General features: G+C 41.8%; 3 protein-coding genes and 1 long non-coding RNA gene across 8 annotated transcripts in view; 2 read left to right on the top strand and 2 right to left on the bottom strand.

Moving 5' to 3' along the window:
• The window catches only part of tmem132e (transmembrane protein 132E), a 1,128,337-nt gene extending 1,120,626 nt beyond the window's left edge, over nt 1-7,711 (bottom strand). Inside the window, exons 1-2 of the mRNA XM_034177754.1 lie at nt 7,581-7,711; nt 7,264-7,476 (exon numbers count right to left, since the gene is read on the bottom strand). Of these exons, the coding sequence (XP_034033645.1) occupies nt 7,264-7,324 (61 nt within the window). The 5' untranslated portion in view covers nt 7,325-7,476; nt 7,581-7,711. The remainder of the gene's footprint in view (nt 1-7,263; nt 7,477-7,580) is intronic.
• Nucleotides 7,712-40,821: 33,110 nt separating this feature from the next.
• On the top strand, nt 40,822-78,634 carry dtx2 (deltex 2, E3 ubiquitin ligase). Of its 3 annotated transcripts, none has more exons than XM_034177751.1 (9): nt 40,822-41,345; nt 47,095-47,683; nt 51,070-51,128; nt 54,432-54,437; nt 58,942-58,997; nt 67,525-67,692; nt 71,043-71,204; nt 75,799-75,888; nt 76,708-78,634. In XM_034177751.1, the coding sequence occupies exons 1-9, from the start codon at nt 41,042-41,044 to the stop codon at nt 76,954-76,956; spliced, it is 1,683 nt and encodes a 560-aa protein (XP_034033642.1). In that variant the 5' UTR covers nt 40,822-41,041; the 3' UTR covers nt 76,957-78,634. The 3 variants fall into 3 exon arrangements, with proteins under 3 accessions (XP_034033642.1, XP_034033640.1, XP_034033643.1); XM_034177749.1 differs by lacking the exon at nt 54,432-54,437 and adding an exon at nt 54,014-54,193; XM_034177752.1 differs by lacking the exon at nt 54,432-54,437.
• An 893-nt stretch (nt 78,635-79,527) lies between these two features.
• gtf2ird1 (GTF2I repeat domain containing 1) lies at nt 79,528-137,869 on the bottom strand. 3 transcript variants are annotated; one of them, XM_034177748.1, is made up of 27 exons: nt 137,489-137,869; nt 120,939-121,068; nt 119,445-119,586; nt 118,398-118,574; nt 117,700-117,883; nt 117,133-117,443; nt 116,921-117,016; nt 114,834-114,917; nt 112,590-112,773; nt 109,789-109,814; nt 103,346-103,472; nt 100,749-100,792; nt 100,548-100,628; nt 98,028-98,189; nt 92,567-92,617; nt 88,019-88,099; nt 86,722-86,905; nt 86,555-86,616; nt 86,105-86,176; nt 85,687-85,954; nt 84,786-84,814; nt 84,648-84,695; nt 84,484-84,561; nt 82,812-83,004; nt 82,649-82,686; nt 82,002-82,108; nt 79,528-80,111 (listed from the first exon to the last, which is right to left on the bottom strand). In XM_034177748.1, the coding sequence occupies exons 2-27, from the start codon at nt 121,062-121,064 to the stop codon at nt 80,043-80,045; spliced, it is 3,024 nt and encodes a 1,007-aa protein (XP_034033639.1). In that variant the 5' UTR covers nt 121,065-121,068; nt 137,489-137,869; the 3' UTR covers nt 79,528-80,042. The 3 variants fall into 3 exon arrangements, with proteins under 3 accessions (XP_034033639.1, XP_034033637.1, XP_034033638.1); XM_034177746.1 differs by having other exon boundaries at nt 82,002-82,111; nt 137,489-137,868; XM_034177747.1 differs by having other exon boundaries at nt 82,002-82,111; nt 88,019-88,096; nt 137,489-137,868.
• LOC117516864 lies at nt 99,937-104,318 on the top strand. The gene is made up of 4 exons (XR_004562556.1): nt 99,937-99,948; nt 102,855-102,857; nt 103,326-103,332; nt 104,167-104,318. It is a non-coding gene; the product is annotated as an uncharacterized LOC117516864 (long non-coding RNA).
• Nucleotides 137,870-144,179: the final 6,310 nt, after the last annotated feature.

Raw genomic sequence — 144,179 nt, 5'->3', positions numbered from 1 at the left:
GTGAGATAGCAAGCACTGAATATAGTTCTGGCATCTGTTCTATAGACACACTGATCCAAAATGTATCACAGACGGTTCGGTGTGAAACTCGTGTTTAATAAACCAGATTCCGATCAGTCCGAATATGAACTTTGAGATCACCAATTAATATCTCAGTCAAACATATTTTATGTATCAGCTGAGTGGACAAATCAGGTGTCCTTGGTGACTGGTCTACCACTGCAATGCGAGAGCGAGCATATAGTGATTTGATGGTGTGGTGCTAATATTATTATTATTATTATTATTATTATTTGAGCTTACCAGCAGTCAGTTGACAGCAGTGGGAGTCTTGAACATTATTATCAAGATGTCTGAGTCCATATCAAACGCTTTTAACCTTGGTGGGTAAAAATATGTTGAGTGAGTAATCCTAACTAAGCCTCGCGAGGATCCCTGTACCAGTTCCTATCTCCACTTCTGTAGCATTAAGCAGATGATGAGACACAAGTCCATGATCAGGGAGACTGTGGCTGAGACCCACAACACAGGAGAAGCCTCACGTTCAAGGTCGCAGACAAGCAGCTCCAAGTGACCTTACCTGGAATTGAACCCCCATCTTTTAGTGTACCAGTTCAACCCTGATGCTACTGAATCACCACCTCAAGACACGCGAGCCCATGACCGCACATCAAAAAGCAACACTGTGAAAAACAAAAACGGTGACACAGTTTACACAGAGATAATGGTGAGTCCAGATCCCTCACGAGGCTTTCAGGAAGCCAGGACTGAACACAGCAGCTTCTGCCTCCTCCATGTATAAGGTCTTCAAGTCCAGCAGCTCGTCAGAGGGACCCAGCCAGGCACCAAACCTGCTGCTGCACTTCCTCCACACGGCAGCACCCTGACTGTCCAGGTAGGTGGGTCTTCCTGCACTGCGACCCGAGGCATCAACAGGTCTGTGTAGGCAGAGCCTGGCATGCTGCTTTGCACCCTTGCGAAGCCATCAAGGAGTGTATATTGTGGAGTGCACACGTAGGCGTTTCTTTTGTGTGGTAATTAAACTGAAGCAAGACCGAAAATGAGTAGGAGAGAGGAGACATTGTGAGGGAAAAGATGCAAACTGGTTACATAATAAAAGCACAACTACCCTCCGCTTGGTGGATTTTACCGCTGTGTTGCATTCACTGCCCACCTCAGGCTGGATGTGTATGGATGAGGGATTCGAATGCGGCTGCTGTGACTCAGGTCGATGCATTTGTCTGGTAACGTCATACTCAAACAGAGCTGCTGTTAGATCCATAAAAATAAAAAAAGAACAGCTGGTCAACATCCAGGACGAGCCATTGTCACATCTGTCGAGCAACCGGTTTCCCGTTACGAAAACTAAAGGAATCACAAGGAATGGCAAAAACGATTTTTAACGCTGCATCACTCTCAACCATCAATGGCAAAAACAGGAAGAGCATCATGGAGATATGTCCCTTATAGTACTTCTGTTCCACCTTCAGAACTGAACTTACTGCTGGATAAAATAAAAAAGTAACTTCTCTCTAAGGAGGCTAAGGACACCAACATTCGTTCAGTCATCAATCTATGAATTAAAGTTGTTCGTCAGCAGAATTATCAATTGCACATGTTCAATTCAATTTCATGCTCAACTGCACATGTTGTTCTACCTTGACAATGCTTTTACCTGTTTGTTCTAGCTGTTCATTTGAATACATGTAGACCTGCATTGAAATAAATGTGGTCAGATTTCAGAAAGAAATAGCTGATATGTATTTATAAGACCCTTGTGAATGCAGTAAAGTAAATCTGTAAGCCCAAATTTGTAATTCAGCGGAGAAATCTTCGTTTAAAAATGACAAATTTGCAGCTAAAATTTAGCCCTCTGTGAAAACAGTTTGTACAGCCGTATCATGTCCATGATGTCAGGGACAAGACGAGGCGCTCCAGCCTTCAGTCTGATCCCGCATTGAAATTGATTTTATCTGTTAGTAATGTTACTTATACACGTCCTGGTTTCAACATCCAAAAGTAAGCTGCAATGAATGTGAGATACAGATCTGTGTGCTCAGATCAGCAACGACATCGACAGCGGGCGCCGTTCTTCCTCTCCCGCTCTCTGCCTCCGCTGCGCTTATTAAGTCTGCGGGCTCGTTAATGAGCTCTTTAACTGCCGACGCGGGCCATTCAAACCACCCGTGTCTGCTTTGCAGCCGGTGTTGTGCCAGATTCAGCGCACAACACCGGCATCACCTCTCTGTCTACTGAATGGAGCTGCAGCACACTTGGCACAAGTCCTGAGATTACACTCGCTGTTTTAATGCGAAGCGGCCGGTACACCTGTTGCTGCAAGGACAGACTTCTTGCGGCAAAATCCACAGCACCGCACATCTCGGCAATCGGAGCCCCAGAGCTCCATGGACGCTGAGAGAGGTTTATATATTTTTAATGACTGGGATTCTTTGCGGGTCTCGCCTCCATATCCCGCGATGGTACCGGAGGCGAAAGACACCACTCAATCAAACGGGCGTATGAAAAAGTCCCCCAAAATAATTTTCAAGCACAAATAAAAGAAATGTGTACTCATCAAACGTGCCGCAAGACAACATGAAGTTTTAAAAAAGTAGATCCTTCCATATAAGACAAGAAAAAGGTGCAGATGAAAACTGACGTAAATCCACAAATTACAGTTGGCGCGCAATGCATGCTGGGAGAGAGGGTCTTCTCCGTGACGTCTCGGCAGCGTCCACGATGAGAGGGACAATTTTGCGGAGGGCTAAATGTTAGCTGTAAATTTGTCATTTTTAAATGAAGATTTCTCCGTTGAATGACAGATCTGGGCTTCCAGATTTACTTTACTACATTCAGAAGGATCTTATGTGTAAATGTAAGTCATTTTTTGGTCCAAAGATCTGACTGCATTTATTTCAATGCAGGTCTACTTTAAATTCTTTGATTTCCTCATAACTATGACAAAATCATTGATTACACTGGAAATATTGGTCCGATCAATTTGCCAATTTGGCACGCAGCTCCTTGGCCATTTATAATTCCTCATACCAAAATTCAAATCTCAACTTTTGGCAGTTCTGGAGTTTTAATGCAGAAGGTTTGTACAGAGGTACGGAAGGACAGCAGTTCTTCCTGTCACACACCAACAAATGATGGTGAATTATTTGATGTTAACAAAAATATATATACGTAAATACATACATAAATCACTTGAGTATTTTGCCCTTTTTAAACACAAATGGACATTCGACTTCAGCCTCACGTCTTTTCTATTATTCGCATATGAAAAACATGGGGAAAACATTCAAGCCCAAGTTCCTCTTTACATACAACAAGTTGACATTGCACAATGGCTCATATGAAAGAAAAAATAAATTAATTAAAGCAGCAATATGCGATACTTATACATCAATATGAATTTCCACACTTGCAGACACCCATTACACCAATAAGAGTGATCCATCTCTTTTACTTTGAGAGGAAAACCAACCAGTGACAAGTCTCATACTGTGCTAGCAACAAGAGATGTAGACAATCCACAAGATTTAAAAAAAAAGTTGCACCAGGGAAAAGAGACACCATTAAGACTTGAAACCGGCAAACTCACAGCAAAAACAGAGAAGAAACGCCTCCTATTTGAAAGTCAGTATGGTGCCACCATGGTTCCGTTCTGTGTCGACAGCAATGATTTGAACTATTCTGCAGGTGCATTGCAAAAACATTTAATATTGTGAAAGAGTTCAATATTTTTTGTCAGTTATTTCAAAAAGTGAAAGTTTTACATACATTCTAGACTCATTACATGCAAACTAAAATGTTTCAAGCATATTTTTTTTTGTATCTGAATTTTGATCATTATGGCTTATAGCTCCAAAGAGCAGAACCAAACATCTCACAATATTACAATATTTACTTTTAAGTCACTATTTCTGCAGTATAAATACAATGAATCTCATTCTGCTTGAGTCCATACAACCACAGTCAAGGGAGAAGACTGTCGATTTGACAGTTGTCCAGAAAACAAAAGGTCTTTGCTAAAAATTCATGGAAAATTGACTGGAAAGGAAAAGTATGCTAGGAAAAGAGGCACAAGCAACAGGGATGGCCACAGCCTTGAAATGATTGTCAAGAAAAGCAGATTCAAGGACATGTGGAGGCTTCAAAAGGAGTGGACTGAAGTTGGAGTCAGTGCAACAAGAGTCCCCATGCACAGACTATAAGTGTCGCCTTCCTCACGTGAAGCCACTTCTGAACCTGAGACAATCAGAAGCATCTTACCTGGGCTAAGGAAAGTAAATTTTGCATTTCATTTGGAAATCAAGGTCCCAGAGTCTGGAGAAGAGTTGAGAGTCACAGAATCCCAGTTGCTTGAAGTGCCGTGTGAAGTTTCCACAGTCCTGATGATTTTTGGGGTGCCATGTCATATGCTGGTGTTGGTCTACTGTGTTTTAGCAAATCCATAGTTAAAGTAGGTGTCTACCAGGAGATTTTAGAACACTTCATGCCTCCATCTGCTGACAAGCTTTATGAAGTAGCCAATTCCTTTTCCAGCCCCACAGCGCCAAAACCATTAGGAACTTGATTTCTGACCATGGTATTACTGGATTTAATTGGCCCCATAGACAATACCCCACAGACTCTCTACGAGGTATAGGTTACCGTAGTCTCGTTTGAGGGTGGGTGATAAAGGGTTAAAATGAAAGCCCATATGATGCAATAATTCTATTTCCCGGGACAGCTCCATTATTGCCCAGTCACTTTTCTGTCCCCATCAGAAACATGGCACTTTCTCTGATATTGATGTTAATCAGAACCACCACAACTATTTTCATGGACGTATCAAACATGTTTGATTCTGACTGATAGGTTGTGACATTCCAGGACCGTGGCGGATTTGGACCACGGCCGTAACCACACGGCATGATTCGTATCTGCTCTTTTTGGTCCAACTTCAACTCCTCATTATCACATTAAATCTTGCTAAAACTCACCGACACATCCTTTCCCATTTGCCTTGTCTTCCCTTCTCCACTGGGAACCAAAAAAACTGCACTTTTTGCGACTGCTTCAATGATTGCAGCCAAAAACAAAACAAAACAGTACCCTTTCCATGTGAAGTGATGCTGTTTGTGTTGCGCAATGGCAAGCTGTCTCCGGAAGAGGTCAAATCCCATGATATCATGCAGGGGTTCAAGTCTCACAACGGTAACCTACAGTCAAGAGGACAGTGAGAGACACCAAATCTAAAACAGAGACAAGCTGAAGGCTAATCGCCTCCATACCATGCACGCCACAGACACAGCAATTCATCAGAAGGAGCCCCAACCAAGTACTGAGAGAGCAAATGTACTTTTTTAAGAAGTCCATCATTTCTCTATTATGAAATCCTTTTTTTAATGGATTGGTCTTATGAAGTATTCTAATATTCTGAGATACATTTTTGCCATTTCTTTAACTGTAAGCTGTAATTATTAGAGCCCAACCGATATGGATTTTTTGAGGCCGATGCCGATATTTGGATGAAAAAAAATGCCGATAATCGATAAATTGGTTGATTTGCCGATAAATCAGCCGATTTTTTTTATGAATAAAATGTTCTTTTTTTGGACCCTTAACAAAAAAGGCATGAGCTAAAAGCTGAAGCTTTGTCCTCATATTGATTAACTTTATAACAGAGAAGAATTTTCAAGTTCAAAAAATGCAAAAATGCAATTGGAGCAGTTAGGGGGCTAGTCAAATGGGCCAACTAGTAAGATATCACTCCTGAAAATGATCTTTGCCATATCAAGTGAGGTAAATCTGCCCTACGATTGGATTTTGGAAAACCATGTGAGGGAGAACCAATTCAGATTGGACACTCACATTGCGCACATCATCTATGAAGAGTACCAAGGTGGCCAATGGTGGATCGAAAGTCAGCGGAGTTAACTTTTCAGCAAAAAAAAAAAAAGTAAGTTTCTATCTCATATCATTAAAAAGTTATTTACAATTTAGTAAAGCTTGGTCCCAGCCGTCGTACACAACGGCGTTGGCCCCAGAGGGTTAATGGCGAACGGCAGCAATTCCCAGAACCCTTCCGGATGACCAGTGATTCAACCTCTTAGCATGAAATGTATTTCATGCTAGAAATAAGGTCTACACAACGTGGGCTTAATAAAAAGCGTGACCGACGCAATGAAGCACATTTGACACATTACGACATAAACGGCGTTAATCAAACTGAGTTGCACTGAAACGGGAGAAATGTGGGGGGAATGTAATCGCAAAGTTATTACAAACAACATCCTTATAAACTTACTTGAATGCTTTTGTCAGCTGATCAGTGCAGTGTGACGGCGAACTTCGGGGGCCGGTGATGAACACAATCTACTGGACAAAAAGTGCAAGGACATTTTAAATTGCCGACACAAACATTATTTCAGTAACTGTTCTGTTTATGAGAAATTATCGGCGTTCTATCGGCAAAATTTCGGCCAATAGTGAGTACTTTGAAAAGGGCTTATATCGGCTGATAATATCAGCCGGCCGATATATCAGTCGGGCTCTAGTAATTATAAAAATAAAAAATGCCTTATATATATATATATATATATATATATATATATATATATATTCCACCTTCTGAAACAACTGACAACAAAGTATTTAACTTATTGATTTTTTTTTTTTTTGAGATGCCCTTACACCACAGGGAAGAATTTCAAGTCCCTCAGTGTTAGTTAACAAATGGAACAGCACAGGGGTGATCATGTGGCAACAACCTGCCAATCACAGCCATACCAGTGCCTTAAACCAGTACTGACCATCACTGGCATTGATTCGGAAATTTAAAAAAAAAATTAACAAAATAAGAGCATATGTTAAATTTGAATCATTGTGTATTCTACATATAGAACAGTTTAAAACTGTTGTGCTGAAAGAAACAAAAAAGAAGAAATTCTATGCATATTTTTGGGTCCCTGGAACAAGTTAAATTTGACATTTTTGTTGCCAAATGAAGAAATGATAACCAATATTCAAAATCTTTAACTTGTTTTATATTTATACTGGATGCATTTGTTAAAATGAAGCATTTCTGTTGTGCTGTGATGTGATTCTTGATGAAGAACTGGAACAGCAGATGCGCTCATTTGGCACAATCACTTTCGTACGCAACATATTTGGCATCTTTAAACCAGTGGAGAGGAGGGGTCACTTTTTTAAGGATTTTTTGTTGATTTATTTATTATTTTATTTCTAAAGGATGGGGACTTGATTACTCACCACATGGAAGCAGCAGCAGACAGACGAACCGAGTCCACCGCCGGCAGCAAACACCTGACATGGTAGAAATCCGCGGCGGATAAAAAATCTCAGTTCTTCCAGTAAATAGACCAGTCCCTCAGCGCGACGCTCTTGCGGTTCAATAAAACCGACGGATGTCCGACAGTCTCAGACTTTGTGTTGTGGTCCTCTTCAAACCCGTCCAGACAGACTCTGAAATAACACAACCGCGGCTTTTAAAGCGGATTTCAACACATGTGGCAACAAAGTTACACGAATACGGTTCTAAAACTGGATGGAAATAAGCCAAATTGTACCTGAAACGGTTCCAAGTCGTTGATCCAGATCGTCCGAATCGACGCACATCAGCGGAGCGGCGACGGCGGCGCGCGTCCTGGCAACCCGCGCGCGTAAAATCCCACAAAAAAGCTTAAAAAATGGACAGGGGCGTCAGAAATGAGCTGCTGGCCGCTCGGACAGGAGCTGAAGACTAGTCAGGATAAAATTAAAGAAACTCAGCCGTTTGAATTTGTGCGACGAGGCGTCCGGCGGATCCGCAGCGCGTTCAGCTTCTGCGGACTTTCGTCAAGCTGCGCGGTGGAAACGACGTGCGCGGACGCCGCGAGCCGACGCGCGATTTTTTTTTTTATGTATTTATTATTTATTTTCCTGGAAAAGTCCTGCGACTATTTCTGATTCTAATAAGCCGGAGTGTCCTCAAAGTCAGCGCGCAGGCAAGTCCGAAAAAAACTACCTGGTTCATGTTTTCAGTGATGGCGCGTGACTCACTGCGCCTCCGCGTGCGGTTTGCGCACCTGGCACGAGCGCATCGCTTCAGTTTTGTTTGAACTCCAAACTAAAGCCGACGCCGAGGAGCCGCAGACGCACGTCAAGCACAGCACAGTGCACAAGAACACGTCCGGTAGTGCCTTTCAAAATAAAAGACATTTAATCGTTACATACAAAGCCTCTACGAGAGTTATCTGTTGACATAACTCAGAACTTAATGGATTAATTATTTTTTCAAAATCATACCCTCTGTTGAAACATTTGGCACATCTATCCAAATATATTCAATTTTCTGCAAGTCATACAATGACTACAGCTAAATTATAGACCATGTGAAGTTAAATAACTTCCTGCTTTGGTGTGGTCATGGTCATGTAGCGGCAGGGCTACAGAATTTGCATGAAATGTGCAAATGTTCCATGCAATATTAAGATTGGTTCACTTCCAGAAGTGTAAACACACAATAGCTTGAATTCTAGGACTGCACATGACTTCAGAAGTGTCCAAAGGCTTCACCCAATTCTAGAAGTGTCCATGCACTGCTCATATACCAGTGTTGCTGACCGAACAGTCCGCCCCTAAAAATCGGTCCGCCAAAGGTGATTTGCAAGGTCAAATGTTAGAGAGTTAGTCCAATTCCAGAAATCTGTAGCTCTCTTCTGGAAGAGGTGGCCAAATTTGGAAGCACAAACCTTCCAATTTGATACAACTTTTGAAGTTTTTCAGAACACAAAATACACATTTTAAAGTAGATTTCCCCTGCCAAATAATAACATATATTGTTAATTCACATTTAGAATGTGACATTTTACAAATGCAAAATGAAAACTTTCACATAACCTAGTGGCAGATGTACACAAAAAACTACAGTCAGATTCTGCTCTCCATTATGTGGCACTATTCTCATACACTTCTTGAATATGTTGGGCTGTCATCCAGGTTCTGGATCAGGACACAGCTGTTTGACAAATAAACAATCTATTTTTAATCATAAATCTTGTGTTACATGAGTCACATTAATTTATGTAGATGATCCCAGCGCAGCGTGTAAACAATGTAGGGGCCATAGAGGGCGCTGTACAATTAAGTCAGACAGAGAATGTGGCAGTGGTGAAACTGAGGGTGAAAATATAAAACTTTGAAAGTCAATTTTGCTGTGGATTTGTGATTATGGAACTGAAATTATTGCGTGGGGGGCTATAACCCCATAAAGCCCAACCACAGAGCCGCAAGCGACAGATATTTATGACATTCGATGGTGAGGTCGCAGTTTGGCCAAGCATGAATTTATTACATTATGAAGTGCTTAAATTGATTAAATTATATTATTCCTCGTAGTTGTTGTTTCTTGAGTATTCCATGTTATATGAAGTTGGATGAAACAGTGCTCCCCACAGGAAGTTGCGCTCAGATACAGACAGCCTGAGTACTGTTCCGTCTTGGCGATTGTCTTCGCTCTAATGTTTTTCTTATTTAATTATTTATTCAGAGAACGTTGCACTGGGAGCTGTTACCTAATAAACTCTGTAATTACTCAATCATAAAAAAATAATCAGTTTAATATGAGCGTCAAAATTCACATGGATGATAATTATGACTCATCAAAATTCATGTTATTGATATCTAATTATGTTCTATCGGGAAGAATATCACACTGACTTAAACGATTACATTAATGAACTCTGCAATTCTGTTCTAACAAATTAATTCAAATTAATTTCATGGTTTTAAATCAAGCTTACTGGTTTAATAATGAGCTAACATTTGCAATATAACTATCATTAGCTTCTGATATTTAAGTAATATCTATTTGTACTAAGAAAATTGTGACTGACAGTTTTCTTATTCATTTCTAATATTTGAGACATTATTTAAGTGTGGAAAATAATTAGCAGATGGCTCAGTAATTAAATTATTAGTTATAGCGCTACAGATACAGCAACATGGAAAAAACAAAACATACTTATAAGTGATATCTCAGGAATGAAAAAATACATCTGATAAATTATAGCTATAATATAACTTGAGTTGTTAATGCTAAACATTTATAAAACTTTATTTTTTCCAAGCAGTTTTCCTTTATCATGCATTGTCATATTTGTAATAAAGATCTGCTTCAGCAATTTATGTTTTTTGAATAAAGACACAGTAAAAATGTGGTGAATTCTACTTAGCTTTTCCTCATTTTAGCATTAGCATGTAGCTTAACACCAGGTTTTATTGGCGCCATTGCATCACGATGCTTTTATTTTGGAACACATTCAGGAAGTTGTGAGCGTGTATAGGCTGGCAGTGCACACGACATATAATGAATGATTTTCTTTCTTTTTTCTTTTTTTATGTTTAAAAAAATTACTCTATCAACATCTTTATAGGAATCAGCTCCTAAATTTATGTTTCTTCTCCAGACGCCCCTCAAAATAATAATTAAAAAAAACTAAATAATGATAATAATAATAAGAATTTTGTGCTGTGATAATTGTGTAATTAGTTTGTGAGTTATCCTGTTAACAGTAGAGGGGGACTCAGTAAGAGTGTGTGCCTCTGCCAAAGCTGAACAGATCCAGATGGGGGCGCTGTTTCATTAAAGTGCTCATAGCAATATGGAAATCAGTGGCAAATATTTTTTTAAAATGATCAATGATCTGTGTTAAAATCTTACCATCCCAGCCAGGGTGTTTTATGTTTCCAGAAAGTTCGCCGTCAGTCAGATAAGTGTTGCAGAAATTTGACAAGGCACACAAAGGAGTCCTTTGTACACAAAAACTCAACAAGAACAACTTTCTCCACTTTACCGCCTCATTTCTCAACAACACTTATGCAAATCAGGTCTCTTGTAAATTTGTCAGTCGGAACACCTGAGCAGCGTCACGTTTCCTCCTTCGCTGATTACTTTACAACGAGCCATAAAGTGTCATTTCAGACTTTGATTTGCTGCAGAACTAACAGATGTTTGTGTAAATGAAATATAATTGACACATCCAATGTGATCCAATGTGCAAAGCACATACACGCAGTTGAAGCATTTCCAGGCTGTTTTTTTTTTTTTTTTTTTTTTGGATGTTTTTGTACTTTGCAGTTTTATTCCATAATGGAAGTTAAAGTGCGTGAATTGGGAGCCGTCACCACCTGGTTCACATGTTGGTATTTGTGGTTTGAAAAATTGTTGCCTGGAGAAAAACAGCCATAGCAGTCGCTGTGGCAGAGTTATTGCCGTCTGATGATGGGGCTTCATTCTGCAGACAATAATTCGACACAGTCAAATGATACAACAGCTTTTTGGCAGTTTGCACGTCATCAGTTAAAACAAAAAGCTGTGGTTCAGGTGTCATTTGAGCAATCAAGTTTTTGTGATATTACAGCTTAATATCCCTTTGCTGTGACCCCCGTTTATCCGACATACATGGATTACACAGTGATGACGGGGAGGGGGAATTACCCTGCTATCGCTGCCACGCAGCAAACAGGTTAACTCCTTAATATTAACATTGGTCCATAGATACTTGTCACAGTCGAATTCAGAACCAGTGGTGTATTAAAGCTACAATGTGCATGATTTAGTGTCATCTAGTGGTGAGGTTGCAGACTGCATTATACTGTCACTGGTCACTTGTTTGCCTTTCCTTGGAACGGGCAACATGTATGATGCATCAACTTCCTGTTTGTTCTATTTCCGTAAGATCAACATTTGCAACTTTCCTTATACCGTTGCACTGAAAAACTAAAATACTTGAAACAACTCAGTTTTATTGTTTCAATTGATAACACCTGAATGATTTAAGTTATTTGAAATTAAGTTAGTATGTTAGAGTTAAACTAACTTACCAACTTAAATTCAAAGAAAGTAATTCATTTAATTTCAAAGAACTTAATTCATTCAGGTGTTACCAGTTGAAACAATAAAATTAAGTTGGTTCTTTTTTCAGTGGCAGTGTGTTATTTCCATTTTCTCGGCCAACAGCGACACCATTTTTCTGTCTTCTGACTGAAAATAAGAGAACATCTGCTTTTCTATGAATCTGGCTTTGGATCTGTGGGCCGACCTTCCCGTTCTGACCGGAACACGTGACTATTTGTGCACTGCAACAATAACAAATTCAAAATGAATTGCAGCACAGTGAGAGTAAAACATTAATTACAGCTTGTGTTCTTGCTCTGGGGGTTGGTAAGGTTAGACCTTACTTGTGTGAAGTGCCTTGATGCAACTTTGCTGTGATTTGGTGCTATATAAATGGAAATAAATTAAATACAGCCGAGACACACTTGAGTGACTCGGACACAAGGTGAAAGGTCGCAACTGATAAACTCCCAAGGACGCTAAACGTCCAAGCGCGAGTAGTTTGTCATTTTGGGTTTGTTTCTGCTTGGTGGGTTTTGCACAAACACTGCCCTGATTTTGAACTCTGTTTTGGGCTCAAACCAAATTGTTTGCATGTTTCTTGCTTTTGTTTTTATACAGTGAATTTTGCAGTGTTACATTAACACCGCAGTGACTTCAAAGTAGTGTTAAACCAACTCTCTCACAGTGTTAACCACCAACATTAGTGTTGGTCAATGTGATTTAACACTCTAAACCTCCCTTTAACTCTGTAAAATTTACTCTGGGTTCTTCTTGGCAGTGGTTCTGACTTTGCTCCGTTATTGCTACGAAGCTTGGACAATCTGCCATCACCGCTTAAAACTCCTGGAATTGTTTCACCAAGACTGCTTGAGATCTGATGGTATCAAGTGGCAGGATGAGGCAGCAGACCAAGCAACTCTTCCTATACCTCTCTATTCTCTACCAAGTCCTCGAACTCTTCCTGGAGAATTCCGAGGTGTTCCCAAGGCTGGTGGCAGATACGAGGGCTGTCCGTAAAGTATAGGTCCTTTTTATTTTTTTCAAAAACTATATGGATTTCATTCATATGTTTTTACGTCAGACATGCATGAACCCTCGTGCGCATGCGTGAGTTTTTCCATGCCTGTCGGTGACGTCATTCGCCTGTGAGCACTCCTTGTGGGAGGAGTCGTGCAGCCCCTCGTCGGAATTCCTTTGTCTGAGAAGTTGCTGAGAGACTGGCGCTTTGTTTGATCAAAATTTTTTCTAAACCTGTGAGACACATCGAAGTGGACATGGTTCGAAAAATTAAGCTGGTTTTCAGTGAAAATTTTAACAGCTGGTGAGAGATTTTGAGGTGATTCTGTCGCTTTAAGGACTTTTCACAGTGCGAGACGTCGCGCAGCGCTCTCAGGCAGCGTCATCAGCCTGTTTCAAGCTTAAAACCTCCACATTTCAGGCTCTATTGATCCAGGACGTCGTGAGAGAACAGAGACGTTTCAGAAGAAGTCGGTTTCAGCATTTTATCCGGATATTCCACTGTTAAAGGAGATTTTTTTAATGAAAGACGTGCGGATGGGTCCGCGCGTCGGGACGCAGCCGACGCGGCGCGGCGGCACAGGAAAAACACCTCCGCGTTGATAACCATTTGTTAAAATCCAGTTGGCTTTTGATGGCTTTCAGTGGAGTGAGTATATGAGAAATTGTTTATCAGCTGGAGATGTTGCAACTTGTCCTCAAGGCTTCCAACAGAGGTGTTTTTCCTGTGACAGAGCGTCACGGCGGCTGCGAGCCGACGCTGCAATCCGCCCGCACGTCTTTCATTAAAAAAATCTCCTTTAACAGTGGAATATCTGGATAAAATGCTGAAACCGACTTCTTCTGAAACTTCTCTGTTCTCTCACGACGTCCTGGATCAATAGAGCCTGAAATGTGGAGGTTTTAAGCTTGAAACAGGCTGATGACGCTGCCTGAGAGCGCTGCGCGACGTCTCGCACTGTGAAAAGTCCTTAAAGCGACAGAATCACCTCAAAATCTCTCACCAGCTGTTAAAATTTTCACTGAAAACCAGCTTAATTTTTCGAACCATGTCCACTTCGATGTGTCTCACAGGTTTAGAAAAAATTTTGATCAAACAAAGCGCCAGTCTCTCAGCAACTTCTCAGACAAAGGAATTCCGACGAGGGGCTGGACGACTCCTCCCACAAGGAGTGCTCACAGGCGAATGACGTCACCGACAGGCATGGAAAAACTCACGCATGCGCACGAGGGTTCAAGCATGTCTGACGTAAAAACATATGAATGAAATCCATATAGTTTTTGAAAAAAATAAAAAGGACCTATACTTTACGGACAGCCCTCGTATAATCCCTCTTGTGAATCATGTCCTGGACTTTCCTCAGGGTCTTCTCCCAGTTGGATGTGCCTGGAAGACCTCCCTAGGGACACGATACCGGGGATCTTCAACTGATGCCTGAATCACCTCAGCTGGCTCCACATGACGTAAAGAAGTAACAGTCTGACTGTGAGTCCCTGCTGGATTTGAGGGATATCAGATGGATGAACCTCATTTCCATGGCTTGTGTCCATGGCCTTGTTCTTTCCGAAGTTTGTGACCATATATGAGGATCGGAGTCTAAATCGACTGTTGCAAATCAGCATAAGTACAACCCTAATTCCACTGAAGTTGGGACGTTGTGTAAAATGTAAATAAAAACAGAATACAATGATTTGCAAATCCTCTTCAACCTATATTCAATTGAATACACCACAAAGACAAGATATTTAATGATCAGACTGATAAACTTTATTGTTTTTCTGCAAATATTTGCTCATTTTGAAATGGATGCCTGCAACATGTTTCAAAAAAGCTGGGACAGTGATATGTAGATGTAGTGACGAACTGTGTTAACTGACAATGGTTTTCTGAAGTGTTCCTGAGCCCACGCAGTAAGATCCTTTACACCAGAGGTGCCCAACCTTTTTTGAACCGAGATCTACTTTTAAAGTTGACAGTGTATCGAGATCTACCAAGCCATATGGAACGCCATAGCGTAGCTGCAACATATTGTGCACCAATATAATAACGTATTATAATTCTGCTCTTTGGTGAAAACCAACAAAGATATCTTGATTCATCATTCTTGAAACACTTGCCAAATTCTCTCTCTCTCTCTCCACCAAATCAGACCATGATATGGCACCGTATTGCAGTCCAAATGTTGGAACTTTCTGAATATCACACTCTGCTCATTTGATGTGCACTCTGAGCAATGACTACATGCTTTAAGGCACATAAAAGTAATGTTTAGATATAAATGCTCCAGATGCCTCAGCAACACAATTTCCCTCAGCTACAGTACGCTTTCCCTGTATAATCAAAAACTTAATGATGTGAGAACTAAATACTTTTCAGAATTTATTACCTCTCAGTGGGATAGCTCTGCTTTTCCTCATGTGAGATAATGTGCTGTGAGTGCCGTATTTTCCACTCTGCACTTTGAGGTGCATCCATCCTTTGAAGTATTTCAGCTTCCTGAAAGATAGCGGATATGCATGGATGTCTGGGTGGGGGTCTGAGCAGACAGCAAATCTGTCTGATTTCAGCATCACAGTGATTCGTTCTGCAGTGATGGTCCTGCAAAAAGCTGCACCTCAAAGCTGCTAGCCACGCCAATTTTTCAAAGGCCACACCTGTAAATCTAACAGTGGAAGGACAAGGAGAAGTGGAAATCTGGACTGTGCTGAGGTCTTCTCTCAATGAGAAATTCTGAAAGATGAGAGACTCACCGATTTGTTGACAGTGCATCATCTGGATGTGTTTTGGAGCCATCGGCTGTTGAGACCTTACTGGACTCTGCATGTCTTTCTGTCTTTGCATGTTTGATATTTTTTTGTTGTATTTTTCTTATTTCTTATTGGTTGTACAGCCAAAGCAGATGGTCACCTCACTGAGTCTAGTCTGCTTGAGGTTTTTTCCTGTCGTCAAAAACTGCAATGTTGCCAATGTGCTTACTCAGGGGGTGGTGTACACAGCAAAATTGCCAGTGTTAAATTAACACTAGAAAGTGTCTATATGTGTCTACTCTTTTCAGTGTTAAATTAACACTTTTCTATGATTAACTTTGACTGCCCATGCTAATTTAACACGGACACTATCAATTTAACACTAATACTATCCGTGTGAAATCACCATTTCAGAAGTGTTCATTTCACAACAAAAAGGGTTGACACTTTCAAGTTTTAATTTAACACTGACTGTGTTAAATCAACACTTTAGAAGTGTTGATTTAACAATGAAAAGAGTGGACATGTTCAAGTTTTAATTTAACACAGACATTCCAAAAGGGTTAATTTCACACTGAAAAAAGCAGACACTTGCAAGTTTAAATTTAACACTGACAGTGATCGTGTTAAATCAACACTTTTGAAGTGTTGATTTGACAGGTTAGTGGCAGTTAAATTAAAACATGAAAGTGTCTGGTTTCAGTTTTAAATCAACACTTCAAAAGTATGAATTTAGCACTGAAAAACAGGGCACTGTCAAGTTTTATTTCAACATGGACACTGAAGGTGTTAAAGCAACACTTCAAAAGTGTTCATTCACACTGAGAAGAGTGGACGCTGTCATGTTTTAATGTAACACCGACACTGACCATGTTATATCAACACTTCAGAAGCGTTAAATGTAACACTGAAAAGAGTGGACCCTTTCAAGTTTCAATGTAACACTGACACAATCTATATCAACACTTCCTAAGTATTACTTTCACACTGAAAAAAACTGAAACTTTTAAAGTTTAAATTTAACACTGACACTGACTTTCTTAAATTAATACTTCAAAATTGTTAATTTTACCTTGAAAAGAGTGGACACTTTTAAGTTTTAATTTGACAGTGACTGTGTTAAATCAACATTTCAGAAGTGTCAATTTAAACTGAAAATAGTGGGTACTTTCAAGTTTTAATAAAACACTAATGCTGTTAAATCAACACTTCAAAAGTGTTAATTTCATATTGAAAATGGTGGACAACTTCCAGTTTTAATGTAACAGTGACTGTGTTAAATCAACACTTTATAAGTGTCAAGTACTTTGTCATGCACTTGACACTTAAGGTTGTATTGATTGTTACCATTGCATTATGTGTGTGTGTGTGTGTGTGTGTGTGTGTGTGTGTGTGTGTGTGTGTGTGTGTGTGTGTGTGTGTGTGTGTGTGTGTGTGTGTGTGTGTGTGTGTGTGTGTGTGTGTGTTATTGCACTGTGTGTATGTGTGGTGCACGATGTGTATGTGTGTGTTGCTGTGCCACTGTGATGAGTCCCCTGTAATTTTGTTGTATCACTTGTACAATGACAATAAAGCCTATTCCTAATTCCTGATGCTGTTAAATCAACACTTCAAAAGTGTTAATTTCATATTGAAAATGGTGGACACCTTCAAGTTTTAATTTAACAGTGACTGTGTTAAATCAACACTTAATAAGTGATAAATTTAACACTGAAAAGAGTGGGCACTTTCACGTTTTGATTTAACACTGGTGGCTTATGTGGTGATTTGAGACTGTGCAAACAAATGGAACTGAAATTGAATTGACAGAGAAGTCAAACTGTTTATGAAACTATTTCCTCCTTCAGTGAGGTGATATGTGGTCCATAATCATTAAATACACTATGTTGTTGCAGCACTTTTCCTATAGCGGTAAGCAGGTAATGCATATATGATAATAACGGGTAAGAATTATCATAAAACTTGAAGGAGTTATTTTCGAGTATTTACTGAAGAGTCTGCATCCAGAGTTGGATGCCACATAACAAAAAGGAGGAGATTATTTGTAATTGAGCAGAGAAAAATGTTGAACAGTTGGGGAGTACATGAAGGACACAGCGAGCTGTCTGTTGCAGGACTGAATGCAGAGACTGAAGAGGTTCTTCACACAGTGTGAAATGTGCGCGAAACAGACGGCGTCACACCCAGTCTTTTATGTGATTTTGTCTACCTACAAAAAACTGGCAGACTGCAAGAAGGACAAGGTTTGGATTAATTCTCTCATTATTACTACTGCCAACTAGCCAGTAATGAGAGGGTTTATGTTTATATTAATGAGATATTTCTGCTGGTATCCCCCTCCCCTCTCCCCGTGGCTCCACTGAAATTTGATGGAGTGGTGGAGCCAGAGACCAAGAATCCCTTGACATTTGATTCTGAGCCAAATGCAGCAGTGGATCCAGGAATTTTTCCAAGAGCTTTCACAAATTATTTTGTTTTCCTTTTTGATGTCATAGAAGAAAAACTAACCTTCTTGCCATTTGACATCAAATGTCTTCATCAACAAAACAGCTAAACCTTCAAGACTTGGGTGTTCATTCTTCTGCAAAATCTTTCAGGTCCTGGTGCTTTATTAAGTTGTAGGTTAAAAGAAAGAAAGAAAATAATTGATTGTTGAAAAAAAAAAAACATAGTCCATCATAGTCACAAGAGGAACATGACCATGAGTGGGAAAACCAATATGGTAGGTGAAACCCCAGCAAGTCTGTTTGGAAGCCCTGTTGTAAGGAAGGCATGGAAATGTGCCAATGCACTGTAGTTGGCCACGCCCCCACATGGAGTCTGATGGAAAAATGCTCGTCTTACCATCAATGATGTTGTAGACCGCCCAACTTTTTGTTTAAAACCCAATAAAGTTTGTTGGAGCAAAGAACATTATGTAGTTTATGGAGGCTGCTAAGTAACACCTTGTCCATGTCGTGACACCCGGATGACAGATCAAGTAGGGGATTGATGAGTGGGGTGAAACACGGTATGGACCCACTACGGTAACCATGAAGGCCAACAGGAACCTTGAACACAAGATGGCAATGAGGTTCTGATGAAGCAAGAAGTCCTCAATGGTGGATCAGGTGGAGGAGGTGATGGCTTGGAATCCAGTGGCTGAGAAGGCAGATGAAGGCTGTAGCAGGTCCTCAGACCCCGATTGTCTGGGATTTTCCAGCCATTACATCAGTATAAGGGTCTGTCAAGGACCATGTGTTTGTCGGTGTGCAACAACATTCCCACGTTAAATAAACCCACATACAGACATGTCTGGATCAACGGGGATGTAGACATCCCACCCAGTAATCAGTCAAAAGATGATTTTCCATACCACCGAGGGACTGGTTTTAGTGTCGTGTGATGATGAGGAGTTTAGCTGGAAGCTAAAAATCTAACTTTTTGTGCTTCTCTGGAAGCCAGATCACATTTACACCTATTATTATTACACCTCTTTAATCAAGTGGAAAGAGCAATATCCCCAGATATCGTTGGGTCAATGAGACTGTTTGTACTATAAAAAGTGATTGCAGTAACACAACCTACATAAAACCAAAGAAAACTTGATTTTCATGTGCTCACAAAGGAATTATCAACAGTTTATTGTTGAGGCTGAAGCTGCTGCAGAAATGATGTTTGTAATCTTGTAGCGGAGATTTGTAATAACGGCAAGATTTTATTAAAGACCACTTTTCACAAGTGCCGGATCCAATTTTCAACACCGCCAACAACTGCAACAACAAAATGCTCTTGAAAGCTGCTAAAATTAGAACCCTGACTGCTCAATCTGACTGACATCAGAATGTTTCTGGCCCACCGAGGAAATTGACTAAAGACTAAACAGAGCATGAAGATGCCAAGAGTGTCAATAAGCACGATTGATTGGAAAGTCCACAACTAAAATAACAACATCCGACTGGAAATGAATCAGAAGATATCTAAGATTAACAACAGAGGCTGAAGAACTTCATTCGTCTGTTTGATGAGGATGATTGTTGTGTGGGCCGCCAGAAGAGGAGGTACTGCTGGCCCACCAGCAGAGGGCACCCTGCCTGAAGTGCGGGCTTCAGGCACGAGAGGGCACTGCCGCCACGGACAAAGCCGGGAGTGACAGCTGTCACTCATTATTTCCTGACAGCTGTCACTCATTCTTCATCATCTCACTCCATAAAACCCAGACGTCATCTCCACCTCATCGCCGAGATATCGTACTTCTATGGAGGTAACTTTCTCTGCCTGTATTGATTGATTCCAAGAGCTATTGTGTTGCAGCTGTCTAACCAGAGGACCGGCGTGGGTCGCGACTGTTTCGTCCTACTTCCCGTCAGATAAGTGGTTACACAGACGCTGCACGAGGGTGTATTAGAGGTGGAGGTGGCATTCCCACCGTTGTTGTTACGGGGTGTACACACACCCACACTTGACTGTCTTTGCTCTTCGCCAGCAGTACCAGATCCGACAGTCGGGGATGGTGATCACCTGGGAATTCGGGACTTGGCGGCTCCAGTATTCACCAGGTTCGGTGGCGGCGGAAATCGTGTGGTTCCGGCTCTTCTCAGGACAAACGTCTTCAATCCTCGAGCCTGCCCACACGTCACCTTTGTGGATTGACTGTTATCAGATTCTGAGATTGTTTGTATATTCGTTGTGCACCTTCACAACATTAAATTGTTACTTTTTTGGCTCATCTATTGACCGTTTATTTGCGCCCCCTGTTGTGGGTCCGTGTCACTACACTTTCACAACAGGATATCTCGGCCAATGTCATGGATCCCGAGGGGCGTCACCCATCTGTTGGACAGCCAATGGAAGAGCAGGGTGCACAGGCGTCTGCAGGAGGCGTGCTCGGTGAGTTGCAGCAAATCCTCACCGCCTTTACCGCTCGGCTGGATTTGATGTCCGAGCAAAACGTCATCCTTAATCGCAGGATGGAGGCTCTCACCGCACAGGTGGAAGCGCGCGATCAGAGCGCTGCTGCGGCTCCTCCTCCTGCCGACCCGGTGCCGGATATTAACATTCCACTGGTCGTTCAACGAACCCCCCCACCATCCCCTGAAGCATACATAAGTCCCCCAGAGCCGTACGGGGGTTGTGTGGAGACGTGCGCGGACTTTCTGATGCAGTGTTCGCTCGTCTTTGCACAACGACCCGTGATGTACGCGTCTGACGCCAGCAAGGTGGCTTATGTTATTAACTTGCTTCGGGGTAAGGCACGCGCCTGGGCTACGGCGCTCTGGGAACAGAACTCACGGTTGTTATCAGCATACACTGGGTTTGTGGGGGAGTTCAGAACAATGTTCACCCTAACAGAGGAGAGACCACTTCAACAATGCTGCTGTCAATGCGACAGGGGCGCCGGTGCACAGCCGAATATGCAGTCGACTTCCGCATCGCGGCTGCGAGGTCCGGCTGGAATAACGTTGCGCTCCGCGCCACCTTCATAAACGGACTGTCATCGGTCCTGAAGGAGCATCTGGTAGCTAAGGAAGAACCGCGGGATTTAGATGGGCTTATCGATCTTGTTATACTGTTAGACAATCGGTTGGAGGAATGCCGTCGGGAGCGAGGCGAAGGACGTGGCTGGGTACGCGCCGTCCCTCTCCCTTCCGGGTTCGAAAAGGGGCCGCCCTCCCCACGCTCCACAGCCGCAGCGCTCCGTGGGGCAACAGCTCCCCCTGCTGACGTTGCTAGGGAAACGCACAGGGCCAAACCGAGAACAGATGACAGAATGAGGAGGCTGGTCCGCGGGGAGTGTTTTCTCTGCAGCTCAAAAGAGCACATACAGAAAAACTGCCCCAAACGGCCACAACGACAACAACCGCCCTTAGAGACTGGGCTAAGGGGGGGGTCATAACATTCACGTGGGACACACACAGATTGCCACACGACTCCCAGTTACAATCCTGAGCGGGGATTTAACCCTTCAAGCCCCAGCACTGGTGGACACGGGGTCAGAAGGGAATTTGCTAGACAGCAGATGGGCAAGGGAGGTAGGGCTCCCTCTGGTGGCGCTTCCTTCGCCATTGCAGGTGCGGGCACTAGATGGCACCCTCCTCCCTTTAATCACATACAAGACACAACCAGTAACTCTGGTGGTGTCTGGAAACCATCGGGAGGAGATTGAGTTTTTTGTAACTCCTTCTACCTCCCGCGTGATTTTGGGCTTCCCATGGATGTTGAAACACAATTCCCGGATTGATTGGCCGTCTGGGGTAGTGGTTCAGTGGAGCGAAACCTGCCATCGGGTGTGTTTAGGATCCTCGGTTCCTCCCGGTTTACATGCTAAGGAGGAGGTCAAAGTCCCTCCCAATCTGACGGCAGTGCCGGTTGAGTACCACGATCTTGCTGACGTCTTCAGCAAGGATCTGGCACTCACCCTTCCCCCGCACCGTCCGTACGATTGTGCCATTGATTTGGTTCATGTTGTGTGGCTGGGGGGCCTGGCTGCCTTTTGTTTCTGTTTTCTGTCCTGTCTTTTGTTTTTCCTTCGAGGTGGCTTGCATTTGGGACTGAGTGGCTGTGTAGCTGAGTTTATCAGGACCTCACCCTGATCACCTGAGGCTGATCACCTGCGGCTCGTCAGGACTCACAGCTGTGGTGCATCTACATGGATTGGAACATGGTGGCATTTAAGACTGGAGTACACAGTGTGTATTTGCCAGAGACTCGACCTTGTGACCAGACGGGTGAGATCGTCATCTCGGGAGCCATCTCATCATCAGTGGATGCAGAGAACGTCCAGGTTTGATGCATGGTCTGTGAAAGAGGAGAGGGTGAGGTCTCACGCTCGTCAGCACACTTCCTGAGGTACGTTAGATTTTGTGACTAACATTTATACAGTCAGTAAATGTGGTGTCCCTCACACCTTATTATATTGAGCTGTATGTTGGTCGTTTAAATCAGCTTCCACTGCAGTGGAGTTTTGTGAACTGGATGTTCCATGCCTGCAGGGTGGGAAGCTGATTAGTAATTAAGCCAGGAAGTGTTTGCTGTTTGTGCACCTTTGAGCGTTCTCTCTGTGTGTTGAGTGTGGACTCACATAATGATTCCTTCTTTCACAGACTCGGTTTGTCGCGGCCACCTGGGGGGTGTCGGCGGGGTCCTTGGGTCCGAACCAGTTCTGGCTCCGGACCGTTAGCGCTGCTGGGAGCGCACCGCAATCCACCACGCCAGACCGCGCACTTTTATATTTTTCACAGCACTATTATGTTCATTAAACTCTGTTATCCTTTGTACCGTGCTCTGCTTATTTTATACTGGGTCCTTCAAACGCTGGTCGGTTCTCCGGGCTGCGTCCGACAAATAACAGTAGTCTCTGGCCAAACATCACGGACCCAGCGGTAGCAGAGACGGTAACGCGCCGGGAAGGCGGCAGCAGACGTTCAGAAGTTATCCGGATCAGTTGCGGGTGCTCTCCGCCCGGATGGTGCGCGTTGGAGAACCCATTACTGAATACTGATTTGAGCGCTCGTGCAGCCGTGTGGTGGAGTGTGACTGGCGACGGCCTTGCGTCGCACTTCGACCGGATAAGAGGTTTGAACGGGAGCTGCAGGAGTGGGTCTGTAATGGGTGAACGCGCACGGCGGAGCTCTGTGGCACGGGTCGCGGTGCTTCCTGTGTTACAGTCGTAGCCCCGTTTCCCCGGGTAATGATAGCTACTGCGTCTGTTGTGTCAGCTCCGGTGTTATTTAGTTGAATCACATTTTTGGTTGTGTGTTGCTCACAGCTGCTCACAGGAAAAGCAGCATGAATTATTTTCTGTCACCAAAGGGGGTTTTTCATTTTTAGCACTCTGGCTCCCTCTGTTGGTGACTGAGTCACATTACCGTCAAGCTCTTAAGTTGGAACAGGTGTGTTCCATTTGTTTGAGCTTGATGGTATAAATCACTTATTTGTTTTGTGTTAGTTCATTTTGTGTGTGTGTTTTTTGAGTTGGTTTTTGTGTGGGGTTTTTATTTGTACACTATTTAGTGTCTGGGGTCGTGTCCCTGCAGTCTGTTTGGAGCACAAAAAGGACCCAAGCAACTTTATGTTAGTCTGTTAGTCTTTCTTTTTATTTCTTTTAGTTTCACCTCCCAGGGTTTGATGGGACGGTCCCCTGGGGGGTGATGGGGGGTAATTGGGTTGTTTTTTCTTTTTTCTTGTTTTGTTTTTTGTTATGCCCTCTCTTCTCCTCTGACTCCAGCCGGGTGAGCCGTAGAGTCGGCGTTGCTGGAGTGGTGCAGTTTGGTTATGCTGGGCGTTTCCCAGGTAACCTCTGCACCCGGGGGGGGGGGGGGGGGGGGGTTTGGGGTATTTTCTTTTTGTTCCCTCTCTTCTCCTCTGGCTCCACCCATGTGAGCCGTAGTGTTGGCGTTGCTGGAGTGGTGCAGTTTGGTTATGCTGAGCGTTTCCCAGGTAACCTCTGCACCTGGGGGGGGGGGTGTTTTTGTTTGTTGATTCCCTGTTCCACCTCTGGCTTCAGCGCGCCTTTGAGCCGTCTGCCATCGGCGTGGCTGAGGTTTGGGGCAGTGGGATATACCCGCAGCTGGTGGCTGGTTTGGAAGTCGGAGGAGTGGCGCCATTTTGTGCCATCTGCCATAACCGCTGTTCCACTCCTCCCGGTTGGCTTCTGGGGTATAGTCATGGTTGGTGACACTGGATGTGCTTCCAGTTCCCACTGCGCCAAGGGGGTGGGGTTGGGGTTGTTTTGTTTGTATGTTTTTTTTTTCTCCTTTTGTTTTTCCCCCCCAGTTTCCGCCCTCAGGGTTTGACTGTGGTGTCCACTGGGGGGGAAAGGGCTGCGGGTCCATCTATTCATAGACGGCCGAGGCTGGGTCCGTTGGTCATGAGGGGAGGCGTCTCCCGGGGTTGATGGAATGGTCCTCTGGGAGGCGCTGGGAGTCCCCGTGGGTGACATTGGATCCCAGAGGGACCTCGGCTGTGGTTATTACTCCTGGAGCTGGCGGGATGTCCTCTGGGGGGTGTTGGTCCCTACATGTCGTTAGGGGGGGGGGGGTGTTGGTGTTTTTATTTGTTAGCTTAAGTTTGGGTTTTTCTTTTCTCCCCTTCCCGGGGTTTGATGGAACGGTCCTCTGGGGAGGGGGGGGGGGGTTGTTAGCGTTTTTATTTGCAAGTTTAAGTTTGGGTTGTTTTTCTTTTCTCCTCCTCCCGGGGTTTGATGGGACGGTCCCCTGAGGAGGGGGGGTGATTTGGTTGTTTGTGTTTTGTCTTTTTTGTTTTATGACTAATCAGACTGTGAACATGGTTGGACAAAGGCTGACCGCACAGGTTTAAGAACTCCTGGCCACACCTGTGCTAAGTGACTGACAGAAACAAAGGCAAAGATGCAGCCAGAGGAGAAGACATCAACCATTCTGTTGGAAGACGAATGCAGATACGGTTTCCAGCCATGGCCCCTGGAGAGGGATGTTTCTCCTGGGCCGGGTTTGTGTGGTCGCCGGGAGGCTTCCCGTGAGGGTGGGGTGCTGTTGTGTGGCTGGGGGGGGCCTGGCTGCCTTTTGTTTCTGTTTTCTGTCCTGTCTTTTGTTTTTCCTTCCAGGTGGCTTGCATTTGGGACTGAGTGGCTGTGTAGCTGAGTTTATCAGGACCTCACCCTGATCACCTGAGGCTGATCACCTGCGGCTTGTCAGGACTCACAGCTGTGGTGCATCTACATGGATTGGAACATGGTGGCATTTAAGACTGGAGTACACAGTGTGTATTTGCCAGAGACTCGACCTTGTGACCAGACGGGTGAGATTGTCGTCTCGGGAGCCATCTCATCATCAGTGGATGCAGAGAACGTCCAGGTTTGATGCATGGTCTGTGAAAGAGGAGAGGGTGAGGTCTCACGCTCGTCAGCACACTTCCTGAGGTACGTTAGATTTTGTGACTAACATTTATACAGTCAGTAAATGTGGTGTCCCTCACACCTTATTATATTGAGCTGTATGTTGGTCGTTTAAATCAGCTTCCACTGCAGTGGAGTTTTGTGAACTGGATGTTCCATGCCTGCTGGGTGGGAAGCTGATTAGTAATTAAGCCAGGAAGTGTTTGCTGTTTGTGCACCTTTGAGCGTTCTCTCTGTGTGTTGAGTGTGGACTCACATAATGATTCCTTCTTTCACAGACTCGGTTTGTCGCGGCCACCTGGGGGGTGTCGGCGGGGTCCTTGGGTCCGAACCAGTTCTGGCTCCGGACCGTTAGTGCTGCTGGGAGCGCACCGCAATCCACCACGCCAGACTGCGCACTTTTATATTTTTCACAGCACTGTTATGTTCATTAAACTCTGTTATCCTTTGTACCGTGCTCTGCTTATTTTATACTGGGTCCTTCAAACGCTGGTCGGTTCTCCGGGCTGCGTCCGACACATAACAGTTCAGGCGTTGAGTTCCTGTCCAGCAGGCTGTACAACCTCTCACGACCTGAGCGCGAATCAATGGAGACCTACATCCGGGACTCATTAGCTGCCGGGCTGATCCAGAACTCCACCTCCCCGATGGGTGCAGGTTTCTTTTTTGTGGGCAAGAAAGATGGCGGACTCCGTCCATGCATTAATTACAGGGGGCTGAATGAGATTACGGTTTGCAACCGATACCCATTGCCATTGTTGGATTCCATGTTCACCCCCCTGCATGGAGCCAAAATCTTTACTAAGCTGGATCTTAGAAATGCGTATCACCTGGTTCGGATCCGGAAGGGAGACGAATGGAAGACGGCATTTAACACCCCGTTAGGTCACTTTGAGTACCTGGTCATGCCGTTCGGCCTCACCAACGCCCCTGCGACGTTCCAAGCCTTGGTTAACGACGTCTTGCGGGACTTCCTGCACCGATTCGTCTTCGTATATCTGGACGATATTCTCATCTTTTCTCCGGATCTTGAGACCCATGTCCAGCTTGTACGTCAGGTCCTGCAGCGGTTGTTGGAGAACCGAGTGTTTGTGAAGGGCGAGAAGTGCGAGTTTCACCGCACGTCTTTGTCCTTCCTGGGGTTTATCATCTCTAACTCCGTCGCCCCTGATCCGGCCAAGGTTGCGGCGGTGAGAGATTGGCCCCAACCAACAAGCCGTAGGAAGCTGCAACAGTTCCTCGGCTTCGCTAATTTCTATAGGAGGTTCATTAAGGGCTACAGTCAGGTAGTTAGCCCCCTGACAGCCCTGACCTCTCCAAAAGTCCCCTTCACCTGGTCGGATCGGTGTGAAGCCGCGTTCAAGGAGTTGAAACGACGGTTCTCTACTGCGCCAGTTTTGGTGCAGCCCGACCCTAGCCGCCAGTTCGTGGTTGAAGTGGACGCCTCTGACTCAGGGATAGGAGCCGTGCTATCCCAGAGCAGAGAGACCGATAAAGTTCTTCACCCGTGTGCCTACTTTTCTCGCAGGTTGACCCCGGCTGAACGGAACCATGACGTCGGCAATCGAGAACTCCTTGTGGTGAAAGAGGCTCTTGAGGAGTGGAGACACCTGTTGGAGGGAGCGTCTGTGCCGTTCACGGTTTTCACTGACCATCGGAACCTGGAGTATATCAGGACCGCCAAGCGGCTGAACTCCAGGCAATCCCGCTGGTCACTGTTCTTCGGGTGTTTTGACTTCCGGATCACCTATCGCCCCGGGACCAAGAACCAGAGGTCGGATGCCTTGTCCCGGGTACACGAAGAGGAGGTCAAAACTGCACTGTCGGATCCACCGGAGCCCATCCTGCCTGAGTCCACTATCGTGGCCACCCTCACCTGGGACGTGGAGAAGATCGTCCGGGAGGCCCTGGCACGAAGCCCGGACCCGGGAACTGGACCAAGAAACAAACTATATGTCCCACCGGAGGCCAGGGCTGCGGCCCTTGACTTCTGTCACGGTTCCAAGCTCGCCTGTCATCCGGGGGTGCGAAGGACCGTGGCAGTTGTCCGGCAGCACTTCTGGTGGGCGTCGATGGAGGCCGACGTCCGGGAGTACATCCAGGCCTGCACCACCTGTGCCAGGGGCAAGGCTGACCACAGGAAGTCCCAGGTCTGCTCCAACCGCTTCCTGTGCCTCATCGCCCCTGGTCCCACATCGGCCTGGATTTTGTCACGGGTCTCCCACCATCCCAGGACAACACCACCATCCTCATGATAGTGGACCGATTCTCCAAGGCGGCCCACTTCGTGGCCCTCCCGAAGCTCCCTACGGCCCAGGAGACAGCGGACCTCCTGGTCCACCACGTCGTCCATCTGCATGGGATCCCCACTGACATAGTCTCGGATCGTGGTCCCCAGTTTTCCTCTCACGTCTGGAGGAGTTTCTGCAGGGAACTGGGGGCCACCGTGAGCCTCTCGTCCGGGTACCATCCACAGACGAACGGACAGGCAGAGCGGCCAACCAGGAGCTGGAACAGACCCTCCGCTGTGTGACATCCGCGCACCCGACGGCCTGGAGTAAACATCTGGCCTGGATCGAGTATGCGCATAACAGCCAGGTGTCTTCTGCTACCGGCCTCTCGCCATTTGAGGTGTGTTTGGGGTACCAGCCCCCATTATTTCCCGTGGTGGAGGGAGAGGTCGGTGTGCCCTCGGTCTGGGCCCACCTTCGGAGGTGCCGTCGGGTGTGGCGCACCGCCCGTTCTGCCTTGTTGAAGGCCCGGACGAGGGCCAAGACCCATGCAGACCGCCGGCGGTCCCCGGCCCCTGCATACCAGCCCGGGCAGTAGGTGTGGTTGCCAACGAAGGACATCCCACTTCAGGTACAGTCACCGAAACTGATGGACAGGTTCATCGGACCATTTCGCATCCTCAGGGTCCTTAGCCCTGCCGCAGTGAAGCTCCAGCTCCCAGCTTCACTGCGGATCCACCCGGTGTTCCACATCTCCAAAATCAAACAGTACCACACCTCACCCCTCTGTGCTCCCGGTCCGGCAACGCCTCCTGCCCGGATCATTGACGGGGAGCCGGCTTGGACAGTGCGCCGGCTCCTGGACGTCCGTCGAATGGGCCGGGGGTTCCAATATCTGGTGGACTGGGAGGGATATGGACCCGAAGAACGCTCCTGGGTGAAGAGGAGCTTCATCCTGCATCCGGCCCTCCTGGCCGATTTCTACCGTCGACACCCCGATAAGCCTGGTCGGGCGCCAGGAAGCGCCCGTTGAGGGGGGGGTCCTGTTGTGTGGACCGCCAGAAGAGGAGGTACTGCTGGCCCACCAGCAGAGGGCGCCCTGCCTGAAGTGCGGGCTTCAGGCACAAGAGGGCGCTGCCGCCACGGACACAGCCGGGAGTGACAGCTGTCACTCATTATTTCCTGACAGCTGTCACTCATTCTTCATCATCTCACTCCATAAAACCCAGACGTCATCTCCACCTCATCGCCGAGATATCGTACTTCTATGGAGGTAACTTTCTCTGCCTGTATTGATTGATTCCAAAAGCTATTGTGTTGCAGCTGTCTAACCAGAGGACCGGCGTGGGTCGCGACTGTTTCGTCCTACTTCCCGTCAGACAAGTGGTTACACAGACGCTGCACGAGTGTGTATTAGAGGTGGAGGTGGCATTCCCACCGTTGTTGTTATGGGGTGTACACACACCCACACTTGACTGTCTTTGCTCTTCGCCAGCAGTACCAGATCCGACAGTCGGGGACGGTGATCACCTGGGAATTCGGGACTTGGCGGCTCCAGTATTCACCAGGTTCGGTGGCGGCGGAAATCGTGTGGTTCCGGCTCTTCTCAGGACAGACGTCTTCTATCCTCGAGCCTGCCCACACGTCACCTTTGTGGATTGACTGTTATCAGATTCTGAGATTGTTTGTATATTCGTTGTGCACCTTCACAACATTGTTACTTTTTTGGCTCATCTATTGACCGTTCATTTGCGCCCCCTGTTGTGGGTCCGTGTCACTACACTTTCACAACAGATGATGACATGAACACACATATACTTTATATCAAAACCTGATCAGTCACTTGATCCAGATCATTTTATTGATGGGTATTTGTTTTTGAAAAACTGATGATATTTAATTCAATTTATTTATTTATTTTGACATCATTTTAACCTTTTATCCCCCGTCCTCTCTTTTTTGGGGGGATGAGTTCCTCTACTAGCTCCAGTTGATTGACAGCTGGCAACCATTCAGAAAAATGAAAATAAATATATAGATATATGCATCGATCTCCTGTAAAATAAATTAAAAGCAAATAATTTTTTTTTTTTAAATATTGTTAAATTTGTTGTGTGTGCCGCTGAAGAGGAGGTACTGCTGGCCACCACCAGAGGGCGCCCTGCCTGAAGTGCGGGCTTCAGACACGAGAGGGTGCTGCCGCCTCTTCAGGACAGTCAGACGTGGCAGCTGTCAATCATCATCTCCAACAGCTGTCATTCATCAACCACTCCAATAATCCGGATGACATCTCCACCTCGCGGCCGAGATATCTTCAAGCCAAGAAGGTAATACCTCAGCCGTGATTGTGCCGTGCGCACATTATTTTCTCCATTCTTTGATATTGTTTCAGGAGTCTACTCGCTGTTGTTGTTTTGTCGGAGTACGGAGTGGTGACGAAGTGAAGGGCGTTCACTTGTCACACCGAACTACAGAGACAACCGGAGTTTAACTGTCAATAAAAGGTGGAGGTGTTCTTTCCCACTTTAAAAGGAGAAGTCTAACTGTTCTGACTGTGTTACTGGGTGTACACACACACACCCTTGATTGTTTTTGCTTCCTGCCAGCAGTACCAGATCCGACAGCCGGAGACGGTGACCACCTGGGGACTCGGGACTTGGCGGCTCCAGTATTCTCCGGGTTCGGTGGCAGTGGAAATCGTGTGGGTTCCGGCTCCTCTCTGGACGGATGTCTTCTATCCTCGAGCCTGCCCACACGTCACCTTTGTAGATTGACTACATACAAATTCTGTAATCGTCTGTATTTCATTGTGCACATTCACAACAGTAAAGTGTTCTATTTTCGGCTCATTCATTGTCCATTCATTTACGCCCCCTGTTGTGGGTCCGTGTCACTACACTTTCCCAATAAAATTTGCAGTTTGGCAGGCAGAATTCAGATGTTTATCCTGAACTTGTTTATGACATCATAAAGTGTTTTAGAATTGACCTTACACTGTAAAAAAAAAAAAAAAAGTCCGTGAAATTAACAGGGAACTCCTGTAAAATCACAACATAAAAAAACCTGACAAGAAAAGCAATGTAGTGTTTAATTGACAGCAATAATTTGTAAAACGTGGAATGAAACTGAACTGTGAATCTAACAGTACAAATATGTTAAAATCATGTACATTATAGAATTTAAAAATGACTGCATTTTAAACACAGAAAAATCAAAATACGAAAACTGTACAATACAGTTAAAATTACAACATGACACTTAAAATGTTTTTTTTTTCTGTTAATTTGAATTTTACTGTTTTAGACTTTACAGATAAGAATTTTCACAAATACAGTAAAATACTGTAAATTAGGGGTTTGACAAAAGAAGGTGATGTGTCTGATTAAACTACATTTTGAGGATATTTAAACATAAGGTGACCGTTTTGCAGAGATTTTATCTTCTAAATAGATAATTAATAGCTTATGTGTTCCGTATATTTGCATCATAATAATAGGAGAGACACAGCTAGCAAGGGTGGTGGCCAAGTGGTTAATGCAATTGGTTTCTGTGTGGAAAGTTCCTGGTTCAAACCCCACCCCTGTCACATTTGTCCATGTAATATGATGTTGCATTGGGAAGGGCATCCGGGGTAAAACTTATGCCAAATCAACATGAAAGACCCACCTTGGATCTGTTGTGGTGATGCTGAGTGAAAACAAGGGTGCAGCTGAAGGGACTGACTGTATGTGTACATATTAAGGAAAAAAATAGTTTTAATAACAGCACGGCCTTGCTAATTCAACAGGCAAAGACCATAAAAATTACAGTTTTAAATTTTTTACAGGTTTAAACTTTAAAATGTACATATTTTATGTACAACTATTTACATATTCACTGTAATTTTTACAGAATTCCTCTTGTAACCTTTGCTGCCAGAAATATTCCTTAAAAACAATAGAATTTTTTTTTTTTTTTTTTACAGATTTCTTCTGTTTTTGGTGTTGCTTAAAGCTGACAAATTATACTGTATTTGTTGTCTTTGGTGTGGCTCCATCCAGAGATGGGTGTGGTGTGTGTTTCTGTAACCTCCCGTCCTGTGCACTGGCAAAATTTCCTGTATATTGCTTTTGTGAATTGTTTTGTAAATTGTGTCGGTAGCATGGCCCAAGCAGAGGGTCACCCCTTTGAGTCTGGTCTGCTTGAGGTTTCTTCCTCAAATCATCAGAGGGAGTTTTTTCTTACCACTGTCGCCTGTGTTCTTGCTCTGGGGGTTGGTAAGGTTAGACTTTTCTTGTGTGAAGCACCTTGAGGCAACTTTGTTGTGATTTGACACTACATAAATGAAAATAAATTGAAAAATTGAAATAGAATACGACACAAGAAGAAAAAAAAATCTCCATTTTAACATGAAAGAAATTTAGGAAAAACAGACAAAAGGGAAAGTTTTTGGCAAACTGTGATTCTCATAAAAATGTTGTTTGATTTTTTTTTAATAATATGTATTTACTTTATTGTTCAGCGAACATTACTACCCCCACCCCACGCTCTCCTCCCCACACAAAATCAAATGAGTTCTTTTTCCCCCTTCTTCACTGGAGTAACAAATAAGTTACGACTATTACCTTGAAAATAAAAAAAATTAAAACACAATTTATTTTGTTCATGCACTGACTGGTACATGACAACACACTCAGTAAATAATGTAAAAAGTTGATTAAATACAAGGTTTTATTACTTGAAAGAAAATTATGGGTTTTTAAAGTTGATTTTTTTTTTTTTTAGCACAGTTCCCCGTTTATATTTATTTGTGATTACACGGTTACCTTTTTTATTTTGGCATAACGAATAAGATTTTAATGTACACATTATGACACAATGAAACGCCATGCAGTCACGTGATTACACCGGCTGCCTGTCACAAGTCACATGATTGATACAAGCTCCAGTGGAAACCAACCGTGCTAAAAACACACAGGGTTGCCAGATTTTACGGATTTCTGCACAATAACAGATGGAGATGGGGAAAAACGATTTTTGCAGATATGCTACAGTGATTTTTACAATGTGATTTTTACATTGTCTTATAAACATTTGAACATGGCCATTAACTTTATTCATTTTTTTTTACGTTTTTTAGCGGTTTTGCATTTTTATGTGGGTATGGAATACAACACTAGAATTTCATGTTTAGTCCTGTGCTGGTGTTTCTTTCTTTCTTTCTTTATTTATTTCCTGTAAAATACTCACCCGTGGTTGCTGTATTCTGTATTTTTCATTTCAATCATGTTTGGCCACATTTTGATCATTCCTGTGCAGTTATGGTCAGGTATTACCTCAATAAGTTTGGCTGCATTAAGGCAATACCTGAATGTCTTTGGCACTGAGTCTCTATAAAGAATCCTCTGGTACTATTGGAATGTTTACGTGTCAAATTAGTTCAGAAGTCGCACTACTTCCATTGGAAGGAACAATTGATTATGTGACCGCAGGACCTTTGTGGCCAGGATGGTGGTGGGATCGAACCCGGACGGCTCGCACTAAAGACCATTCCTCTACCAGGTCAGCCAAAGGGGAATTCCCCCGTAAGCCAAGCTAGTGGGAATGTCTTTTCAATCAGGACCCGGGACCTTCATCCCGCTACACATCTCCTCACCATTTTTGACTTTGTCCCGAAGTCACAGGTGTATTTAAGCACGTTCTGTGACCACCCACATCCTGTTTGTGACACCAGATTGTGACCGCAGGACCTTTGTGGCCGGGACGGCAGTGGGATCGAACCCGGACGGCTCACACTAAAGACCATTCCTCTACCAGGTCAGCCAAAGGGGAATTCCCCCGTTAGCCAAGCTAGCGGGAACGTCTTTTCAATCAGGACCCGGGGCCTTCAACCCGCTACAATTAGAACACTTGACCAGTATGACGGTTCCTGAGCTCGAGCCAGCATGCTGTGGCCTCAATGTGAGCCACAGTTACTTTATTAGTTACTTTATACAATTACTTCATTAGCAGATTTATACAGCTACTTTATTAGCAGCTTCCGACAACTTGTAACTAATATTTCATGTAACTAATAAGATAACTAATAATCTAACTTGGTTACTCATAAGACTGAGTAATCAGCAAAGTAACTAAACAGCAAAGTAACTAATAGTTACTTTTCTGAGTACTCAATCTTAAAAATAACCACAATAGATTACTAGTTACTTTATTAGCTACACTCAGCAGCTGCTGGCAAGTTGTCCACAGCTGCATAATGTAACTAGTAAAGTAACTGTAAATTGTAACTGTATAAAGTAATGAATAAAGTACCTTTTCAGAGTTACTATGGCAACAGTGGTGGTGAGGACCCTAACAAATGCCAAGTTGACACCTGGATATCACCGAAGTGCAACAGACAAATGGCTATGTTTTGGGAGATATTCCTAGACCGCTGGTCTGCTGAGGTGGGTATCAGGCAGGATCCAGTGTGGTTCCATTTGGTGATGAATGCGACGACATTTACACACCTGAATCCAATGAAAGACTCGTTAGTAGGCTTTTAATGTGCCTTTCATTGGATTCAGGTGTGTTGGAACAAGGAGACAACTAAGACTGTCAGGAAGGTACAGGCCTCTCCCCTGCTCTACAGCAACTGGAACTTTTATTGGTCTTCAAGATGTTTTGATGCTCATCCAAGTGACTTCCTGTGACTCGTGCCCAAGCTCGGTCCTTGAGATCTACCTTCCTAATACTCTTAGGGCCCGGTCCCACTGGGGAGAGGATTAATTGCGCATGAATTGAGTACACAAAGTACGGGCGTTTGTTGTCATCCGCAACAACAATGGCCAAACATGACAAATGTCCCAGTATGAATTACAGATATATTAATAATGTACAGTGAATAAACGATGAACAATCATGGTTGTATAACACATGTAGTGAGGAAACGGATCTGACGGATTGCGATTATCACGGCAGTATTACGGGTGTATTATGAATGCATCGCGCACGTGTTGCGTGTGCATGGCATCTGCATTGCGGTCATAAAAGAAGTGCACTCGGGCCGTCGGCATCACTATTCACACCAACAATACAGGCTCTGGAGCAATAGCTGGACTCGGACAAGTTGACTGGAGTAAACAAGCAGTGAACAGGGCGAGTGGTGACATCAGCGGATCACATCAGAGCGCAGCGCGTCTGAACGATTATAACAAGAACTTAAATCTGTTATAAACATAGGAATAAATACTGTAACAGCTGCAGACAAGAAGGAAAAAACACGCAACTGTTTTATCAAGCCTTGACAATATAAACAAGTCAAATAATTACCTTTTTAGACGGCTCAAAATTATTTCTGCAGCTTTCTCTGTGATTCAGAAGGTGATAAGAGCCGTTTTCAACAGCCAATAAAATGATTAATCCACCACAAAATAATTATTTTATATACGCAGCATCCAGTGCAGAGCGCGTGGCAGCCGGTAGAACAAATAACGGCATCCAGCTGTGAACACAGCACATCTGATTTGCATCCACCGCAAATCAGATGCAAAGCAGACGTAATGAAAACGCTTTATTCGTGGCCAATCTGTATGCAGTTGCTACAACTTATTTTAGTTCGTGATGTGGACATGATGGGCATGCAAAATATCCCTTTTACACACTGTCCCAGTCCGCTGCCAAGCCGCAAATCCCCGTCAGCTGCGGATATCAGCAGATGACAGCGCATATACAGCGCATAGATTGAGTATATTTAGAGTATGTAAGGAGGATGTCATCCGCAGCCAAAATTTTGTGCAGCTCAAACATCCTGGCAACGGAAAAATGTGCCTCTGCAGATAATTACGGACGTGTGTGGGTCTCGGCCGACTCATACAAGCATGTTTCACGCATATTGCGGATGTTAAGTGAATATGAACAAATTTTGTGTGCAATCCATATGCAAATCCTTCTAAACGCCAGTGGGACCGGGCCCTTAGTTGTCTCCCTGTTCCAACACACCTGAATCCAATGAAAGGCACATTAAAAGCCTACTAACGAGTCTTTCATTGGATTTAGGTGTGTTGGAACAGGGAGACAACTAAGTGTCAGGAAGGTAGATCTCGAGGACCAGACTTGGGCACCCCTGACTTAGGAACTAAAAAAGTCACTTGGAGGACTGGTGTCAAGAATTTTTCAGTGGCCAATTGAAGACATCTCTTGGATGGACAGTAAAATATTCTGAAGACTAACAAGAAGTCCATTTGCTGCAACCTTCTACATAACTCCTACCTGGATGACTGAACATTCATTGACAGATTTCTATGTTAATTTGAGCTCCCCTAGATGTCAATAGTCTTTACCCCATAACTAAAGTTGAGCCCTTCCTTCCTGCAATGAAACCTTATTTCAGTCATATTTACAGTAACTATGATGTCATTATTTTTGGTTACTTGCCGAAGGTAATTTGTAGATCCAGTGACTTAGCTCTTTGCTGTTTATCTCATGCTTTATTATCAACATAACTTGGCAGAGGGCATCATCCTTTTGCTGGGTTTTCCAAGGCAATGTAGTCCCAGATTATGGGTCTGAGAAAATATGATTAGTAAAATCCTACAGATTGGCCATAGTGTGCTTCAGATAGGACTATGGTTGGATAAGCAGTGTCACTGCTACACTCAAGGACATTGGCTGGGAGACCCTTGAAGAACACAGAGCAAAATCCAAGGTTATGGCATGGTGGGCGGGTGCCAGGCACCCGAAGTGGTTGGACCTGCAATGCAGACTCCCAGACCAGGTTTAGGTGTCAAATAAGTAATTGTCTTTATTCAAGGCTGAGGTACAGTACACAGGTTATCAAGCAGCGGAGCAGAGGTACAAACAGGGTCAGGCAAAAATGTAGTCATATTCAAGCAGAGTTCAGAGGCACGAGCAAACACTGACATCAGGAATGAGGCAGAGGGTAAGTCCCTTCGGCTGCTCCCTTGTTTGCACTCAAGATTGCCACAGCAAATCCAAGGTGGATCTGCATGTTGAATTGGCATAGGTTTTATGCCGGATGCCCTTCCCCTTCCTGACACAACTCCACATTACATGGAGAAATGTGGCAGGGGTGAGATTTGAACCCGGAACCTTCTGCATTGAAACCAAGTGCATTAACCACTTGGCGACCACCCCAGGAATGAGGCAGAGGGTGCGGTCAAAAAATACAGAGCAATAAATGGTACATGGCTAGGCAAAAACAGGACTGTGAACAAAAGGCTGGAATGTGTACTAAAGACAACAAACTGGCAGTGAGCTGTGAGACTGTGAAGGTTTAAATGAGGAGCAAACAAATTAGGGTGATGTGAAGCAGGCGTGTGGAAGTCTCTGGAAGGGGGCGCGACAGGGGGAGACAAAGATTGTGCTCAGTGCAAGATAGTGAAGGAAGGAAAGCACAGAGTGGAGTAATGAAAGAAATGAAAGAGACAAAGACACATGAGGACATGCAAGAACGGCAGTGAATGAAAATACAAAGCAGACAGAATCCAGGTGTGAGAGAGAAAGATGTGCGGGGAGTGGGTTGAACACAAACAAATGAGGACAAACTGAGAACAGAGCTAAAACAGAAATCTAGGGACAAAATATAATTCTAGAGGGCCAGGACAGAGCATGAATCATGGGAACTAAAAGGGAACCAAGATATAATAAGTACAAGAGAAAAACTACATGAAAACTGATCAGAAAATAGAAAATCAATACTAAAGCAAAACTAAACAGGAACTGACTAATTAACAGAAAGCAAAACCCGATATTAAAGTACAACAGAAAACAACAGAAATGAGAACAGCAAAAATAAACAGATGATAGCTAAATGATCAACAATGAAAACACAAACCGGCTAAACAAAACTAGAACGGAACTGGACAATGGCTAAAGTAGGAAAAGTAACAAAGAAACAAAGTGACAAAGCAAACTAGAATGGAGAATAAACACATAATGAAGATAAACAACTAATAAATCAAAGCTGGGGCAGATGGCGAGAAAAGAAACAGGCAAAACTAGAATCAAAGCCCTGATCAGGGCTAAATTGTGACAGGTCACCATTATACACAGGATTAAGAATGGCTTAGTCTATGTAAGTGCTGAGATGTACCTCAACTTCCCAATAGCAAGAAGATGGGTGTATGGTACCTGGTGAGTTCTAGGTACCATATGCCCAGACTCAGAACTAAAAGAACAGTTTCTTCTCAGATGCCACCTGGCTATGGAATGCCCTACTCTGAGAACTGACGGCAGTCACCAGCCTGGACTCCTTTAAAGCAGGGCTGTGCAGTGCCCGTGCAAAATCTGCATAGAAGTCCAACTCTCTGTACACAGAGAACCTGTATATACCAGTTAAATGTGCTTTCAGACTTCACCATCACTTTTGTCTACCGTGTTCACGAAAGCATGATGATACTGAGTTGCTGAATCCTGTGCTGATGATGGAAGAAGAAGAAGATGAGGATGCTGGCCCATCACCATGGAAACAGGGGCTGTTTCCTGGAGCCAAGTCAGCCTGGGGATTGGTACCCAGGTTCTTATGTTTGGTGGCTGGATCATGGGATCAGGTAAGGCTCAGACCAAAGTGACGCAACTGGTTGACATCTGGCCAACCATCTCTGAAAGCATGCACTGAGCGGCAGGTCTGGGTGAGCCAGGTTAAAGAGAACCATTCATTCACTCACTCATTATCTACCATATATCCAGGTCCCTGGTCACGATAGCAGCAGACATTTCCCTGTCCATGGCAAAGTCCTTGAACTCTTACAGAGGCATTCCCAAATCAGTTGGGAAATATAATCCCTCCAGCATATCCTGGATCTTTCCCAGAAAATCCTCCCATTTGGACGTGCCTCAAAGTCCTCCCTCGTGAGACGTCCAGGAGGCATAACAAAGACAATGTAACAGGACAAGCTATATAATGAAAAGAAGATAAAGTAAGTCTTGTTATGGCCCTGAGGTCCATCAGTGCCATTGCTTATACCTGCATTCCAAAGCGTGATACAGATAAGAGTCTATGGCTCTGTGTGTATGGCGCCAGACTGACACAGGCCACTTCCCCAGACAGCTTGGGACTCTGGCGAGGGCGGTCGCATCTCCTCCTCTCTCCTCTATCTCTGCTCCAACCTTCAAAGTCCCTACTTCACCAGGCTGTGAATTCTTCAAACTATATTGGATTAATCATGGAATTGATCAGCTAGTCTCTGAACGCTATTGACACCATTTTTTTTTTACAAGAAGATCAGGGCCAGGGGACCCTGCTTGCCAGGTTGGAACTTACCGTGCGGGTTATGTTCTCGACACCTGGGAGACTTGGCTGGTCATGCTTTCTGCCTTCTCTGTGGAGGATGTCGAGGATTTATTCATATTTGGATTCATAGTAGGAGGGCTGGTACTTATTGGCTTATGTGCTGCCCTGACCTACCGGAAGATTGGCAAGATGGCTGCCGCCACAACCACGACCCCTGGATTGTCCGTCATGATTAATGAGTTGGGCAAGGCGATGCATTCTCAGACTGCGTTAACCCTTGAACTCAGACGCAAATTGGATAACATCTCGGAGCAAATGCGTGTCTTGCAGGAGAAGATTTCAGAGGCCGGGGAATTTTTCATAATTGGGTTTTGGTTTGTTCATGTGAAGCTGGAAAAGTGTTTTTCACTGCTCAACCACAAACACGGCAGGCTTATCAGCCTGTCAAGGATAAAATGCCCATTGTTTATCCTCCAGAAGAATTTCAATGGCCTTGGGAAAATTGGCTGCCTCCTTATCTTTCTTACTCCAGTACACAAGGACAGACAAACTCACACATGGACAAAGACTGAAGCATGCTCCACTTTCCCTTCTACCTCACCTCCTGTCCCCCATCACACACCCCATCCCGGCCACCGCTCACGCCACCCCTTTCCCCTCTGGGGGCTGTGCATTTTTAGCTGCGGCAGGCCCCCATTCCCCCCAAGCTAGCGGTGGCGCGACTCCAGTTACAGCGGCTACCACAGACACATAATGTCAAATGTATATGTGTTTTCTTAATTCTGCTGTGTGCCATTATTACGGTAAACAAGTAATAATTGTGGATTAATTGCTGTTTGTCTGTGGTAATGTGAGTGTGGACGCAATCTCGTCCACACTCAAGGACACTGTTGCACTTGTAATGACAATGACAATAAATCTCATCCATCCATCCATCCATCCATCCATCCATCCATCCATCCATCCATCCATCCATCCATCCATCCATCCACAAGGCTGGTGCCTATTTATAGCTCAGTGGTTGGCTTATTAACGGCTAATTTAGCTCTTCTAAGTATAACTAGCTTATTTTCGTTATTTACAATTTTATTTTACATGGTGTAGATTTTTAATGATTCATCAGTTTGTGTTCTTTTTAAAAATATCAACCTTAGTTCTTAGGTTTCCATTTCATAGCATATAGATTATGCTTTTTATTTTCCTATAGTATGTTAGCAGAGTTACTTTAAATAGATAATAATACACATTACATCATAGCTTCTGTTTCTATAATAAAATACCATGGCCATGACCAAATCTTCTCCTATATTAATATTTAGGTTTTAATACCTACTCCTGTATATTATATAGTACCATATTTATTGTATATGTTGTTTATTACCCATAATATTTAAATATAGTTATATATATGATGTCTTATCTTTCTTATGTCTTATTATTTATTATTATGTATACTTTTTTTTCTTGAGCCGCTTGGGTGGGTAGGGAGAGTTCCCATGGGATAAAAAAGCTTTTTAACCTACCATCCCTGTTTCTCAAGACCAGGCACCTAAGTGGCTCTACTCTACTCTTTTCTACTCTCCTATTTTACTCTTCAGATATTTAGATATACCTTAGTATACTGGCATAGTTCCACCTTAGAATGGGAATATACTATATAAGATATACCTTACTGAATTTTCATGTGATGGGACTTGAACCCAGGCTTGTCCAAATCCTTATGCCGCTGAGGTACCTACCCCGCAGTAAACACAGACATAAAGCAAAGTACAATATTTTTGTTATTGGCCTTAAATGAAGACTTAGGATTACTTTTAAATGAGAATTGTGCTGGTCTTGTCAGAGATATCTGGCAACACTGTAGACTCTCTGCCTCCAGAGCTTTGATCACAAGCAGCCTGCCGAATGTGTCAGCATGTGATTAAATCTCTGTGTGTGCAGCGTTTATTGTTCACGTCGCGGTAACAGCAGTGTAACTAGTTCGTAATGGAGTTTTTCACCAAGCCGAGCTAACACACGTCCGTCCTTCGCAGTCAAACCGTCCGCCCGCTCCGCGCAGAGCGAGTAAGTTGTTCGCTCCGGTGAACATGGCGATTGTTTCGGGCTCCTGTGGCCGAGTCAGCGGCTCCACCAACGGGCTCTCTGTGGCCGCCGCTCCGCCCGCTGCCGTCGGACAGTCCCAGCCCATGATAGTGGTGTGGGAATGGCAAGACGACCTGGGTTGCTGGCGGCCGTACAGCGGCCAGGTGAGCGCCTACATCGAGCGGTGTTTGTCCCCGCGGGGCCCGAGAGGATCCGGATCAACCAGCATCTGCCTCGGACAGTCAGACCCCAGCCTGTCCCCGTACCTCATAGACATACCGAGCCTGAAACAGTTCCGGCAGGACACACGTGAGACTTTTTCTTCTTTAATTCTGCTGTTGTTCTTCATCCTTTGTTGTTTCTAAACATGAGCTAATTTAGAGGCCGGATTACGCTAGTTAGCTTAGCATTAGCAGTTAGCTTCCTGTTGTTTTTGGCCTTCAGAATGAATCAGGAAATAACAGTTACTTCTTAAAGTTTCACTTTCACATTGAGAAGTTCAGACTCGCCCATACGAACGCATTGACTTAACAAATTACACCTGCGTTACCGGGTATTCTCAAAAGTGGACAGGTGTTTTGTCTAATTAGCAATATTATGACGTATTTTAAAAGGTAGCGAGTGAAGTCACTCCACTGCTAACTCGCCCCAGGTGAAGTCACCCCAGTCCAGCTATACATGCTTATTTTCTTAAATAATTAAGAAGGACTAATTTAAAGTTAGGACCTGCCAGTGTGATGTATAGAACTGGGCAGTGTGCCCTGCTTCTCCCATCAATAGAGGGTTTTCATGTGACGTATCGGTCATGTCATTTTGTGTCCCGTGCCCATTCTGGATTACGACGCCGCTGTGATACACTACGTGCATTTGGCAAACAATTGCAGAAGCTTCAACGATGAGGTGAAGAAGCCTCACGGCACTGTGGTGCTGAGAGAGATCCGCCGCTACCAGAAATCCACTGCTCCCAGAATTTTATTTTATTCGGCAATAAAATTATATAAGAATACATAAAATACCGCCGAGGATAACACAAGAACGCTTCCAATATGGATGCTTATTTGCATTGTGGTCCTCGAGCACCGAGCTGCTGATCCGCAAGCTGCCCTTCTAGCGCCTGGTGAGAGAAATCAGTCAGGACTTCAACACGACCTCCGCTTTCAGAGCTCCGCTGTGATGCTCTGCAGGAGGCCGGCGAGGCTGACCTGTCGGCAGCTTCCTAGTTCACAATATCGCAGTGTGACACTGTCGGCCAGTTCGTTACAGCAACACTAAATTCACTATCTGGTATAAGATACGTATCCACTGAACCAACTGCTACACATCTATCACAATAATTAGCTTTATCTCGAGGATTTAAAGCATCGTAATAACCGTACATTCTCCATTTTTCTATCACGCACCAGCCTCCTTGTAATCCAGAATGGAGACGGCATCTATCCTGCAGCAAATCGGTCACGTGATTGAAAACTCTCTATAGGCTTTTTACCTGGCAATTCCATTCCCCTACCTTAAAACATCATCTCACTTACAAAACTTGAGTAAGAACAGTGTAATATGCCACTGGTGTGTATAAACCTTATTTTTATTATATGAACATATCAGAATTGAAATATTTTGTTACTAGAGTGGGGTGACTTGACCTGGGGCAAGTTCGCAGTGTGGCAACTTCACTATGAAACATTTTAAAGGCAGCTTCAAAAAGACCCACTGTGCTGAACTTCTGCAGGCACATCTGGAGTAAAATCATGAATTCATATGCATATCTGATCCACTGTGGTGACTGGCGCCCAACTGATGTGAATTTTTGTGGTGTTGATACCAATATTAGGTATTTTGACCAAAAAATGATGCTGATTTCTAACATTTTGTGATTAAACCTTGATGACAAAGAAATGTAATTCAGCCTTGACATTTTTATAGTTTAAATGTTAACTTTATTCTAAACACTACCATCACATTTCCTTCTCTTGGACTGGTAATTGTTGTGCAGCATCTCTTAGCATTTGCACTAAATACATAGACTCTCATCTCTTTTAGTCCTGCGTAGTTGGTGGCATAGTGACATTTCTTGTTGTTGTAAAACATCCAACTGATTGAAAATGAATGGTAGCTGGTTGCTTTGCCTCTGCCTCTTGTACACAGTGTAACCAAGGGGTGATGGGGTCCCAGCCATGCTTGACAGCATTGTAAAGAATGCCATCGTGTAGTTTGTCCAGCAGACTGTGCACTTATGATGGCATTCTTTACAATGCTGTCAAGCATGGTTGGGACCCCATTACCCCTTGGTTACACTGGGTACAAGAGGCAGAGGCAAAGCAACCAGCTGCCATTTATGTCTGCTGGACAAACTACATGATGGCACCATTTCCAACAGCTGAAGTGATTTTCTGCATTGTTTAGTCAGTAAAATAAAAGTTTTCATATCGGAAAAATAATACAGATGTTTGTGAACCATTCATATTGGCCGGTGTTACTGTCCCATCTGTCAAACTCTAGTGTTGACTCTCAACAAAAAATACAAGCGAAAAAAAACAGACATATTTTAAGAACAACTTTAAAGGGGATAGAGAATCAAAATCATCTTTTTCATGTTTTTGGTGTTAGTTCAGAGTCTCCCTGCTGTGGGGAATACACACGAAGTGCCAGCAAGTTTCAGAACCTCTGTTTCAAGTATTTCTCCTTTTTTGAATTGCCCCTAGAAAACAGGCCAATCCGTTTTTGAGAGAAAACTTACGTCACTTTTTCACCAATAGCCCCCCCACACACACACACCCACACCCACCCCCTTTCACACAAGCCCCTTCGAAATTAATTATTCATAAGGTTGTGCCCACCCATTCGTAACACTCGAAGAGAAGCAATGGCGAGCTACAGGTGTGCTTTCCCAGGCTGTTTTAGCGGACTACGCTCTTCCCACGGAAAGCAGTGTACGCGATCACTGGCTTTTATTCATTTTTAACTGCACCCCCAGTACATACAACCGCCGACTATTTGTTTGCTCTGCGCATTTCACGGAGGACTGTTTCACAAACCTTGCACGATTTCGAGCTGGCTTCAGTCGGCATTTAATACTCAGTAGAGGGTCAGTTCTGACTCTGCGACAAAATCAACCCCAGCAATCAGTACAGCCTGTGAGTATCACATTTTCTTTTGTTTTAAATTTGTGTTGCGCCATATTCCTGTTGTAAGAATTGCACATTAGAATGGCACGTTAGCTCTGGTTTGTTCCTCTAAAGGGAATGAGCTAACCCCTTAGCAGCTAGGGATGTGTATCGAGAACCGGTTCCTTTTGGGTATCGTTAAGAAATGACTCGATCCACCAACATCAATAAGCTTTGTGCTTAACGATTATGTTATCGGTCCTTCAGAGTGGCCATTGTTTTGGGGGGTGTTTGTCAGGAAAATGATCATTTTTGTATTGATTACAGACCCTGCAGCGGGTCCATAAACAACTTTTCTGCAGCGCGGCTTTGCTTTGAACCTTGAACCAATCGAAGCAGTGCTTCGCAGATTGAAGCAGTGCTTCGATTATTCTTTCTTTCGCTTAATTTTCTCCTGCTAAAACCCTAAAGAGCATACGTCTGTGAGTATTATTTACCTTTTCTATGTTAAACCGACCTGTTATGTTCTTCTGAAACAGTTGATAGATGTATTTTATAACTTAAAAACGGGAGTGATGCTAACGCGTTAGCATGTCTATGGCATTTTCAATGTTAAAAGTTAGCATTGCAGCTGTCATCACGTTCGGGTGCATTTGTTTTCAAATTGTAATATTTCTTAAATTTATTTTTGTTTATATATTAATAATCTAATGATTATTATATACAATTTTAGAGAAAGAGGCAAAAAAACCTGAATAGAAACACAACAGAAAATATAAAAGCAATGAAAATAAATAATGCTTTCTTTTCAATGAGAGCAAGGGCAGCCAATCAAACAACGGCAACCGATCAGGGCCACCTACTTGCATTTCATAATGAGGTTGCCAAATAAGCTCTGAAACGAAGCCATTAAAGGCAAACGAGGCATTCTAAACCCAGCATAGTAACATAGCTGTTTCAGAGAGCCTTTTAGGAAAGTTCTGAGCCATTACAGACCCAACCAATTTTTTTGGGGCTACATATCACATCACAGAACAAGGATTAATGCCCCATTCAACCTCTCTCTATCACCTTTAATGTTGAATTAGGTTTTAGTACATTCACTTTTTTATGGTCAAGTAAAACAATTTTGGAATTCCAATTTTGTAATTTTGGTAGTTCCCGCTTTGGCCTCCAGGAGAATGGGTGCCATTGGGAGGTGCTAATAACAAGAGCGTGGAGGCACAGTTGTGATGTCATACCAGCATTACATAGACCTGTTGCCACAAGCCCTGGCCAGATATGACCAAAAACACAGTATATGTGATCTAGACAAATGCTCCTACGGTCTACCAGCCTGGTACTGTTGGGGCGAGACGAGCTCTGTCGGAAGACAGCAGGAAGAGACTGGACATCTCGGGTTTCTTATGTGGGTTCCGTGGCCACGAGAGGGTTCTGTCACTCATGTTTGTCTGCTGAGCAGCTGTGGAAGTGTAGGCTCTGCTGGATGTCCCACCGAAGATGTTTCCAGAATGCACTAGCCGACAAACCGGCATGTTTGATGGTAAACAAAGTGACAGCAGCTGTGTTCACTCGTCCATAAACTGTGTTGTCAACTCTCATAAGGTGGACGATGGGACAGTGCACATGTGAAAACAAGAATCAAACTGTTTGTCTCACACAGGGGAAAAAAAATGTCATGAATCAAACAGTTTTAGACTGTTTTCAGCCTAACGGAGCTCCGTGAGGCTGTTTAATTAACGATTGTTAAAACCGAACCAGCGTTTTGTGAATTAATATTTTTAAATACATAAACGCCGGCATTTGTAATAAAACAATGAAAATCATTAAAGTTATTTTGGTATGAAAAATATTTAATATGTATTTTATCTGCATGCCTCCCTAAGCAGGAGGAACAACATAAACTAACCTGCATGCTGTGGATGTGCTTGATTTTCCTTGTTGCTATTTAAAAAACAAAATTGTGCACAAAGCAACTCACCTTTTTTATGACGATCTAAGACATGTCTTATGATGATCTTGTTCATGGACCCTGCAACAAAGTATTTGTATCTCAGACAAAATAGTTGTAGATGTCCGGGTACTGAATATCAGGGACATATTCGTATGCCAGCAGCTCAGAAAACATCAGCAAAAAATACGGATCCTGAAGACCAGTTCACACAATAGGAAAGAATTCAATCAGATCACCAAGAAAGTGCCCATGTAAACATGGCTAATGTTGACATCACATCACATACCTATCCTTTGCTGACATGGCCACAAAAAAAGGATTTTGCTCTTAGGTTGTGGAATTTTGGAAGTTTCAGCTGTTGTAAACAGTTGATTTCTTTCCACAATTTTCCATCCAACATGGAGGTATTCCATCTCAGGGCATGGTTTGATGACGTCAGTGCATACCCTCCATACACCTACCGTAATTCAGCACATATCACAGTGCATTACCTCAATTAAGACTAATTTTGCAGTAATTTAAACAGTGGTAAAGGTTTGAAGCCTGTGCTTGAAACAATGGTTACACACTGTTGTAATGAACAATCATTTATTTTAATGGTATCATAAAATTCACACTAATTATTTCGAAATATGAGATGATTCAATGCAGACACCACGATATCATGACGCATGATGATGATGCTAGTGCCTGATGATATCACAAGGAAGTGTCTTAGATGGTTGTTTTTCTGTGTCTCTTTGTTCGTTTCAACCAAAGTAATGCTTTAAAACAAGGACCAATCCATGACAAAAAAAATTGCCTTTATTTTATTCCATAATTTATAAGATAATAATTCCAGTCTTCCAGGTTAATAAGAGCTTCCAGTAGGTCTGTTACAGTTAAAGGCAAATTGATTATCAATAGATTAATTATCAGGAAATTGGTGTAAGCTGTTCTCCCAATTCAATGAAAATATATATACTGTTTGTTTATTTTTGTTTTTGTTTTTTTTCTTCTGCAGAAAAGACACGGGCGGTACGTAGGTCGCTGTTTGCACAGTCCTCAGGCCTCGGCAGTGGTGTTTATTGGGAATGGATCAATGATGATAGAACATGGACTCCATACGAAACTCGAACCTCTATCTTGTTGGAGAACAGCTACCAGGCTCGTCAAGGCACAGCAGACTTAAGCCAACATGGATATGATTACATTGTGGACCTAACATCTTTGACCCAAGTCAACAAGAACACAGGCTTCAGGCGACAAGTGCGACGGCAGTGCAATCTTCCCTACCCAATGGCCGCCTCTGGCTCCATGGGCGTCCCTTCAGCCCCCACCTGTTCATGTCAGCAGTGTTTGTGCCACAGCAGTGCCGGACCAATGCCGAGCCGTTCACGGCATTCCTTTTCTTCAGGCAGTCTGAACCGGCCCGGCATTCAAGGGAACGGGAGGACTGTTGTGGCACACACCAACTCTGCCTACTCTCCCTACCCGAGAAGACCCCTGTCTGTTGGGGGGATGTCGTGGGGGAGTTCCTGGCCACCGTTGCCCTCTGCTAGTCAACTCTCTGCACCACTGCTAGCCAGCTCGACCAGTTCGAATGGATTAAGGTTGGTGTTTAACATCGACTATGTGATACTGGTGCAGATTTGAAAATATAAACTGTTAGTTCAGGGAAAAATGGAAAAGGTGCAGTACTTTGGCTCCCGAGGACCAGTATTAGAAAACACTGCTTTAGATCATCCATCTAGGCTTCTTGGTTGTTGAGATACAAAAAAGGATTTTTTTTTTTTTTGGACTGTTTCCTTCAACATTATTATTATTTTATCAGTGGACATATCAATGAAAAGATAGTTTCCAGCCTAGAAAATTACTATATAACACACACTCTTGCAGGCACACACAAAAAAGTCAGATTCAAGTCACTTCGGTTAGAAATGTGAACAGAGCTCCTGTCCTGTGAGATTCAAACCTGTTGTTCCACCCTCTCTGTTTGCTCTCAAATGCCTTTTAGTTTATAAACTAGCTGCCTGCATCCTTCTCTGGATGATCCATAGAGAAATGTGGCTCTGGGTCTGCTGCACCCTGCATTCACAAACCACACGTCGGCCTCATGTTTCCGGAAGCAAAACGTAAACAGAAGCTTTTTTTCTTTTTTTTTCAAAGTTTATTTACATTTCTTATTTTTACAGAAACTCATGATGGGAGACATCAAATTTTTAATAAAAAAAAAATACAAGACTTTACATGAGCTGAAGAATAAGGGGGAAAAGAAACAGAAGCTGCTCTCCCAAAGAGATGATCACTGTTTATGCCCTCTCCAATTCTGCATCGGTGTTTGCACATGCGCAGTGCGAGAGGTTGGAGTAAATCGGCTCGTAGTCGCTTGTAGCGCTGCTTCAACAGTGTGATCGAGGGCCGACCAGGATATCAAACAGGTTTGAGTTTCATCCGACCATACGATTGCTGATCAGGAGGTCGTCGTGAGAGGTTAAACGCAGCTCGTTACTCCATGTATACTACACGATGCAGGATGCACGATTAAGCTGAAACTCGGTGCGATCCAAAAAATTCTCGCATAAGTGAAAAATTGGTTCAAAAAGGGCCAAAACTCGCACAGTGTAAGCCCAGCTTAACCTCTGTCACTGCCGTCTCCCATATGTGTCATGGAAAAAAAGAGCCCCGGGGGGCTGCCCAGTTCACTCATACCAATAACCATGTCTGCTGTAATTCCTATTTCAACAGCAGGTATTTTGAAAGTTTCATATATGCTAATTTTTAAATTGACCCTAGTATTATATCTGGTGTTCATATACCACTGACATGATGAAATTTAGATTGCAGACATGATTAGCATCTTGAAACAAAACTTATTAAATGCATTTACTTGTAGTGCCTAAATACACATGCACTGTGATGAGTGTCAGCCAAAGTAATTTATCTTTATAGACCATGGAAGGGGCTTTTCCACTATGAAGAGGGTCAAGAGCTCCCCCCCCCCCCCCCCAAAAAAACAAAACAAAACAAAACTGAAAGAAGAAACCCTGGACAACCTCCTTATTATTTCTATTGAAGGACATGAGGCAGAAACATTCAGCTTTGATTCAGCAGCTTGGCCCAGGCTGGGCCAAGATGACTAAAAGAAGAATTGACATTACTGCCTGCGTGTTCTTTAAAGGGGATAGAGAATCAAAATCATCTTTTTCATGTTTTTGGTGTTAGTTCAGAGTCTCCCCGCTGTGGGGAAAACACACGAAGTGCCAGCAAGTTTCAGAACCTCTGTTTCAAGTATTTCTCCTTTTTTGAATTGCCCCTAGAAAACAGGCCAATCCGTTTTTGAGAGAAAATCACTTTTTCACCAATAGCCCCCCCCCGCCCACACACACACACCCACCCACACCCTTTCACACACGCCCCTTTGAAATTAATTATTCATAAGGTTGTGCCCACCCGTTCGTACCACTGGAAGAGGAGCAATGGCGAGCTACAGGTGTGCCCTCCCAGGCTGTCATAGCGGACTACGCTCTTTCCATATTCTTCCCACGGAAAGCAGTGTACGCGATCACTGGCTTTTATTCATTTTTAACCGCATCCCCAGGACATACAACCGCCGACTATTTCTTTGCTCTGCGCATTTCACGGAGGACTGTTTCACCAACCTTGCCCGATTTCGAGCTGGCTTCAGTCTGCATTTAATACTCAGTAGAGGGTCAGTTCCGACTTTGCGACATAATCAACCCCAGCAATTTGTACAGCCTGTAAGTATCACATTTTCTTTTGTTTTAAATTTGTGTTGCGCTATATTCCTGTTGTAAGAATTGCACGTTAGAATGGCACGTTAGCTCTGGTTCCTTCCTCTAAAGGGAATGAGCTAACCCCTTAGCAGCTAGCTATTTGCATTATTATGCTGGCAGCAAGTAAGCCTGCAAAGGGCAGCTTGCTTATTTCAATGCATAACCTTTGGAAGTCACAGTAACCGAAGTAAAACAAAACAAATGAAGTTTCGCAGATTTTTTTGTAGTCCAATTTTGCATGTTTTTTTTTTTTTTTTACGTCCTCATCAAGCAGCCGGTCACGGCGCCGCGAATGGAGAGCATGCGCATTGTGTTCTGCGTGTGTCTGTTTATAAGAACCTTCTCGTCCAGAAGAAAAAAAGAGCGCCAACAACTACCAGTGATGCCGGTAACGGCACTGAGTTTTACAAAGACATTTTTATGCTTTTTTTTTCTCTGAGCCGCTCCGCATCTGCTGTTAAAAACAGCTGATCCTCCGCACTTTCTTTTCAGTGAGAGCAAGGACAGCCAATCAAACAACGGCAACCGATCAGCGCCAACACCTACGTGCATTTCATAATGAGGTTGCCAAATAAGCTCCGAAACGACGCCATTAAAAGCAAACGAGGCATTTTAAACCCAGCATAGTAACATAGCTGTTTCAGAGAGCCTTTTAGGAAGGTTCTGAGCCATTACAGACCCAACCAATTTTTTGGGGGGCTACATATCACAGAACAAGGATTAATGCCCCATTCAACCTCTCTCTATCACCTTTAATCAAATCTGTGATAGAAATGTACATGTAACTGTTTAAGTTTCAGTAAATGTTGTTTCAAGCTTATGATTTGGTTGTTATTGTGATCTTAAGTACCTGATTGTCCAATATTTTGGAAACATGGTATGTTAAAGGTAAAAATATCATGGTCTAATTAACTTAATTCCACAGCTATTTGGTATATTTAGACTGAAAAAGAAGGTCTTTTATAAGCCTTAGGGGGCCTTTGGGTCCCCCACTGGGGCATCACCTAAGCGGTCCCTGAACCCCCAGCTTTTGGTTTTTCCATCCAATTACTCTGCTAAAAATCACGGTGAGAACTTCTTAGTTCTTGACGCGACACTGGTTATTCTGCCAAACATATACTTAAACATTTTAATCTTGTTTTTGATAGTTTTGGCTTTTTTTCCAGCCTGAGGTGAAACATCCTTGTCTTTTTTTCCCCTAGTGTCCCTTCCATTCCTGTGCAGCTGAACGGATCCACCAGTGTGAGCTCTGCTCTGGCAGGTAAAGGGCTCACGACCCCTCCCTCCTGACCTTTGGCTCTGCTGTTCTGTCAGTTTGGTCAAAACCTTTTTTATGTTATTGTTTCACCTGTGCTTGAGTTTTTTTGGGCAGAGGTTATGTTCTCACACCTGTTTGTTTGTGATCAGCCTGGAGCCCACAATGTTTCACATATATTTATGATTTATATATATATATATATATATATATATATATATATATATACACAGAGGATTTGTATCATGAGAAAAAAAAAAAACTGATTCAATTTTCAAGGTCAAAGGTCAAAGTCAGAAAAAATCTTTAAAATTGGGAAAATCCCTGTCCTTTAACATTGAACAAATTTTCAAAAATTCATAATGCCAAAAAAAACCTAATGTCTTTCATATTTGAGTGTGTTATGTAGGATGGTATACAAATAATGAATGTTTGAGTTCAGTGGTACGAATATTTCATGAAGTGAAAGATGGAACATTCCATTCAACTCGGCTTCGGCTCATCGAATGGAATGTTCCGAGTTGAATGGAATGTTCCATCTTTCACCGAATTAAATATTCATTCCATTGAAAGAATCTAAAAACATTCATTATTTGTTTTATGTAACGGCTAAAATAGAGCCTTGTCATTTTATGTTATATTAATTTACAAACAGAAAAGGGACTTACATTTTGTTACCTCCTCAGTGCAGTGAAAAAAAATCACATCAGAAATTAATCCAGCTTTGGTGTGTCACTGCTGGTTTGACATCAACAATCCAGCACGAACTTTAAATAGGAGTCCATAAATAATTCTGATGATGAAGTCCACCAGGCCGTCCATCAAATTGTCGTTAGTCAGCAAAACAAACTCCACCATGTTTGTTTTAAAGCTAAGCGCTGTCCAGTTTGTGTGAGCGTGTAGGCGCGGTGCACGCTCACACAAACTGGACGGCGCTTGTGCGCACATGTACTACCAAAAAAAGAAGAAAGAAAGAAAGAACGTCCTCAATGCAGTGAAAAAAAATCACGTTAGACAGCATACAGTGCAGTGGATTTGTTCTGTGTGTGCGCAGAGTGCAGTGGTACAAAAGAACAAGAGTAAGAACAAGTTAAAAAAAAAAATTAGAATGCATGCACCCAAACACTGTGTAAAACCAGATTTGTAAAAATCCTACAAAGAATCGTATTTGTTGTTAGTATCCCCTCAGAGTATCTGCTTTTAGTCATAAAAAAAAAAAATCTTCACAGAAGTCTTCTATTGATTTCTGTTGAATTTGCATTTGGTCAGTGCAGTGGCCTCAATATGCACATTATAAAACTATTAATTAAAAATAATTTGTCTGTCTTCCTTCCTCTCCACCAAGCTGTACTGAAATCCATTCATCTTATTGAGTTTATGTAAGTTTCTGACACGATCGGTATGTGGTTTAAGAGGAGAATTTCAGCTTTAATATGAGACTGTTGATCTCCACGTGGAGTGTAAGAGTTACAGCTGTTTTGAGAGCATAATATGTGGACACACTAAATTATGACATGTTTGACACTCCTGTTATTTGAATGTAAATTCCTTGCAGTCAATAGCTGCCAGAAGTCTGGAACCCATGACCTAAGTTAAAACCTGATTATTTGGTAACACTGGAGGGCTTGTCCAGAAAAGATGTCTGAGTGGGTGAGTCCGTCCTCAGGTTGTGTAAGCAATAACTCAAACACAACTTAAAAAAAAAAAAAAGATGCTCCTTTATTCATCCCGTGTGGAAAAATTGGCAGTGTCATGGCAGCAGTTCAGCAGTATTGTGCGACAGTAGGCAAAGTAAAATGTGCAAATAGAAGGCAAATACCTTGGCATGGCAAATCCAGAGTGAAGGTGAAAAGATGAAGTGATTAGATGGTTGTTAACGTTTTGTCACCAGAGCCATAAAAAAAAGCATATTTTTATTTAATAATAGACAGGTGTGCCTGCCACCTGCTGGGTGGATAATGGTGAATTAGGAACAGGCGTGGTTGAACTCAGATGTTGGATTTTATTTTATTAAATTTTTTTTTTTTTCTACGCTGGCCATATTTTTTTAATTTAGGTGTTTTTTGTTCCTTGCTGATTTTCAGGATGGTTGCGGTCCACAGTGTAGTAGTGCTTTGTTCAGTCATGACACCACAAAGAAAAAAAAAACACTATTACTATTGAGACCTTTCAGAATAAAAGTCCAAAACATGCACTGGTATGGACCAGCAGGAACTGATATTACATTTTTGAGATGAGTAGTTTTTTTTTTTGTGTGTACAGAGTCACATTTCCAGGAACATATTACTGACACACACAGATGACCAGTAGAAGTTTGCAACAGCTTGTGGTTAACTTGATCTGCAGAACCTGCAGAAAATTCACCAGCAACAAACTCTGTTTCCAAGAATTTTAAATCAGAATAAATATCAGCCAGACTTGTTGTGGAAGATGAGAACCGTAAGTTTTTTTTTTTGTATTTTTTTTTTTGTATCGGGCAACAACCACGCTGTGTGACGCGATAATTGAACATGTGCACATCTCGAAGCCAATACACATGTCGTGCAGTCTTTGTCCACACCAGTATTTGCAGTGCTGAACAATGAAGTCCTTCTAATTAGTTTCCCTGGAGACCAGCAGCAGTAAAAAAGCTATGTGAGCACGACGTGATCAGGCCGCGTCCTGCCCGTGTGGCGTCGTGGGATCATCCCAGGATTTTGTGTGTGTGTGTGTGTGTGTGTGTGTGCGGGGGGGGGGCTGCAGTGGAAGCATCAGTTGCTGCTACATTTCACATTTTTTTTTTTTTGATTTCTTCCTTCCTTCCTCTGCATATTCCCACTTGCTCTCAATCCTCACCTGCCCCATCCCGCCTGATTCCCCCCCCCCCCCCCCCCCCCCCCACCCCACTCCAGGCATGGCCTCCATTTTGATGTCAGCTGTGGGACTCGGCGTGCACTTCACGAGCGCTCCCCTCTCTCAGCTGCCGCCTCAGCCGCAGCATCCTGCTCCTTTTGCTCCTCCTCCTCTTCTCCTCCCCTCAGCCAGCAGAAGCAGCAGTTCAGTTAGGAGAGCAAAGAGGCAGCACAGGACAGGTAGCTACACCACTGTCCCTCGCCGCTTCTCTCCATTTTTCCGGCTGTGCTTATTATCAGCGTATGTTTGTTGAACATTTCATCCTCCGCCAGCTCACCTCCATTTGTTTTTGTGTTGTTTTAATTGTATGTACAGCGCCATTTCAGCTGCATTTTGAACCAAAACAACAACAACAAAACTTGTGAGATGAGGGCGACACATTGTGGAGTTGATCTGCTTCAAAATGAAAGCTAGCAGATCGGGGTGCATTTGCTGGTCCTTGCTGTGATTCTGGTTTGCCATCTTGTTGACTTAGATGTGTCTGCATTTATGCAGTTGATCGTTTTCTAGTCATGCATGCTTGCACAAACATGCGCCAGAAATGGAACATGCATGGAGATCTGCAGCAGCTGCTGAACTGTTTCACTAATTACATTCACATTATTAAATTACATGCTACATGAAACCTTTTTTTTTTAATAGTGTGAGCAATACTACCCCCAATCTGAAATGCTTTACAATGATGAGTGGCATTCACCATTCACACACATGCGAGGTGCTCGATGGCACAGCGGGAGCAGCTTGTGCAGGATGTAGAGTATGTTGGTGCTGTACCTCAAAGCCCCCCCCCCCCCGAAAAAAATCAACTTTCTAATTACGTATCGATCGCTCAACAAAATAAACCTGCTGCAGCAACCTGCTGAAATGTATCAACAAGTACGAAGGCGTTCTTGTCTTTTAACAGTCATGGCGAAAATAAACACAAGTATATTTAAAATGGGTTTTAGCCAAACACAATAAACAAGTGTAAAAATCTAAAAGAATGTGAGTTATGTACGTTCTTACACTGAACAAACATCCATTTGTTCCATTATTTAAACATAAAGGCTTACTAATATCTTACGAATTGTAATCTGTGTTGTTTATTTTCTCAGTGTTTGTTTTTCTTGACACTGGTCGGGGGTTGACAGTTGGCACTCGCATTCTTCATAATCCATGATGTAAACTGCAGATATTGCTGAAGGTTTTCATGGAGAATTTCTCCAGTGAAAGGATTTTTATTGCAAAGGCTCTGCGTCCGTCCGTCCGTCTGTCTGTGCTCAGCATAAGTCCAGTCCTATTACTGCCAGTCTTCAAATTCACAGGGATCATTCTTCGGACATAGACCTTGGACAAGTTCAAAGATGACCTTGACCTATTTTAAGAGGTTAAAAAGTGTCATTCTGTTTCAGTCTGTTGTCTTTTTTTTGAGTGGCAGAGGTTACAGCCAATCACCGTGATGTCAGTGGCTGGTCTCTCCAAAACTGTTTTGTTTTGTGTGTTTGTGTACATATTTCTCATATATTATGTAAAAGCTAGCAAGAAATAAACCCTTCTAAAACTGAAAACTCAGTTTTTGGTACCCAATAACACCTCTGAACTTATTTACAAGGCATTTCGTTGACTTTTAGCGTGGTGATGTCACAGGTTGGTCTTGCTAGCTCCAAAACTCTTTCGTTTGTGGTACAAAAATATATCCTCTTTGTCATAGTGTGTAAAAGCTCGCAAGAAATAAACACTTCTAAAACTAGAAACTCTGTTTTTGTAACCTGATAACACCCCTGGAGTCATTTACAAGACATTTTGCGGACGTCAGTGTGCACGCTATGTTTAGCTAACTCAATGCTAACTTCCGCTCTTCTCAAAAGCTCATGTACACGCAGACACACGCGCTTCTGCAGATACCATTAAAACGTAAATATTGTTTGTGATCGATTGATAGAGGGGCTTTATTGAAGATGTACAAATTGTACGTAAGACAATAGGATCTTAATAATTAAACTTCATTTATAAAGAAGACAATGCTCATATGGCGTAGGGTATTTTAGCATTGCATTTTTATATATATGTGTGTGTGCTCTGCCCGCAGTAAAAATGTGTTTTATAAAGGGTTAAAATGGTTATTCATAATTTAGTGATAAATATGTCATGATTAATGTTAAGAAGGTAATTTGGTTAAAAACAGAAAATATTTACATTCAGTCAGCATTGGTTTACCTGTATTTTATTCTGAAGGCGTAGTCGCATTGCATTATGGGTAGCAGGAGCGACAGCTAGTCCAAAGGAAAAAAGTCACAAAAAGCCTGCCTGTCCATGCTCAAACTTTACCTCATGCGTACTAAACTTTAAATACACCCTTGAAAGCAACGGCTGTAAGTTCAATCTGTGTTTTGGTTACTTTATAAGTTTTATAGGCTCTCATTTAGAAATCATTTTGTGAATGTGTTGTTAGCAGGAATTAGCCACATCCCAGCTTGTTCAGCTTGGAGCACTGAGTATTAGTGTAGCAATTCTCACAGTCGGACATTCGGGAACTTCCTAGCCGGAAGCGAGCTGCCATCTTACTTTGGGGGAATTGTGCGACTTCTGTAGCATTGAAAGCAGCATGAAAATGCCCAAAAGTTGTTGTATTCCGGGTTGTACAGCCAAGCAAGAGTTATCCTGAACAGCAGTTCTATATTATAGCATCTGAGAAATGCAGGCGTGAGAAATGGCTCGCTGCAATCAACAGGGCCGCTGTAAACACCAATGGGAGTATCAGCAAAAAGAAACGCTGGAGTCCCAAGTCTGGTTCTGCTATCTGTGTTCTGCCCATTTCATCTCGTAAGTACTTTTGTGTTAATATTTATGAATAGAGGCTGTCGTCAGGATCTGTTCATATTTAAACAGTTTGAAAATTCAGATAACGTGCCAGCGACAGAAACGAAGCTGGATGACGGTTAAACAATGTCTCCAAAAGTCAACGTAAGTCCAGATTTCTTGTTTTGTTTTGGCTTCAGTGTCCATCGTTAGTGCCGTGTGACCGGGGCTTAACTGATACAATTATTAATATATTATTATATATAAACGAATACTCACGAGGACTCTTAATAAAGTATGTGTAGACGTCTTTTGTGATCCATCTCTGGCCATTGTTTAGGATCGTCTAACCAGTCGTCTGCAATAATCTTATACGGGTATTTTTGCATTCCTGCCAACTCCTGCTTCTTTCTGTATCGATTCCGTGCCTCAGGTGGCAAATTCTCTTCGTACTGCTAGATCATCAAAAAACAAACTTGGAAGTACAGAAACATCGAACTTTGCGGATGTGCTCACATTTCTCCCAAACAAAGATGGCACCTAGAAATTACGTCACGACATCACGCCGACTGCGAGAATACTGCTAATGTTCTAATCAACACGAAAAGATCTTCAAAATTCCTGGCCTTTATTGGTGGCAGCTGAGGTTGACTTTGCATTAATGTTGTGGCCACTTTCTGATTTTATTTTCTAAGCATAGAGCTGATGCAGTTTTTTTCCCTTATTAATTTCAGTTTCACTCAGGCTTTTCATTGAACTTCTCAAGACACAATTTTGAAAATTGTAAGCTGCGAAGAGGACTGTAATAAAGGAGCAAGACGCTCAGCTTCCTGGCTCGTGAAAAACGAGTTTAGCTTGCCTTCAGTCTAGCTTGAAGGTGTCAACACAGCCAGGTATCCCGCTGGGGATACCTGGGATACCAGTGCAATTCTCCTGAGAGTTTCACTGAGTTCCTTGGACTTTCCCATTGTTCTGAGTATTGGTCAGTCCAATGAGTGCTGACAGTCAGTCATGATCACCAAGGAGGAGTGAACTAGGCCTCTTCACCCTAAAAGACAATGTGTAACCTTCAGCAACACTTATTAAAAGATTGAAGTGAATGTATGTATATATTTGAGCCTGTGTATAACTTCGACCCTATGTGGATTAGAGAAAATCCAAAACAAATTCAAAGTCATTAATGATGTATGCTGTGCAATCATTCAACCCTGACAGTTCAAAGATGTCATTAAAAGCCCTAATTGACCCCACTCTGCCATGTCAGTTGCTAAGACAACTTTGTCACTTGACGACCTCAATAATTTTCCTTTCTTGCAGGGAATCAAACTGAAGACCTTCTGGCAACATCCATCCTCTAACCTCTCAATCCCTCTACCTTTTCCTGTAGCAGATCATTTTTTTCCCCCTCTACTTTATACATTCAGTGCCCCAAATCTGCCCTTTGGAAGACCTCATCAGCATTACAATATCTCCCATGAGCCCCTGCTCTTGGCATCATTAAATGGGTTGACACCTCGCGGTGTGTTTTTGGGATGTTTTGGCACTTTGGAATCATTACTAAAAATGTGAAGAATGTGTTTGAGCTGAATTGTCTTTCATGCTTTGTCACTCCATTTTCTAACGTATATTTCAGGGCGTGCTTTTTGTTTTCATCTTCATGAATTAAACTCCTGTCTGTCTCAGATGTCTTCCTCTTCCAAAGTCAGATTCGTTCCTCAGAGGCAGAACCAGTGAATAATTCTCCTCACTCTTTATAAACGGTGGAATCAGACGCGGGGTTCAGTTAACTCTCGTGTGGTTTTTGATGGCGTTCGCTGCCAAATGGACGCCAACAATAATCGCTTTTATGTTCTTTGATAAAGTGGAAATTTGTGTCTAAGACAGTAGATGCAACATTACATTGTAAATTATGGGGTGTGTTTGTTGGCTTGTGTGACCTAAAGATGTCAAACTTTTGCAAATTTGCCATCCTTGTCAATCGCTTGGCTTTGAAATAAAATGTAGAACAATACGTGCATCATTCATCTCTCGAGAGTCTCATCTCATCATGTCTTTTTGTCTTAGTCTACCTTCTTTTCTTTGAGCTCATTCATAACCACCTCTTCTTATTTTTATTTATTTATTTATTTTCTCTTTTTTTTTTTCGCAGGACCTGAGGAGGTGATTCAGCGTTACATGAAAAAAGTGCCTGGCGTTCCAGATGAGGTAAAGTGTTTTACAGTTGTATCGCTCTTTGTCTAAACATGATTTCGACCAATTCATTAGAAAAAAATCATTAGAGCTTATCCATCAGTCTGTTTTTTTGATTAAAATGGATTTTTAAACTGATATTAAAAACAAGCACTCACGCTTCAATATTACACATTCTGGGATCCAAAAAAAGACTTATTCTACACCAGCAGGCAAAATGAGGGAAAGGGTGGCATGATGTCCACACAAATTCCATTTTATTCCTCACTGCGGTATTGTATCACTTCCTGTTCCGGAGCACAGCAGTGTTTTGCTGTATCTGTTAGCTGTTTAATCTGCACAGTTAGATTGATCTAGATAACGATTTGTTTCACAGTGTAATCTTCACGTGCCTTAACTAAAGCACTCCCTCTGCTGAATCACCTCTAAATTATTTACACATTATTCACTTTGTGTGTTTTTAGGAATCCGCTAGCTTAGCGCAGCTACTAGCTCTTAGCCGGTTTAGCATGGCGGCTTCTCCTGTCTCTCCCGCACTTTTCTGCTCTGGGTGTGAAATGTTTAGTTATTCCTCGGCCTCCTTTAGCAGTAATGGTACTTGTAATAAGTGTAGCTTATTCATAGCTTTGGAGGCCAGGCTGGGCGAATTGGAGACTCGGCTCCGCACCTTGGAAAATCCTACAGCTAGCCGGGCCCCTGTAGTTGGTGCGGACCAAGGTAGCTTAGCCGCCGTTAGTTCCCCTCCAGCAGATCCCGAGCAGCCGGGAAAGCAGGCCGACTGGGTGACTGTGAGGAGGAAGCGTAGTCCTAAACAGAAGCCCCGTGTACACCGCCAACCCGTTCACATCTCTAACTGTTTTTCCCCACTTGGCGACACACCCGCCGAGGATCAAACTCTGGTTATTGGCGACTCTGTTTTGAGAAATGTGAAGTTAGCGACACCAGCAACCATAGTCAATTGTCTTCCAGGGGCCAGAGCAGGCGACATCGAAGGAAATTTGAAACTGCTGGCTAAGGCTAAGCGTAAATTTGGTAAGATTGTAATTCACGTCGGCAGTAATGACACCCAGTTACGCCAATCGGAGGTCACTAAAATTAATATTGAATCGGTGTGTAACTTTGCAGAAACAATGTTGGACTCTCCCCCTCCCCAATCGGACCGGGAGTGACATGTTTAGCCGCATGTTCTCCTTGAATTGCTGGCTGTCTGAGTGGTGTCCAAAAAATGAGGTGGGCTTCATAGATAATTGGCAAAGCTTCTGGGGAAAACCTGGTCTTGTTAGGAGAGACAGCATCCATCCCACTTTGGATGGAGCAGCTCTCATTTCTAGAAATCTGGCCAATTTTCTTAAATCCTCCAAACCGTGACTATCCAGGGTTGGGACCAGGAAGCAGAGTTGTAGTCTTACACACCTCTCTGCAGCTTCTCTCCCCCTGCCATCCCCTCATTACCCCATCCCCGTAGAGACGGTGCCTGCTCCCAGACCATCAATAACCAGCAAAAATCTATTTAAGCATAAAAATTCAAAAAGAAAAAATAATATAGCACCTTCAACTGCACCACAGACTAAAACAGTTAAATGTGATCTATTAAACATTAGATCTCTCTCTTTTAAGTCCCTGTTAGTAAATGATATAATAATTGATCAACATATTGATTTATTCTGCCTTACAGAAACCTGGTTACAGCAGGATGAATATGTTAGTTTAAATGAGTCAACACCCCTGAGTCACACTAACTGCCAGAACGCTCGTAGCACGGGCCGAGGCGGAGGATTAGCAGCAATCTTCCGCTCCAGTTTATTAATTAATCAAAAACCCAGACAGCTTTTTCTTGTCCATCCAAATTGGAAGTCCCAAAAACCAGTTTTATTTGTTATCTATCGTCCACCTGGTCATTACTGTGAGTTTCTCTGTGAATTTTCGGACCTTTTGTCTGACTTAGTGTTTAGCTCAGATAAGATAATTATAGTGGGCGATTTTAACATCCACACAGATGCTGAGAATGACAGCCTCAACACTGCATTTAATCTATTGTTAGACTCGATTGGCTTTGCTCAAAATGTAAATGAGTCCACCCACCACTTTAATCATACCTTAGATCTTGTTCTGACTTATGGTATGGAAATTGAAGACTTAACAGTATTCCCTGAAAACCCCCTTCTGTCTGATCATTTCTTAATAACATTTACATTTACTCTGATGGACTACCCAGCAGTGGGGAATAAGTTTCATTACAGTAGAAGTCTTTCAGAAAGCGCTGTAACTAGGTTTAAGGATATGATTCCTTCTTTATGTTCTCCAATGCCATATACCAACACAGGGCAGAGTAGCTACCTAAACTCTGTGAGTGAGATAGATTATCTCGTCAATAGTTTTATATCCTTATTGAGGACAACTTTGGATGCTGTAGCTCCTCTGAAAACGAGAGCCTTAAATCAGAAGTGCCTGACTCCGTGGTATAACCACAAACTCGCAGCTTAAAGCAGATAACCCGTAAGTTGGAGAGGAAATGGTGTCTCACTAATTTAGAAGATCTTCACTTAGCCTGGAAAAAGAGTCTGTTGCTCTATAAAAAAAAAACCCTCCGTAAAGCTAGGACATCTTACTACTCATCACTAATTGAAGAAAATAAGAACAACCCCAGGTTTCTTTTCAGCACTGTAGCCAGGCTGACAAAGAGTCAGAGCTCTATTGAGCCGAGTATTCCTTTAACTTTAACTAGTAATGACTTCATGACTTTCTTTGCTAATAAAATTTTAACTATTAGAGAAAAAATTACTCAAAACCATCCCAAAGACGTATCGTTATCTTTGGCTGCTTTCAGTGATGCCGGTATTTGGTTAGACTCTTTATCTCCGATTGTTCTGTCTGAGTTATTTTCATTAGTTACTTCCTCCAAACCATCAACATGTCTATTAGACCCCATTCCTACCAGGCTGCTCAAGGAAGCCCTACCATTAATTAATGCTTCGATCTTAAATATGATCAATCTATCTTTATTAGTTGGCTATGTACCACAGGCTTTTAAGGTGGCAGTAATTAAACCATTACTTAAAAAGCCATCACTTGACCCAGCTATCTTAGCTAATTATAGGCCAATCTCCAACCTTCCTTTTCTTTCAAAAATTCTTGAAAGGGTAGTTGTAAAACAGCTAACTGATCATCTGCAGAGGAATGGTCTATTTGAAGAGTTTCAGTCAGGGTTTAGAATTCATCATAGTACAGAAACGGCATTAGTGAAGGTTACAAATGATCTTCTTATGGCCTCAGACAGTGGACTCATCTCTGTACTTGTTCTGTTAGACCTCAGTGCTGCTTTTGATACTGTTGACCATAAAATTTTATTACAGAGATTAGAGCATGCCATAGGTATTAAAGGCACTGCGCTGCGGTGGTTTGAATTATATTTATCTAATAGATTACAATTTGTTCATGTAAATGGGAAATCTTCTTCACAGACTAAGGTTAATTATGGAGTTCCACAAGGTTCTGTGCTAGGACCAATTTTATTCACTTTATACATGCTTCCCTTAGGCAGTATTCGTAGACAGCATTGCTTAAATTTTCATTGTTACGCAGATGATACCCAGCTTTATCTATCCATGAAGCCAGAGGACACACACCAATTAGCTAAACTGCAGGATTATCTTACAGACATAAAGACATGGATGACCTCTAATTTCCTGCTTTTAAACTCAGATAAAACTGAAGTTATTGTACTTGGCCCCACAAATCTTAGAAACATGGTGTCTAACCAGATCCTTACTCTGGATGGCATTACCCTGACCTCTAGTAATACTGTGAGAAATCTTGGAGTCATTTTTGATCAGGATATGTCATTCAATGCGCATATTAAACAAATATGTAGGACTGCTTTTTTGCATTTGCGCAATATCTCTAAAATTAGAAAGGTCTTGTCTCAGAGTGATGCTGAAAAACTAATTCATGCATTTATTTCCTCTAGGCTGGACTATTGTAATTCATTATCAGGTTGTCCTAAAAGTTCCCTGAAAAGCCTTCAGTTAATTCAAAATGCTGCAGCTAGAGTACTGACAGGGACTAGAAGGAGAGAGCATATCTCACCCATATTGGCCTCTCTTTATTGGCTTCCTGTTAATTCTAGAATAGAATTTAAAATTCTTCTTCTTACTTATAAGGTTTTGAATAATCAGGTCCCATCTTATCTTAGGGACCTCATAGTACCATATCACCCCCAATAGAGCGCTTCGCTCTCAGACTGCAGGCTTACTTGTAGTTCCTAGGGTTTGTAAGAGTAGAATGGGAGGCAGAGCCTTCAGCTTTCAGGCTCCTCTCCTGTGGAACCAGCTCCCAGTTCGGATCAGGGAGACAGACACCCTCTCTACTTTTAAGATTAGGCTTAGAACTTTCCTTTTTGCTAAAGCTTATAGTTAGGGCTGGATCGGGTGACCCTGAACCATCCCTTAGTTATGCTGCTATAGACTTAGACTGCTGGGGGGTTCCCATGATGCACTGAGTGTTTCTTTCTCTTTTTGCTCTGTATGCACCACTGCATTTAATCATTAGTGATTGATCTCTGCTCCCCTCCACAGCATGTCTTTTTCCTGGTTCTCTCCCTCAGCCCCAACCAGTCCCAGCAGAAGACTGCCCCTCCCTGAGCCTGGTTCTGCTGGAGGTTTCTTCCTGTTAAAAGGGAGTTTTTCCTTCTCACTGTCGCCAAGTGCTTGCTCACAGGGGGTCGTTTTGACCGTTGGGGTTTTTCCGTAATTATTGTATGGCTTTGCCTTACAATATAAAGCGCCTTGGGGCAACTGTTTGTTGTGATTTGGCGCTATATAAATAAAATTGATTTGATTTATTCCAATTTATTTAAATACACAATTCCATTGGCATTTCCACTGAAATTGTGCAATGTACATATTTGACCAGTAGATGTCATTAGTATCGAACAAGCTCTTAAATTGGGCTGGGAGTAATAAAGCTTTTGGTGAAGTAACTGGCTGGTGGTATATGTCTTCGCTACGCTGCGTGCTTCATTGTTCCATGAGGTGTCCATGTCGGGTATTATCAGTGGTGGGCACAGTTCCGATAATCCAATAACAGATAATTATCGAAGGTAACGTTTTCATTATCGGATTATCTTTTAAGATAACTTTAAAGACAATCATCGGACTAATTATCTTCCAATGAATTTTTGTCCGATAACTTTTAAACCGATAAACAAAATAAACAAAGCTGAACAGTGACAAGCATTTTTAAAATTAGTTCAGCACCCACCTGTTAAAAGGTTTGTACCAGACGCACAGTTATAACCTTTGCAAACAGAAGAGAACTGCTTGTATAAAAAGCATCTCAATCCTCTGCAGACAAAGGAAAAACAGCCCCAAAAAGAAAAAAAAAAACCATTTCCTTTAACACCATACTGATAAGCTGGCAATATGACCCAAGTCATCCAGAGGCATACATCTTTAACTTATGGTTCAGATTTTAACCAAACTAATTTTGGACAAGTTATTTAAAATTACTGTCATGTCTGAAGTTGTATAAAGTAAAAATATCAGATATACACTCAACAAAAATATAAACGCAACACTTTTGGTTTTGCTCCCATTTTGTATGAGATGAACTCAAAGATCTAAAACTTTTTCCACATACACAATATCACCATTTCTCTCAAATATTGTTCACAAACCAGTCTAAATCTGTGATAGTGAGCACTTCTCCTTTGCTGAGATAATCCATCCCACCTCACAAGTGTGCCATATCAAGATGCTGATTAGACACCATGATTAGTGCACAGGTGTGCCTTAGACTGTCCACAATAAAAGGCCACTCTGAAAGGTGCAGTTTTATCACACAGCACAATGCCACAGATGTCGCAAGATTTGAGGGAGCGTGCAGTTGGCATGATGACAGCAGGAATGTCAACCAGAGCTGTTGCTCGTGTATTGAATGTTCATGTCTCTACCATAAGCCATCTCCAAAGTCGTTTCAGAGAATTTGGCAGTACATCCAGCCAGCTTCACAACCGCAGACCACGTGTAACCACACCAGCCCAGGACCTCCACATCCAGCATGTTCACCTCCAAGATCGTCTGAGACCAGCCACTCGGACAGCTGCTGGAACAATCGGTTTGCATAACCAAAGAATTTTTGCACAAACTGTCAGAAACCGTCTCAGGGAAGCTCATCTGCATGCTCGTCGTCCTCATCGGGGTCTCGACCTGACTCCAGTTCGTTGTCGTAACCGACTTGCGTGGGCAAACGCTCACATTCACTGGCGTTTGGCACGTTGGAGAGGTGTTCTCTTCACGGATGATGCGAAGGAGATGTGTTGCACTGCATGAGGCAAATGGTGGTCACACCAGATACTGACTGGTATCCCCCCCACAATAAAACAAAACTGCACCTTTCAAAGTGGCCTTTTATTGTGGGCAGTCTAAGGCACACCTGTGCACTAATCATGGTGTCTAATCAGCATCCTGATATGGCACACCTGTGAGGTGGGATGGATTATCTCAGCAAAGGAGAAGTGCTCACTATCACAGATTTAGACTGGTTTGTGAACAATATTTGAGGGAAATGGTGATATTGTGTATATGGAAAAAGTTTTAGATCTTTGAGTTCATCTCATACAAAATGGGAGCAAAACCAAAAGTGTTGCGTTTATATTTTTGTTGAGTATATGTTTTAGTTTTAAAGTAATGTGTTAATTTTTAAGGTTTTGTGAGCACATGCTCTGACCTGCAGTGCATCAGACACTTTGTTCAGGCTCCAAGGACAACAGCATTAAACTCTAGTGCCTAAAAGTCTCTTGTATATATCTGCGTTTATAGACGTTGGTTTTTTTTAATTGCGTTTGTTAAATTCCACACATTTTAAATGTGAACAGACAGGGATTATCTAGAATTTGTTTTGAAATCCTCTACTGCCATCTAGCATCTAATGGCCAGTAGTGTTCATGGCAGTGTCTGGGTACCAGTAGATGGCAGTGTTCTATTTATTTTGACCCCTGTTATGTCAGATATAAGACTTGTTCTTCTCTCTGCTCCTTTTCATTCTGGTGATTGTGATGCTTTATTTCTGTTTTTTCTGTTTTTTTTCTTTTAAATGAATGAAATAAATATTAAAGAAAGAAAGATGATTGTCAAATCAAATTTTTGCTTTGCAAATGGCTTTTTTTTTATAAATGAAGTTTAAAAACAAAACAACTGCATAATAATAATAATAATATTATTACAAGACAGCTCTGCAGTGTTTGCACAGGTACAGTGCGAACGGTTGGATGCTGCTTGTAGCTTTCAGCAGCAGGATAACCTCACGACGGCCGACCACAATAATATATCAAACAGGTTTGATTCTCATTCGACCATACGATCAGCGATCAGGAGGTGGTTGTCAGATGTTGACCGCAGCTTGATACTCCATGAACACTACACGATGCAGGACGCACGATTAACCTGAAACTTGGTCCAAAAAATTCCTGCATGAAAAATAATCTTGCACAGTGTAAAGTATGTTTTACAACATCAAATAAATGTTGTAAAGAGAGAATGCAAAAAAAAAAAAAAAAAAACATGCAAAAAAATTTGCGATGACACTTCCAGGGCTCCGTAAAAATGTCTGTTTTTACAAATAAAAAATGGAATATTTTACAAAAGCACATTTAAACACCAACACACAACAGACGTCACATTAACGTGTTGGTTTACATAATGAATGACTGAACCAGTGTTTAGCAGGCACCTTTACCCAGAATCCTTTGCGATCTGTCTCTTTGTTACAAAACCCCAGAATTAGTGCATTATTCAACATTAAAAGACTATATTTTAACTTTGTACAAATGACAGAATTGACATTAATGGAGTTATTCTATCGGTATTAATGTTATTTATAAATCAAAACCATAAGTCAATATGACTTTATTTTTCAAGACCTCCGCATGACCAGAGCTTTACAATTGATACAGGGCTGCCATTACGGCTGCTCTCAGAGTGCCTCTGTGCTGGGAGAGCTGTAATAAACAAGAGCTTCCAGCAGGGGCCAAATGTTGAAAGAAAAAAGTGTGGTCTCATTGTTTGGGTCTCAGGGTGCCTCTGTCTGTGCTCGGAGCGCTGTATAGCTTCCAGCAGGGGCAGACTGTTGAAAGAAAAAAGTATGGTCTTATTGTTTTGTTCTATTGTTATTTTTAATATTATTAGAAGCTACTAAATTTGTTTTACTAGTAGTTGTAAATGTGCCAGAGACAATATTAGAATTTATCAGTTATCTGTAACTTCTGATAAATTTTTGGGTGGTTTATTGTTTTATCTTTATCGAAGATAACTTTTCAGTTATCTGATTATCTGCTATCGAAGTTAATTTTTTGGTTATCTGTGCCCACCACTGGGTATTATATCAAATAAACTCCGGACCTGACTCCTGGTTACATGTCGATGAGTGATTCTTGCATTTGATTCTTCAACTCGAAATCCCAACATAACTCAAAGCTTTTAATCATGTGTTTTTGTGTTGCTGCTTGAATTAATTTGAGGAAATGGATTTTGTCTTTCGTCTTCAGGACTGTATAATCTGCATGGATCAACTCTCCAATCCGTCTGGCTACGAGACACCATCGGTGCAGGAGGATGGGCGGAGCATCCTGCCGGACGCTGTCGGCAAATTCATCAAGTGTGGTCACAAGCTGCACATGCTCTGCATGCTGGCCATGTACAACAACGGAACCAAGGTACAAAAGCCCGTCAGCAAAATGAAAACTGCAGCAAATGTAAGTTGCTTAATTTGCATGTCAAGTTTTATGCATCTGAATGCGTAACCACTTCAAACTGGTGCAGCAGTGTTTATGCTCATGCTAACATGCTAACAAATGCACACATTAAACAGTACAACTAAATTGGGGTGGGGGGTCAAGTTGAGAAAATGGTCATTAAAAACCCTCCAGAATGCATCCCTGGACATCAAAACCCCAAAATGTTCTGGGGGCTTGAGCAGCCCCCAAACTCCCTGCTGACAAAGGTCCAATTTCACAGACGCACACAAAAAAAAGACAAGACACTGCCCCCCCCCTTTCAGATCCTGGCTACAGGTCTGAGATTTTAATATCTTAATGTGTATAGAATGAAGCAGGGTTCTAGCTACCATTTTAGTGCCTGGTAAATTATTAAAATTGATCGTGGCTCAGGGCCAGGGATGTAGGGGCACTTGGTGGGAGTCAAGGGGGCAGAGCCCCCTGAAGCTATAGGGTTTTATACCTCCAATTATTGGCAAGCCCTATTTTAACCAATTTTTAGTGGTTTTAGATGCATTGAAAGCAAGAATAACAGACATAAAATGACATGTTGTAATATTTGTAATACCAAAGTTCTTTTTAAAATTTTTTGACAAAGTCTAAGTTAATCAAATAAATAACGTTGAAAAGGTTAAAAACACATTAATATTTGATGGGCATATAGCATTTGCTCTCTGTCAAAAAAAAACTCATTCATGACAGTTTTTCTGTCATGAATGAGTTTTTTTTTCTTCTTCTTCTTCTTCCCCAACATGTTTGAGTGGGATTGCATTCTTAAAAAAACTGACAACAACAAAAAAAACAAACAAAAAAACAATATAACCACTAATTGTTTTGTTTAAACAAGAACTGAAGCTCCTCTCCCTCCCCCTCACTCTCACTGTCAATGCAGTTTTCCTCCAAAAGTTTTGGAATCGGGAGCTTGCAAACTGTAAAGTAAACTGGAAACATCTGAATGTATCAGCATCTATGAACTGACACTCTTGGTTATTTTAATGAAACATTTTAAGTGTTTTTTTTTTTTTTTCTTCTCCTTTTAAGCCAGAGCGGAGACAGATGCTGTGTGGGATGGGAATTTTCCACGGGTCTGCGGATTTCAGAGGTTTTCTGAGTTTCTGGGCTATTTCTGAGATCAGCATAAATAAATCTGTTGAGAAAAATTTTGGGTGGGTGGTGCAGCGCGGGTCATCTGTGCGAGTTAAATCTTTCCTTGTATGCATGTCTGTTGAGCTGCGTCTTTAACATCGAGAAAGAGGACAAGGACTGCGTTAAAGACACCAGTAGTGGTGTTTAAAAAAAAAAAAAAAAAAAAAAAAAAGTTTATGTGCACGTTTGGAGCAGGAGGTGGATGTGAATGGGACAAAAGCAGGACTCTGAATTTGTCCGCAAGGTTGATCTCCCTGGTAAAGCCCTCTGCATGCTGTTTGGATTTCATCAACAAAACCTTGGAAGAGCACTGCAAGATGAAGAAACATGTCATTAAATTAATATTAAACGGATTAATCTGCCCGGGACCAGAGTGAGGAAGAGGAACAGCGAGCCCCAAAGGCCACAGCACTTGTCAGCGATCAAACATCCAGTGCTCAGGTGCGTGTCCAATAATTTTATTCATGCTATTAAAATGTTTATAATCAATGAAATTTTTAAGTGTGGTCCAGTTACTGTGTACGTACTGAAGTGAATTTCAGTGCTGCAAAACCAGCGTTTTGTATACGGATTTTTGTCCCAATTTGTTTCCATGTTCCATTTTTATTTCACCATATAAAACTATGTATTTTATGGGTTTATTTTGACACGAAATACACTTTTTCTGAAAACGTGACCGGGTAGAGAAAAACAAAACAAATAAATCCTTTTTCTTTTGTGGTGAATAACGGCAGCCAGCATGCATATTGTTGCATTGCTGCCACCTGCTGCATCAGTCTAGCAGGACTAAATCCTCTTTATGAGTCCAGTGTCTTTCAAGAATTTAAAAAGCCAACACTTCCCCTCTCACTTGACCTGATGGCTGAAATACTTCCTGCAGAAACTTCTTTCAGGCCTTAGAATTGATTTCCTTCAGTTTTTACTCTTTAATAGATAAATAATTCAAAAATGACAAAATATATTTTGCCTGCATGCTGAAATCATCCTGCATCAATTTTATTTTTATTTTGGTGAATTTCATAGGCTGTAGTACAGTTGGTGCACAGGATGTGTGCTTTTGAATGATACTATGCTATATGTTCCTGTGAGGTTTTCCTGCTGACTGACATAAGTAGTCGGGCTGCAAACTCACATGGTGTGATTTATTATGGGGCAGTAATTTGTAAGTATACATTTTACATGTAATTATTAATAAAGTCACTGTTTTATACCAGAAATGTCATTTTGATAGGTTTTAATCTCTTTAAATGATTTACACATACTTGCATGAAGTGTCTATATATTTCAGAGCTCATTGCAGGTTAAGGAAAGACACTTAAAGAATAGTTTTGGTAAGTTCAGTGATATCTGTCAAATGCTTTGGCATTTATAGTAAGTACATATGCTACGGCATGAGGCAGGTATCACTGAAAGAAGGTCTACATAGACGGATTCTTTTATTATGGTAAGCTTCCCACATTCCCCAACATAAAAAAATATATAACTTGGAAATTCATGAAATTAGGACTCTCTAGTGGCCCCGAAATGCCTCTAAAATGCTCAAAACCCGTGGGCCCCCACCAGGGGCACTGCCCCTGGACCCTGCTGAGGGCTTATGGTGACCTCCGGGCCCACTGAGTTTTTTTTTTCCTTTGCCCATTCTCATCCCTATGTACATCTCCATTCTTCTCTGGTTTCAGCAAATGCTGAAAGCAGCTGACTGTTGATCTCTGCCGTTTGCATTAGAGGTGAAGAAAATGAATAGAATTATTTATTTAATTATTTGGTTGAAATTGCAAAATAAAACAAAAGTATGACACTATAAGCTTGAAATACGATTGAATTGGTACATTTTTCAGCAACATTTCAGTTCATTTTTTTGGAAAATCCATGCTGGGCAGGAGAGGAAATTTGCAGTACTGGACGGTACAATTTGCTGTTTTCTCCGCTGTCTCCACCTAGGGTGGGATCGTAAAACGGTTCTATAGAGTACACATAGGAAATTGATGAGGCAAACAGCCAAAACGTTGCTGTGTGCAACAGCCAGTGAAGCGTTTATCACCTTTCGAGGCATCATGAGTAAAAGCAAAGCCTCATGGATCAATGTTGAGTTGAATCAGAACTGATCTGGTTTGTATTGATTGAGGTGATTTGTTGATCTGCAGGACGGCAGCCTCCAGTGTCCCTCGTGTAAGACGATCTATGGAGAGAAGACTGGCACCCAGCCCAAAGGCAAGATGGAAATTTACAGCATTGACCAGTCGCTGCCAGGCCACCCGGACTGCGGCGCCATCCAGATCATCTACAGCATCGCCCCCGGCATCCAGGTACACGCTCAAGAGAAAACTTAGCTCTTCTTCATTCAAAGTAGGCATGACATACAAATGTAACATATTTTCCGGACTAGAAGTCGCAAGTTTTTTGTTTTTTAATAGTTTGAGTTGTGACTTTTTTTTATAGTGAACAAGAGCAATCTGAGATTTCTGATGTCTGCCAATCCAGATCACCTCCAAAATTCAGTGGCGTCTTCCATGCCCTAATATCGATCAGTGATGCAATTTTGGTGAGAATTTGTGAAGTAGGTTTTTTTTTTTCTTTTTCTTTTTTTTTACGTAATCCGACAAAGAAACACTGATTTTATTACATTCTTGGCGGATGTAAAAATGTTTATTAATAATGATAACAATAATAAATAAGAATGGGGCTCTTCCAAAAAGTGAAACACTAAAAATAAACAAGAATGAACGTAAACCACAACAAACAAATATTCCAAATTAAAGAGCTGATTTAAAAAACAAAAAAAAAACAGTCTAACGGATTTAGGCTTTTATTGACGTGTTTCCAAAGCTGTGGGCTAGTGGTCCATGTCCTTCTGACTATTTCTTTTGTCCGCACTCTGTCAAATAACATCTAATATATTGTCCATTCCAGGGGTAAGCAGGCTCAGAACATGAATGAGAGAATATTGTCCAATCCATGTTTATTTGTCAGTTATTGAAATTTAACAGACCTTATGTTACACGCCACGAGCTGAGGCCTTCCTGCATAAATCCACTGGTTCACTTCTCCATGTCGCTGTTGGCCAGCAGTTTGTCCATTTTGCTGATTTTTGGAATTAAAGAAGTTCTTGTGTTCAGTAACACCACATGCTACAAAGTGAGCTTCGCAAACGAGAGAAGAGGTGTGACTTATACTCTGGAAAATACAGTATTTTATTACATTTGATCTTACTGTGCTTCATCAAATCCTACTGATTAAATCAGTCTGTGCACAAACTTAGCAGGACAGGTTTTTCCACCGTGGACGTTCCAGCACATAAAACCACCTGGCTCGTTACTGCAGTATGGCAGGGGCTCATTTCAGTGAGGTCAAAGTCAAAATGGGCATTTCTGGTTATTTTCTTTGATGCTCAGATGAATGGTTTACAGATGACGGGTCTGAGTAACGTGGAATTTAAGTCTTGCTGTTACCACTACTTCATACAGTAGTATCAATTTGCGAGAGTGTTGCATTAGAACCTATGGAAACATTTATTCTGCAAAAAATCTGACACGTTAAAACCTGTGCAACCAGCAGGGCATTTCCATACAGAATGGAAAAAAAAAAAGATTTTTTAATAGTATTTGCCTTGCATTTTCAGTTTCCTAGATATAAAATAGTTGTCCCTCTGTCACACCAACCACCTGCATGTCCTCTATCAGCACATCCATAAACCTCCCTCCTCCTGCCTGGTGGCTCCATCCTCAGCATCCTTCTCCCTGTATACCCTGGATCCCTCCTCTGCACATGTCCAAACCATCTCAGTCTCACCTCTGACTTGTCTCCAAACCGTCCCACCTGAGCTGTCCCTCTGATATGTTAATTCGGTAGCATGGCCAAAGCAGAGGGTCACCCCTTTGAGTTTGGTCTGCTTGAGGTTTCTTCCTCAGATCGTCAGCGGGAGTTTTCCCTTACCACTGTCGCTTGCTCTAGGGCTTGGTAATGTTAGACCTTACTTGTGTGAAGCGCTTTGAGGCAGTTTGTTGTGATGTGGCGCTATATAAATGAAATAAAAATAAAACTAATTCCTAATCCTGTCCATCCTTACCACTCCCAAAGACAGTCTCAACACCTCCAGCTCTGCCTGTCTTTTTGTTAGTGCCACCCTCTCTAAGTTATACAACATAGCTGGTCTCACTACTGTCATGTAAACTTTCTCCTTCACTCTTGCTGATATTCTTCAGTCACAAATCACTCCTTCCACCTTTCTCTACCCACTCCACCCTGCCTGTGCTCTTTTATTTAGTGCAGTTACTCTTTGTTATGGCACTATTCCACTGGGCTCCCTCTCAATCACACACGTGTACTCAGTCTTGCTCCGATTGACTTTCATTCCCCTGCTGTCCAGAGCATATCTCCACCTCTCCAGGTTCAACTTAACTTGCTCTCTACTCTCACTACAGATCACGATGTCCACTGAAAACATCAGTCCATGGAGACTCCTGTCTGATCTCATCTGTCAACCTGTTCATCACCATTGCAAACAAAAGACTCAGAGCTGTTCCTTGATGTAATTCCACCTCCACCTTGAATGAGTCTGTGATTCCTACTGAGCATCTCACCTTTGTCACACTATCCTTGTACTTGTCCTGCCCTACCCTCACATACTCTGCCACTCCAGACTTCCTCATACAAGACCACAGCTCTTCTTTTGGCACCCTGTCACAAGCTTTTTCTAAATCCACAAATGCACAATGTACGGTAACTCCTTCTGGCCTTCTCTATACAGTAAGGAAAATAAGTATTTAAACACCCTGCGATTTTGCAAGTTCTCCCACTTAGAAATCATGGAGGGGTCTGAAATTTTCATCTTAGGTGCATGTCCACTGTGAGCATCATGTGTTACTAATGTAATCTTTGTGACTGTGGTCCCAGCGCTCTTCAGGTCATTGACTAGGTCCTCCTGTGTAGTTCTGAGCTTTCTCAGAATCATCCTTACCCCACAAAGTGAGATCTTGCATGGAATTCCAGACCAAGGGAGATTGACAGTCATCTTGTGTTTCTTCCACTTTTTAATAAATGATCATAACTATGGTGGACAGGTTGGAGTGTGATTGATTGTGTGAACAGGTGTCTTTTATACAGGTAACAAGTTCAAATAAGTGCAATTAATACAGGTAAAGAGTGCAGAATAAGAGGACTTCTTAAAGAAAAATTAACAGGTCTGTGTGAGCCAGAATTCTTGTTGGTTGGTAGGGGGTCAAATACTTATTTGCAGCAGTAACATATAAATAAATTTTTAAAAATCATACATTGTGATTTCCGGATTTTTTTTTTTTTTTAGATTATGTCTCTCACAGTGGACATGCACCTAAGATGAAAATTTCAGACCCCTCCATGATTTTTAAGTGGGAGAACCTGCAAAACCGCAGGGTGTTGAAATATTTATTTTCCTCACTGTACTTCTGCATTAAGTACTCTCAGAGCAAACATTGCATCTGTAGTGCTCTTTCTCAGCATGAAACCATATTACTGCTCACAGATCTTCACTTGTCTTTGAAGTCTAGTTTCAACTACTATTTCCCATAACTTCATGCTGTGGCTGGTCAGCTTAATGCCTTTGTAGGTGCAGCTCTGCACATCACCCTTATTCTTAAAAATAGTTACCCGCACACTTCGTCTCCACTTCTCAGGCATTCTGTCACTTTTCCAAGATTTTATTAAACAATCTGATTAGAAACTACACTGCCATCTCTCCTAAACACTCCCGTGCCTCCACTGGAATGTCATCTGGACCAACTGCCTTTCCGCTCTTCATACAGTGGTATGTAAAGGTTTGGGGACCCCTGATGATTTCCATGATTTTCCTTTTATAAATCATTGGTTGTTTGGATCAGTAATTTCAGTTAAATATATCGTATAGCAGACAAACAGTGATATTTGAGAAGTGAAATGAAGTTTCTAGTATTTACAGAAAGCGTGCAATAATTATTTAAACAAAATGAGGCAGGTGCATAAATTTGGGCAGCCTTGTGATTTTATCGATTTTAACACATTTAGCACTAATTATTGGTTCACAAAATTGGTTTGGTAAGCTCATGGTGTTGGTGACCCCAACACCATTTCTCTTGCTATCCTCACCATGATACAACAACTTGAATCCAATCTTACACACACAATACATCGACTTTTCTCCTCTCCATCATGTCAGCCAGCTCTCTGCCTTTACCAGTCATACCGACAACATTCAATGTTCCGACTCTGACTTCCACCCTTCTAATTTTCCTCTTCTCCAGCTGTCTTAATTGGAAGTAACTAAGACTAATTAAAGATTTATCTTATTTTGTTTGTCATTTCACACCTTGTGTCAAGAAATGGTGTCTAAAAATGTCTCTGTGGGAAGTACACACACAAAAATTTGAAAAGTGAACAGAAATTTGCCGTGAGTGACGTGGAAATGGCCAGCAGCTTTTAGAACATCGAGCAGTGATTATAAGTTTATTTATTTTAAGACTGGTGGGTTTAATCACGTTGCAATGCAACTTGTAAAATAATGTCTGATGCAAAAATCTGTTGAGCAAATTACAACTTTCAATGTGGACAGTCACTGGGTTTTTTGAATAGTGTATTGTTTTCAGAATATTTTACTTATTCATTTAAAGACTGGTGGGTTCAGGTTCAACGCTCTAAAGCCAAATAATAAATGTATCACAAGAAACATGATCTCATTTCAAAATATTTTTGCAGCAGACAGAGAGAGGCTGATGTCGCATTAATGTTATTTGTGCATCAATGTTTTATTTTTGAAGTTCAATATTTTGTTCTGGAAACAGAATATGAATAGTTTTTTTTTTTTTTTCATCTTTTGTGCACAAGATCAGATTTTTACACCCCAAATCTTCTGGAAGCTTATGTTTGACTGTTTTTGTTCTCACCCACCAGGGTCCGGAGCACCCAAACCCGGGACAGCCGTACACCTGCCGAGGATTCCCTCGTTACTGTTTTCTACCCGACAACAACAAGGGACGAAAGGTAAGGGGGGGTGGGGGTTGTCGTTACTATACGCTGCTTCGTTTAGTTCGTCCGTGTGGGTCCACGTGTCTTATGGACCTTGGTACAGCTCGGTCCAAAACCTCCAGTCCAGTCAGCACTTATCTGCAGAAATGTGGCATATGACAAATGGTGCTGAATCTGTCGTGGGGAAGCCACCAAGGCCAAAGCCACGCTAACTCTGAATGAGTTTAAAGCTTTCTTGACTGTGACTGGAGAGACAAGAACTTTTGTGTGTTGCTTCTTAATCACAGCTCGGTGCTCGTGTGGCGAATGCGAACCAAGATTTCACATCTTCCTTCTCTCAGGTGCTTTGTGGAAAGTGGCGCATTCTCATGGGAAAAATCTGCCCTCGTGTATTCAAGTGAAGTTCAACTTTAGCAAACACCTGTGTGCAAAGTGTTTTCCTGGCTAGCTGTGCCGCACAGTCCAATCAAGTATAACGGTTCCATAAGTAGATCGGTATTCGTCAGCTGTGACACAACAAGAGTGGATCATAAAAATATTCCCTTCCAGTTATTGCGTTGTTGTGTAGGTGACGATTAAGCTAGCTAGCTAGCCCAGCCAGGCTGAATTGTGTCAAACTTGTTAAAACTAAATTGTGAGGTATAATCTCTGACCCTGGTGGAAGTTTTCATAGGGATAGTTAATCATGTATGTAAGATGTTAACTTCGTGTAATGTTAGGGACTGTGGGACCATTGTGAAGTTAGCCCAGATGTACAGATTAGTTCTGCGATTGGAAATGCTTTCATCGATTTTCTTCTTCTATGATCTTTAACATTTGTTGTCTGTTGGAAAGGTGCTGGAGCTGCTGAAGGTGGCGTGGGCGCGGCGCCTCATCTTCACCGTGGGAACCTCCAGCACCACTGGGGAGCCAGACACAGTGGTGTGGAACGGGATCCACCACAAAACCGAGATGATGTCCAACTTATCGGGCCACGGCTACCCGGACCCAAACTATCTGGACAATGTTCTGTTGGAGCTGGTCGCTCAGGGTGTGACAGAGGACTGCCTCACACCGCTGGGCGGTGCTGGCACTAGCAGTTAAAGCACATCGCCGAGCTTCCCAAAGCTCAACTCACTATTGACCGCCGCACTTCAGAAATTCAGACCTTGTTCTTTTTTTGTTCAGAGGGGAACGAGAGAAAAGTGAGCGGAATTTAGAAATGTTTTTGTTTGAAGACAAAAAATAAATAAATAAAATGTCTGTGGATGCTGCACAGCAGCGAGCTCAGTGGGATGCTAACACATTAGCGCTGCGCCACACGATATTCCTCGATTTCCTGTAAGTGAACAAAAAGCTGTTTTGTTTTGAAATTCAACATTGAGTGGAAAAAGTAAAAAAACAAACAAAAAAAATTTGGATACCTGAGGGGTTTTTTTTGTGTGTATTTTTTAATGCATATTTTTCATTGAGGGACAGACAAAAGTTACGTGTTTGCGTTAACCAGAATTAAACACCTTCAGTACCTGTGTCAACCAGAGGGAGGCATAAAACCACAATGGACGTATGACGGAAATAGGGGCAAATCTCGCAAAAAAAAGTTTGATAATACTCCAGAAGAAACTGTTATGTAGATATTATGGTTTTTTTGTTTTTTCTTCTGCACGCACAGCCAGTTAAAACCAGTCTGTCTGCTTTAAAACCAGCTAATATCAGGTTTGTACTGATCTAAATCCAGCTGAATGTGGCTCACGAGCTCCTGAAACCAGTCCAGATTTGCTTTTGTTTTTTTGAACAAAAGTTGAACATTATTTCTCTGTGGTGAGGTTAAATAGGTTTACAGTTAGACTGAAGCTGTTACAGTGTTTCACATTTACAGTGAAATGAGAACAAACTGCATCTGTTAAAATTATAAACCCGCAGTCGCATAAAATTTTAGAGTTGCTGTCATTTATTATTGCTATTATTGGTTAAAAATGCCTCCCTTCTTGAGTTAATTTTATTTTCTTATCCATCGACTGCCTTATGTGCGTCCCCTCATCCAGTTGCCACGACAAAAGCATCTTAACTGCTTTAAGAAAAAATCTCATGAAGCACTTTAGTTTTTATGGTGTGTTTCCTGGGTGAGACACGTCTTATCGTCAGCTGGTTTTCAAATTGGAATTTATTAATTTTTTTTTTTTATGCAGTTTGAGTGTTTTACAACATTTCCTGTAGCACAGTCAGTCATTAAAGATCCATAAAGGCAATAATCTGTAAATATAAACACAAATGTCCCAAAAAAAGTGGGGAAAATGTCAGTTGGGGAGCGGAGGGACATATGTTAACATTTTGTCTTTTTTTTTTTTTTCCTTTTCATTGACCCTCTTGCTCTAATCTGATAACAGGGTCTTTATTGGTTGAAATGTGCAGTAGCCACACCCACTTGAGGCATTATTTTAATTATATAATAACTTAGTTTGTGTGAAATGAGACGAGATTAAATCTGCCACATTTTGTGTAAATGGGGGTGGGGTGTAGTGTGACAATCAAGGTCATGAAACTCGTCTCAAGCAAACCTCCCAAAAAAAACACTTCGTGTTTTCACCTTCATTAGGTGACCAGGCCCACAACCTTTTTAGCACAACTTTCACTGTTTTTGGTAGTTCGACAGTTTGATGTCACATCATGTCAGAATCCAGTTTTATAAAATCATTCAGTCTGTTTAATACAAATAACTGTTAACTTATCTGGGTAGCAACCAAGCTAGCTAGCAAGATAACTAATGTAGCCCAGTGGTGAGAAAACCGCACTAAACTTGCTAGCTTGCATCGTTGCCATGTAGCTACCTCAAATGTTCCGTAGACAACACGACGGAAAATTGCGCAATTCTGCTACTGTGCAAGACTTCTAGCAGTGTGTAAAGCTGTTGTTTCAATCAGCAAGTACCGCTCCAATATGCATACTTTTAAAAATGCATTTCTTAGAAATTAAGTGATAACAGTCAACCCTAACCGCCAAGTAATTTGCCAAAGTTCCCAGCTTAGCCTTGTTCCGACACCAGACATTTTTTGGACCCTTCCAAAAATACACATCAGTTTCAGGAGCAGAAAAATTTTAGTTTATACACCTTCACGCACTGTGTAGAACAAATACAAGCAGTATGCCCTCTTAGCGTGCATGTAGCTGCTTTTAATCAAGCATTATGCTAACAGTGTTGAGATCATGTTTGGCTGCTACCCAGTTAGTAATTTAACAAAATTGATCTTTTTACAGTTGCGACAACTGATTTTTGACTAGCTAGTTAGACTCCAGCGTGACTTGCATAGCAGGAAGTCACTGTGCCATCAAACCTCCTGTCCCGCCCATTCAGATGAATGCAGGTAGAGTTTGTGTTGCCAATCTTCTGTTGTGACTGGACAGTACATCTTTACGTGTATATAAGCTAAACTAAATAAAGCACTCCTGCAATAAATAAGATAAAAAATTATCTGACTCCATGTTTGACTTTTTTAGTCTCCCAGAAATCCGTGTGTAACTGCTAGCGAGCAATCTAGCTCATAACTAAAAACACAAGCTACAATACTGCCCCCTGGTGAACAAAATGGTAATGACTACTATCTTTAAAACACCATTTTGTCCACCAGGCAGCAGTACTTGTGACTTTTTCTGGATCCACATAAAACTCCCAACACGTGCAAGGCAACACATTTTATTTGAAAGGCGTAGATGGCGTTAAGGTACAGCATATTAAATACGGTTAGTCCATAGTCTTCGCAGAATACCGCTCTTTACACAATACATTCAGGCTGACGTTTAACGTTTTCTACACTGTAAATATGTAAAAAAAAAAAAAAAAAAGTCTCCTGAAGGTCTCGTCCCTGCAATTAAGACACTTCATTGCTGATGATGCAGTTTCTGTGGATACGTGTTTGGTGACTGGTGTGTTCGTGTTGATGCGATCTATTTTACATCCCTGCACATAATGTTAGAGTTAAATAAATAAAAGGTACAAAGATCTGAATATTCAACCAGACCGCCATTAGAGACTCGGTCATGATGCCAGCGAGTGGACAGAAAGCAGGAGCGCACACAGCTTTATGAAAACAGGCCAGGCCCCCGCCCCCACCCGCGCTGTTTTGATGGCGTACGATCTGCTGTTTGCTCCATCGTCAAGACGTTTAGTGTCAGTTTGACAAACATTTTGTCTGTCAGTAATTGACTTTGCCGGGGACCTGGAAGTTGACGCTGCTGTAGTCCACCATGTACATGGGCCACTGCTGCAGACACACAACGACGACAACAAAAAACAGTCACTCTACAGGACTGGACCAAAAAAAAAAAAAAAACAAAAATGTGTGTATATATATATATATATATATATACTTGTATATATATACTCATATATTATACACAGGTTTCAGTTGCTTCCTTAATATTGATAATATTCATGATTTAAAAAAAAAAATGAAAATGTTAAACCGTGAAAAATTACAAAAAGTCAAATTTCTTGGGGTTTGTAAATTCACTGCTTGCTAACACAAAGATGGTCAATTTAACGTGATAGAACATGAATTCTTCATAACAAAACAAAAAAAAAAAGCATTTTTAATAAGTTAATTATGGAACATCGATCAATTCATAAAATAGACAAAAATAAATGAATAATACAAACATAACCCACCCTACAAAAATCCTAATTAAAAACATTTCCGACAACATAACACACTAATTGTGGCTAAAACAACTGAGAATGACTTGGATTTATAGAGTGCCTTTAATGGTAGATTTAGTCAATCCACCATTATTTTTGCACATTAAAAAAAAAAAAATCCAGGTACCTGTCCCAAAAAAGCCTTGAATTATTAAATTATTTATATATATATATATATATATATATATATATATATATATATATATATATATATATATTTTTATTTATTTTTTTTTTTTTTTAATGTTGATTGAGGAGAGGCTAACATGCTGTAATTCAACCACTAGGGGGCCCCAATTTAGTGGCTCCCCTGTATAGTTCCATTTGAACTTAAGTTATTGCTGTTGCTGAAGTTAATTTACCACAAAAAAGAATAAAAACTAACCATTATTATGATTAATATGCATATGTCGCGGACATGAACAAGCAAAGCTTGACAGATTTCACCATGTCATTTAGGTCCTTCAGATTTTATTTTGAGTAAATGCTTCAGGGGAGCATTAGCATGACAAAAACCTTTCAGCTTTTTTTTTGGGGGGGGGGGGTGATAAACATTTTTTTTAATTTGCCTCTCACATGTCTGGAAAAGCTCACCATCTAACCATGTTCCATGTCTTTCAGACTTTTTTCAGTAAAATGGTTCTTGTGAGCATGAGGAGCTTCTGGAGGGGCTCTGCCCCTCATATGCAAGCATTTTTCTTTTTTGCCTTTCAGTTGACCCCCCTTAATTACAGCCCTTGTAACCCCCTGCCACTTTAAGCTTTTTTTTATGTAGATGTAAATTAATATTCAAAGTTTTTAGCTAGTTGACAGTAGGGCTGCACAATATGGCCAAATTATCTCAATATTTTCACATCATGATATGCGATATGACTGATTTGACACAAAGTGCAGCAACAGTGAAAATTAAACATTCTTAAACAAAACAGTAATATCACACTCATTTTGCACTCATCATAAGATTAGGATACTGTGACCTCTAAAAGTATTGCAACACTTGGAATTTCACACATTTTAATTTATGCCATTTTAAATAAAAAATACAAAAAAAAAAAAAGAATAAAAATTTCTAAAATTTTCTTACTCAAACTGAAAAACTGATAAAACCTGTAAATAATAATCTGTTTTATTGCCAGTTTTCTTAAGACAAGTCAGGGGATGGAAACATGAACATTTCCAAGTCACTGAATATGTCTTGGACTTTATTTACGTCAATTATGAAGAAATACAAAAGTTTCTTTCACCAAAACATCAAATCTAGGCTTTTGTCTAAAATGTACTTTCTGGCAAATTGTAGCTGAACTTTCAGGTTTTTGTGTTTGACATTTGAGATTTCCTGTTTCACTGTGGACTCAAAATTTGGCACTTCCTGTTTGGGACTCTGTACCATGAGTGAGCTTCGCTCGTTATTACTCCATCGTTTGACAAAGTCGATTTTTGGTGTTTTCAGACTTACCATGACTGGAATCTGATTAGCTGATACTCCGAGGTCAGATGAAATCGGGAGTCGACTGCTTTCCTGAACTCTTTTACGTTTCCGCCGATTGGTCAAAGTGTCCATTCCTGCTAATGACAAAAATAATGACCTCAACTAATTCTTACAGTGAGTTGGTTCAGAGACGCCTTTACGTGGGTTCTCGGTTTAACCTTATGACATGTCGTACAAAAATCTTATTTGGGACTTTATTGAATATTCAGAATGATGTTGTCCAACAGATGCAGAGAGAAATGACACATTTTGCACACAAATTTCACATATTTGTTTCACGAATTTGGGTGTGTAAATCACAATATAAAATTCCTCGTTATTTTTTAATTGCTTTGGGCCGAAACAAGCTAATTAAAAAAAACACTTATCTGGAGTCAAAGCTAGCAACAACGTTGACTTGTAACATTCATGAATAACTTTCTTCTTGTAAATGAATGTGATCTCAGATGAACAATTTCAGCATCATGACTCTATAAAAATTGATTATAAACATTCTACTTTTAGCTGTTTTTTGTTTTTATCTTTTTTTAATATGTGCTGAAACACACATTAAGGTGCTAACGAGTTAATCCTGCGGCACTCGTTAGAGCGTTAGCGTTTTGTGTTGCACGTACCTGTGTTACAGGCTTGACTACAGATTTCTGCAAATGGTCTGTGAGAAAATAAAAAGAGGTGTCATCAAAATTGACCACATCTTAACGTACACTCAAGTGTTCTACAGAGTCGAGTTAAATTCCAAACAAACCGACCAGACTTTCAAATGTGTTCCACACTCACTGGAGCTGGCTCTTGATGCTGATGGCTATTTTGTCGGCGGCTTGAAGGATTTTCTCCAGACATGCCGGGTCATAGCTGTTGGGGTTTCGGAAGGAAACGTCGTCTGGAAGGCCGCTAACTTCTACTGACTCTGGACTGCTGCGGATTAGTTTGTATGGGACCAGGACTGAGCGGTCCAATCCTAGAGCCTCACCTGAACACAGAAGATCACAAACATCAGGAACACTGACCGGAAAGAACCTCCGACCACCTGTAACAGGTACATCACCTGCAATTAGTCTGTGACCACCTGTAATCCCTGATCCCTAATCTCATTGTATGTGTACAAAGGTATATGTGTATAAAACTTCTATTCTAATGAACCTCTGCTCACCTGTAACGAGTAACAACACCTGCAACGAGCCTCTGGTCACCTGTAATAGACAGCCTATAACGAGTGACATCACCTGTAAGACCCCTCTTCCACAAGACACCATTCTATTACGATCCCCACAATCCAAAAAGTGCAAAAACTGCTTACTCCGGCATGCCTATCAGGCTGGTTTATAATGATATAATCCTTGTAAAAGAGGTTTCGATCTCAATGCAATTCTAACTGGTTAAATAAAGGTTATTATATAAAGTGCAGGCCTGGGAACTTGCAGGCTTATAAAGTGCATAGCTGGCAACCCCCTCAAAAATGAAAGTAAAGCTGCATTCTCAGAACTGTAAAACTTTGCTTTTGCTTCAACTTTTACCCCGATGGAGCACAATTGCAAGGACTGCTCCGTTTAAAGATGTCTGAACATGACTGAAGTTGTTAAGACTACGAACACCCGGAAATCGTCGTGTAATGACGCCGACTTGTCGAATCGGGATGAAATTATTGAAGACCTGGAAAATTTCACCCCAATTTAAAAACTGGTGCTGCCGAGAGCCATAACTACTGCGTATACCAAGTTTGTTCAAGATTGACAAAAGATGGATCAAGGAATTACTGCAATGCTTCAAAACAGGCCTCAATTTGCCAATTGGGATGAAACAGGAAGGACTGGCGCTCTGTGGAACAGGGGTATAATGAGTCTTTGACCACCTGTAAAGTTCCTTGTTCACCCGTCATGATGAGTATAAGCAACACATATGTCTGTGACGGCCAGTAGCAAGTCTTTGATCACCCATTAATGAGTGTGTGACTGCCTGTAATGCATTTTTTCGACCGCCCGTAATGAGCTGCTGAAGGTGGAAATTTCCTCTGTGTGATTGAGTGAAATGGGAGGGGCTGGAGGCTTTGTGACTTCTCGTCGGTGCAGGTGTCTAATATGACAAATACAAACTTACACCTTTTTAATAGCTCAATAACTGAGTCGCACCCAGTCAATGGAAAACGGAGGAGCCTATCCCAGCAGTCATAGGGCGTGAGTTGGGGTACGTCACCCTGGACAGGACGCCAGTCTATCGCAGGGCCAATGGTATGCAACTTAAAATGGTAAAGAAATAACTGAATGTAATATAAGTAACACAGTAACTGTAACTACGGTCAGTAGGGTAACTAATTAGTTGCAGGTAACAATGTAAAAGTAACAGATTAGAGTAGCTAAGGGACTTAAGGTAAGAATACCTGAGTAGGTGTAACTCATTAACCTGACACAGGTGCTGAATCATTTTTTTCATAAACCCGTGGATTCAGATTTACCATATTTCTTGTTGAACAGTTCCTTGACTTGTTCTCGGAGGATGACTTTCTCCCCAACGCGACTAATGTCGTCGTCATCTGTCAGGCGAAGATGAATCAGTTCATAAATCAATGCAGGATCCAATCAGCGAGAATTCTGCATCCTTCAAAATCGTCACACTCACCACTTATCGTTGCGTAGGCCTTCTTTAGCAAAGTGACACGTCGAGGTGCTGAGGAGGGAAACACCATCATTAATGAGCTATCAATAATAATCTCACTGATCAATCAGACTTATGAACAGAACCAAATCGTGTTCCTACCTGGTTTAGGAATGAGTCCTTGAAAAGGTCTGAAAAGAGACATTTTCAAAAGCATTTTTACAAGGAACAGCACTGCCCCCTAGTGAATGCATCAAGTAACCCCCAAACAAGCAAATAAACAAAAATAAATAAATGAATACAGTGTTTACAGTCAAATTCACAAAATATTGTGATACAGATTATAGGATTTTTTACAGCATAACTTTATATCATGAAGTGTGGTAATATTACATCTTAAACGCACCAGCAGTACATTAAGAAATATAAAATGAGAACATTTCATTTAAAACGCTGCAAATAACTGATCACATGTTGAACTTCAGTCATGATGTCGGAATTTTTTTCTTTTTATACAAGAATTACAAAATACTAAACTTGCAGTCATTCACATGGAATTATTGTCTGTAATTTCAATAAATCTAATTTTTTTTCCATTTCCAAGTTGCAGAATATTTCAAGGTGCAAAAACAAAATAACCTGTAGGGGGCAAATCCTTACACAACTGAAGTTTTTTTTTTTTTTTTTTTTTTTTTTACATTGTATTTTATTGAATACAGATCATTCACTTTATAATTGTGTAACACAAAATTAATCACTGCTGAGAAAATTACTGTGTTGTCCCCTACTAGGCCCGCTTGTGGCGCTAACGTACCAAACACTAGTTAACCAACCATTTACGACTCTGATGTTCAGTTGTTGTGATCAGGATATGTGATGTTTTTGTTATCAAAACACCAAATAACTCAATGCAGGAATCCAAACAAACCATTCCGCTTCACCCCTCAACCAGCCGGTGGACCAACACGCTGCCCCATCACGAGCCGGCGAGGTCACACTCCTACAATCGACCAATCACATTATGTCTGAGGCAATTTATGATCATGTGATCTGGAAATCCCACCTGGTGATTGTGAAGCTGATTTTGTCAGCGACTGCGAGGATCCTCTCCAGGTTTTGGGATCCAAAGGTGCAGGGTTTCCTGAAGGGGATGCCGGGGGGGAGGCCCTCAATAATGACCGAGTCTGGATTGTTCTTGATCCTCTTATAAGGCACTTGGACCGGGTACTTGATGCCCAATGCCTCGCCATACTTGCGGTTGAACAGGTCTTGGACCTGCTCCCGCAGTGTGTTGGCCAGGTCAATCCTGGACAGCTTGGACTCCAAGCCCTCTGGAAGCAGAAGATGTTTGCTGTCAACCTTGAAGACTGCTGAGTGAATTTTACACAACTCTGCTCTAATTAAACACACCTCTGCTGTTACCGAGGTGACGTGTTAGGACTAGCTTCAGTATCAAACCTACGAGTCAGAGACAAACACACCTGAGAATCCAGGTCTTTTGGATACAGCTGCAGGATCCTCCGGTGCTGTTGCTGTGTCCTTGGTGTCCAGCTCTTTAGAAGAATACACAAAGGTTAAAATTTTGCTTGTTGGATCTTAAAGCACATTAAATTCAGCAAACATCAGAGCTGCTGCTTTCTCATAAATAAATAGTCAGTGAGGCAGAGTTCAAACCGCTGCAAGGACTTTCTTTTTCCTTCAGGATCGCCGAAATAACAATAGAACCTGATCCGGATTGATGCTCAAACGTTTTAAGTCTGCAGAAGAAAGTTAACCTGCTGGATGACGTTTGTGCACAATGACTATTAATGTATTAATTAAAGTGATGAAAGTTCAGTGAGTCCAGATCTCAAACCCATCTGAATCTTGTGGTTTCAACAAAATAACTTAAGTTTGATCTAATACACAGTGTTCCCGTTGGACGTCAGTACCTGAGTCCCCAGCAGGCACGGAAGGCGGCTCCTGTTTAACTTGTTCCGTTAACAGCTCGGGTCTGGGATGAAAACACAAAAAGACTTTTAATCACAAAACAGCAAAATAACCTCAAACGACAGAAAAGTGACTTTAACTGATCGTTAACGCTCGCCATGTTTCTCACCTCTTGATGACAAATTGAATCTGACTGCTGGCAGACAGAATCTTGCGCAGTTTGGCGCCTCCAAAACAGTTCGGCCTCCTGAGGGAGATTCCCTCTGGTAGTCCGGTGACGTACAGATCCTCTGGGTACATCTGGAACCTGGAGTAGGGAACTGTGGCTGGTTCAGGGAGGCCCAGAGCTTCAGCTGAAGAGGAGAACACATCACATAAAACATTTCAGTAATAAATCTCAAACTCTTATCAAAGGCAGGACAGCAGGAACGTCGGTGGGATCAGGAGTACCATCATGTAGACCTGGGTGTAATTCCCAATGTCACTACCGCTCAGTGTCCCTGTTCAAGACAATCAGGGAATAAGTTCTGGCATCCGTAGGTCTCAGGGTCCATCGAGGACTTCATTCTTGTGTTACAAAGTCTTCCTGACAGGCATTTTCTTTGTTTGATCTTGTATGGTTCTTACTTGGGGGGGGGGAGTAACAGGAAGACACAGGTCGGGAATGAGAGGAACAGTAGTAGCCAGTAAACCAGTACTGATCAGTATGTCTTTTATTTATATTTGTAATCTTTTTCTTTTTTACTTTCACTTATGATACTCTGTGTGCTTCTTACCCTGTGTGCTGCTATACAATGCTACCGGAACCTCAATTTCCCTGAGGGGAGTCTTCCTAAGCAATCAATAAAGTTCTGTCTAATGTAATCTAATCTAATCTAACACTCCACGTGACCAGGAACACCCATAGTGTACCACGTTAAAGTTGGTTTTTCAGTTGGCTATCTGAGAAACATTCACTTTGTGAAGTCTGATTTTGGTTTGGAACAGTTTGCGCCTCAACGTAACAGGACTTAACAAAATACTGGCGGGTGCCACTTGTAGCCTTCAGGCTCAGTGGCAGTGAAATCCCTGGGTGGCAGAATTATTGTGGTGTTAGCAAGACCTTTTGGTCTGTGACCTTGACCTCAAAGTCATGGTCATTCACTTTCGAATGTGATCGAGGACTTGACCTGATACACCTTTCCTGGAACGTTTGGTGAGCCTAAGCTTGTCCATTCCAAAGAAATTGCACTAACAAACTAATTATTGATGCCGCCCAATGCCCTCCCGCTGCTCTGCCCGCCCAGCTGCCAAGACGACAATACCCCTTCAGCCCATTAGAATTTCTTTTTCATGACATGTCTTCACTGTGCTGAATCTGCTCTGGAATTTATTGTAGATATCAGTGTGATAGGTTAGCAGGTTTGAAACCTTCTGACTCGTGACGTCTGTATGAGAGCCGAATGTCGTGAGCACAGGAATCTCACCGTACTTGATGCTGAAGAGACTTTCCACTTGCCGCCTCAGCTGAAGAATCATTTCACCAATGTCCTCCACGAGGCTCCCTGCTGAAAAAAATCAAAGTTATGAAACTGACATTTGGACCAGGACCACCAGAGGCAACATGAGGGCAGAGCAGTCATCTGCCATGTCACTTCACCGCTGCCCTGCACTGATCCAATCCTGAGAATCCGAGCTGGACATTCATTACCAGAAAATGTGAAATACTAAGTGGAAAAAAGTGATCAATACAGTAATGTAGGTTCTGCCTCACTGGTCAGTGTTAACAGCGGAAGGGGTGTGGCCAGTGCTGTCTGGGAAAACATGATCACACACAGTGGAGGTGTTGGTCGGAGGAGGTTTGGGACACCATGACTAGGGATGCACCAATCCACATTTTTTCACTTCCGATCCAATCCAGATACTTGAATCTGGCTATCTGCCGATAGTGATACTATGCCGATACCAGAGCTCTGTGTGCTTTAATATTATTATCATTATTGTTATTATTATATGAGGATATTTTGTATCCCCAGTTATACAGCTTCATGATGAAGTGGTTTAGAGGAGGATTGTCTTAAAAGAAGACCTGAAAGTTCAGCTACAATTTGCCAGAAGGTACATCGAAGACGCAAGCCTAGATTTGATTTTTTGGTGAAAGAATTAAATACTTTTATTTATTTTTTGGTGGTTCCTTGTAGCATTTTGTAAATACGCTCCATCCTCAAAATGGTACATGTACTCATACTCAATTTTTGGGGTGCCCTGGTGAAAAAAATCTAATCAATCCAATCTTGGTTGATGAGAAACGCCAGGTCTTGGGGGGAAAAAAAGCACAGACTTTATACAACCCCTGGCAAAAATTATGGAATCACCGGCCTTGGAGGATGTTCATTCAGTTGTTCAATTTTGTAGAAAAAAGCAGATCACAGACATGACACAAAACTAAAGTCATTTCAAATGGCAACTTTCTGGCTTTAAGAAACACTATAAGAAATCAAGAAAAAAAATTGTGGCTTTCAGTAACGGTTACTTTTTTAGACCAAGCAGAGGGAAAAAAATATGGACGCACTCAATTCTGAGGAATAAATTATGGAATCACCCTGTAAATTTTCATCCCCAAAACTAACACCTGCATCAAATCAGATCTGCTCGTTAGTCTGCATCTAAAAAGGAGTGATCACACCTTGGAGAGCTGTTGCACCAAGTGGACTGACATAAATCATGGCTCAAACACGAGAGATGTCAATTGAAACAAAGGAGAGGATTATCAAACTCTTAAAAGAGGGTAAATCATCACGCAATGTTGCAAAAGATGTTGGTTGTTCACAGTCAGCTGTGTCTAAACTCTGGACCAAATACAAACAACATGGGAAGGTTGTTAAAGGCAAACATACTGGTAGACCAAGGAAGACATCAAAGCGTCAAGACAGAAAACTTAAAGCAATATGTCTCAAAAATCGAAAATGCACAACAAAACAAATGAGGAACGAATGGGAGGAAACTGGAGTCAACGTCTGTGACCGAACTGTAAGAAACCGCCTAAAGGAAATGGGATTTACATGCAGAAAAGCTAAACGAAAGCCATCTTTAACACCTAAACAGAAAAAAACAAGGTTACAATGGGCTAAGGAAAAGCAATCGCGGACTGTGGATGACTGGATGAAAGTCATATTCAGTGATGAATCTCGAATCTGCATTGGGCAAGGTGATGATGCTGGAACTTTTGTTTGGTGCCGTTCCAATGAGATTTATAAAGATGACTGCCTGAAGAGAACATGTAAATTTCCACAGTCATTGATGATATGGGGCTGCATGTCAGGTAAAGGCACTGGGGGAGATGGCTGTCATTATATCATCAATAAATGCACAAGTTTACATTGATATTTTGGATACTTTTCTTATCCCATCAATTGAAAGGATGTTTGGGGATGATGAAATCACTTTTCAAGATGATAATGCATCTTGCCATACAGCAAAAACTGTGAAAACATTCCTTGCAAAAAGACACATAGGGTCAATGTCATGGCCTGCAAATAGTCCGGATCTTAATCCAATTGACAATCTTTGGTGGAAGTTGAAGAAAATGGTCCATGACAAGGCTCCAACCTGCAAAGCTGATCTGGCAACAGCAATCAGAGAAAGCTGGAGCCAGATTGATGAAGAGTACTGTTTGTCACTCATTAAGTCCATGCCTCAGAGACTGCAAGCTGTTATAAAAGCCAGAGGTGGTGCAACAAAATACTAGTGATGTGTTGGAGTGTTCTTTTGTTTTTCATGATTCCATAATTTTTTCCTCAGAACTGAGTGATTCCATATTTTTTTCCCTCTGCTTGGTCTAAAAAAGTAACCGTTACTGACTGCCACAATTATTTTTCCTGATTTCTTATAGTGTTTCTTAAAGCCAGAAAGTTGCCATTTGAAATGACTTTAGTTTTGTGTCATGTCTGTGATCTGCTTTTTTTCTACAAAATTAAACAACTGAATGACCATCCTCCGAGGCTGGTGATTCCATAATTTTTGCCAGGGGTTGTAGAGAAAAGACACAGTTCTCTCTCTCTTCCTCTCTCTCCCGCTCCAAGAAATTAGCTCTTTAGAATGCTGAAACATGCGCAAGTGTAAAATCTGATTAATGGTATATATGTTTATGTACATATAAACAGGTCCACTGTTGGGTCAGTGGCTGAAGTTTAATCTCTTGAACACCAGAGGGCACACCTACCCTGAGTACATATACCGTTTTGAGGAAGGAGCAGATTTCCAAAATGCCACAAGAAACCACCAAAAAATAAATTACAGTACTTAATTTACTCATATTTGGAATCAGTCTGGGTCAGTCTTTCTGCCCCCAGTTAAAAAAAACCTTGTGCTCTTTAATGTGGTGCTTTTTCAAATGTCTAAGTTTGCTGTGTTGTCGGTTGCGACGAAGCTTTCGCCTGTCAGTACCACGGCTTTGCAAACGCTGCACGTTGCTGTCTTGTTTTGTGGTGTTGATAGTATAAAATATTTCCAACCAGCGGATATGTTGTGATGAAAAGTTGGTCAGCGACAGTCAGTACTCCTCAATGGTCACCTGATAGCTGACTGCAACCTGCGGAAACAGAGGTGTGTCTCATTATTCTGCATCTCAATGAGACACGCCTCCGTTCAGGAACCCCCATCCCGCATTCCACAGCCAGTCAGCAAAGCAGCCAGCAGCACTTTTAGAGATGTTTCAGCACACACAGACGCGGCTACTGGATCAGAAAACGCCACAGGTTATATCGGAAATTGCTGATCTGTGAATTACGTTGGTATCGGAACCTGATATCAATATTGGACTGGATCAGCCCCATCCCTATCCATGACCCAAAAGTCCAAGAGTCAGAGAGGCATGCAACAGATCAGGTCCGATCCAGAAGCATGAGCTGATACTGAAGGACCTACATGCTGGATCATGCGCATGGATGTGCGTCACATGGTCATAGTTCCATAGCAGACATTCCTTCACAATGTATGTAGAACTCCTTATCGATGTCTCGCCAAGTAACCCCCAACATAACGTCATTCCAGCAGTACCCAAGGATTCTCCAAAGAGACCAGGTACTCAAGACATCCCGTCATCACCTCAGAAATAAGAAGTCCCACAACTATACACCAAGACCAGAAGCACTGAGAGCCTGAAATTGTCGACCTGTCCTCTCTTGCAGAGGTATAAGCATCAGCCAACACCTCCAGTTGTGCATGGAGAAATGTGTGCAGATCCTGCTGTTCCTAAGTGGTCTCCCAGTCAAGTACTACTCAGGACCTCTGATTAACATCTGAGATCTGACGGGATCAGGTGCACATAGAGGGGTATGCACTGATATCAATCATGACTCATGTCAAAGATCAAAGCATCGTTGCAAAGTCAGCGTCCTTGAATCTTTAATCTCCACCAAAGACTCTGGATGAAAGCCAGAATTCAGTTTGCTCCCCAATCCACAGCAGTCAGAGTACCTGTGCTCAGGATACCCACGATGCCTAGCTATTCACTGGGGATCTCACAAATTCTTAAGATGTGTCACAAGCGGCCTAATCAATGAAGACAAGTGCTTTGTGACACACAACGTTGTCTCCAAAGGACCAATGCCACTCTTCATGCTTGTGTTCAGTGAGTAGTCGCAGAGCTAGGACATATTGAATGGTTGACTTCTTGGTCGTGGATCCATTTAAGAATGACCTCTGCAGGTATGTTTCCTGCTCCAGAGAGCAGTGTGACATGCCTGAAGTTGTTGCAATCCAGGCGTTAACCCTTTCCTTTCCAGAAAAAGACAATAATTTTTTTTCCTATCCTCACTTCTAGACCCTGCTGAAAAAACAAGGACCTGACCTGGAAAGGACCACCGAACCAGTCGGATGGTGAAAGTGAACAAGTGCAACTGAGAAACAGAGAGACAAGGAGAAACTCTCAGCTGGACAGCGTGGATTTTGATTAATTTTGTTCATAAATACGTCTGATTAAATCATCTCTGAGACCTATAAGTGAACCCGCGACCATCAATTATCCACACTACCTTCAGAAGATCTGACGCTGTGGACAGCTGCACTGGGAGGAAGAGCTTCAGCTGCAAGAAACATTGAAAAAGAAACTATCAGTGATGTAAACATACCGCTATGGTCATGTTTACTAACATAACTCAATTCTGCCACAAACCAACACAGGAAGATTAACTTAACTTGCGTGTTTTTGACAGTCACACAGGAGAAACCAAGCTTCCTGCCAATCATTGCTCCTCCATAAAGAAACACCAATTTTATATAGTGCACACCACCATCACATGGCAGTTTAGTGGAATTACACCTGAAACACCAACTGCCTTCTTAAGACATTGACATTGTACAGCTCTAACTGGATGTTGGTGTCCAGTGGGCAAAATTAAGTAGACCTGAGCATCCTAAATATTATTACTCACTCTACCTCAAAGCATCACTGATTATAAAAAAACAAAAGACCTGACAAAAACGTAGATGAATGAACATAAAAGTTTTAATTCGTCCTGCTGTTTTGGACCTTCATGAGATGCTCTGGAATGACGTAATTGTAGACCCAAATTTAGGTAATTTTAAGATGTTTTCAGGAAAGGATGTCAAGAAACACTGATTTCAGGTTAAACTTTGTAAATCAATTAAAAAAAACCCCATATAAATCAGGTTTTATTTTTCATCCTAACAGATTAACCTTTTAAATTCAAAATATCAGTGTGGCGTCTGGTGAACTCACCTTTGTTTTCATTCCTTCAGGGGACATTGTTGAAAGAAAAGGAAACTTAAACAAACCACAATCAAATCACCAAAACAAAACCTTATGACCAAGACCACAGCGAGTAGACTCTTCATTCTCTAACTGAACACAGCCTTCAGATGCAGAAAAATTTAATTTAAATACATAAAAGTGTATCGTGGGTTTTTAGCCAAACTCTGATGTCCAATCAAACATAGGACAGAAAGTTTTAGAAATGTTCATAACTCTAAATGTATATTTAAAGGACTATTAGCCTCCCATCGCCACTCTTTAATGTCATTTAAACAGGACAGTTTGAAGTCCAATAAATTCACTCTGAAGGGTTTTTAATGAGGCTGCTGGTGTTCAGAAAGAGAGCGTCGTCTACTCCAATGTTCTCGGTAACCTTCCTCTAGTTATCTACGGTTTGATAGGTAAGGCTGTTTGGGTCTAATGAGAGCAGAGTGTTAGCTGGAGGAAGCACGTGGGAGTCCAGACAGTCTTTGGAAGCAGACTGGTCTCTAATAAGGCCAGAAGGTCTAATGTCTTCTGGGCAGCAGAACTACAGGACATCAGGAAAGGTGCACAATGAATCAGTCTCAAGAAATTGTGTCCTCACACAGTCAGGACCACAATGTTTGGACAAGGAAGAATTTGTATTCATAAATTCACAACATCCTGCAGCTGAAACCAACATGAGCTTCAAAGAGCAGCCTGTAAATATTAAACTCACAAACATCCAAACGGGTTGGAACATGGTGCTGCACGTCAACGCATCCATATCACAGCATAACCGCTTTGGTTATGGATGGCAACCACTCAGGCAAACAGCCGATGTATCCTAAACTCTCAAAAATAGCCATCTATTTGACACAGACAGGTGAAACGTGGGTGTGTCCTTGGTCTTCTCCCACCATTGGGAACCTCAACACTGAAGCATCTACATGCTGGATCATGCCCAGAGGAACGTGACACATTACCAAAATGTTGTAGGTGACATTTCTGTACAATGTAATGTGATCCTTGCAGAGTCTCCAGAAGTAACCGCTTGTTTGACAAGTCATTCCAACAGTACCCAAGTATCCTTTTTTTAAAGATAAAATCGAAAAGGGAGTGCTGCGTGGATCCACAAATTGTGAAATCAAAAAGTTTTTTTTTTTAAATCTTTATGCACAGGTGCTCAGTTGGAGATAGGGGTGCTATTCAGTACTTAGAAAACACGCGTTTTTAATCTTCAAATGGTGAAAATGAAAAAACAAAAAAGAGCTCTTTTGTGTGAAAACCTCAGGAAGACCAAAAACAAAGCTCCAAGGCACTCTGGGAAAATTGAATTAAAAAGCCTTTATTGTGGCATGGCTATATAATTAAAATACGCACCGACGTGTTTCGGCCCAGCATGGCCTTCTTCAGGATATCAAACAGGTTTTGCACAGGTGTCACAGGCCTCCTTTAATAAGGAGGAAGCTAGTACACGCCTACACTCAGATAATTAGAGGAGATTAGAAGTGCATTTTTAGAACAACAACAATGGAAAGACAAAACACAAAAATACAATACAGTATAGTCTATGTACAATATAATACTATATAATACAGTTGATTTAAATATATGTAATGCAATCGCTCAAATGGTAAACCCCAATGAAACAGGGCGGGCACCTCCTTGAACAATCTAGGTCACAAGATACATATATCATAAATATGGAGAGAAATCTATGTCGGCGTTGAGGCCTGGATATTCAGGTGCTTTTAAGTGTACAATCCAATAAGTTTCACGTTGTAGGAGGACAGAAAGTCTGTCGCCACCACGTGATTGTTTTTCAATTGTCTCAATGACCATCACTTTTAGTTTATTGACATTTGTGTGTCTAGCCATGTGATAGTGGACTGCCATAGGGTAGAGTGGATCTTGCTTCAGTATGGCACGTTTATGCTCTGCAAGTCTGTCTTTAAGTCTCCTTTTAGTTCTTCCAATATAGAAACATCCACATTCACACTGCAATTTATATACCACAAAAGATGTATTGCAGTTGGCATACTTTGAAATACTTAGGCATACTAAGAAATTGGAGCATTATTGATAGTGATGCTCATCTAAAGGACGTGTTCCCTGATCCTCCAGCTTTTTGTTATAGACGTGCTCCCACTCTTAAGGATCATCTGGTGAGGAGGCACTTGCCACCTGCTACTTTATCCACATGGCTTCAGCTCCCCAAAGGAACATTCCCTTGTGACAATTGCAATCATTGCCCCAATATTGACAAATCATCATCTTTCAAAGACCGCACAGGAAAGAAATTTCAATTAAAAAAGTATGCCAACTGCAATACATCTTTTGTGGTATATAAATTGCAGTGTGAATGTTTCTATACTGGAAGAACTAAAAGGAGACTTAAAGACAGACTTGCAGAGCATAAACGCGCCATACACAAGCAAGATCCACTCTACCCTATGGCAGTCCACTATCACATGGGTGGACACACAAATGTCAATAAACTAAAAGTGATGGTCATTCAGACAATTGAAAAACAATCATGTGGTGGCGACAGACTTTCTCTCCTCCTACAACGTGAAACTTATTGGATTATACACTTAAAAGCAACTGAATATCCAGGCCTCAACACCGACATAGATTTCTCTCCATATTTATGATATATGTATCTTGTGACCTAGATTGTTCAAGGAGGTGCCCGCCCTGTTTCATTGGGGTTTACCACTTGAGCGATTGCATTACATATAATTAAATCAACTGTATTATATAGTATTATATTGTACATAGACTATACTGTATTGTATTTTTGTATTTTGTCTTTCCATTGTTGTTGTTCTAAAAAGGCACTTCTAATCTCCTCTAATTATCTGAGTGTAGGCGTGTACTAGCTTCCTCCTTATTAAAGGAGGCCTGTGACACCTGTGCAAAACCTGTTTGATATCCTGAAGAAGGCCATGCTGGGCCGAAACACGTCGGTGCGTATTTTAATTATATAGCCATGTGTTGTGTGGGCCGCTGAAGAGGAGGTACTGCTGGCCCACCACCACCAGAGGGCGCCCTGCCTGGAGTGCGGGCTCCAGGCACCAGAGGGCGCTGCCGCATCATGGGAGTAGCCTGGGTGACAGCTGTCACCCATCACCAGACACAGCTGTTCTACTCAGCACCGAGGTATATCAGGAGGACGGTGTCTCCACCTCAGTGCCGAGATATCGCCTAAGACCAAGGTAGTATTCTCTGCAGTTATACATTGCATCATCAGCTAAGACTGTTAAAACCTTTTTCAGGACTGGTGACTACTGAAAACCTCATTCTTTGGATAAGTACTCACCTTCCTGCTATACTTTGCCAAGAGGTGGAGGCGGCTTCTCCCCTCTCTGTTACTGGGTGCGTTCATCCACTCCTGTGTGTTGTTGCTCTCTCCTGCCAGCAGTACTGGATCCGACGAGCGGAGGCAGTGGCCACCTGGGAATTCGGGACTTGGCGGTTCCAGTATTTCCAGGGTTCGGTGGCAGAGGAGATCTGGGTGGTTCCGGTTCGACTGAGACAGACGTCTCCTACCTTCGAGCCTGCCCACACGACACCAGCGGATTCGACCCCAAATTGTGTTTGTTGTATTACTCGTGCTTGTTTCAGTAGTAAATCTTGTTATTTACTCTCTCCATTGTCCGTTCATTGCGCCCCCTGTTGTGGGTCCGTGTTCCTACACTTTCACAACAGCCATGCCACAATAAAGGCTTTTTAATTCAATTTTCCTAGAGTGCCTTGGAGCTTTGTTTTTGGTCTTCCTGAGGTTTTCACACAAAAGAGCTCTTTTTTTGTTTTTTTCATTTTTTCACTATTTGAAGATAAAAACGCCTGTTTTCTAAGTACCCAAGTATCCTCCACAGAGACGTGGTACCAAAGACATCCAGTCATCACCTTAGGTCCCTGGTTAAGAATCCAAGCCATACAACCACACAGCTAAATACATTGCACCAGGCCCCTAAAGACTTGGACCTTTGTTCACCTGCAAAGATGTCAGCATCTCCAAACGCCTCTGCCCAGCAATCTCATGAATCCATAAGGTCTTCCCAGACACATCTCGAGCTCAAAGATAAATTCAACACTTTGACAACCGAAGACTGGTTCAAGGTAATGAATGAATGATCTGTAATGAAGTCAACCATCTGAATAATTTAGTGAAGGACACACAGAAGGCAAAATGCCTCAAGAACAAACAGGAACTTGAAAACGGTTGCAGAGGAACCCTGACAGAACATCACCAGCACCTGGTGGCATCTGTGGGTTCAGAACTACAGATAGTCAAAGCATCTGCTGCCAAACGTTCCAATGTGTTGTGAGAGGAGCCAAAAACCATAAAAACTGATGTCCAAATATTTATGGACCCAACTGTCAAATCCCTCAAATGCCTGCTGCTGATACATGGTGCATTTTCCTGATAAGAACTGGTGTTTTTAAAACTGGGGGAAGGTCAACTAGGTCACAGTTGGATAGCGGGCTTTCTTATGGGCGGGGTCAGGATGACTAGTGGGTGGAGAGGATTGGGGATCATTTGGGGTGGAGGAAGACTGAAAGAAGAAGGATCTAAGAAAATTGATCTCATACGTGTGAAAGCTTATCTAGCTTTCGTTAAAAACAGCCAGAGAGTTGTCAGGTGGGAGCGGAGAGCGCTGCGAGGCTCCAGCGTGGCTGGCGTTCCACGAGCTGCAGTGAGAAGGACGTAGATGAGATGAGGTGAGGGCGGTGGGAGGAGATGAAGTTACCTGTGTGGTTGTCCATCGGGTGATGAGGAGCGGTGGAAGCTGGAGGAGCGGGCGGTGCAGCCGGAGCAGAAGGAGTGGCGGGCGACGCCGTAGGTGGACACGCTGTAGTCACAACGGGCTCAGCCGCTGACTCGCCGGGCTCCTCCCCACTTGACGTGGCATCTGCAGAATGAGTTTTCTTAAAGCATTTCACGAGTTTTAATGTATGGTGATATGTTTGGCCAAAGATCACCAACAATGTTTTAAGTAGCATGAAGCCACAAAAACTGCACTGGGTTTATATGTTTTTTAACACTCAGGGATCAAAAAACATTAAAAAAAAAAAAAACTCCCACATTGATCTGGACTCATCAGAGTGTCCATGGGAGCCTGAGGACTAGTGATTTTAAGCTGTTCTAATCCAATGTAACCTGTTTTAAAAGGGTCTAAACAGGTTTAAAGTAGATAATAAGTGGTTTAACCAGATTTAAACGTTCGTATGGCTGTTTATAAAGAGGAAGACTGCAGTCTGTTCCATTTTTATATAATTTACAACACAATTCTGAATTTGGCATAAAATTTGATTCTTTGTACCACCACCATGTGGTGCTTTAGCAGAATTACATCTGAAACATCAACCAGGGACGTGCTGGTCTAGTGGTTAAAGCATTGGGCTTGAGTCCAGAGGATCCTCGAGTTGCTCCCGGTGTGTGGTGAGCGCCTTGTATAGCTGCAACCTGACATCAGTGTGTGAGTGTGCCTGTGTGAATGTGAGGCATTATTGTAAAGCACTTTGAGTGTCTAATGCAGATGGAAAAGTGCAATATAAATGCAGTCCATTTAACTGCAATATTTTCCAGCAGCCTGTCCCAATCCTGGTCTTCGGGACCCATAGTGCTGCACAGTTTCCATTTGTCCCTGATCTACCGGGACCAATCCAGTGTGTTTAGTCAATCAACAGTTGCATCACCAACGGAACACAACAGATTTAGAACAGAACGGAACATCTTCACTCTCACTGCAACACTTGTTGTTCAGCGCAGTGAGATGAGGTATGCACCTGTATTTAGACGCCCGAAAGGTAACAGTAAAGACAAGTCAGATGTATAAAAACCTTCAGAACCATTTTGGCTCATTATGTGCGGCTGGAGCAGGGAAAATTGGACACTGTGCAGGACTTTGGGTGCCGAGAAGGACCAGGCTTGGGAAACACTTTTACAGTATCTGAGATACATTGAACCACCTTCACTGGACGACTGTGTGTTCAGTGAGTGAGACCAATCAGACCTGAACAAACTCAGTTGAATCGTATCAAATACAGGGATGATAATTCCCGGCATGTCTGTGGAGTCTGCATAAAAAACAACAAAAAAAAAAACTGTTGCTGTATTTGCGCACTTAAATTTCAGACAACAGTTGGTGGATATTTTGGCCAATCAACTACCATGACATCATCTAAGAGCGGCCATTTAAGACGCCACAGTAGACAAACAATAAAAATCCACCTTTTCCTGCCCTTAAATCTGCTCCATGGGTTCCTCCAGTGGGACACTTGTCAAACGCCAACTAATTAGGGAATAACCCTGTTGTGTCTGATGATTTGCGACCGTTCATGCTGGATTTACGGTTGCAAATAGAGTTTTACCGGTGACGCGTTAGGTTATTCCCATTCTAATCCAATTCCATCGTATGCACGGTTTATTTTTCTGTAAGTAATTCGGTCGGTGAATCGTTGTGAAACGTGGTGGTCGGCTCGTTCATGCTTACCGTAGCAACAGCGTCTTCATGCCAAACTGGAAATTCTGTGAGCAGACCCACAGATTTCTCAGTCTCGTCAGCTGCACTGAGTTAAATCCATCAATCGATCCAGTTAAATCCATTAAATCCGCGCAGTTCGGCATTGTTGTCACTCCGCCAGTTTCTCTCGCTCTCAGCTGACAGCGTCATTAGTGGCGCCTGCGCAGCAACGCGGTCAGGGCGCGAACTTATACATCAAATGTGAAACGGTCGAATATTTTGCCACCATCTACCTGATATTTTATGGTCTGAAATCTCATCTCATCAGATTTTCAGAAGAAATGTAACTGGATTAGAAAGCTGACTGGCCATGATTTTTCATCCCCGCAAATCCTGACGTGTGCACAGGAGACGCTGTCAGCCATGTTGCAGTATTTTGTCTCATATGTTGGGTGTAACCTCTTACAAATATCATCTACCAGACGGACAATACGATGCGATCGTTCATGGAGTTTGTGGGAATGTTCCATCAATTTTGAATGAGCTGGAAAAGATTGTTATAAAAAGACAAATAAATGTTTCAAAAGAGAGAGAGAGAGAAAAAAAAGCACCATAACTGTTAAAAAAAAGGCTTTAAATGATTCCTGCTTAAGGAGAAAATTTACTCCTGTAGCTTCACAAGAATCTGGAGCAGGCGCTCTCTTACAGCAACTATCCTGCAGTTCTGCTAATGAGACCATGGACCCGGTTAATGAAAACCACCAAAAGAAGCAAACAGCAGCTGTGTGGCGTGTTCTCACTTACCCGGCACCGTCACTTGAATGATTTCCCCATCTGGAGGTTCTGCTTTAATTCTTTTCACGGGAGCGCAGTCCCCGGAAGGACCTGGGGGGAGTGAAAGGTTCAGTGGCGCTTCCATCAGGGTGTGGCCGAGCGCTTTACACCCTAAGGCGCGCAGCGTTTCCTGCTGCAGGACTCAGATCGATTGGGTTTATCTGAACGTACCTGCTTCACAGTCGGCTAAAGGACTCACACAAGCGCTTGCTGATCTGTGAAGGGAAATAAATCAGAAAGACAATTTAAAAAAACACTTGATTTTAACGTCACGTCATCCTGAATGATCACATGTTGAAGGTAGAAAAAGAAACACTCATTAAGGATGAAATAAATTGGCTCAAGGACTGTAACTGGACTTTTGATGTTTTAGTTCAACAGCGTAATTAGCACACGCACATAAAGTGCAGGTATCAGTCACTTTCTAAACTTCTACGACTGGAACAGTGAAGTTATCAACAAAATATTTAACATTCCATCTAAGAAACAGCTGCAGCACTTTTTTCCCCTCCCAGGACTGAAAGTAATTTATTTATTCTGTGTAAGTGAGACACATACTGACAATAAAAAACAAAAACAAAAATTAAAATTGCAGTACATTCAGCGTGATTGTTTTGTGACAACAGGCTCCAAAGTTAAACATACTACAGATGATGTCTGGAAGTGGTTTCTCAGAGTTTGCATGAGATATTCTTTACCTCTTACACAACTAAATCTGCAGAGTTAAATGTACTCTGCAGTCAGGACGTGGCTCCGCTTTTAAGTTTTAAGTCAACTATCAGTGTTAAATTAGGCCCCTTTTTAAACTATCACAATATTAAATCAGCTCTATAATAGTGCTACGTAGGGCTGTCAAAAAAAAAAAAAAAAATCAATACTCAGACACTAAAAATTAGTATCAGATTAGGTGTTCATTTGCAAAAATATCGGCACTATTATTTTTCATTTATCTAACGTTCATCTATTTTGTTTTTCTGCACGACCTATACAAAATATATGACAAAGTCATAGACATATACACACACACACACACACACACACACACACACACACACACACACACACACGCAAAATCTTACATATATAGATATATACACAGATATATTACAGAGTAATATATCTATAATATTACAGAGTTTTTGTAGTGCAGTATAGCAGACAACTTAAAAATACTCACAACAATGCTGCCTCAAGGTACTTCACACAAGTAAGGTGTCATTTATGTTATAGTTTGTTTTCATCCCCACAAATGGTATTGAGTATCAGGGATTTTTCTGGGGATTGGTATAGAGTTAGAAATTCTAGTATTGTGACAACCCAAGTGTTAGTCAGGGTTAAATCAACTCCATCAATGTTAAATCAGCTGCATCAGGGTTAAATCAACTCCACTATAGTGTTAAATCAGTTATATGATAATAAGAAATCAAGTCGATCAACTCTAGAGTTCAGTTATACCATGACAGAGTAGATTTAACACCATTTCAAATGGGACCATTTGTACTCTCTACAGCAGGGGTACCCAAGTTCTGTCCTTGAGATCTACCTTCCTGACACTCTTAGTTGTCTCCCTGCTCCAACACACCTGAATCCAATGAAAGACTTTGTAGCAGGCTTTTAATGAGTCTTTCATTGGATTCAGGTGTGTTGGAGCAGGGAGACAACTAAGAGTGTCAGGAAGGTAGATCTCGAGGACCGACCTTGGCCCCCCTGCTCTACAAAGTCTATTTTACTCTGCAGAATTTACTGTGTAAGGTTTGTTTCGCTGGACAATGAAAAGCTGAATAAATTTAACCGGCTAAGAGTTTCTTTAGCCTATGACTCACATGAATGAGCGTAAATCCAGTGTTACATTTGTTTATTTGTTGGCTAATTTCTCAGTAGGAATACTCACACCAGTATTCCCAAAATGAGTTGAAAAGGTGAAGAGAGAGAGAGAGATCGATCAAGTATATTGGGTACTGGCAGAGGTATTCATTTAATGTTTTAGGTTAAACAGAACAATTTTCAATAAATATCTTCCTGCCAGCTGAATAAATGAGAACCATTTTTCAGACTTGGCACCATTCTTCAACATAACACTCAAACAATGAGCCTCCAACAGGGAAAAGAAATGAAGCTTCTGAATGCCAAAAATGCAGATTGTGTTAATAGAAATTAAGATGGATTCTTGTTCATCCCAGCTGGTGATATGGATCCAAATATAATCGTCATAAAACAGTACGTTTAAACAGTTTAATGCCCACACTGGGGAAGGATGACTAGAAAGGCAACACAAAGATGGTGTGCTATGGTTAAGTAGGCTGGGTATGGTTACGTCTGTGTGGAGTATGGTTATGTAGGGGAGTAGAGTTACATCATCAGGGTATACGTATGTGGGGGGGGGTATAGTTACGTTGCGTGGGTAGCATGACGTAAGTGGGTATGGTTACATAGGCAGAGTACAGTTATGTAAGAGGATATAATTACACAGTCAGGGTATTGTTGCATAGGTGTGGTGATGACCAGGGGTGCACATAACTGGTGGTCATTGTGCTCGTGTGTGCTAAACATCATTGATGCACAACAGAGGGAAACGCAATCTGTCATTGCTTTCCTGTTATGAAGCACTTCGCTTGTGTTTTCTGCTGTTTATTTATTTTTAGCACGCACAAGCACCATGAATACCAGTTATGTGCACGCCTGGTTATGACATTGGGGTATGGTTACGTAAGTGGCTTATGGTTGTGCAATCAGGGTCTGTGTCGCCAGTGTCTGGGTACGTTGCTGACCTGCTGCAGTGAGGATTGATGAACAGCTCAGCTGAGGTTGGCGGGATGCTTAGACTGTCATGGAGGCCATCTTCAGGTGTGGAGCTCAGGTCATGTTTTCCATCCTCCCTTCCAATCTTACCAGCAGCTTTGACAAATGACACACAGAAGATAAACGAGGAAGGTATAAATAGATATATATAAAAAAGAAATGAATGGTAAATATTCTGACAAATATATGTCTAAACACATAAAATACTATTAAAATCTTTATAGATATTTTTGCATTGACTCAGAATTAAAAATCACCTCAATTAAACTAGCTCAAGATCAAGCTTAACATGCTTATTTTTTTAAGCAAGCTACACGCTAACTGGACAAGCTAGCAGCCTTAAGGCACTGTCCCAACTGCACGGATTAGCTTAGCTACCTGGCTAGCTCAGTTTCTACTTTGGCGATAAACTAAAACAGATATGTTCTAGATTATGCAACACCATTAAATAAAAGAGCTGCATTCATTTTTCCAGCCCAATGATTACTTTCATTCCCTTAAATGTAAGTTTAAGAGACAGATTTGGCATTAGCACCAATTTGTGTGAAGTATTTGCTAAAAATGAACTCAATTCAAAATCTCATCGTGGATTACAAGAGTGAATATTTCAGTTCTTTGGGTGAATCTGAGTTTAGACACTCATTAAACTGAATTATTTTGGAATGGATTTATGCTGCTAGCGTGTGCTAGTAGTTTACTACTTCCTGTCTTCATTTTCACACAGGTAACATGGTTCTAGTGCACCTGGAAAGTATTCACAGCACTTCACTTTTTCCACATTCTGCTACAGTGGGGCTAAAAAGTATCTAGTCAGTCCCTAACTGTGTAAGTTCTCCTACTTAGAAAGATGAGAGAGGTCTGTAATTTTCATCATAGGTACACTTCAACTATGAGAGAAAAAATGAGAAAAAAAAAAAAAAATCCAGGATGTCACATTGAAGAATTTTAAAGAATTTATTTGGAAATTATTGTGGAAAATAAGTATTTGGTCACCCAGAAACAAGCAAGATTTCTGGCTCTCACAGACCTGTAATGTCTTCTTTAAGAAGCTCTTCTGTCCTCCACCTGTTACCTGTATTAATGGCATCTGTTGGCACTCGTTATCTGTATAAAAGACATCTATCCACAGCCTCAGTCAGACTCCAAACTCAACCATGGCCAAGACCAAAGAGCTGTCAAAGGACACCAGGAAGAAAATTGTAGATGTGCACCAGGCTGGGAAGAGTGAATCTACAGTAGTCCAGCAGGTTGGTGTGAATAAATCAACTGTGGGAGCAATTGTAAGAAAATGGAAGACATACAAGACCACTGATAATCTCCCTCGATCTGGGGCTCCACGCAAGATCTCATCCCGTGGGGTCAAAATGATCATGAGAACGGTGAGCAAAAATCCCAGAACAACACGGAGGGACCTGTGAAAGCACTGAAGATGCTACGTGGCTGGGTCTTCCAGCATGACAATGATCCCAAACACACTGCTCGGGCAACGAAGGAGTGGCTCCGTAAAAAGCATTTCAAGGTCCTGGAGTGGCCAAGACAGTCTCCAGACCTCAACCCCATAGAAAATTTTTGAGGGAGTTGAAAGTCCGTGTTGCTCAGCGACAGCCCCAAAACATCATTGCTCTATCGGAGATCTGCATGGAGGAATGGGTCAAAATACCAGCTACAGTTTGTGCAAACCTGGTGAAGACTTACAGGAAACGTATGACCTCTGTCATTGCCAACAAAGATCATGTTACAATGTATTGAGTTGAAATCTTGTTACTGACAAAATACTTATTTTCCACCATAATTTACAAATAAATTCTTTAAAAAACCTACAATGTGATTTCCTTGATTTTTTTTTCCTCATTGTGTCTCTCATAGTTGAAGTGTACCTATGTTGAAAATTACAGACCTCTCTCATCTTTCTAGGTAGGAGACCTTGCACAGTCAGGGATTGACTAAATACTTTTTGCACCACTGCATGTTAAAACCTTATTCCAAAATGAAGTAAATTCATTTTTCTCCCTCAAAATTCTACACAGAATAGAGGGTTTTCAATCACGTGACCGATTTGCTACCGTCTCCATCGTGGATTACTATGCGGCTGGCGCGTGAAAGAAAATAGAAAGAATGAAACCTTTAAAGGCTTTAAACCCTGGAGATAGAGCTGTTTATCGTGATCGATGTGTAGCAGTTGATTCAGTGGATCCGTATGTTATACAGTATAGTGAATTTAATGAAGATGTAATGAACTGGCCGGCAGTTTCACAGCGTAACCTTAATATGGCCAAAACCAAGTAGACCGCCCGTAAATCCACCAGAGGAAAAGCTTTGAGGAAGCAGCTGGCTACCAAAGTCGCCTAGAAGAGCGCTCCAGCTACCGGCGGTGTGAAGAAGCCTCACCGTTACAGGCCCGGCACCGTGGCGCTGAGAGAGATCCGCCGCAACCAGAAATCCACCAAGCTGCTGATCCACAAGCTGCTGACCAGGTAAGCCTCGCTGGCCTCCTGCAGAGCAACACAACGGAGCTCTGGAAGCGGAGGTTGGTCTTGAAGTCCTGAAGGATTTCTCTCACCAGGTGCTGGCAGGGCAGCTTACAGATCAGCAGCTTGGTGGATTTCTGGTAGCGGCAGATCTCTCTCAGCGCCACGGTGCCGGGCCTGTAATGGTGAGGCTTCATCACACCGCCGGTAGCTGGAGCGCTCTTCCGGGCAGCTTTGGATTTGGATTTATGGGCGATCTGCTTGGTTCTGGCCATATTAAAGCTTCCTTCAGATCTGCTGAGCCAGGTCTCTGTGTCGCTTAGAAAGCTCGTAACACTCCACTGCTTGAAGCACAATAACTGCTGGCAGCCTGTCAAATGAGCGACCTGCATCATTTTTATCACCTTTTTTTGAACAACCGACGACAGCACAAAAGTTACCATTGTTGAAGCTTCTGCAATTGTTTGTCAAATGCACGTAGCGTATCACAGTGGCCACCGCGTTGTAATCCACAATGGCCGTGGGGTGCAAAATCACGTGACCGATACATCACATGAAACCTCTCTATACCACATAATGACAACATGAAAAAAGTTTTTTTTGAAATTTTTGCAAATTTATTAAAAATAAAAACAGAAATCACATGTACATAAAAATTCACACTCTTTGCTCAATACTTTGTTGATGCACCTTTGGCAGCAATTACAGCCTCAAGTCTTCTTGAATATGATGCCACAAGCTTGGTGCGCCTATCTTTGGGCAGTTTGCCCAATTGGTACTGTAACATTTCCCACAATCCCCCTGGCAGCCTTCTGTGTATCCCAGAATGCACTGCAGCACCAGCAGAGTTTGGCGGGCTCCCAGCACATGTAAACTATAGTAAAGTGAGGATACAGATGGCGTTGATCCAACGGGTTCATGGTCATTTATGATGATGACAAGTTGAGAGGGTTATCTAGAGGACGTGTAGCACCTGTGATGGACTTCTGCCGTGCCCCGATGTTGTCTTGTTGTCCATACTTCACGAGGTGTGAGTGTTGAGCTCCTGACACCAGAACTCTGCTGAAACCGACCTCTTGCATGAGTCATTGACCGCGAGACGGCGTGAGATTCACAACTGCAAAACAGCAAATTCCTTGCAGCACCTCTCAAGCTCCATCAGGTTGGATGTGGAGCGTCGGTGCACAGCCATTTTCAGATCTCTCCAGAGATGTTCAATCAGATTTAGGTCTGGGCTCTGTCTGGGCCACTCAAGGACATTCACAGAGTTGTCCTGAAGCCACTCCTTTGATATCTTGACTGTGTGTTTAGAGTCATTGTCTTGCTGACAGATGAACCGTTGCCCCAGTCTGAGGTCAAGAGCACTCTAGAGCAGGTTTTCATCCAGGATGTCTCTGTACATTGCTGCATTCTCCCAGTTCCTGCCACTGAAAACCATCCCCACAGCATGATGCTGTCACCACCATGCTTCACTGTAGGGATGGTGCCTGGTTTCCTCCAAACATGACGCCAAAGAGTTCAGTCTTTGTCTTACAGTAGTGTTCAGAATAATAGTGCTATGTGACTAAAAAGTTTAATCCAGGTTTTGAGTATATTTCCTATTGTTACATGGGAAACAAGGTACCAGTAGATTCAGTAGATTCTCACAAATCCAACAAGACAAGCATTCATGATATGCACACTCTTAAGGCTATGAAATTGGGCTATTAGAAAAAAGTAGAAAAGGGGGTGTTCACAATAATAGTAGTGTGGCATTCAGTCAGTGAGTTCGTCAATTTTGTGGAACAAACAGGTGTGAATCAGGTGTCCCCTATTTAAGGATGAAGCCAGCACCTATTGAACATGCTTTTCTCTTTGAAAGCCTGAGGAAAATGGGACATTCAAGACAATGTTCAGAAGAACAGTGTAGTTTGATTAAAAAGTTGATTGGAGAGGGGAAACTTATACGCTGTTGCAAAAAATTATAGGCTGTTCATCTACAATGATCTCCAATGCAAAATGGACAAAACACCAGAGACGCGTGGAAGAAAATGGAAAACAACCATCAAAATGGACAGAAGAATAACCAGAATGGCAAAGGCTCACCCATTGATTAGCTCCAGGATGATCAAAGACAGTCAGAAGACGCCTGTGTGAAGCTAATTTATTTGCAAGAATCCCCCGCAAAGTCCCTCTGTTAAATAAAAGACATGTGCAGAAGAGGTTACAATTTGCCAAAGAACACATCAACTGGCCTAAAGAGAAATGGAGGAATATTTTGTGGATTGATGAGAGTAAAATTGTTCTTTTTGGGTCCAAGGGCCGCAGACAGTTTGTGAGACGACCCCCAAACTCATGTTTCTCCTACTATGGTGTTGGGCCTATATATTGCATACCAGGTATCATGGTATCATGGATATGTCAAAATACTTGAAGAGGTCATGTTGCCTTATGCTGAAGAGGACATGCCCTTGAAATGGGTGTTTCAACAAGACAATGACCCCAAGCACACTAGTAAACAAGCAAAATCTTGGTTCCAAACCAACAAAATGAATGACTTGCAGATGTGGAGAAATCATGAAAAACTGTGGTTAGACAACTAAATACTAGTTTAGTGATTCACAGGATTCCTAAAAAAGCCGTTTGAACATAATAGTTTTGAGTTTGTAGCATCAACAGCAGATGCTACTATTATTGTGAACACCCCCTTTTCTACTTTTTTTTTTTTTACTAATAGCCCAATTTCATAGCTTTAAGAGTGTGCATATCATGAATGCTTGGTCTTGTTGGATTTGTGAGAATCTACTGAATCTACTGTTACCTTGTTTCCCATGTAACAATAGGAAATATACTACAAACCTGGATTAATCTTTTTAGTCACATAGCACTACTATTATTCTGAACACTACTGTATCAGTCCAGAGAATTTTGTTTCTCCTGGTCTGAGAGTGCTTCAGGTGCCTTTTGTCAAACTCCAGGTGGGCTGCCATGTGCCTTTTACTAAGGAGTGGCTTCCGTCTGGCCACTCTACCATACAGTCCTGATTGGTGGATTGCTGCAGAGATGGTTGTCCTTCTGGAAGGTTCTCCTCTCTCCACAGAGGAATGCTGGAGCGCTGACAGAGTGACCATCGGGTTCTTAGTCACCTCCCTGAGTAAGGTCCTTCTACCCCGATCGCTCAGTTTAGACGGTCAGCCAGCTGTAGGAAGAGTCCTGGTGGATTTGAACTTCTTCCATTTACAGATGATGGAGGCCACTGTGCTCATCGGGAACTTCAAAGCAGCAGAAATGTTTCTGTACCCTTCCCCAGATTCGTGCATCAAGACACTTCTATGTCGGAGGTCTACAGACAATTCCTTTGACTTCATGCTTGGTTTGTGCTCTGACATGCACTGTCAACTGTGGGACCATATATGTAGACAGGTGTGTGTCTTTCAAAATCATGTCCAATCAACTGAATTTACCCCAGGTGGACTCCAATTAAGCTGTAGAAACATCTCAAGAATGATCAGTGGAAACAGGAGGCACCTGAGCTCAATTTTGAGCTTCATGGCAAAGTCTGTGAATACTTACATGTACATGTGATTTATTGTTTTTTTTTTTAATAAATTTGCAAAAAAAAAAAAAACTTTTTCATAATGTTATTATGGGGTATTGTGTGTAGGATTTTGCGGGAAAAAAAAAAGATTACATCCATTTTGGAATAAGGCTGTAACATAAAATGTGGAAAAAGTGCAGCGCTGTGAAAACTTTCCGGTAGCATGGCATTTTCCACATAAAACCTTCTTTCCTTCAGTTGTCTGACAATTAAAGAATTGCTTCTTGTAACTGTACAAAGACTTCAGTGTGATACAGAAGTATTGGAGTGAAACGGACCAGCAGCATTTAATTAATTCAGACAAATCACATCTTACATGCATGAGAAAAAGGCATTAAAACAAAAAGAAAATTAATCACAATCTTACCAGTGAATATCCTTTCATCAAACATTCTGGAATATAAGCAGAAAAAAAAAAGAGCATTAGTCAAACAAACCATTTTCTCCTCTTAGGTCCAAGAATCCTGATGCAAACGCTGAACATGTCCCTGATTAATAACTCCTTCAGCACGTTAACGATTTTAATATTCACCCTCAATCAAACAATCAGGTCACTCATCTGTGAATCCACACGACTAAAGATAACTGTGGATGTAGGTCAAGGTTTGAGTGACTGTGAGCCGTGAAGGAACCAGCGCTCTGCAGGTTTCTGTTCCAACCGCTTGCCGCGGCGGGTGATGATGTCACTGACAAATTCCTGCTTTCAACACAAAGAGTTGATCACTGCCATTGATTGGAGTGAAAACATGTAGACTTATTAATCTTCATGGTTTCCAATCCCCACCTTAGATGACAGCTTGGAAAACAAGGAGCGATCGTTGCTCAGGGCAACAATAAGGCTGCTGTCGGATGACATTTGCGCCAACGTGGACTAATTTTGGATCTGGTTTGTGAACTAATTTTTAACATCATAGAACAGCACTAAAATGTAACAAAACACCACCACCAGAGAACATAATGAAGGAAAAAAAGCCAATTAGCACCTGTATCTGGAACATCTTTCACTGACAAAGGATATGAGATGTAATTCTGAATGAATCAGGGTTTTAATCTGTCCTAATTGTATTAACACTAATGAGCCGCCTGCAGGATTTTTTAAAAGACGTGTTATCTCAAACAAAGCGTGGAGGCTCATTCAAATTTGCCTGAACTAATGGATGGATGAGCAGATGCCTGTGTAACATGCTGGACACCGAAAGCTGTCTGGGTCTTGAATCAAAATAGTTTAGCGGGGCAGCTTTATGTTACCAAGCAACACAATATTATCATTACTTACAGCTCTAACTGGTGTTTCATTAAAATGTGTGTGCAAACTTAACAAGTTTTAAAGTATCTTTGATGAAAAACAAACAGGGGTAATATTTTCCAGACCCAAGCTAGCAATTAAGTAAGTACATAAGACCCAAAGAGGTTGCAAGGCTCGTTGATACTGCAGCCAGAAGCGGATGAAAATGTACCAGTCCACCTGGACGGAACACCAGTCCATTCCAAGTTACTTCTTCAGCCAAGGCCAGTACCATCTTACAGCTGGTTATACTGGGACAACACAGATTAAATGTCTTGTCTGCAGACACAGACTGGTAGCATGAACCACAGATCTGGAATCAAACCCAGGTCTTCACATGGGTAGCCCAATTCCAATCCTTCTGAGCTGCCTGCTCTTCTGCAGAGGAACCAGACTATTGTGGCGACATTCATCACATTTGGACATAATTCACCACAACCGAGTGGTCCTCTGTCTGTTCTCTGATCTGTTAGCATGCCCAGATGTGCGGAGTGCAGACACTGTGTCCCATGTCCTGCATGTGTTAAAATGCCGAGGCGTGTAATGTGTATTCTATGCACATAAAGGTCTCTGTACACTATGTCCTTCAAAAACATTGAAAGACAGACGTTGGTGGTCACCAGTTTAGAAGCTGTGATGGAGGAAGGAGACACAATTTCCCCATTTTGGCAACACAAGTGCGAACCGTTTATTTCTCACGTTCTTTCTACATCTTAATCACTTGTTGTAGTAGTTCGTATCAGCAGCATGTGTGCTCTTACACAAATCATAGCACTTTTATACAGCAGGAACACATTGGCAATTACAGGAAACAGCTTTATGTGTTCACAACAGAGAACAGACAATTGCTCAGCAACGCAGAGGTCCCTTCGGTAAACATCGATTTAGACGCCCCGCAGGGGCACTGACAGGAAGTCATCAATATGCGGGTCTCGGCTTGTTAACACATGTACTGCAGGGAGCACTCTGTAACCCCAAGTGGTGACGGCCTGTTATTTGCATAGCTGGCATACAGAGACCTTTGTATGTGTAGAATACACACTGCATGCCTCTGCGTGTTAACACATGCAGGACATGGGACACATTGTGCTCCGCACATCTGGCCATGTCAACAGATCAGAAAACAGACAGAGGAACACTTGGTTATGGTGAATTATGTCCAAATGTGATGGATGTCACTACACTATGCTAAGACAGCTGAGCAAGACTGCCCATTCTCAAGCTAACAAGGATTAACTATAAAGGTCACAAGTACTGAAGTAGTGTGTGAATGAATGGACGGGAGGAAAACATTACATCACATCTGGATGTGACCTTTCTGCTCGGAGATATGCGTAGTCTACATTATTGCACTTGCAAACAAGCACAAACTCTTTTTCAAGGTAGCCGCATGCTAGTAGCTAGCCAGAGGACCTGCCTTCGCAAGCTGTTGTACCAGCTGGACTACCATAGCTAGCTAACTGTTAGCTAGCTAAACTTGCTTGTGGGATGTGGGGCATTTTATGGGGGTTTGAAGGTGCATTGTGGTTGGGGTTAGAAGTGGGGAATGTCCTAATGTCAATGACTGATCTAGAATTGATGAAATCACTGATTAGCTAGTGCAATCTGTTTAGCCGGGACTCTGGTCTTAGCCTCTGAGTTGTCCTTGTGTCACTGGCCATATGTCATTGTGAACTCTGGACTACAGTATATACCGTTGCTTAGCTACAGAGTCTCTATCACTGCAAGTTCAGTTTGAGTATTTTAGAACTTTGGTTGACTGATGTTGTGATTTTGCACTGTATAAATTAACTGAATGGTAAAAACAATAATAAACCTTGTACTTACAGCCCGTAATATCAACTAGTTTTTCTTCATAATGGTAAACTTAAGTCATCAGTTACCGTTTGACTATGAAGCGGATTCCGTGACGTTCGTCCAGGATCCGTTTGAGTTTGGGCACTCCATAAGTGCAGGGCCTCTTGAAGGGGATCTGATCTGGGATGCCAATGATTTCTACAGCCCCGGGGTCACAGGCGATTTTACGGTAGGGTACAGGCACCATGTGATCCAAACCCAGCGCCTCGGCTACAGACAGAAAACAATGATGAAACAGTCAGTGCCGTCAAATCAAGTTTCATTGTGGATCTGCAAGTACTGATTACATCCAAAGGTCAGTAATTACACCAGGGAGACATGAAATTAGAACATAACTAAGACACCAGCACAGCCTCTGCTTGGCGCTAGCACAGTTGGCTAACTCTCTTAGCTACATTAGCTTCCTGGTTGACAAACAGTGGGATTAATTTATTCAAGTCTGCACCATTTACACTTCAACTAAAATATAAACTCTGCAAATATTTGATAGGAGGCCAAGTTATTTTAAGAAAACAAAAAGAGAAATAGCTAATTATAATTTATTTTAGCAACACTACTAAAATTACAGCTTGTACTGTTGCATTCGACACATCTGTAACATAACCACAAAAAATATGTTTCTTACATGAAAATAATCAGATAAAACACCAATGGGACAATGTTTCTGTGTAGGCTCTCAGTTGTCCAGGTGGTTTCCATAGTAGAGAAGCTTGAATCTTCGACTGGACTGGGTTGCTTGACTGGGTTGCTTTAGAAAAACCCACTCACACTGACCAATATCTGCTCTTTGGCTCAAACCACCCCCTTGAACACAAGCTCGGGGTGATCAGGACTCTTCAACACAGAGCCCTACAGGTGCCCACAACTGCAGAGGGAAGGGCTAAAGAACAACAACTTGTACGGAAAGCCCTCACAGTATGTGGGTACCCACGATGGTCCCTGGACAAAGTGCAGAAGTCCCAGAAAACAAAGAGACCAGATAGACAGGAGACGGAGACAAGAAGAAGAGGAGTGTCTCTCCCTTATTTAGCAGGAGTAGGGGAAAAACTACAGAGGATCTTCAGACAGCACAAAATCCCAGTTTACTTTAAACCGGTTAACACCTTGAGACAGAAATTAGTTCACCCTAAGGACAGGATCCCTAGTTACAAACAGAGCAATGTAATGTATTATATCAGATGTCAGGAAAACTGTAATGAACACTACATAGGTGAGACTAAGCAACCTTTAAACAAGAGGCTATACCAGCACCACAGAGAGGTCGCCAGTGGACCTCAGTCTGCAGTTTATCTCCACCTGAAAGACACTAACCACACGTTTGAGGACAAGGAAGTTAAAATCTTAGCCAGAGAGAAGAAATGGTTTGAGAGAGGTGTCAAGGAAGCATTCTTTGTAAAACAGTTGAAACCCAGCCTTAACTGGGGGGCGGGTCTCAGACACGCTTTGTCCCCTGTTTACAATGTGGTACTCAGGTCAAAGCAGTTTCAGTCTTTTGTTCATGGTAATGAGTCATTCACGTCATCAGGAGAGTTGTCAAGGGAGCCATCAGGGGAGGCTTCCATCCCATAATTAGGAGAGTGCTAATTAGAGCACAATAGGTGCTAATTAGAGCTATTGTTTAGTCACTAGCCTATAGCAGTCGGCCTCTCGGTAGGAGGGGTCTGGTTAGGTTAAAAACTCCAGCTTTTGTTGGCTTCTGGTTTATGCTTCTCTACAAGAGTCAAGACAGAAGTCAGACTACCAGAGCAAGAATTTTAGCTGAGGAAGCTTCTGTGATTTGAAGCGAAACGTCCTCACGTCAAGCAACCCAGTCCAGTCGAAGATTCAAGCTTCTCTACCAATGGGACAAATTGGTTTTCAGGGGAAACAACAACAACAACAACAATACAAAGCTAAGGTCACACAGCTAATAAAATCTTTTAAGTCACAATGACAAAAGTGGTATTTTATTTATTGATATCACTGTATTTATTGAAGTTTAAATGTTTTTTTAAATAGTCAAATACACAGAATAATTTTGTGCATATTTGATGAGTGAAACACTTTCAGTGTGATGATACTAAAAGCACATTATGAGTTCAAGAATAATTATAGATGTGGATTATAGTGTAAAACTGTGCAACAGATTCCTGAGAAATTTAATCTCACTGTGTAGTTATTGTATTTCAGCATTTTAGTTGCACAAGTTAACATTAGTATTACATTGCGTGGATGAAAGAGCCAGACATTATAAAAAAAAAAAAGTCAAACTATAAAGAGTCTTTTCTCACCGTATCTGCTGTTGAACAAAATTTGAACACATTCTCGTAACGTGTTGATGTCTTCTGTTTCCCGAATGAATGAGTCCCATTTTTCTGGAAAGAAAGAAAGAAAACAAGCAAACATTAGTGACAGAAGTGAACCGCCGCTGCTCTGATTACCGGAGTTTCACGGCAGTGCAAAAGGTCAGAAATTAATCTTCTCCATCACCATTGAATCAGTGTCGACTTTGAAACAACTACAATCTTCTTACTGGATTACTCTTAATGTTTTAGCAGCTTACGGTTTTGGGAAGTTTAGCCTTCATTTAGCCAAAGTGTTTAGCTCCTGAATGAAGCTGGAAAGATTCAGGGTAGGATCACCAAAATCTTACGGAAATTAAAACAAAAGGGACTGTGGTATTAATAAAACCATTGATGTTTTATTAATACCACAGTTGCTCAATTAACTTTATGTTTACATGCTGTGAAAGCATATATATCGTGTATTTTCAGCAATTGTATTGACCGGTTTACAAGTCATGATGCCCATGTGGGGTTACCGCCTCAACATCGTTAACTGTAATATAAACGTAGCCAAACAATACATTCAGAATCAGAAATTCTTTTATGCAGTTTAACCAGATCAATAATCACTGGCAGATATGACGTAACAAAATATCTCAAAAACTAATGGAGGAATTTTAACCAAATTCTGTACATTAGGTAAGTTCCACCCAAGGATGAATCCATTAATATTTCAGTTTTGGGGTCAAAAGTCAAGGACCCAATGCAAGGTCCAAATTTTTGTCCAATACAAATAGTTAGGGGATGTTTTCTAAGGCTTGTAACTGATGAATCAGTGGTGGTAGATGCAGGATTACTGTTCGACATGAACAAAAATTCATATGTGGTCTTTCAAAAATGTACCATCACATTTCAAACTTTGAACGCTTATGGTGGCTAAATAGTCCCAGATACACCCATGGTTACTACGAGACACGAATAGGAAGCCACATGTGGACTTTCAAAATATACAATTGTTTTTGACCTTTAGTGATCCTGAAGGTCACAGTCAAAGGTTGTTAATAGTGGCTAAACAGTGCCAGACATGGTTCCTGTTAGACCTGGATAGGAAGTCATAATTGGACAAATAATACACAACCTTTAAAATGACACTGGCTATGTTTACATGCAGCCAATAACCCTTTCATAACCGAAATATTAGCAATAACCCGGTTGCACACGCCCATGTAAACACCCGCAAAAACCTGAATATGCTCATATTCCGGGTTTTAAAAATCCGAATATGACCCTTGGGTTACTCCTTTTCTAACCCGAATATCAGGTCATATAAATGTGCATCGGAATGTCCCCATAGAATGGAACATTATTTTGTGTTCTGTGCATGTCCTATCCGCAAGGAATCTTGGTCTTTTGAGTACGGCAACTACTTGTATGCGGCGCGCGCAACCCACCGGACACCACAGAAGCAGAGGTAAACAAGCATGGGGAAATCTAGATGCAGCAGCACAGCACCACACTTTTGGAGCGAGGAGGAAACCGAGTACTTCATTAGTATCGTGAAAGACATGAATATAATGTCTTTTATCGATGGTAGAAAGTACAGAGATAGCGACATTTACAAGAAGGTGGCTGAAAAGTTTCGCGAAGCAGGATTTGCAGACCAAATCAAGCACAGGTGGAAGACGTGCGTCGCTGTTTAGATGGGGATATTCCAAATGATACCAATGACCATGTATACAGGAGTAACTCTGTCTGCTTAAGCATGTAAGCGGGTTATTCCTAATGATTCAGAAACCGGAATACTGACCTTAACCCGAATATTAACGGCATGTAAATGTAGCCACTGAGTGAAAAGCAGCCACATCGGAGTAGGTCCTGATTCATACTTGGCTCAGAGACCACTTTGGAAGACAACAATGTGACCTTGACCATATTGTAGATCTGCTGTATTCAAGCAAAATCTACTTTTGCATTGACAGTGTCCCTGCGATGGCAGGTTTTACACTCGTGCTTATCTAGTTTGGTCTTTGTGACCAACATGTGGTGACTCGTTTGATGGTTTTAAGGCAGCTGTCATGGATATCGAGGCCTACCTGACTTTTCATGCACGATGGAAAACAGCAGCCTCTTTGAGATGTGGATGCCGGGGGGACTCTGTCCCTGCTCACCAGGTGGTCTTGACGTGTCATCTAAAAAAACAAACAAACAAACAAAAGAAGACAAATTAAAACCTGTGAAAACATTCACATCCTGGGATAACGTTAATATTGATGCTGACAACTCCAACCACACGTGCACATCTTACCACTGGTCACGGCGTCTTTGACAGGCGTGGACTTGTCTGCGGCCCAGGTCCCCGGTCTGTCCTTGCCCAGGTTGAGAAGGGACATGGGTTTAAAGTCCAGCTTTCCATCGGGGAGCGGCTTAGAAGACATGGGCATGCCGTAGAGGAAGTTTGACAGAACAGAGTTGCTGGAAGTGGCGGGACTTGAAGACGTGACAGCCTGGGTGGTGGTCTTCCCAGGGACGTGGCTGCTCGGCGTTATGACTGCAGTGGAAGAGCTGTGATTGACGTCTGCACCGGACTTTGCTTCTCTTGCCAAATCTTCTGCTGGCCTGCACACAGGGACCACATGAACCAAGGTGGGATGGGTTTCATTTTATAGGATCGATTATTACTGTGGTTAATGAAAACACAGGTGAATAATCCTAACAATTCCCAGAACTACAGAAGCTTTGAGAAGAAATGAAAACATCATCAAACTCAATGAGGAAATGGCTTGTTACCAATAACAACATTCCGGCGACGCCAGCACAAATATGTGTTTCCGTCTCTGAAAATCATTAAGGTGAAGTCGGCCGAGGAGCACACCTTTTAACTGAGAACTGGATGCGGTGACTTTGCTCCAGAATCTTCATCAGCGTCTTGGTGTCATATTCAGAGGGCTTCTTCAGGGCGACGCCCTCAGGGAGGCCGTGGGCCACCACACAGCCGGGGTCCTTCTGGATCCACTCGTAAGGCACCGGGACCAGACTGCTCTTTCCCAAAGCCTCACCTGCAAGTTGCACAAGGCAACGTGAGTACGTTGCTGTGCAGAGGAAGCTCAAACATTTACCTCAAAACCTTTGACTTAACACAGGCTCATGTATGTTACAGACCCTCATTTCTAGCTCGTTTTATTATTGTTTTAAAAGCATGAAATTTTCTTACATGGGTCTAAAACAGGCTCTCAGCACCACCACCCCACCCCAAGATGTAATATTTTCCCCCCATCAGTGTTTCCTGAATTGTTTGAAAAACAAAACAATTTTTGTAAAGTCTTACAAGATCTGCTCTGAAACCAAATCCACGAAATGATGGGACCAAATCAGACAAAGTGGGTGGAGCCAAGGTATTCTAAATAAATCATTTCTGCAACATAGCGCTTGTTGGTCTTGCTGACTTTGACCTAATGTGCTGAAAAGCTCCAGCTTGGCCCGGAATAAATCCCTCAGAACCAGGAAATTGAAATATAAACACAAGTGGAAGCGCTGGCGGGGAAAACGACATTACTTTTGATGAATGCTTACTGTAAAGTACAGTGAAGACTTCTTCCACCATCTTCCTCAGGACAAAGATATTGGATTGGACATCTGATGGTGCTTGCAGTTTGCCGTGTTCACCGTCTTGACTCACTTTGCTGTGATCGCCTTCCTGGTCTTTGGTATGTGCACTCGCTGCCGTCAGCGCCTGCAGACACGACGCCCCTAAATCCAAAAAACAAAAACAGAAAAATTACAATCACATTAAAATAATTACAGGTGTTTACAAAGTCCAAATGGGACCTAATTGGTGAAGAAGAAAGTTAAAAAACTAAATTTTAGCAGGAGTGGTGGCCAAGTGGCTAGTGTGCTTGGTTTCAGTGCGGAAGGTTCCCGGTTCAAACCCCACTGCTGCCACATTTCTCCATGTATTGTGGAGTTGAGTGAGGGCGCAAACCTTGTCCCAAATCAACATGCAGATCTATCTTGGATCTGCTGTGCCGACCCCAAGTGAAAAATGAGGGAGTAACTCGCCTTTTTTCTCTCATCATGTGTAATGAATTTGCAGAAAGTAAACTTAACTTTCACATTGACTTTTCCTTCGGCAATGACATCTTTGATGTAGTTCAGGTGAACAGGATTGATTTTCAGTTCTATTCTCTGAAATTAAGACCTATATCATCTATTGATGAATATATAACATATGTACGTATATCCATATATAAGAGGAGTCACTGGGAGATGACATGGTCCCCACTAATCAATAATACAAAGTGTCATCCAGGTATGAACGAAATTGGTCAACTGGTTCTCGAGATATCGGCCTAACAAGCAAAATCGGACAAATGGATGGACGGACAGACATGCTGATCGCTATATCCCCCCGTATTTTATACTGGTGGGATAAAAAAGTTATTTGAGCTTCAGGTAACTTTTCAGGTGGTCAGGATCCAAAGCAATTACAAGTACCTCATTGACCCGATTCTTGCCACTTGCAGGTATTTTAACTCCTAACAAGTCCTGACATTTTGCTTTGTAACATTAAGGTCAAGACAAAGCACACTGTTGGTAACGAAGCAGGGGAGCATAACGTACGACAGAACTTGTAGAAGTCTGTTTGGATTTCCCTCCTGGAGTTTAGGAACACTCTGCCCTTTTCTGTACCGACGGCAATCACACTGTCCTCATGTACGGTGACACACGCCACCTCGGCGTTGAGCTTCGACATCGCCATGCACTGCAAAATAAAGATACAACCATCAGCGGACAATTCATCAAACTGCAGAGTTAACAAAGAACAGACATGCAGAAAATTACACAGCTATATTGTGAGCTATTGCTACACTATCACCTATTAGCGGCTAATCACATTTTGGCATAAACATTTCAGAACATGGATCAGCTTGAAATTATACAAGATACTAAAATTTCTGCTTCTGTAATATATGTCTCAAGTGTAACTGTAGTAGATTACAACCCATCATCGAACTACGGGCTGTTAAGACCACAGAAGTGAAAAGTGGTAGCTAGCATTCTCAGGAGCCACATTGTATAAGCCAATATTAGCAACGTCTTTTCAACTAGAATATAATAAAAAGTATGTTAGTTCCCATTAATTAACTTTTATCCTTATTCATTGGATTAACTGTGTTCGCTAGCGAGTATAATCTAGTCGGTACAACAGCTTGCGAAGCCAACTACTCCGGCTAGCTACTAGGATGCGGCTAACTTGAAAAAGAGTTTGTGCTTGTTTGCAAGCAAATATTCAGTTCTGCTAATATTTCTACATCTGCTAACACTAAGATAGTACCAAATTTGTCTTTTATCAATTAACATAAGATGGAATGTTTGGCTCCACACTGACATACCAGCATATAATTGGCAAATTTGTACAGGTAAAAACAGACTTTCCCAATTGAGGAGTTCAGGTCTAAAATAATACTATGGTACCACATGTTGAGATACCAATCACACTGCAAAGCTGGTTTGAGTCCTGGATGGCAACCACTGCCAACCATCACAATTGGTTCCACTCCCAAAAGTAGCGGTCAATGACCTATGCCAATTTTTATTGAACAGGGCAGCCAATAGCTGATAAATAATGCCAGTATGTTATGTTGTGTTATTTTTTTTTTTTGCACGTGATACAAGGCAACAATTTAATAATAACAGTACCAATAATAATATCAACAAGAACAACAAATCAGACATACAATAGCTGTGTTAATGGGTTTTCTGTCAAATAACGTTACCTCCTGTACTGCAACATTACCCCCGGTTTCAAAACACCCATTCCCACTGTTTTAAGGCACCTCTATGCATATAAATTGACACAACGGGGAGTCCTACTATGTTCTCCAGCAGCCATACTGAGAAGCCCACGTTAGGTGTAACTAGGGGGTGATTTCTTTTTTAAACTAGCTTCACAACCACAAAATACATTTAATTGGATGTCTAATTAATCAGTTTACCACTACCTGACAGCAACCATCTATCTGCCACAGCCAGGTGAACCGTGGGCATGTAATGGCTTAATCATGTTCAAAACATTGACTAAGACCTCCAAACATAAACTGATTTAACATTTACCACCGAGTCGAGGGCTGACACCAGGCTGGTGAGGATCTCCTGCCTGGCCGACACCAGCGGAACGTGAGATTCACTCCGGGAGTTTGTCCTGAGGCCATCGCATGCCAGCTTCCTCATCTGAGCCATGCTTCTGCAGAGACCAAAAGAACAGAGTACAGGATAAAAATCCACAGAGCTCAAGAGAGTGTCCGTGCACGTGTCGGGCAACCTGCATTCAAAGCCAACACAGCTGACGTCACCTGGTCCGACTTTAAACAAATGCTTGTATTTAGAGCACCAAAGTGTCAATCAGAGGTGCTTTAAAATACACTTCTTTTGCAGCACCACGTATGTACCCCGTAGGCTGGAGCAACAACAAAATGAAAATGGCATAACATTTTGAAGGTAAAAAGTCTGTACAAATGTTTAAAATGCGAATTTATGAAGGTGGTTTTAAGTCTGACGGTTCTATTCAAGGTATCCAGGTGACACAGGAACAATGATGTGTAGTTTTTATGATGTAGTAAAATTGACGAATGTTGGTCACATTCACATGTTTGACTTTGCAACTTGTGTGGTTCTGGAAAATTCAAACGTTTGTACACCACACCGTGGAAAACTTTCCCTCTTGCTTACTTGTATAGTTGTGTGGTGACATTATTGTGGGCACCCAGAGGTTCTTGTAGTTCTCTGGTGGTACAGGCAGGAACCATGTTGCTAACATATGACTCTTGGACACTTTAAAGTCAAACAGCTCTTCCACTTGGATGAATTCAGTGCCGAGTTTTCCGGAGCAGCACTTGGGGATGGCTTGCATGTATCCTGGGGAAAGTCAGTATGTTGCTCAGCCTAAACCAGCACAAGTCGGAAAAGGTTTTGAACATGTTCAGTAATTTTTGGGAGATTGCTGGACTTCCAACTGCGTCGTGGTTGAGTCCAGTCTAGGCACTTCGGCCCATGTAAAATGTTACCCCAAGGTTTCAAGAGTTGAGGATGGTGTGTACACGAGGTTCAAGCACAGTACATCCTGTTGTGCCAAGCTCGGGAGAGGTGGGTGGGGCAGAGGTGACTGGGAGTCCATAATGCGGAAGAGGAAAAAAAAACCTTCCCAAAAAACAATTTTTCCTGACCTTAGCTGAGTGGTGTGTCTGCTCAGGAGGACTCGGTGTCAACTGTAGCCAGCTGAGAGCTGTTCAGGCAAAATCAGGTGAGCTGCGCCGAGTCGTGCCTGCGCTGGTTAAATGGAGCCAAACGTGGCTCGATTTAACACCAGCTTTTGGGTCAATGTCATTTCATTGGTTTGCCGCAGACTAAAAACCTGCTGGTAATCCCCACCTTGTATTTGTTTTGTCAGTTAGAGCTAATTGGTGTCAGATGGTGTCATATGCGCCTCTTTATCCTGCTTTTTCCCTACCAACAGCTGGTGAAGGGAAAACAGAAATGAACTTGGCTAAGATGTGAGGCCTTCATCTTCCACCGCGATTTCCTTGCTGCACTATGAATTTTAACAGAATCAACAAAAAAACCCCCAGCTCAGTTGGACATGACAAATAAAATTATAGAGACAGATAGTGACTGTTAAAGACAAACTATAAGGCTAAATCCAGGCACCATGTTCTCATGGCAACTGAAACCCGTCTCCTTGGAAACTAATCTCGGGGCATTTGAACAATGCAGCTCTGGCCTTTAATCTCTGCAGACACTGGGAACCATTATGCTAGCCACTGGCAAACCAATCCAATGACTCTACGGGGAGAGGACACAGAGGTAGAGACACACACACACACACACACACACACACACACACACACACACACACACACACACACACACACACACACACACACACACACACACACACACACACACACACACACACACACACACACACACACACACAGAACCAGAGAGCGAGGAAGAGAAGGGGTGGGTGCGGTGGAGCTCAGCTGCACCCGTCTGAATGTGCCAAGTCTAGTGGCCGTCTAAACGTGCCTCCCCTGAGGCCACGGTAAACATTAGCCCCCGCCCACCGCCAAGTTATTAGGGCCTGGAAATAGATGGCCTGTTTCCCCCCACATATTGAAAAGTCAGGCGGAAAAGCGTGAGGAGGAGGAAGTGGGGGATAAATACGCCAGAGCGCCCTGTCAAAGACTTTATAATAAAAAGCTCCAGTGCTTACTTGCTTCGCCGAGGTTCAGATCAGGTTCAGCAAACATCATTATTTGTGACTTTAAACCTCAGGTGCGTGCCTCAGGGTAGTGCATTAGTTTGTACAAGTCTGTAAAAATTGAAATTTTGTTATCAAAAATTAATTTAGGTGGATGAGTTCGTCTTTTAAATGTAACTACAGATCTGTGAGGAAGCTCACAAAATGATAGTAAACCCCCCCCCCACTGCAATACAGGATGCTTATATGCACTTTACAATGTGCCGCACACCCCCCCCCCCCCCACACACACACTGCTGCCAATTACGTCCATATAAGGGACTCGACTGCACATTGGGAGCATCTTGTTAATTCAAGACCTTCCTTATTTTCCTGTCTGATGTTGATCCTCTGGTACCAAGCCCCCATCTTTAGCCTCTAGACCATCCGTCCCCCCAACGTCCCCAAAATAATATAAATTCAGTCTTTCAATTGCTAAAATAATTTGAAAGAATGAATATCAAGTTATATATAATCAGTTCATACAATTAATTACAGGTGTGTTATCTTTGACAAATACAGTAGTAGTGACAAAATATTTAAATTTAAATGGCCAACCGCTGCATTTACAGTATAACACACCTGCACTCAAAAATTTAACTTGCTCAGTGAACAGAAAAAAATTATGTAAAGTATTTCGCCAAGTGGTTAATGCGCTTGGTTTCAGTTCAGAAGGTTCCGGGTTCAAATCCCACCCCTGCCACATTTCTCCATGTAATGTGGAGTTGCGTCAGGAAGGGCATCCGGCATAAAACCTATGCCAATTCAACATGCAGATCAATCAATCAATCAATTTTTTTTTTATATAGCGCCAAATCACAACAAACAGTTGCCCCAAGGCGCTTTATATTGTAAGGCAAGGCCATACAATAATGATGTAAAACCCCAACGGTCAAAACGACCCCCTGTGAGCAAGCACTTGGCTACAGTGGGAAGGAAAAACTCCCTTTTAACAGGAAGAAACCTCCAGCAGAACCAGGCTCAGGGAGGGGCAGTCTTCTGCTGGGACTGGTTGGGGCTGAGGGAGAGAACCAGGAAAAAGACATGCTGTGGAGGGGAGCAGAGATCGATCACTAATGATTAAATGCAGAGTGGTGCATACAGAGCAAAAAGAGAAAGAAACAGTGCATCATGGGAACCCCCCAGCAGTCTACGTCTATAGCAGCATAACTAAGGGATGGTTCAGGGTCACCTGATCCAGCCCTAACTATAAGCTTTAGCAAAAAGGAAAGTTTTAAGCCTAATCTTAAAAGTAGAGAGGGTGTCTGTCTCCCTGATCTGAATTGGGAGCTGGTTCCACAGGAGAGGAGCCTCAAAGCTGAAGGCTCTGCCTCCCATTCTACTCTTACAAACCCTAGGAACTACAAGTAAGCCTGCAGTCTGAGAGCGAAGCGCTCTATTGGGGTAATATGGTACTACGAGGTCCCTAAGATAAGATGGGACCTGATTATTCAAAACCTTATAAGTAAGAAGAAGAATTTTAAATTCTATTCTAGAATTAACAGGAAGCCAATGAAGAGAGGCCAATATGGGTGAGATATGCTCTCTCCTTCTAGTCCCCGTCAGCACTCTAGCTGCAGCATTTTGAATTAACTGAAGGCTTTTTAGGGAACTTTTAGGACAACCTGATAATAATGAATTACAATAGTCCAGCCTAGAGGAAATAAATGCATGAATTAGTTTTTCAGCATCACTCTGAGACAAGACCTTTCTGATTTTAGAGATATTGCGTAAATGCAAAAAAGCAGTCCTACATATTTGTTTAATATGCGCTTTGAATGACATATCCTGATCAAAAATGACTCCAAGATTTCTCACAGTATTACTAGAGGTCAGGGTAATGCCATCCACAGTAAGGATCTGGTTAGACACCATGTTTCTAAGATTTGTGGGGCCAAGTACAATAACTTCAGTTTTATCTGAGTTTAAAAGCAGGAAATTAGAGGTCATCCATGTCTTTATGTCTGTAAGACAATCCTGCAGTTTAGCTAATTGGTGTGTGTCGTCTGGCTTCATGGATAGATAAAGCTGGGTATCATCTGCGTAACAATGAAAATTTAAGCAATACCGTCTAATAATACTGCCTAAGGGAAGCATATATAAAGTGAATAAAATTGGTCCTAGCACAGAACCTTGTGGAACTCCATAATTAACTTTAGTCTGTGAAGAAGATTCCCCATTTACATGAACAAATTGTAATCTATTAGACAAATATGATTCAAACCACTGCAGCGCAGTGCCTTTAATACCTATGGCATGCTCTAATCTCTGTAATAAAATTTTATGGTCAACAGTATCAAAAGCAGCACTGAGGTCTAACAGAACAAGCACAGAGATGAGTCCACTGTCCGAGGCCATAAGAAGATCATTTGTAACCTTCACTAATGCTGTTTCTGTACTATGATGAATTCTAAAACCTGACTGAAACTCTTCAAATAGACCATTCCTCTGCAGATGATCAGTTAGCTGTTTTACAACTACCCTTTCAAGAATTTTTGAGAGAAAAGGAAGGTTGGAGATTGGCCTATAATTAGCTAAGATAGCTGGGTCAAGTGATGGCTTTTTAAGTAATGGTTTAATTACTGCCACCTTAAAAGCCTGTGGTACATAGCCAACTAACAAAGATAGATTGATCATATTTAAGATCGAAGCATTAAATAATGGTAGGGCTTCCTTGAGCAGCCTGGTAGGAATGGGGTCTAATAAACATGTTGATGGTTTGGATGAAGTAACTAATGAAAATAACTCAGACAGAACAATCGGAGAGAAAGAGTCTAACCAAATACCGGCATCACTGAAAGCAGCCAAAGATAACGATACGTCTTTGGGATGGTTATGAGTAATTTTTTCTCTAATAGTTAAAATTTTGTTAGCAAAGAAAGTCATGAACTCATTACTAGTTAAAGTTAATGGAATACTCAGCTCAATAGAGCTCTGACTCTTTGTCAGCCTGGCTACAGTGCTGAAAAGAAACCTGGGGTTGTTCTTATTTTCTTCAATTAGTGATGAGTAGAAAGATGTCCTAGCTTTACGGAGGGCTTTTTTATAGAGCAACAGACTCTTTTTCCAGGCTAAGTGAAGATCTTCTAAATTAGTGAGACGCCATTTCCTCTCCAACTTACGGGTTATCTGCTTTAAGCTACAAGTTTGAGAGTTATACCATGGAGTCAGACACTTCTGATTTAAAGCTCTCTTTTTCAGAGGAGCTACAGCATCCAAAGCTGTCTTCAATGAGGATGTAAAACTATTGACGAGATACTCTATCTCCCTTACAGAGTTTAGGTAGCTACTCTGCACTGTGTTGTTATATGGCATTAGAGAACATAAAGAAGGAATCATATCCTTAAACCTAGTTACAGCGCTTTCTGAAAGACTTCTAGTGTAATGAAACTTATTCCCTACTGCTGGGTAGTCCATCAGAGTAAATGTAAATGTTATTAAAAAATGATCAGACAGAAGGGAGTTTTCAGGGAATACTGTTAAGTCTTCTATTTCCATACCATAAGTCAGAACAAGATCTAAGATATGATTAAAGTGGTGGGTGGACTCATTTACTTTTTGAGCAAAGCCAATAGAGTCTAATAATAGATTAAATGCAGTGTTGAGGCTGTCATTCTCAGCATCTGTGTGGATGTTAAAATCGCCCACTATAATTATCTTATCTGAGCTAAGCACTAAGTCAGACAAAAGGTCTGAAAATTCACAGAGAAACTCACAGTAACGACCAGGTGGACGATAGATAATAACAAATAAAACTGGTTTTTGGGACTTCCAATTTGGATGGACAAGACTAAGAGACAAGCTTTCAAATGAATTAAAGCTCTGTCTGGGTTTTTGATTAATTAATAAGCTGGAATGGAAGATTGCTGCTAATCCACCGCCCCGGCCCGTGCTACGAGCATTCTGACAGTTAGTGTGACTCGGGGGTGTTGACTCATTTAAACTAACATATTCATCCTGCTGTAACCAGGTTTCTGTTAGGCAGAATAAATCAATATGTTGATCAATTATTATATCATTTACCAACAGGGACTTAGAAGAGAGAGACCTAATGTTTAATAGACCACATTTAACTGTTTTAGTCTGTGGTGCAGTTGAAGGTGCTATATTATTTTTTCTTTTTGAATTTTTATGCTTAAATAGATTTTTGCTGGTTATTGGTAGTCTGGGAGCAGGCACCGTCTCTACGGGGATGGGGTAATGAGGGGATGGCAGGGGGAGAGAAGCTGCAGAGAGGTGTGTAAGACTACAACTCTGCTTCCTGGTCCCAACCCTGGATAGTCACGGTTTGGAGGATCCACCTTGGATTTGCTGTGGTGACCCCAAGTGCAAACAAGGGAGCAGCCGAAGGTACTGGCTATTTCCACCCAACTAAAATGCATTAACCTAGCCAGAAACAATTTTGCTGACTGAATTTGCATTACTGTTACTTAATTACCATGGTTCAGGCCAACTAGATTGGAAAAGGTAAATGTAGACCTAAATGTAAATTTGTCAGGTCAACATGATGAGTTTGCGTTACTGTTTCTTAATTATCATGGTTCAGGCCAACTAGATTTGAAAAGGTAAATGTAGACCTAAATGTTAATTTGTTGGGTCAACATGATGAATTTGCATTACTGTTACCTAATTACCATGGTTCAGGCCAACTAGATTTGAAAAGGTAAATGTAGACCTAAGTGTAAATTTGTTGGGTCAACATGATGAATTTGCATTACTGTTACCTAATTACCATGGTTCAGGCCAACTAGATTTGAAAAGGTAAATGTTGACCTAAATGTAAATTTGCTGGGTCAACATGATGAATTTGCGTTACTGTTATCTAATTACCATGGTTCAGGCCAACTAGACCTAACTGTAAATTTGTTGGGTCAACATGATGAATCTGCATTACTGTTACCTAATTACCATAGTTCAGGCCAACTAGATTTGAAAAGGTTAATGTGGACCTAAATGTAAATTTGCTGGGTCAACATGATGAATTTGTGTTACTGTTACTCAATTACCATGGTTCAGGCCAACTAGATTTAAAAAGGTAAATGTAGACCTAAATGTAAATTTGTTGGGTCAACATGATGAATTTGTGTTACTGTTACTCAGTTACCATGGTTTACCCCAACTAGATTTGTAAAGGTAAATGTAACAAAATTAAAAAGTAAGTCCCTTTGGCTGCTCCCTTGTTTGTGCTCGGGGTCACCACAGCAAATCTGAGGTGGATCTGCATGTTGAATTGTCACAGGTCTGACACCAGATGCCCTTCCTGACGCAACTCCACATTACATGGAGAAATGTGGCAGGGGTGGAGTCTGAACCAGGAACCTTTCGCACTGAAACCAATTGCACCAACCACTTGGCCACCACTCCTGCCCTGTAAATAGTTACAACTACTTTTAAAATAGTACAGTTACATGTTATCAATCAATCAATCAATTTTATTTATATAGCGCCAAATCACAACAAACAGTTGCCCCAAGGCGCTTTATATTGTAAGGCAAGGCCATACAATAATTACGTAAAAACCCCAACGGTCAAAACGACCCCCTGTGAGCAAGCACTTGGCGACAGTGGGAAGGAAAAACTCCCTTTTAACAGGAAGAAACCTCCAGCAGAACCAGGCTCAGGGAGGGGCAGTCTTCTGCTGGGACTGGTTGGGGCTGAGGGAGAGAACCAGGAAAAAGACATGCTGTGGAGGGGAGCAGAGATCAATTACTAATGATTAAATGCAGAGTGGTGCATACAGAGCAAAAAGAGAAAGAAACACTCAGTGCATCATGGGAACCCCCCAGCAGTCTAAGTCTATAGCAGCATAACTAAGGGATGGTTCAGGGTCACCTGATCCAGCCCTAACTATAAGCTTTAGCAAAAAGGAAAGTTTTAAGCCTAATCTTAAAAGTAGAGAGGGTGTCTGTCTCCCTGATACGAATTGGGAGCTGGTTCCAGAGGAGAGGAGCCTGAAAGCTGAAGGCTCTGCCTCCCATTCTACTCTTACAAACCCTAGGAACTACAAGTAAGCCTGCAGTCTGAGAGCGAAGCGCTCTATTGGGGTGATATGGTACTATGAGGTCCCTAAGATAAGATGGGACCTGATTATTCAAAACCTTATAAGTAAGAAGAAGAATTTTAAATTCTATTCTAGAATTAACAGGAAGCCAATGAAGAGAGGCCAATATGGGTGAGATATGCTCTCTCCTTCTAGTCCCCGTCAGTACTCTAGCTGCAGCATTTTGAATTAACTGAAGGCTTTTCAGGGAACTTTTAGGACAACCTGATAATGAAGTACAATAGTCCAGCCTAGAGGAAATAAATGCATGAATTAGTTTTTCAGCATCACTCTGAGACAAGACCTTTCTAATTTTAGAGATATTGCGTAAATGCAAAAAAAGCAGTCCTACATATTTGTTTAATATGCGCTTTGAATGACATATCCTGATCAAAAATGACTCCAAGATTTCTCACAGTATTACTAGAGGTCAGGGTAATGCCATCCAGAGTAAGGATCTGGTTAGACACCATGTTTCTAAGATTTGTGGGGCCAAGTACAATAACTTCAGTTTTATCTGAGTTTAAAAGCAGGAAATTAGAGGTCATCCATGTCTTTATGTCTGTAAGACAATCCTGCAGTTTAGCTAAGTGGTGTGTGTCCTCTGGCTTCATGGATAGATAAAGCTGGGTATCATCTGCGTAACAATGAAAATTTAAGCAATGCTGTCTAATAATACTGCCTAAGGGAAGCATGTATAAAGTGAATAAAATTGGTCCTAGCACAGAACCTTGTGGAACTCCATAATTAACCTTAGTCTGTGAAGAAGATTCCCCATTTACATGAACAAATTGTAATCTATTAGATAAATATGATTCAAACCACCACAGCGCAGTGCCTTTAATACCTATGGCATGCTCTAATCTCTGTAATAAAATTTTATGGTCAACAGTATCAAAAGCAGCACTGAGGTCTAACAGAACAAGCACAGAGATGAGTCCACTGTCTGAGGCCATAAGAAGATCATTTGTAACCTTCACTAATGCTGTTTCTGTACTATGATGAATTCTAAAACCTGACTGAAACTCTTCAAATAGACCATTCCTCTGCAGATGATCAGTTAGCTGTATTACAACTACCCTTTCAAGAATTTTTGAGAGAAAAGGAAGGTTGGAGATTGGCCTATAATTAGCTAAGATAGCTGGGTCAAGTGATGGCTTTTTAAGTAATGGTTTAATTACTGCCACCTTAAAAGCCTGTGGTACATAGCCAACTAATAAAGATAGATTGATCATATTTAAGATCGAAGCATTAAATAATGGTAGGGCTTCCTTGAGCAGCCTGGTAGGAATGGGGTCTAATAGACATGTTGATGGTTTGGATGAAGTAACTAATGAAAATAACTCAGAACAATCTGAGAGAAAGAGTCTAACCAAATACCGGCATCACTGAAAGCAGCCAAAGATAACGATACGTCTTTGGGATGGTTATGAGTAATTTATTCTCTAATAGTTAAAATTTTATTAGCAAAAAAAGTCATGAAGTCATTACTAGTTAAAGTTAAAGGAATACTCGGCTCAATAGAGCTCTGACTCTTTGTCAGCCTGACTACAGTGCTGAAAAGAAACCTGGGGTTGTTCTTATTTTCTTCAATTAGTGATGAGTAGCAAGATGTCCTAGCTTTACGGAGGGCTTTTTTATAGAGCAACAGACTCTTTTTCCAGGCTAAGTGAAGATCTTCTAAATTAGTGAGACGCCATTTCCTCTCCAACTTACGGGTTATCTGCTTTAAGCTGTGAGTTATACCACGGAGTCAGGCACTTCTGATTTAAAGCTCTCTTTTTCAGAGGAGCTACAGCATCCAAAGTTGTCTTCAATGAGGATGTAAAACTATTGACGAGATACTCTGTCTCACTTACAGAGTTTAGGTAGCTACTCTGCACTGTGTTGGTATATGGCATTAGAGAACATAAAGAAGGAATCATATCCATAAACCTAGTTACAGCGCTTTCTGAAAGACTTCTAGTGTAATGAAACTTATTCCCCACTGCTGGGTAGTCCATCAGAGTAAATGTAAATGTTATTAAGAAATGATCAGACAGAAGGGAGTTTTCAGGGAATACTGTTAAGTCTTCAATTTCCATACCATAAGTCAGAACAAGATCTAAGATATGATTAAAGTGGTGGGTGGACTCATTTACATTTTGAGCAAAGCCAATTGAGTCTAATAATAGATTAAATGCAGTGTTGAGGCTGTCATTCTCAGCATCTGTGTGGATGTTAAAATCGCCCACTATAATTATTTTATCTGAGCTAAGCACTAAGTCAGACAAAAGGTCTGAAAATTCACAGAGAAACTCACAGTAACGACCAGAAGGATGATAGATAACAACAAATAAAACTGGTTTTTGGGACTTCCAATTTGGATGGACAAGACTAAGAGTCAAGCTTTCAAATGAATTAAAGCTCTGTCTGGGTTTTTGATTAATTAATAAGCTGGAATGGAAGATTGCTGCTAATCCTCCGCCTCGGCCCGTGCTACGAGCATTCTGGCAGTTAGTGTGACTCGGGGGTGTTGACTCATTTAAACTAACATATTCATCCTGCTGTAACCAGGTTTCTGTAAGGCAGAATAAATCAATATGTTGATCAATTATTATATCATTTACTAACAGGGACTTAGAAGAGAGAGACCTAATGTTTAATAGACCACATTTAACTGTTTTAGTCTGTGGTGCAGTTGAAGGTGCTATATTATTTTTTCTTTTTGAATTTTTATGCTTAAATAGATTTTTGCTGGTTATTGGTGGTCTGGGAGCAGGCACCGTCTCTACGGGGATGGGGTAATGAGGGGATGGCAGGGGGAGAGAAGCTGCAGAGAGGTGTGTAAGACTACAACTCTGCTTCCTGGTCCCAACCCTGGATAGTCACGGTTTGGAGGATTTAAGAAAATTGGCCAGATTTCTAGAAATGAGAGCTGCTCCATCCAAAGTGGGATGGATGCCGTCTCTCCTAACAAGACCAGGTTTTCCCCAGAAGCTTTAACAATTATCTATGAAGCCCACTTCATTTTTTGGACACCACTCAGACAGCCAGCAATTCAAGGAGAACATGCAGCTAAACATTATCTTAACTTTGCTGTGTTGAATCAGCAAAATTTATGCAGGTCCATCTTAAATTTGCTGTGGCGACCCCAAGCGCAAACAATCGAGCAGCCAAAGGGACTTACTGTTTTTTGTTACATTTATTATCCTTACAAATCTAGTTGGTCTGAACCATAGTAATTAACCATAGTAACCATAGCAACAGTAACACAAATTCATCATGTTGACCCAACAAATATACATTTAGGTCACTCAGCAAAATTGTTTTGAGCTACGTTAATGCATTTTACTTGAGTGGAAATACTTTCCATAATTTTATTAAGTTCACTCAGCAAGTTAAATTTTAAGTTGTTGCATGTTATGTTAAAACTACATGTTTTCAATGTGTTCACTCATAAAACTTGTTTCTATATTGTAGAAGCTACATGTTAAGACGTACGTTCATGTAACATAAAAAGCACCCATGTTGTTTTTTTCAGTGCATTTGTATTTACCATATTTTCCAGAGTATAAGTCACATCTGTTGAGAAACACCTCTTGAAGAGGAAAAAGCCAAACACAAGTAACACCATTTTTTCCAGCTCTTTATTTTTTATTTTTGTGCATCGTTGTTCTTTTACTATTTGAGTTTATTTTGTTTAGTGCTTTGATTCCTGGGAAAGATCGATATGAATAGTCATTAGATTTAATATTTTTAACAATTGCATGATTTTTTGGTATACAAGTTGCAGGAACTCCCAAACTAGTCAAAACATTCCAGACATTTTTATTTTATACATATTTTTAATGCATTTCTATATTGTGCTGTGTGCTTCAGTGTGGTTGGAGTATTTTTATGGTACTTTTGTTTATTTGCTGTAGAAATTTTCCATATTTCCGTACTTGTCATTCTTCTTTCATGTTTCACATTTTAATATGCATTGATACAAATCAAACTTCCTTTGGGGCAGTAATAAAGTCGAAGTTGTTTACAGTAAATGTAAATATGATGCAGTATAAAAAAGAACGACAAAAGTATTGTCTTGAAGACGCCGCAACAGAACCATTTTCCTTTGTGTAATTGTGTTTAGTTTAACTGAATCCATAACTGACCCACTGCTTGGTCCATTCTAACAGCTACAAGGTCTTTACAAAAAATGAGACAAAAAAAAAAAAGAGAAGAAAGAGAAGTTTTCTTCCTTTTAATGACAGAAATGTCAACAAAGGAGAGGGGAGGTGATGTAAAGCAGTGAGATTGTAAACAGAGGGTCGCTGGTTCAAATCCCTGTTACACTGGAAAAATTATGAAGGGGCTTTAGGAAAGGTACTTCATTCCGAAGTTGCTCCGAGTGTGCAATTCAGTGCACTGACATTGAAGTGTGTGTATGTGTGTAAAACATTAGCCTTGATAATCATCGGTTATCGGATTAGCTGAACTGTGCCCACCACTGAGCAGGACCAACCAGATTTGATTCCATCGCCCCTGCACCTGGAGATCACCCATCCTGCATGTTTTCCTGCTCCACCCGCTGTTAATTAACCAAGTCAGGTGTGCTCAGCCAATCAGGAGCTGGGAAACACCAGCCTGGACTAACCAGATGTTGCAGCAGCTGATCACATGGAAAAACTGCAGACCAGGTGATGTCCAGGAGGATGGTTGATAGCTGCCTGAAGGAACCATGAAGGGTGACTAAATGTCATCATCTCCTCATAACCTGCAGGTGGCGATAAATATGCAAATCCAAATCTCCAGCATGAAATATGAACATGCTATTAGCTTAAATCGGAAGAGATGCGACTTTCAAAATGTTTTCAAAATATGATGTCAATCATGGCATTGATAAGCGAGAACATTAAAGATAAAGGGAATGCTGAGTAAAGAAAGAAAAAGTAGAGAGCTCTGACTGCAGACAGGTCAACACTGAAGCGATATGATTTCAAACTTAATTGGCATGAGATCGATTCAATATTGGATCAGGAATGAGAACTTTTTAGGGGGAGGAACGCTGGCAGAAGCAGCGCTGAGATCAAAGTGTAGATTGTGCAAAGCTGGGCTATGAAGAACCTGCAGGATATGAAACACGGGCGTGACAAATTAAAGGTCTGTTCAAAGAACTGCACACGCTGTGTCCAGGGGATCAGCAAAGTTTACTTCCTGTTAGTGGTTTTATTTCACTTTGATGTGTCTGTAAAATGGAGCATCTGAGAGCAAAACCACAATGTGTTTCTTTTGAAGACGTCCTTTATTACCAAAGCCGACGTTCTTCAGACATCTCAGTGTTTGTGTTTTTGTGGTGGAACTCTGATGAAAATCTTTGTGCAGGAAATCTGCAACTGTGCAGGGAACAAAATATTATCACGTGCACACAAGTTCCACGTGTAACACATGAACTTATTCAGAATTTACCATCATGCAAGAAAAAGCTTTGATCTTCTTCACAAAAACTTGTTTTGTTCATTTGTGCACGTGACTCGTGTGCTGTCTGCGCAAATTATCTTTGCTCATGACTTCTTGTGCACAGAATCAGGTGCTAACGGCAGACATGGTTAGTTTCCAGGTTCTGTGCAATAAAATATGTTTTTGTGCTCCTGAGAATGACTGCTTTTTCCAGAAAGGGGCTGCTGACTTCTGGAATTGGAATGGGGCTCTAAGTTGATGTCTCACTTGTCTCGTGACCTTGAAAATCTCATCGTTTTCAGGAGTTTAAGGTTTACATTCTCTGAAATGCACAAGTCTTGAAATTTCAAAATGACTAAACATGGTCACTTATGGAAGTGTGCAACAGGGCACTGCTACGGTAATGGAATTACATTCTGAGCTAATCTGTCGTGGTTAGATGCCATATGTCCAGATTTTGCTGCTGTTGTAATTCCGTTGCCATAGAATTGCCCAACAGCGATGTGCACTTATGGAGGTCATGCAAAGTACTGGAATATGGTCTGAGTTATTTTCTGGAAGTGGACCAATTCCAAATGTATAAGTAGACCAAACAGTAATTTTATGCTTTTGGCACAATCGTCACTTCCAGATTGGGCCGGTGTAATTCTGGAATCAGAACAGGCCTGTAAGAGGTCTGAGCTGTCTGCAACCCTCCAAATAATTTTCTATTAAATGGTTTCAGGTTTAATTTCACTGAAATACACAAAAAGTCTTTACATTTTAACAATACCACTTCTAACATCATCCAACTTCTGAATCTGCTTGCCTACTTTGTGTAATGATGCATCAACTTTGTACGTCTTTGAAAGTCTTGCATAGCATGAAGTGTATTTGTTCTGTGCTGGAAAAACTCCAGAATCTGGACACTATTTCTGAAAGTACATTGTGCACTTCAGGTGTCAGAACGAGGATATAAACCAGATGTCTCCAAGAAACTGTGCAAATTACTTAATTTTACACAATTTAGGTTTAGGGATAAAATTTTTGAAATGCATAAAAAGTTTGGAAATCTGAGCAATACTTCTAACATTGCACATTTCTGGAAGTTTTGTGCAGTTGAAGAACTCTGATATGGCCCTGCCCAATTCTGGAATACTTACGTGTTCCACACTGCACTGAACACATTTAGTTGGCATAAGCAATCATGTTAAGTGTTACCATTTCCTGTAAGACAGCCCATTCGTAGCCAAATACAACTTTCAGTGTTTTGTTATTATCCATCATGTAATGTGGCAAAGCGCTACACAGCGCACACACATGAACTCCTTGCATGAGTTGCAGTTTGTGTTTCTTCCCAGATAATTTGCATTTTCATCTACTACAAAAGCAAAAGGTTAGCCATTGTGTCCTACTGCAGCCTGTACTCAAGTTTCTTGAAATGGAGCAATATCTCCACCTGGTGGACATTTGCCATTACTGCAGGTACAACAGAATTTCGACAAGAGCTCTAGTTTTTAATAATTTAGATCTAGTAAGAATATGGCTCATCTCGGACCCTGTTTCCATTTCCCCACTCGGATGCCAGCATCTTACAAGTTGAATGCTATGAGGCCACTGCAAAGCCTTTTCCTGAGCTGATTTGTCACTCAAAATCTATTAAAATGTGACAGCAGATTAGACAGATGCTTGGTTCCTGCTGAGGGTGAGTACTTTTATCACTGTATATTATGAGATACTCGTTTGTTGTTTGTCATCAAAACAAATCCCACACTCAGGCTTTTTTCTCACCACTGTAATTGCTGGGATGAAGCATTTATGGGTGCCATCTCTGAGCTTTTCTGCCAGGAAAAGAAAAAAGACGCGACAAGGATAAGGGGCTTTAGGTCACCAAAGTTCTGCGACTGTCAGCAATGCAAATTGCAACTGTCAGTAACTTTTGTTCAGTGCATTTTTTGCTCAAAAACGCAAAAGAAAGAACACAAATAACTCAGCATAAAGAGTAGAGCACCAAAGTGGAATTCTTTGATCAGTTTCGCATGCATGCACTGCAGTCAAAATACTGAACGCTAACGTAAAAACATTGGTATGATCCACAAATGGAAATCTGGCAGTTCCCCCCCCCCCCCCCCCAAAAAAAATATCACCCACATATAAAAGAAATTGTCATAGAGTTTCACTGGAGATTTGAGGGGTCTAGCAGAGGCTGTGATTGGTCGGTTCTGGCTGAGGTATAAACTCTGAGTGCCTTTGTAGTTTTAATTTTTGCTACATCGTTTCCTCCTTGAACCCAGAAAGAAAAAGGTAGCACCAAAATGCTCTGCATTTTTAATTTTAGTACTAATCTGACTTGTTCGAGTCCTTTCAGACACGTTAATTGATTTATTATCTGTTGTTTTCAGGTGACACTGTCGATTCTGGTTCTTTTTCTTGTCTTTTCTGTCAAACGCCTGGGTTAGGAGGGGGATCTAAACGGAATTCAAACTAAACTTGGGCACTTCCAACACAACTGTTATCAGGTTATATTTCAGACACTTTTTTCACGCTTTATTTTGGTTAGCTTGCTGTCTTTGTTTAGTCTCCGACAGCCGTTTCTAACGCTGTTTTTTGAGCACACAGACGCCGTGAGCTCAGGTTCACAGCCTCCAGTCTGATTCAGCGCAGAATACGAATCGGCGCAAATGTTTCTGCGCCACTTTTAGCGCATCTTTAAGTCAAGCGCCGCCGGTTAATTAGCGGCTAGCAGCGGCTAGCTAACTAGCTGCCGTCCGTTAGCCGCGCTGCTAGCTAGCGCTTCGCTTTCACCTCCTCCCCCCGCAGCAGAATTAGGTTATAATCTGTAATTTCCAAACGTTGTTGCACCAGAAGCGACAAAGCGCACGTTAAACCGGCTTGTCATGATTAAAACACACGGAAAAATCTCACCTTAATTTAACGATTAATGCCCTTGTTGCAGCCGTCAATCCCGGAATAGGTTTATTCCCCGTTTTAATCCATCAGAGAGGATCGCAAATCCAATCCGAACCATCCGCTAAATGGTCGTAATCCCAAACATTGCACCGTGGGTTTGTCTCTGTGTCTGTAATCTGCCTCTCTTGCCCTTGAGTTTATTTCTTATTTCTTTGCTTTAACAGAGCAGGGTGTCCCTTTCCCCTTTCTTTGTTCTGTAATCCAGTAAAATTGAAACTCATTCGCCTCCTGCTAATCCCAGCCCCGCTCAACAACAGCATCTATTGGCTGCGATTTACATACAGGATTAACGGACGGAATCCCACCTACGACCTCGTCAAAATCTCAAATTTCGCACCGTCAGATTGGTGTCAGAAATCCCAAACTGTGTTTAATTTCGGGATTACAACTGCTTCAAACATGGATTTAAAAAAAGAAAAGTTGGGCAAATAGCTTGTATGTGGAAGCCCGAATTCCTGCCAGATTAATGGATTGTGAATAAATAATAATAATAATTAATAATAGAACTCCAATAAACTGAAATGAATAAAAATTCCAATTTGAAATCAGTTTTATATAAAAAGTCAAAGAAGATGTTAAACTGAAGATGTAGTTACTATTAATAAAAATAGGCTTAACCGAGATTGCGAGTAAAGCTTTTGTTCAAGAATTAAGTTTAGTAGCAAATTTGGAGAATTTTAACAAGCAAATCATTTAATTACTAATTTACATGCAAAGATGGTCTGGAGTTGCATCAGGAAGGGCATCCGTCGTAAAACTTGTGCCAACTACCAATGCGGATCTGACTGTATCCGCTGTGGTGACCCTGAACACAAAACGGGAGCAGCCAATTGGACAATGGCAACAACATGCAAAGATGGTCTCTTGGTTGATTCTCCGATGGTGGACGTCCAGGGTCAATCTAGAGACACCTGTGTGTAGGTTTATTTAATGTGGGAATATCATTGCATGACAACAAACACAATCCTTAGCCTGGTCTGATGGAGGTGAAATTCCAGACGATAGTGGTCTGAGGACCTGCTGCAGCCTTCATCTGCCTTCTCCATCATTGAGGACTTCTTGTTTAATGACAGCTCCGGTAGCCATCTCATGTTGAAAGTTCCTGTTGGGCCTTCATGATGACTGTAGGGGCTACGGGGCACACAAGGTCCCCACTGTATTTCATCTCAACAGGCAATCCTCGATGAGTTACCCAGATGTCACAACGTGGACGAGGGGTTTGATTTTGACACCCACTAATTTATACATAGATAATACCAACCTATAATTCCAATACCTATTCTGTGTTTTGTCAATACCTAAAATGCAACAAATTACTCTGCGGCAATGCATGCACCCGAAATCACTGGAAGAGTTCTGGTTCTTTCCTTGAGGATACAAACAAAAACAAGGGAGCAAAAATTGACAGTCTCCTAAAATTTGGCGATTTTAGGATATCCAGATTCCTGAAAGACCTGAAACATTAACAATGGAAGTGTGTTTCCATATCGATAGACAAACTGGAAGCTTTCCAATGACGTTGCATGCATGCTCTGTAGTTCCACGTCACATTGCATTATGGGTCATGACAGAACAAAGAATGGATTTCTGGTTCTACTGTACCAGGTGGTACTAAAATTTGAATGCAGGGGCCTTGATCACAAAATTCTTCTTTCTTTAGTTGTTCAGGAATTATAAGACATGAAAGCTGGATGATAAATATTAAGTTAACCAGCCTGCCATGTGCCCCAGAATTACAACAAATTTGTGAAAGACTTTGCTGTGTAACAAATGTTCAGTAGCAGATGATGCTGACCAGACACCACCTGGTGAACAAGGGCAGCCATGTGAAGTCTTTGGCCATTTTTGTTGCACTCCAACGTCGCCGCTTGGCTGAGTGCAATTAGGTGTTCAGAGATGTATTTCACATGTAGAGCCCGACCGATATATCGGCCGGCCGATATTATCAGCCGATATAAGCCCTTTTCAAAGTACTCTCTATCGGCCAAAATTTTGCCGATAGAATGCTGATAATTTCTCATAACAGAACAGTTACTGAAATAATGTTTGTGTCGGCAATGTAAAATGTCCTTGCACCATTTGTGCAGTAGATGGAGCTCTGACTCCATTCAACTGAGAGCTTAAATGTATTCATCACCGGTCCCTGTAGTTCGCCGTCACACTGCACTGATCAGCTGACAAAAGCATACAAGTAAGTTTATAAGGATCTATATCCTTATCCTGAACCTATATCTAAGTTGCAGCAACAAGAGGTACAAGATCAGATGTATTTCACAACTCTTTTTAAGGACATGTATTTGCTAATTTCACAAAGGTTTAATTTTTGATTGCTTTTTTTTTAACTTGAATTCTTGTTATAAAGTTAATCAATATGAGGACAAAGCTTCAGCTTTTAGCTCATACCTTTTTTGTTAAGGGTCCAAAAAAAGAACATTTTATTCATTTAAAAGAAAAAAAAACATCGGCTGATTTATCGGCAAATCAGCTGATTTATCGATTATCGGCATATTTTCATCCAAATATCGTTATCGGCCTCCATATCAGTCGGGCTCTATTCACATGTATGAATGAAGACCTAAAAAACAGGTTTTGCTTCTGGTTCCTGCTTTCGGGTGAGGTTAGGAAGGGCATCTAGTGAAGAAATATGCCAAATCAACATGCAACTTTGTGCCAAATCCAATGGGGACATCACTCAAAAACATGTTTGAGAAGTATTGTAAAATTTGACAAAAATAGCATATTGTGTGATGGACATCGTGGATTTCACAAAGATCTTGCCTGATATTTTCTTGCATTAGAAGAGTGGATTATCTCTAAAAATGTACCCTTTTATATATCTAAGCTTTGATTCAGTTCGTTATTGTAGATTGATCTATAAACTAGAGAAATGTCATAATTGGTCAAATAAACTGTTGGTTAGAACACATTTGTTTATCATAAGAAGAAAGAGCATGATGTCTAAACAAGGCTAAAGCTGACTGGTGTGTCCCACAGGGTTCAGTGCTGGGACCGGTATTAATTCTATTTTTTGACTTACCAGACAGAATATCTTCAAAATGTAAAAAAAAAAAAAAAAAAAAAAAACTTTGCAGATCGTACTAAAATGTTGACCATATGCATTTACACGTTGATAAAAATGAACTAATGGAGCTGCCAAGACAAATAAAACGCGAGGAATGATCAGCTTAGCATTTTCACGTTAAGGGCTCCTTAGTTGTGTACAAAACATTCTCTTGCCCACATATTTAATAATGTGTGCAAGTACGATTACCATTTTTAGAAACTTTTTTTTTTAAATTGCAAAAAGTTAAAAGGCATGCAACAAATTTGCATTCGAGGGCAAGACAAGATCTGAGATTTTGGCTACATGGTGCTTTTCTTTCTGTATAATCCAGCATATAGGTGTCTTGGTGTTGAGGACCAGCAGCTGGAGGAGGACAAGGACTTGCCCACATTTCACATAGCTGCAGGAGATGGTTACTTTCAAGAGGTGGAGAGGGAGAGGATGTCTGCCCAAGTGGTTGTCATCTTGAAGATGGTTCTCTGGTGTGGTGGATATGGTCACACAATTGAACAGATTTATTTTTTTTTTTTAATGATCAACACTGAGGCACCTGCACGCTTGTTCATGCAGAGAATCAGAATCCAATTTATTGCCAAGTAAGTTCTCATACAAGAAATTTGATCTGGTGTCATTGGTGCATTAACAATAAAAAGACAAAACAGGCCACATGGCCAAAATGTGGTAGCTGATGTTCCCCAACAATGCAATTACACCTCATATAGATCTCAAGTAACTGTTTGTTTGCCACACTGTCATCACTGTCATGGGGTATCTATGGAGCCCACGAAGAGACCTAGTACCAAAAACATCCAGTAATTGCACTGTTTGGTTGGCACCCAGATCTTGAACTCTGACAGGAAAGTTAACTTTTTCTCAATATGGTTACTGGTGATTCTTCATGCCCAGTTGGTCTCACTTTCCTTCGTTGGACTAATCACAGAGCTACACGTTTCAGGTGATCAGCAGTCTTGACCCTCTGTGCCCACGTTCACTGGTGTAAAGTAAAAATATGACTTCATCCTCTAATCATAGCCACTGAAGCCCGGAAGTCCTTCATTTGTTGTTGTCATCTTGGCGGTTTCCCTCGCCAGTTTTTGATGATGGCCTGTTTTTGTCTTATTTACGAAATTGTCTTTTTTTTTTTTTTTTCCACGACTAATTCACCTGAACCACCAAGACAACACAACACTTCAACTCAACTCTGAAAACTTTCTTCTGCTGCAGATGGTCGATACTAACGCCACAAACTAACTTTCAGCTCTCACCTTTAATACAGGAAAAAGGTCTGTGGTCACCCAATACCATACAAATGTTCCAGCCATGGGCAGCACGATGGCTTAGTGGTTAGCACTGTTGCCTCACAGCGAGAAGGTTGTGGGTTCAATTCCCGTGACCTTTCTGTGTGGAGTTTGCATGTTCTCCCCGTGTTTGCGTGGGTTTCCTCCGGGTGCTCCGGTTTCCTCCCACATCCAAAGACATGCGGGTTAGGTGGATTGGAATCTTTAAAAATTGTCCGTAGGTGTGTGTGTGTGGGTGTGTCTGTGTTTGTTTGTCTATTTGTGGCCCTGCAACAGACCTGTCCTTGGTGTACCCCACCTCGCGCTCTATGACTGCTGGGATAGGCTCCAGCCCCCCGCGACCCTTAACTGGACTAAGCGGTAGAAGATGGATGGATGGATGGATGTTCCAGCCACCTTAAGCTTGGTGGTGGTTTGGTGTTTTTCCACATTTTTTCACTCACTCTTCAAAACTGCACTTTGAGTACTCTGGCTTTCCTCCTCTAAACTGGGTTGTTTGTTTCTTACAATATTCCCAGACTCCTCTGGCCATATGGAACGCTCACTGGCTGGACAGTATGGAATGGACAGGGAAAAAAAAAAAAAAAGGTCACAACATCCACACAGTAATGTGCAAAAGTTTTAGGCACCAAATAATATAAATACTTCAGTACCTCCCCCCAAAATCTGTTGGATTAATGGTTAAATAGTTCCGCTTGCTACAAAAATTAAATAAATCCCCCCCCCCCCATTAAATATTTAATTAAATGAAATTAAACAGAATTAAAGGTGCATACATTTTACTTTTTTTATTAATAAATATGGAATATTTAAGATCTTAAAGTTAAACATCCCAAAAAGCAAAACACACGAGGCAAAAGCATGAAAGCCTGTGAAATAAAACACCAGCAGATCTCGCACATCTTGTTAATATTTAATGAGTCAATCTCCAAAACCGTTGCAGCAATAATCCAGAGGGTGTGACCCCTGCAGCTGAAAGGTCGTGTACATTATCCAGTGGGAAATTTCAGTTACATCTTCACTGACCGGCGCTGGCATATTTTTTTTTTTGCTCAACACAAAGCGTGAACTTTCTGTAATGTCCAAACACAAACAGGATACGTCAGCGGACAAATACTGCACACGGACTGGAAGACTTGCAGGACGAAACCGTAAAACTGATTGGAAATTAAATCCAGCTGTTGCTTCAGAAGGACAAACGTGACATTCATTGTTTGTCTTTTAGCCCTTCACCAACCTTAATTAACAAATGAAAAAGATCCCAAGTCAGAAGACATTGTTAGTGGCAGATTCAGAGGAGCGGGAGAGTGTAATATGTCAAACTGGAGCAGACATTCAGGTTTCGTATCAGCCTGAACAGGAAGTTCCGATATCCCAGGAGAGAGAAAACAAAGATCTTTATTCAGTGTAAAATATCATGATTCTTGTTATCACACACTCTGCAAAAACTCAAAATCTTACCGAGTAAATGAGTCTAATTTTGTAGTTAAAATATATCATTGCACTTAATATAAGAAAAATCAATTAACTGGGAAAATTTCAATAGGACATATGTGTAAGTAATGTCTTAAGTTGATAATGTCTTAAAAATCTTCAGTGCCACAACACCAATAAATGCACCTGCATCAGTTCAACAACAGGTTGGTGCACCAGAATAAGCTTTGCAAATTGCAATGATGCTTGCAAACACAAAGAACTTGAATATATAATCTACAGCACATTTAACAATTTATTTGATAATGTGTCTGCTCTACGTTCACACAACTCAAACACACTGAAACCTGGAAATGCTTTGCAAAGCTCCACAACACAACGGAAGTAGTATCAACATATAGTACTGTTCAGAATAATAGTAGTGCTATGTGACTAAAAAGATTAATCCAGGTTTTGAGTATATTTCTTATTGTTACATGAGAAACAAGGTACCAGTAGATTCTCACAAATCCAGCAAGACCAAGCATTCATGATATGCACACTCTTAAGGCGATGAAATTGGGCTATTAGTAAAAAAGTAGAAAAGGGGGTGTTCACAATAATAGTAGTGTGGCATTCAGTCAGTGAGTTCGTCAATTTTTTGGAACAAACAGGTGTGAATCAGGTGTCCCCTATTTAAGGATGAAGCCAGCACCTGTTGAACATGCTTTTCTCTTTGAAAGCCTGAGGAAAATGGGACGTTCAAGACATTGTTCAGAAGAACAGCGTAGTTTGATTAAAAAGTTGATTGGAGAGGGGAAAACGTTTACGCAGGTGCAAAAAATTATAGGCTGTTCATCTACAATGACCT

Source organism: Thalassophryne amazonica, chromosome 9, assembly GCF_902500255.1.
Source record: "Thalassophryne amazonica chromosome 9, fThaAma1.1, whole genome shotgun sequence".
NCBI classification, from domain to species: domain Eukaryota; kingdom Metazoa; phylum Chordata; class Actinopteri; order Batrachoidiformes; family Batrachoididae; genus Thalassophryne; species Thalassophryne amazonica.
The sequence above is the reverse complement of the archived record's forward strand: the minus strand, read 5'-3'. Positions and strand labels throughout refer to the sequence as shown.

Excerpts from the sequence above, each read along its gene's own strand:
- dtx2 (XM_034177749.1), top strand. The coding sequence starts at position 41,042 with ATGGCGATTGTTTCGGGCTCCTGTGGCCGAGTCAGCGGCTCCACCAAC. Across the intron at positions 41,346-47,094 it reads ACAGTTCCGGCAGGACACAC|AAAAGACACGGGCGGTACGT; the intron begins GTGAGACTTTTT and ends TTTCTTCTGCAG. Across the intron at positions 54,194-58,941 it reads AAAGAGGCAGCACAGGACAG|GACCTGAGGAGGTGATTCAG; the intron begins GTAGCTACACCA and ends TTTTTTTCGCAG.
- gtf2ird1 (XM_034177746.1), bottom strand. The coding sequence starts at position 121,064 with ATGGCTCAGATGAGGAAGCTGGCATGCGATGGCCTCAGGACAAACTCC. Across the intron at positions 109,815-112,589 it reads ATCCGCTTCATAGTCAAACG|AATGTTTGATGAAAGGATAT; the intron begins GTAACTGATGAC and ends CTTATATTCCAG. Across the intron at positions 84,696-84,785 it reads AGGACTCATTCCTAAACCAG|CACCTCGACGTGTCACTTTG; the intron begins GTAGGAACACGA and ends TTCCCTCCTCAG.